General features: G+C 44.3%; 1 protein-coding gene and 2 pseudogenes across 2 annotated transcripts; 1 reads left to right on the top strand and 2 right to left on the bottom strand.

Moving 5' to 3' along the window:
* Positions 1 to 9,287: 9,287 nt before the first annotated feature.
* BICD2 (BICD cargo adaptor 2) lies at positions 9,288 to 66,456 on the bottom strand. Of its 2 annotated transcripts, XM_053577835.1 has the most exons (8): positions 66,104 to 66,455; positions 26,581 to 26,793; positions 20,701 to 20,853; positions 18,271 to 18,726; positions 16,487 to 17,548; positions 15,460 to 15,611; positions 13,206 to 13,416; positions 9,288 to 11,390 (listed from the first exon to the last, which is right to left on the bottom strand). In XM_053577835.1, the coding sequence occupies exons 1-8, from the start codon at positions 66,341 to 66,343 to the stop codon at positions 11,385 to 11,387; spliced, it is 2,493 nt and encodes an 830-aa protein (XP_053433810.1). In that variant the 5' UTR covers positions 66,344 to 66,455; the 3' UTR covers positions 9,288 to 11,384. The 2 variants fall into 2 exon arrangements, with proteins under 2 accessions (XP_053433810.1, XP_053433803.1); XM_053577828.1 differs by having other exon boundaries at positions 9,288 to 13,416; positions 66,104 to 66,456.
* A 4,275-nt stretch (positions 66,457 to 70,731) lies between these two features.
* Positions 70,732 to 71,234, bottom strand: LOC128598045 (39S ribosomal protein L30, mitochondrial-like; annotated as a pseudogene).
* A 43,850-nt stretch (positions 71,235 to 115,084) lies between these two features.
* On the top strand, positions 115,085 to 115,189 carry LOC128580392 (uncharacterized; annotated as a pseudogene).
* Positions 115,190 to 124,145: the final 8,956 nt, after the last annotated feature.

A 124,145-nucleotide genomic window follows, 5' to 3' on the forward strand; every position in this document is an offset into this window, starting at 1 on the left:
AATCTGGGAGCATTTAAATTGGGTGCATAAATATTTAGAATTGAAATGTCTTCTTGTTGTAGTTTTCCCTTGACCAATATAAAGTGACCATCTTTGTCTTTTTTGACTTTAGTTGCTTTAAATCCACATGTATCTGAAAATAAGATTGCAACTCCTCTTTTCTTCTGAATTCCATTTGCCTGAAAAATTGTCTTCCAACCCTTGACTCGGAGCTTTAATTTGTCTTTTGAAGCCAGGTGTGTTTCTTGCAGACAGCAAATGGATGGCTTGTGTTTTTTAATCCAGTCAGCCAATCTATGTCTCTTCAGTGGGGAATTCAAGCCATTAACATTTATTGAGATAATTGATAAGTGTGGTAGTATTCTATTCGTCTTATTTGGTGAGAGTCCATTGCTTAGTTTTATCTTTTGCATCAGTGTGGAGGTTAGGTTCTGTCCTTTGATTTCTGAGTTCTTACTTTGCTGCTGATCCATTGTGGTGGTCAGTGTGCAGAACAGGTTGAAGTATTTCCTGTAGAGCTGGTCTTGTTGTGGCAAATTTCCTCGATGTTTGTATATCCGTAAATGATTTGATTTCTCCATCAATTTTGAAGCTTAGCTTAGCAGGGTACAGAATTCTGGGCTGAAAATTGTTCTGTTTAAGTAGATTAAAGGTAGATGACCATTGTCTTCTTGCTTGGAAAGTTTCATTAGAGAAGTTTGCGGTAACTCTGATGGATTTGCCCCTGTAGGTCAACTGGCGCTTACTCCTGGCAGCTTGCAGAATCTTTTCTTTTGTCTTGACTTTGGACAGGTTCATCACAATGTGTCTTGGAGAAGCTCGGTTAGAGTTGAGGCGACCCGGGGTCCAATATCCCTCTGAAAGCAGTGTGTCAGAATCTTTGGTGATGTTTGGGAAATTTTCTTTTATAATATTCTCTAGTATGGCTTCCATTCCTCTGGGGCATTCTTCTTCCCCTTCTGGAATTCCTATAACTCGTATGTTGGAACGCTTCATAAAGTCCCATAATTCTGACAGTGAACGTTCTGCTTTCTCTCTCTTCTTTTCTGCCTCTTTTACTGTCTGAGTTATCTCAAGAACTTTGTCTTCTACCTTTGAAATTCTTTCTTCTGCATGGTCTAACCTGTTGCTGATACTTTCCATTGCATCTTTAAGTTCCCTAATTGACTGTTTCAGTTCCTTCAGGTCTGCTATATCCTTTTTATATTCTTCATATCGTTCATCTCTTATTTGATTCTGTTTTTGGATTTCCTTTTGGTTATTTTCCACTTTATTAGCAATTTCCTTCATTGTTTCCATCATTTCTTTCATTGTTTTCAACATGTGTATTCTAAATTCCCTTTCTGTCATTCCTAACATTTCTATACTGGTGGAATCATCTGCAGTAGCTACCTCATGGTCCCTTGGTGGGGTTGTTCTAGACTGGTTCTTCATGTTGCCTGGAGTTTTCTGCTGATTCTTCCTCATGAGTGATTTCTTTTATCTGTTTCCTTGCCCTAATTTTCCTTTCACTTCCTCTTGCTCTTTAAGTTCTTGTGCCTGTGGACTAAGGGTTACAGGACCAGAAGGGCGAGAAGGTTGAAGAGCAAAAAAAAGGGGATGAAAGAAAGGAGGACCGAGTGATAAGAAAAAAAGAAAGATAGAGAAAGGAGGGGGTGGGTATAAGGAATATTGACAAAAAGAAGAGAGGCACAGAAAGAGGGAGGCAGGGCAATATAGGTGTACAGTAGGGTACTTTGACACAACCTTAAAAAACCCCACCTTCTGGGGGTGCCCAGTTGGGTGGTTCCCTTGAGGTCAGCAGCTCTTTGCTAACCTGGTCAGACACAGTACCCCACCTCCACCAAGTAGAGAGGAAAGACAAAAATGCTATAAATCAAACCAAAACAAGCAAACAGAAAACTTTACAGGGATAAAATTGGGTGAAAAACCAAATTATATCGGTAGAAACACTAGCAAAAATGAAGTTGAAGTTATTAAAAAAGGCAGCAATGGGAAATTATAATTAAACTAGGAAAATTGAGAAAGAAAAAGGGATCTGTGTGGAAAAGATTGAAATTAAAAAACAAAAGAACATCAGCAATGTCAAAATAAACAAACAAAAAAAACAACCAAACAAAAAAAAAAAAAGAAAAAAATACACAACGAAAAACAAAGCAGTTTGTATATGTTATTGAATATTGTCTGGGCACCACGTGGTCTTCTGGGGTATGAGATGTTAGTCACAGTTCTGATACGACTGGAGGCTGCTGATTTCTCAAACCCCAGCAGGTAGACACCCTAAATCTCTCTTCAGCCTACTTAAAAGGCACTTTGAACTTGTAAACTTGCTGAGCAGAAGCTTTCCCAGCTTTCTCGCTGGAATCGCTGCTGAAGTGGCTATCCACTTTCCCAGTGTGCCAAAACTGGTCTCACTCTGCCCCTGAGGGTTAGGGCTGCAAGGCGGCTCAGACCCCACCCTTAGGCTACTTGGTTGCTGGGTTACCAGCTCCCACCCGTTTCTAGCTCTGCGACCCTGAGGGCGGAGCTTGCGGGGGCAGATCACTGACAATGGATCCGTGTGACCCACCACCAAACACTATTAGCTCTGTCTGGCTCAGCGGCTCAGACTGGGGCCCTAGACAAAGGCCAAAGTTCTCCGCACTTCCGCTCAGGCCTTCCCCAGGGCAGTTCAACTCAGTGCCAAGTCCAAGGACATCAAAACAGTTCACAGGTAAGGCCTTTCTGGTTTGCAGTCTCGCTGCTACTGAACTTACAGTTGTGGGCGGGTTTAGACGGATTGAACACACGCGACCACTTGCCGGTTTTCCATGTTTTAGTCCTCCTCTTGGGGTCCAGAAGTCTCTCGCTGACTCCCTGTATCCTCATAGGAGTGATGATAGGCAGTTCCCACCAGCCAGAGATGCCTGGAGTCCTATCTCCCCAGACTCACGGTGCCCAGATGCAAGGAAGCTGTTACTCGGCTGCCATCTTGCTCCGCCTCCGAGTTAGCTATTTTCTCCATATAAATTTTAGAATCAATTTGTCAATATCCATAAAATAACTTGCTATGACTTTGACTGGAATTACATTGAATCTATAAAAGTTAGAAGAACTGACATTTTGACAATATTGAGTTTTCTTATCCACGAACATGGAATATCTCTGCATTTATTTAGTTTCTTCCATCACGTTTATATTTTCATCATATAGATCTTGTACATATTTTGTTAGATTTATCTATTTCATTTTGGGGGATTTTTTTTTTTTTTAGTTTTTTATTTTTTCAAATTAATATGAGGGTATAATTTTTAGGCTACATTGTTCTCACTTCCAGGGTAAAGCCATTTAAATAAGAGCCCCTCACCCAGGGGACATGTTATATACCCTCACAATGTGCACATTAGGTGAGATCCTGCCTCATGCCCTCCCTCCTTCTGCCAAACATCCTCCCTCTTCCCCCGAACTGGACTAGTGTTTTATTTTTATTTTTTCCTTTTTTGAGATGGAGTCTCAGTATGTCGCCCTCAGTAGAGTGCTGTAGTGTCAGCTCACAGTAACCTCAAACTCTTGGGTTTAAACGATTCTCTTGCCTCAGCCTCCCAAGTAGCTGGGACTACAGGTGCCTGCCACAACCCTCAGCTATTTTTTTGTTGGGTTGTCATTGTTGTGTTAGCTGGCTGGGGCTGGGTTTGAACCTGCCAGCCTCGGTGTATGTGGCTGGCACTGTAACCACTGGGCTACAGGCGCTGAGCCTGTTTTATTGTTCTTGTGAGCACATAATTATTTGTTTATATATTGATTTAATATTATGGAGTACATTGGATATTTATTTTTCCATTCTTGTGATACTTCACTAAGGAGAATGTATTTCAACTCCATCCAGATAAATGTAAAAATGTAAAGCCTCCATCTGTTAAAATTATATTATTATAATATAATTAAATATATAATTATAATATTCCATGGTATACCATTTGGGGGGATTCTAATGTAAATGGTATTGTTTTTAATTTCAAACCCCACTTGGTTCATATGCTTGTTTATATGCTGACATATAAGAAGGCAATTAACTTTTATACAGGGTGGCCACAAAGTTCATCTGCAATTAAAAATAGACTTTTTTTACTTAATCTAATTAACTGATTAATTATTAATTTATTTATTGAGTTAATAATTAGTTAATTTATTGAGCTTGTTGCCTGTGGCTCAAGTGGCTAAGGTGCCAGCCACATACACCTGAGCTGGCAGGTTTGAATCCAGCCTGGGCCCACCAAACAACGATGGCTGCAACCAAAAAAAAAAAATTTATTGAATAAAATTAATTAATTGAATAAATAGAAATAGACAACTATTTTCAATTACACAAGAACTTTATGGCCACCCTGTATATTAATCTTGTATCCTGCAATCTTGCTATAATTGCCTATTAGTTCAAAGTTTCCTTGTTTATTTCCACATTTTCTACATGGACAATTATGTCATCTACAAATACAGTTTTATTTCTTCCTTCCCAATCTGTATACCATTCTTTCCTTTTTTTTCATTTCTCTTCCTGCATTAGGTAGAAATTTCAATACAATGTTGAAAGGAAGTGGTGAGTGGGGACATCCTTATCTTGTTCCTAATCTTAGTAAGAAAACTTTAGGTCCTTCACCATTAATTCTGATTACTTGTTTTGTATATTTGTTCTTTGTGAAATTGAGGAAGCTCCCTCTCTGTTTCTAGTCTACTGAGAATTTTACTTTTTATGTAATTTATTTAATAAATATGTTTAATCATGAATGGGTGTTCGATTTTGTCAAGTGCTTTCCCTGCATCTATTGATATGATCAGGTGATTTTTCTTCTCTACCTTATGTGAACTACACAGATTCTCCAATTTTTTCTTTTTTGTGAGACAGAGTCTCATTGTGTCACTCTTGGTAGAGTGCCATAGCATCATAGCTCACAGCAACCTCAAACTCTTGGGCTTAAGTGATTCTCTTGCCTCAGCATCCTGAGTACCTGGGACCATAGGCGCCCACCACAACGACCAGCTATTTTGTTTTTTAGAGACAGTCTAGCTCTAGCTCAGGCTGGTCTCGAATTGGTGAACTCAGGTGATCTGCCCGCCTCTGCCTCCCAGAGTGCTGGGACTACAGGCGTGAGCCATTGAACCGGCCCGGAATCTCCAATTTTGAACTAGTCTTGCATAACTGAGATAAATTCCCCTCAGTTATAGTACATAATTCTTTTAAAACATTTTTTTGGATTTAATTTGCTAATATTTTGTTGATGATTTTTGCATCTTTGCTCATGAAAGATGCTAGTTTGTCATTTTCTTTTCTCATAGTATCTGGTTTTCTTTCTTTTTTTTTTTTTAAAGAGACAGAATCTTACTTTGTTGCTTTTGGTAGAGTGCCGTTGCATCACAGCTCACAGCAACCTCGAGGTCTTGGGCTTAGGCGATTCTCTTGCCTCAGCTTCCTGAGTAGCTGGGACTACAGGTGCCCGCCACAATGCCTGGCTATTTTTTTTTGTTGTTGTTGCAGTTTGGCTGGGGCTGGGTTTGAACCCGCCACCCTCGGTATATGGGGCCAACACCCTACTCACTGAGCCACAGGCGCCACCCATGATTTATGTTTTGATGGTTTCAAATTATTGATTTAATAAATGTTATTTCAGATCTCTCTTCCTTTTATGTGATACCTTCTTTGACCCCATTATTAGGAAGTTGTTTCACTTCCTCATGTTCATAAATTTTCTGAATTTCATTATTTCTAATTTTATTCCACTGTCATTGGTGAATATAATTTGTTTTTATTTATTTATTTATTTATTTTTTGAGACAGAGCCTCAAGCTGTCACCCTGGGTAGAGTACCGTGACACCACAGCTCACAGTAACCACAAACTCCTGGGCTCAAGCAATTCTCCTGCCTCCACCTCCCCCAAGTAGCTGGGACCACAGGTGCCCGCCACAATGCCCAGCTATTTTTTGGTTGCAGCTGTCATTGTTGTTTGGTGGGCCCGGGATGGATTCGAACCCGCCAGCTCAGGTGTATGTGGCTGGCGCCTTAGCTGCTTGAGCTACAGGTGCCGAGCCGGTGAATATAATTTGTATGATGCTAATCTTCTTATATTTGAGACTTGTTTTATGGTAAAACATAATCTAGAAGAATGTTATTACATACATGCACTTAATATTGTATACTGTTGTTAGTTGGAGTGTTCTATAGGTTATGTTATGTCTAGCTGGTTTATAGAACTGTTCAAGTATTCTATTTCCTTTCTGATCTTCTGTCTTGTTTTCTATCCATTATTGAAGTAAGTATTAGTATCCCACCTATTATTCTTGAACTGCCTATTTCTCTTTCCAATTCTAGCAGTTTTTGGCTTCATGCATCCTGGAGGTTTTATTTGATGCATGCATGTTTATGGTTGTCATAACTTCTTGGTGAATTGACTCTTTTTTTTTTTTTTTTTTTTTGTAGAGACAGAGTTTCACTTTATTGCCCTCAGTAGAGTGCCATGGCGTCACACAGCTCACAGCAACCTCCAACTCCTGGGCTTAGGCGATTCTCCTGCCTCAGCCTCCCGAGTAGCTGGGACTACAGGCGCCTGCCACAACGCCCGGCTATTTTTTTGTTGCAGTTTGGCCGGGGCTGGGTTTGAACCCGCCACCCTTGGCATATGGGGCCGGCGCCCTGCTCACTGAGCCACAGGCACCGCCCGAACTGACTCTTTTTAAGTAACAGAAACAGTCAAAGAGACCTGAACTCAGCCAGGACATTATCTCTGGAAAGAGTGGATGCAGAAAGCACCAGGGCTTCAGGGGGTTGTCCTCATTTGCCTCTTGTCTGGGTGTTGGCTGTACAATGTGTGTTCAGCTCTCAAAAATCCAGTTAGCTAGTACTTACTTACACTCTTACGTATGTATGCTGTATTTCACAAAAACTTTAAAGAAAATAAATCTTGGCTGGGTGCAGTGGCTCACACCTGTAATCCTATAACTCTGGGTGGCTGACAGGCAGGTGGATCGCCTGAGCTCAGGAGTTTGAGACCAGCCTGAACAAGAGTGAGACCCTTTCTGTACTAAAAGTAGAAAAAATAGCTGGGTGTTGTGCTGGGCACCTGTAGTTTCAGCTACTTGGGAGGCTGAGGCAGGGGGATCACTTGAGCCCAAGAGTTTGAGGTTGCTGTGAGCTATGATATCATAGCATTCTACCAAGGGCAACACAGTGAGACTCTTCTCAAAAAAGAAAAGAAAAGAAATCTTGAGATTCCCCACTTGCTAATGAGATGAACAAAAGGGATCCTGGGGGGAAGTGGGGATGGAATTATTGATTCCTATTATTCTCTCATCCCAGAAGGTCCGTTTCCTGGATGGAGGGAGGCTTTTTCGGTAGGTGAGGCACGGTGGCACCTGGCATTGCCTTGTCATGTTCTTTAGGAGAGAAACTCATGTGGGGGAGAGACTCCTTCACCCCAGGGACTCAAGAAAATAGACTCTTAGAGGAATGAAATGAACTCACAAGAGCTAGTATGCTTGCCTATGAGAAACTTCCATAAATAATAACACACAGCCTTTCCAGCTCCACTGTGTGAACCCAGCTGACAGTTGAGCACATCTGGAGGCAAACCTGATATGGGACTGGGAGGCCCCGTAGGCAGGAGTAGCCCAGTGACTCACAGGGGCTGGCAGACAGACACCCTATTAGTATTTGCTGATGAAGGATTAAAAAAAACCTGAAAGCATTCCTAGGGGGACTTAGGCAGCATCAGGATTACTAGTTACACAGCTGTGTTCATGATGTACAAATATGGCCCATATAATAGGATACACACATTTTCCTGGATGAAGATCACACTTTGATTAAAAGTTGACTTAAATTATACTCCCCACAGACGTAAGGCCCATCTCTATGGTCTGATATCCACAGGCATATGTGATAATGATGATGGTAGTAAGAACCACATTAGCAACAAGCATCCATTGAGTACCTACCGTGTTCTGAATATCCAGGGCTTCACAAAAACTTCAAACCACCTCTGAGAAGGGAACTACTGATCCCAACTTACAGATGGGGAAATTGAGGCTCAGAGAGGCTAAGGCAGCCAGCTACCAAATGGTGGGGATTCAACCAAGGGTCCAGCTCCCAAGTCCGAGCTGTTGTTTCTAGCTCTAGTAACCTATAAGGGAGTGGGGGTAAAACTACTGCAGGAAGATGGAAGATGGGGGAGGGAACGGAGACCATCCCCTCCCAGAGGGGAAGGCTGAACAGAAGGCCTTTTTGTATGGACTGCCCCCTCCTACAGACTTGTGGGACAGTACCCAATTGGGAGGTTGTCACCTGTCACTCCCTTCCTGGAACTGAGAAACATGCACAAGGACCTGGGCTTGGGGATGGGAGGCCAGACTCAGCATCTGGATGTTTGTAAGACTCAAACACACCAATGGGCAGAAGTGATCAGGTGTACAGGTGGGAGCGGAGGGCCTCCTGTAAAGTGGCCCTGCTGCCTCATGCCTCCCTCCTGCTTAGGGGTCTTCATTCAGACCAGCTGAGGGCTCCTTTTCAAACTTTTCTAGGAATCTGTTGAGACAACAGCCTTTTTACTCAATCAGAAAGAAAGTTTCAGACTGCAAACAGGTCATGGCAGCCACTACTAAAGAGGGATGGGATCATCAGGGGAAAGAGGCATTGTGGCAACACGGAGGCCAGGAGAAGGGGCATGGCAATGAGACCCCCCCAGACGTAGGGATCCTAGGTGAGTGGCACAGCAGTGAGACCCTGGCCTGAGACAGGTTTCCAGAGGGAAACTCTAGAAGGGTAAAGACACATAGGCCTGACTAAGGCTGTCAGGCGAGGAGGTGGCAGGAGCATGCCCTGGTAATTACTGTCCGCAATCATTCAAATGTGCCCAGAGTATCTTTGAACATATTCCTACAGATAAATACGGTTTTGTGTTGAAAAACAGGTAACTCGTATTCATTCCTGGGTCCAGAGAGTTTAAGAGTAAGGACAGAAAAGGATTCCCTGCTTCCTGTCAGGACAGCAGGGGTTACTCCTAGTTTTAGTCTAGTAAACATTATGTGTTCTTACCACCAGGCTGCTGGGTTTTCATACCTCATGCTGTGGGGGACCCTGAGGGTGCCTCCCACACAATCTCTCCTCAGGCTCCTGAGGACAGGCCTTAGGCCACTTCCAGCTCCCACCCACAAGGTTATCTGATAGGTTGGCTCTGTTGTTGTTTGAGGCATTGGAAACTGTGCTTTGCTAGAACCATAGTCATCTGGAACAGGGAGTCAAGCAACCAGAGAACAAGCGTGTGCTCTGTCTTTTTATTATTCTTTATTTATTGGTCCTACCACCGGGACCCTTTACCCAGGCCCACTGTTCCTATGCATGCTGGCTTTGCAGACATTAACATCATATGTCTGTGTCTTAATTAATTTTTCCTTCCTATTCCTTTTCCATGCTCTGCCTCATTTTCTCAGAAATTAAAGGCTTTTTACTTATTATTATTTGTTTTTTTGGGTCTGTGTAAAGGTTCCTTGGCAGGAGAACATGCATATGACTTTAAAATAAAGACCAACATTCTGACACTAAGGTAATGCACAGAAAAAATACAGTACTCAGACATCATTGCAAATAAATACCCCATACAGATGAAGTTATCTCAAATGTAACGATATTTCTTATGAATCAACACTGTAACAGAAGGTAAAAATAGGAGTCCTTAAAACTAGGAATAAGAAATGCTTATTCCAGGAAACAGAATTCTTTTATTCTTGTCATGTATATTATTATAATTTGTCCTTTTTTTGAAGGAGGGAGGACAGTTTTTCTTCCTCCAAAAGTACCAATCTGACCACTCACATGAAGTTCACTCAGCAAATGGAACAGGATGTAGTCCTGGTTTGCCAAGGAACTTTAATGAATTCTGTTTCCTGAAATTAACAGTGATTAGTTACACCAAGCAAGAGAAGATATAATGTCTTGCTTTCACATTTGCAAAGAATACTATGGCTAACCCTCACCCCTTACTGCGCATGCCGACAGTGCCGGCCCTCCTGACACCTTCGGCTCTTCACAAACGTGGCGTTCATACAGCTTGCTCAGCTTGTCCCAGAAAGTCCATTTGGTTCCCAAAGCACACTCAAAGTTTTGTGTTTGCTTTTGTTTTCTAAGCCCCTGAATTTGCTAGTAAAGAATCACTGATTAACAGAATTTTGCACAATGACTGTTTCTTTCCCACAATGAAGATGCCCAGGTCCTGGTGTGAGGCATGTACCTGCCCCCACCTGCTGGCCCACGCTGGCCTTCAGCATGCCCAATAGCTCTTCCCTGCCTACTTTGGAAAATGATCTACGCTGGGACACCTCCCTCAACTGATGAAGGCACTACTGGCAATGATTACTAACAAAAAGGCGTTGAAAGAGAACACCCTAAAAATCGACAACTGTAGAATTTTCTAAATGTACCACAATTTGGCACAACAACCAGAGTAACAAAACAATTCCAATTTGGAATTTTACTGGTACAGTTGTATAAAATTCTGTTAATCAGTCATGCTTCACAATGTCCTAAAACCCAGATAAGTCTGGAATTTGTAGGTAATACTACTCATTCAATAATTTATCTTTTTGTTCAAGTGCCTATTACTGTTTTAACCAGAGCAAAGGTCAAGTTTTCTTCTTGTTACATTGAACTATTCCTAAGAATAATAATAATACAATATGAAAAACCCCAGAATCGGAATACCCTGGATTTCTTAATGAACATGGCATTTAAAATCTGTAATTTCAAACATGAACCATAATGCCGTAAAACCTAAAAGGCTGCTGAACCACAGCGTGGATGGATACACTTAGCCGAGCTCCTCGCCGGGTCGAAGCCCTCACTTCCACAGTCTAGAGCTACTCTCTAAAGGGCACACAGCTCTGCCTTGTGCTGACACCAGACCAACACAGGGGAGCTGAGGCAGACAGCTACAGGACCACGAGCACAGACCACGGCATCTGAGACGGTCTCTACGCAAGGAATTAAAGAAGCAAATATAATATCAAAATATCAAAAGTGCACAGGTCGATCGGATAAAAAAGGAACATGTGTAATAAGGAGCCCCTGTGGTGGGCATGTCCAATGGGCTCCTGAAGAGCCTGGCAGCGGGAAGCAGGGTCTTCGGCCATATAGAGGCCTTTCCATGCAGCAGCTTTTCGGCATGCTCTATAGTAAAGCTTATTTTCCTCCCATTAAAAACTTGGGGAATGCTATTTTGAAAAGAATTGCAGTGGCATATCCAAAAACATTTTTAAGTGGACTTTTAGGTTGCCCTTCCTTCCTTCATGTGGGCCATGGGAAGGAAAGGAAGAGGGCTGTGGTGTGACAGGGCTGGGTGGCCAAGTCCTCCCGGCAGCTACTCTACAGCTGAAAACGGGAGAAAACAAAACAGTGTTAGAAATGGGTCACCCGTCCCTTCCTGTTCATCTGACAACTAAAGCTCTCCACATGCTGGGAAGGCATGAGCACGTTAGTTGGCAGAAGAGAAGACCTGTGCGTGTTAGGGGGCTGGTGGCTCCAAATACTCACAAGCCCCTTAGGAATATGGAGAGAAGCTGCATGCCAGGCTCTCGAGGAGAGGGTGAAGCGGCATGCGGGGCAGGCATGCAGGTAGCTGTCCCACAGCAAATTCTGCTGGGGCTGGGGAAATCCGAGCTCAGGACAGACCTATGGGGGACACACATGGACCCGTCCTGGAGTCTGGAGGGGACTGAGATACATTGAGCACCAAAGGAAGAGCAGGCAGGGGCAAACAGATGTGGGAGAGAGCAACACAGTCTCTTTCCCAGGTAATGGGAATCCCTTTCCCATATGGGAGATGAGGCAAGCAGCCAGTACAAAAGAAGACTGTAATTTCAGGTCCAGCCCCATGGGGTGACTAGAGAGAAATACTGAGAAAAGCTCTGCTTCAGAACGTGGGAACACAGACAGGCTGATGCCAAAGCTCTGGTGTGGATGGAGCCTCTGCCAATGGGAGAGCCCTGTAGCTGCCTTTGCTCTTTCTCCATCACTCCCCAATTGCACTACATAAAGAGAACTAAACACCTCCTACCTGGGAATCCTGGGAACTGGCCCTGGGTGCATCCAAAGCTTTCCCAGCACCAAGTCGGGCTGTGGCTATGACTCTGTGTGTCCTTCAATTCAGCTGAGCCTGCTGGTGGCTCAAACTCCATGTGGGGGATTCTAAAGCCTTGCTTCTTCAGGTTTGAAGCTCCCTGGAGGAAGGCCTGATAATGGGTCACCGTAGTCACCCCAAGTACCAATGGACGGGCTGTGCACTGAGGATCAAGGTCTGACCAGGCACTTGGAAAGTTTTCTCATTGAAAAGGAAAATTTAGGCCTTGGGCCCTGGTAATTTGTTAGCTCACAGGCCTCTAGACAAGTATGCTGATCTCAGAAATGAGCAACCCAGCCTTGGTCTCCTGGGTTACGGTCAGCTGTGTCTGCGCCATGTGTGTCTGGCCAGCAGAATATAGGAGCTCAGGGCTGCTCCTCTGGATTTGGGGGAACAAATTCTGCATCTTTGTCCTAAATGTGATTTGCAGTGAGATGCTGCACAAACTATAATATAATTCTTTCCATAAACTATACCAAGTACAGCGGCATCCTCTTAGGCTGTACCTAGGATGCAGGCTGGAAACTCCTAAAACTGCTTTCTGGTGCTGACATTAGACACATTTGACAAACATGCAAGTTTCAACTCAGGTTCTGCCCCTTCTAGGTGCCAAGGGAGCAGGATGAGAACTCTTTCCCCTGGATTTTTCCAAGGGTGCCTAGGGCCCTGGAAGACACTTTCATAAGTCTGTCTTCTACAAGCATGTGCAGCTCTACAATCCCCAAGACACCCACGTCCACCCGTAGAGAGTAGCTAGGGAGGGGGTACTCCTGAGGGGGCTTTGAGGAGAAGCGACACAAAGCTCTCAGGAGTGTCCTGATGATTCACACACCCCATGCCACCTTGACTAGAATCCTGCCCTCTGTGCATTAGTCACGTTAAGACAGACCTAGCGCCGCTGTCCCGCTGTTGCTGGGTTAGTTGAGGTGAAGCGGGCGTTAGCTGCAGCGTGCGGCACCCCGCAGCCCCTAATCGCAGTAAATGCTGTGCTTCTCACTGCAGAACACCTGGTTGGCCAGTCCAGTGCCCTCGGCTCTGTCACTGGCACAGGCGCATGTGTGACTTACGCTGGGGGTGGCCGGTTTAGCCTTAGGGGTGGACTTGGCACGGCCACGCCGGGTCTGTTCATGGTCCAGCTCGAGCAGCTCCAGCCGCTGGGTCAGTGCTAGCTTCTGCTGGATGGCCATACGCAGCAGGGAGTTCAGTGTTTTCTTCTCATCCTCAGCAGCTGCCAGCTGCCGCTGCATCTCATCCAGCTGAGTAATGTACTCGTCACACCTGGGGGCCCAAAAGCACAGCTTAAGGCCAGGCAGAGCTGGCCGAGGATGGCAGGGCCAGGCTGGGCAGTCCTCTGACAGTCCACACAAGGAACCATCCCTCAGTGTGGCCCCTAGGCTGGAGGGCCAGGTTGAGGGAGACCCACACTGGCTTTTAGAGCAAAGGTTTCATTCAGACAAGCCCCTAATGAGGGCCCACGCAAGGTAGTCCTATGAGGCTGGTTTGAGTTTTGTGTTTTTATGGGGGTGGAGGCTGCTCTGCTCATTCGGCTGGATATGGTGCTTATAAAGTGGTTATGTCCCTCAGTGATTCAGCTTTCTCTAAGGGGCTCTTCCCACTTCAAAGCCTTGAGGTGGCTCAGGGAACAGATACCAAGACATCTCTGGCTTCTAGGGTGTAGATGTAAACCTTAGCAGGACTGGACTTGTTCCCAAGATCAGTGCTTAGTCAGTCTGTGCTTAATGACCAGTCAGAACCAGGGAACAGTGTATGTGGAAGCCAAAAACAGCCCCATCCTGAAACCACCTCTGTTTAACTGCCACACCCACATGCTAAGGTGGGTGAAGATCTGGTCTGTTCTTGGGCATCCCTCTCTGATGTGTCCCATCCAGGGGCTGGGTGAGGCCTGACAGAGATGCTGAGAAACTGAGTGAGTTAAATCTGGGGCCTCCTGAAGTAGGGGAGGCCACATAGGTGCTGAGCACAGCTCCACCTTGCCCATACTGTGCCCTGATCTGCCCACGGCCACCTGCCAGGAGCTGGCCCTTCAACAGGGCCCTTCCAGGCACTATGCTGCCCATAAGGACGCACACTGAGCTCTCATCCTCACAGTTTTACTTGAAATCTTCGTTCCGTATGAAATAAGGCAAGTTTACAAAACTAGGGTTTATGTGCCAGATGCTGAGGAAGTATGGAATCTTTTCCCAAGCTCCAGGAAGAGGAGAAGCTTCTAACGCAATCTTGGAACTCTTCCTTGTCTGTGCCCTGCCCCAGGAGGGTCACCCAGCAGGGAGCAGAGAGAATGGGAGTGCCCAGCACCAGGCTTGAGAGAAGCAGGCCCAGCACTCAGTTCTCAGCCTGTCTACTTTGGACTCTCAGATTTCTCACCCACTAAAAGGATATCTGCTGGGCCATGGGGAGGGCCCCTCAGTGCCATTCCAACACTGGCCAACAGGTGGCACTGACCATCTTTGGAGAGTAAAAGGCAGGGGTACCTGTCCAGGGACCATCTCATGGAGGCCGTTTAACACCTAAGAAACCTCACTTCCCAGCCTTGGGGTCTGACTTCCCCAGCCTGGGAGGGGTGTGTACACTTGGGGGCCACCCCTCGCCTAACACAGAGCCCAATCCTAAGAACACCGACACACAGAAAAAGAAAGAAGGCCGGCTCCTTCCCAGCCCTGAGGCCCCTCCTTACCCTCCTTTGACTGCCAGGGTGGAGGACAGGAGGAGAGTCCCAGGTAGTCATGATGACACAAAGCTGCACACAGAGGTGCAACCTCAACAGGGGACACTGGCTGTGACCTGCTGAAGCCAAGAGGGAACCTTCCTTTTGAATCTACAAACCTAAATGCATGTTCATCCTTTACGGCCAAGTTCTTGGGGGGCAAACTCAAGAGAATAGGCCAGGGCTTGTTTGTCACTTGCTTGCCCCGAGTCAGCTGCTACAACTGTAGGCACCCCCACCCGCCTCCTAAAGCTCCACACTTCTGACCTGTCCACTCCAAAATCCTCTCTGCTCAGTCCTTCTGCCTCTCAGCCTCCTTATATATAAATTGAAAACAAAACTGGGCTTGCTAGGGTTTCATTAACAGCAAAATGGAAATGGCCCCATAGACCCAGGCTGCTGGGGACCTAAGCATAACCTCTCTCACCCCTGGTCATGTGCAAGTATCTGCCAAGAATGCTCCATGCCCCAGTACCTGCTTGTCTGACTGTAGGGGAAGCAGAGGTGGCAGCTCCCAGTGAAGCTGGACACAGGCTCTGACTCAGCAGGTCTGCAGGACCACACATGAGGAGAAGGGCTGAGGGCAGTATGGTTACCTGGTGGCAAACATGGCCCGCAGTGAGGAAAAGGTGGCTGCGTCCTCCTTGAGGGCCTTGAGCTCGTTGCGCAGCTTCATCATGGTCTCGGTCACCATGGCCTTCTCGTTCTCATACTTGCTCTTTAAGTTGGCAAGGGCCACCTCAGCGGTCTGGGGGGCAGATAGGTGTGTAATGGACAGGTGAAGGGCATGATATCAGCCTAGAGGCCCTCTGGTTGCATGATGAGGACCCAGGTCTGAGATGGTGCTGGTGCCCACAAATAAAACTCCCTAAGAAAACCCTCCTTCGAAACAGCCCTAGGGACAAGACTCTCGACAACTGTGCTTTGGGCATCAGCCTCCCTCAGTGAATCCCAGCAGCAGAGAAGGACGCGTGCCCCAAACCTATTGGTGGCTCTCTCACATCGCTCTCTTCACAGCATTTGGGTCGTGGCTCTCATGTGTTTTTACTTCAGCATCAGAAACCATTGAGGGCTCAGTGCCCGTAGCTCAGGGAGTAGGGCGTCAGCCACATACACCGAGGCTGGGGGGTTCAAGCCTGCCCTGGAGCTGCTAAACAACGACAACAGCAACCAAAAAAATAGGTGGGGTGCCTGTAGTTCCAGCTACTTGGGAGGCTGAGGCAAGAGAATCACTTAAGTCCAGGAGTTTGAGACTGCTGTGAGCTGTGATGCCATGGCATCTACTGAGGGCTACACAGTTAGACTCTGTCTCAAAAAAAAAAAAAAAAAAGAAACTGTTATGAGGTGGTGACAGGTGAGTGGCAGGGGCTTTTCTTACATGCCAAACTGCTCTGGTTAAAGAGGCCTTCAATCCTGCCTGCCCGTTCTGCCCTCCTGGCTGGGGGTCCTGGGCAAGGGGAGGGCAGATGCCCATACTGACTTGGGGCCAGCTCTTGCCTCATGGTGGGAGACAGGCCTGGGGAGTCCTGTGGCAGATGGAGGATGGAGGCCAAGAGTGGGAAGCACCCAATGGGCCAGCCCTGGGTGACCAGCAGCTCCCCCTCTCCCAACCGTCTGCCTCACCTGCTTGTTGGCCTTGAGCACAGTGCGCAGGGTGGTGATCTGCTCACGCTTGGTACTGAGCAGTGACTTCAGCTTAAGGATCTCCTCCATGAGCGCCTCCTTGTCCTTGTCCACAGCAGGGCCCAGCTCCTGTGAGGCGATGCGCTGCCGTGACAGCTCTGTTGTGCGGTCCACAGCTGCCTGCAGGTGCTTGATCTGGTCACGGATGATAGCGATCAGGTTGTAGATATTCATGGGCTCCCGGCGCGGATCACTAAGGGGTGATGGCAACGAAGAGCTAGGCAAGGGGCTGCTGTCTCCAGCCCCGCCATCTGCTCGGCCAGCCTCCGTGGCCAGGAGCCCCTTAGGCAAAAGGATAGGTGAGCGGCGCCCGCGGCCTTCAGGGCTGGTGCGGCCCCCGGGACTAGAGCGGCCCCCAGGACTGGTGCGGCCAGCCCCGCCCTGGCCCTCGCGGTAATAGTCCAGCATGACACGGTTGGGCGTCTCATTGTTGCACATACACACATGGTGGTAGAGGTTGGCCAGCTCCTCGCTGAAGGTCACCAGCTCATCCTGGGCCACGCTCAGGCTGCCCTGTGTCTCACCAGCGACGTCGCTCACCTTCTTCAGCTCTTTCTCCAGCCGGGCCAGCAGCTCCTGGTCTTGGCGGCTGGCCTTCTCCAGCAGGGAGACCTTTTCGGTGAGTGCCTGGCCCTCAGCCTCATAGCGGCTCTTCTCCTCGGCATACTGAGTCTCATGGGCCTCGTGAGTGCTGCGAAGTGCCTTGAGCTGCTCTCGAAGCTCACCAGCTTCAGCCACAGCCACATGGTACTTGCAGGCTAGGATCTCAGGTCCGTTGATGTCCACCTCGTAGTAGTCACCATCCTCATGGCTGTCACGGTCCTTCTCGTTGTCCAGGGCTGTCTGGCGCTCCTTGCCAGCTTGCAGGCGCCGCAGGGCGCTTAGGTTCTCTGTGAGGCGGCTCACCTTCTCATGCTGCTCTGACAGGGACCCTCGTGTGTGCTCCAGCTGCTTCTGTGTGTCCTGAAGTGTCGCCAGCAGGCCAGCCTTCTCCCGCTCCATCTGCAAAGGTACAGGCAGCAAGAAAGTGAGTCAACAGGTGTGGGCCTGTTGGGCTTAGATGACCCCACATGGTCCAGGGTAACTTCCTATGTCAGGGTGGGTAGTAAGCCCTAGAGTTACTTGGCCACCCCTTCAGTGAGGCAGGACAGTGACATGCAGGGTATGGAGAGGAAGGAATTCACACCGACTCTGAGAACACCACCTATTAACCAGTAATGGTGGTTACTATGAGACAGGCTCTCTCCCCACCTCTGCTAGAGGGAGCTGGGCTCAAAAAATAAAGCTCCAGCTTGTACGGGCTGGTGGCAAGGACCCTTGGTGCCTCAGTCCTCTGCTCTGGAGGATGTGGCTCTATGGCTCTCCTCTCTCATGCCTCAGAGAGCAGCAGACCAACCATTTGCTGTATGGCAATCCATCTCTCAAGAGATGAGCCCATGCATGGCCCTGAGTGCAGGAGTCACTATAGGGCCAGTGTCTCATCAATTCACCTTGAGACCATGTCAGTAATGGGAGAGCAACATGGGTACCATGTGCCAAGAAACCATTCCTGAGACTCTTCCCTGTACTACGGAAATTTCATTTACCTTAATGATACAGGTTTTAAAATCAATGTAATTAAGCGAAAGTAAATTAACATCAATAAACTGTCAGGTAAGTGCTGCTGGGGCTGCATGCAGAACTCGGGTGAGCACAGCATCCTATGGGTCCTGGTGCCCACTCACCTGCATCAGCTGTTGCTTCAGCTTCTGGATCTCGGAAATGTTGAGCTCACTGAGCAGGTCAGAGACGAGGCTGGGGGAGGGTGGTGCAAGGCCATCCTTCTTGGGTGTGGAACTTTTGTTGTCCAGTGGTAGCTTGGCCAGGGTGCCATGATCGAAGCCGTTGACTAGGGCCTCAGCATCGTTATTGGGCTCTGCAGCATCATCGCTGAACTTGAGGCCATCCAGTGACACGTGCAGCTGGCTGGTGTAGAAGGAGTCGTTGATGCTCATGTAGTGGGACAGCTCCTTACGCAGACTGTTCTTCTGCTCCCGCTCCGTCTTCAGCGTCTCCAGCGCCTCCTCCAGCTGCCGCTCCGAGATCTCCTTGAGCCGGATGGCATCCTCCAGCTGGCTGTTGAGGTACTCTGTCTCCTCTTCCAGACGCTTGATCTCATGCTTAAGGCCCTCAAATTCCACCTAGGAAGCGAAGTCACACACTTCCACATCAAGGCAACTTGCAGGCTCCTTTAATGCCTGATAAATGAGGAAAACCCACCCACACACCAACTCCCCTGGCCAAGAAGTGCAAGGTGAAATGCTTTCCTGCCAAGCGGCAGCAGTGTGCCCAGAAGTCAGCCCAGCACCCACCACCCCTGGGACAAATGCACATGAGGGGAGGGCAACATGAAGGTTTGAGGCATGTGGAACCAGGGATGAGCTATAGCCCTGAGCTGAGACTCTCTGTCCACTGAGAATACCATACATCTGTGCTGCCAAATTTCTATTAGGTCACTTAAAAAATATTACGAAGTGCATACTGATTTAAAATTCTATCAAATTACTTAATTAACATTAATGGTTAACTAAATATCTTGAGGTACATAAAGGTATACTTTGATGTGTGCTATGATCATTACTTCTAAATCATATTTAAAAATGAATGAATAGAAATTCACCCTGAGAATGTGTAACCACTATGTATAGTCACTATCACACAGCCTAAACATCCCCATGCCTCTGCTCATGATGGGGGATAAGGAGGGTCCCTTCTGTGACCGGGATGGGCAGGGTTCCCTCTGTCATGGGACAAACAGGGTCCCTTATCTGTCATGGGGATAGGTGGATCTCCTTGATGGATCTCCACATTCTGGTTGATCTGCCAAGAAAAACGTGCACAACCCTTAGTGCACATACAACGCCCAGACCTGGCTCGAAGGTATGTGGGAAAAGCAAAATCAAATTCTTGTCTACATAAAACTGTATTTGCAGGTGAAAAAGAAAAAAGCAATTGGAAACCCATGCTTGGGGAGGGGTCAGGGTTTATGGGTAATTTCTAAAAACATTTCCTCTTGCTCTGTAATATCTGTGCCTGAAATAAGGAACAAATCAGTAACAAAAGGCCTGAGTGGATCTTTGTGGGTCTTGTGGGAAGACCTAGTACTACCTCCAAGGTGTGTGTTCATGGGAGGTAGGTGCGGAGCCTCCAGTCTCAGTAGCACATACAGGGAGGGAAGAATTTCAGAGAGAGGGGAAGGCCAAACTCTGCTGAGGGCAGAGTCTTTCTGAGCCTTGGTCTCCCCTCTCCTCAGGATGCTGTGGGCCAAGTTCTGCCAACAGTAATGCCAATGACTGGCATGACTTACAACGCAGACCACTTCTATGACTGTTAATAAGCATGAGCCATCACAGCAGGACCAGAATGCAGGACCACGAGCTCTGATCCTGTGGTTTTCTGGGGAGTAGAATCTGTTTCCTGCTTGCTTTTGCACAGAGATTTCTGCATCAACACGAGCTTCCTCATTTGCATACAAATAATAGGTTCCCTGATAGTGAGACTTTTCGGCTCTGAGAAGATTTAAGTGGAAGAGGATTTCTGAAGAAAGCAAGGTGATATCTGTGGCATTTTGGAGGAAGGTTTGGGATTTCCAGAGAGAAAAGGTTGCCATTCCCCACTGTGCAGGGCTGTGGCTCTTGGACAGGAGGGAACAAATTCATACCTTAAGTGGCCCCCAAAGCTTAGGATCACCTAGTCCCATGACAGAGAAGGGACCCTGTTTGTCCCATGACAGGAGGGAACCCTGCCCATACCGGTCAAAGAGGGGACCCTCCTTATCCCCCATCATGAGCAGAGGCATGGGGATGTTTAGGCTGTGTGATCAGAGGTAGGACAGAGTCTGGACATCTAATCTCCGAGGTTTTTTGGTGTAGTCTCATTGTCTTTTGGATTGTTTTCATCTTTGTTGGCTAGGACACTTCAGCCTGGCCAATGGTCAGCAAACATTGCAGCCAGAAGCCTTGGCCCTGCCAGCCACAGACCACCTTCCACAGAAGTAAAGCTGACCCTGGGCCTCAGGAGTGTGGAATGAGCCTTCTGAACAGGGAGACAGAAGAGAGGGGGTGGCTGAGAGGGCTCCAAGACCCAGGTACCCCCTCCATAGGCCCAAGATTCACCTGGTTCTGCCTGAGCACAGACACTTGCTTCTGCAGGCTGATGTTCTCCTCCTCCAGCTCTGAGTAGTCCTGCAGCAGGCGGGCCTCCCGGAACTTGTATTCCTTGATGTCATCCCGCAGGCGGCCTCGCTGGATCTCCACATTCTGATTGATCTGCCAAGGAAAAGGAAAGGTAGGTGTGAAAAGCCTCCTTTTCAGTGTGGTCCAGGCATGCTGTGGCAGGCCACACAGCCAGGACTCAGAGCCCAGGCCTGTGGGTGGCAGTGTAGCCACCTAGAGGGGAGCTGTAAGTCCAGAGCAGCACAGTGTGTGGGCAATAGCAGAGGGTCAGAGTCGGATCCCTTCAACCCTTCTCAGTTTTGGAACCCCTATCAAGTGACTGCCTTGCTCTGACCCTCAGTGTTTTCATCTGTAAAACAAATTAAAAGTAGTTCCTCCTTCCTACCCTGCTGGTGGGTGGGCATGTAAATAGTGTAGTGCTGTGTCAAACAGCCTGCAGATACTCAGTTAAACACAGAGTACCTACCCTGGAGCAACGAACACATGTCCACAGAGAAACCTGCACGTGAATGCTAAGAGCAGCAATGTTCACAACAGCCAAAGGTGGAAGCAGCCCAAGCGCTCATCGCCTAATGAATGGATAAACAAATGCAGTCTATCCATACAATGGAATATTATTCAGCCACAATAATGAATGACATATTGACACTTGCTACAACATGAATGAGCCTTGAAAACATTCCTGCTGAGTGAAAGAAGCCAGTCACAAGAGGCCATGCATTGTATAATTTCATTTATATGAAATGCCCAGAATAGGCAAATTCATAGAGACAGAAAGTAGGTTAGTGGTTGCCAGGGGCTGAAAATGGAGGATGAGGATTGACTGCTAATGTGGTTTCTTGTAACAGTGATTAAATGTTGTAAAAAAAATTGATTGTGTGACAGTGTACATATACGCGAATACACTAAAAGCCACTGAATTGTACAGTTTTAACAGGTGAGTTGTATAGGGTCTGAACAATCTTGATAAAGCTGTTAACAATTAGTTCTTTCCTCTGAGTCATCTGTAAGGAGTCAGAGATATGATCAGCAGAGAGGCTAGTGCAGGATGAAGCAATCACAACTGTTAGGAATTCCCAACCTGCTGCTGCCACGGTGTGCCCCTTAGCCACAGCTCTAGCGACATTCTAGGATGGGTGCTGTCCTGCACGTCATTTTGCTTAGCAGCTCCCTGACCTCTGCCCACCAGATGTGATCCCCTCCCCCACTGTGACAAATGAAAATGTCCCCCTGGGGACAAATTTATTCACTCCTTTCCCTGCACTTTGCTCCCTTCCTGTCCCAGTCTCATTGGCAGAGTGGCCTCCCTCAACACCAGTAAAGATGTGACTCCCAGGCCAACACCACTCCTGCTCCAAAGCCCCCTCAGACCCTTGGCCAGAAGGCCTATCCACTCTCTGTGCCCCACAGCCCTGTCCTTCTCTCATGCTGTCCTTTTAGCTTATGCTGGAGGTTTTCCTGGTTATGCTCATGACAAGATTCCATGCAAATACACAAAAATTGGTAAAATGAAAAGGGACAAAAATAAAAAAGGAAAAAAAGAAAGCAAGAGAAAGAGGAAGAGTCATAACATACATCAAGCACTACTGATAATGCTATTTAAAACAAAGATTGTGCTGGGCATGGTGGCTCCTGCCTATAATCCCAGCCCTGTGGGAGGCTGAGGCGGGAGGATTCCTTGAGCTCAGTAATTTGAGGCTTGTCTGAGCGAGAGTGAGACATGAAAAAAATTGAAAAACCCAGATGGGTGCCATGGCGAGCACCTGTATTCCCAGTGGCTTTGGAGGCTGAGGCAGCAGGATGCCCACAGCCTGAGTCTGAGGTTGCAGTGAGCTACCATACCATTGCACTCTGCTCAGAGTGTAGAGTAGAACTCTGTCTCGACAAAAAAAAAAAAAAAAAAAAGAAAGAAAAAAGGAACAAAAGAAAACAAAGATTGTATTTAAAATCTATGGCAAATGGACACAGACAGCCTTCTCTTACTAAGTGATCCAAGAATGTGACAGGGAGCTGAGCCCAGAAGAGGCAGTCACACCATGTGGGGAGGAAGAGAAGGCCTAAATGAAAATTAGGATGGATGCCTGAAAGCACTAGGGTCCCCAAGAGGCACAGACTTCTGTTCCCTCAAAAGTGCCTGCACCATCTGTGTAAGTCCTTAGGGCCCTTGACCAGCCTGGGCCTGCCAAGGTGTGCTAGGAGTTCTGTCCTTGTACCATTGCCAGGCTCAAAACTCAAAGAGGCACACCCAAGTCAAATGCTGGCCCAGCCATACCATGCTATAGGCGAGTGCACTGTCTCTGTTGACACCACAAGAGAAATGTACTTTCATTCCCACAGCAACCGTGCTTCCACCCTGTACCACCAGGTGTGGGTAGCCAAGATCTGCTGGCCCACGGCCCGGCAGCTCCATCCAGGACACACCCAGTTGCTGAGGGTTCAAACAGGCTCTGACTGTCACCATGGGTTTAGTTTTGCCTCAAGTAATCACCTTCTCTCAGTGAGCCTGACATCAGCTCAAAAGCATGTAGGGGAGGAGGGAGGTGCACAGACTCAGAGTCAACCACCTGGGGTCCCATCTCAGTTCCCCTTCCTTGAGATCCCCGGACTTAAGATCACCCATCACCAAGAAGGGTGTGGCAAATGCTTGACTCAAAGGGCCAGTATTCAGGGAGGCTGGCTACCTTATCTCCCATCCCCCTCAGTTTCCCCACCTCCATCTACCCTGGACACTCTTATCTCTGACCATTCTGGAGTAGCCCCCACCTCTTCTTGGGGCAAATCCAATGAAAGGCCTTAGTGTATGTACTGGACTCAGCTCTGCCCCAGCCTACCTGTGGTTCTCTGGGCGTCTGAGTCTCTCTCTGGGAACTATCCCCACCAAGGCTCTGTCTAGGCCAGTACTGAGAAGGTCATCCACCCAGGGGCCCTGGAGTCCTCAAAAGAACGTCAGCAGGAAAGAAGCTGGCAGAGCCTGCCTACACATGGGTCCCATCCACAGTACAGAGGTCAGGTATCTGGAGCTTCTCTGCTGCTTAAAAGCTAGGTGACCTTAGGCACCTAATAAGACCTTCCAAACTTCTGTTTCTTCACATGTGACAGGATACTAGTAGGGTCACCAAGAAGACCAAGTCTGAGGCAGTAAGAACTGCTCAATACATGCCAAGTATACTTATTCCCTCCCATAAAGCTTCATGGGTCCTCACAGTGCACTGGAGTAGGGAGGGGAATGGACACCTGAATCAGTCATCATAGGGGAGAAAAAACAGGAGGGGGCTGACAGGGCAAAGAGGTGGTGGGCCAAAAGGTACACTGCATGACTAAATACCCCTCCTCCCCGCAGGGTGAGAGCCATGCTGAGGGCCAGGGAGGAGCTTGGCACAGTGGCTCAGCCCAGGAAGTGAAAGCCAGGTAGAACAGCAGGCAGCAGAGACAGGAGCTGAGTGTGGCTGACATGGGCAGCAGGTGAGCAGGGCTGGTCCTAGAGACACGGTCTAGATAGTTCCTGTGGCTCTGCAGCAACCTGGGGTAGGAGTACAGGCAAGGGCGGGGGTGCATAGTGGGCCCAGAGACTGAAGTGGATACCCTCAGGGGAGAGAGGAAGGCTGAAGGTGTGTAGGGTTGGGATTTCCTCCCAAAGCACAAAAGGAAACAAGGAATCCTCCATTCCTTCACCGAAAATCTGTGGCATTCTGAATTTGTTGTGCTCATTGCCTGGCCACTGGGGTTGCCCAGGCCTCTCTTGACCTCTACTGCCAGGGATGGCCCTCTGGAAGAGAAAAGGGGTAGAATGTGCCAGTCTGAAGAGAGAGCACCTATACTGGCTTTTCAGGAAAAGAAGGGCCAGACAGACAGATGGCGGCCAAGGTGGCAGAGGCTATATTTCTTCCTGAGTGACTGCCCCTCCTCCCACCCTGACGAGAGCAGTCCTTGTAGGAGGAAAAGAGATCACACACTGCCACTATAGGATCTGAGGCTGCCCACCCTGAGTCCAAGCCAAGCTCCTTCCCAGGTCCCCAGGGCCTTAGTGACCTCTGACTGCCCACAAACCAGAGAAGGCTACTGCTCCTTGTTGCTACCAGCCCTTGGAGTAGCAGCATCCCTCAGTCCTGGCATGCTGGGCTGACAGCTGCCAGCCCTGCAGGGCCCTGACTGTCCCACATTCTCATGGCCTATGCCTTGCTGACCTTCCTTTAAGAACATCTGCTACAGACAGTGGGGCTCCCATGGCCAGAATTAAGGGCCCATAAGTGCTTGAAGGATGTGGGGTAAAGAAGATGCCAGGGACTTTGGAGATTATCAGTTTACAGAAGGGAAAACTGAGACCAGGAATGAAGTCACAGCCTTGTCCATGCCTCAAGACTCAGTGGGGGGGCAAAGCCAGCAATGCCCCTTTCCTACCCACCCTTGCCCCACCCTCTACTTTCCAATGATAACCTGGGGGCTGACCCTCAAGGCCATGGACAAAAGGACCCCAGCCAGGACTGCAGCTCATGTGCAAATTTATATCTCTGGGTCTGCCTGCTGCCTGAGGGCTGTACCACACCTGTCTTGGTGATGGGGCCTTATCCTTCCTCAGAGGACATGGGCCTCTCCCCTGCTGCCAGGCTTCCACTGGCTCCCAGCTCCATCTTTATTCCCAACCGCTTACTCTTTGTGCAGCCACCAAACCCAAACTGGACTGTGCCTCTTTCAGGGCCCTGACTGAGGCCTGCAAAACTCTCCTTCAATAACCCTCCATGCCCTTGGCCACTGAGGATACGCCCCCAACCCCTTGGGAACGAGGCTTTGCTCATGCCTCTGTACATCAAGGCTCCTCTGCAGGGCCCAAGTAAGCACGAATCAGTGAGGAAGGACACTGAGGGACCCATTCAACCTTCCCTTGGCCTCTGGCCTGGAGCTAGTGACACCCTCCCTGTCAACCTGAGGAGAGAGCACTCCAAACTCTCTTCCTGCCATACTTGTCCTACACAGGCTCCCTTCCCCACAGACACCTTCCCAAATTCTGTTTGGGTCACCTTCTTCCCCTGGGCAGCCCAACCTTCCATGACTCTGGGCCCTTTGCTTCCAAGGCTGTGAGCAGGTGTTCCTTTGGCCCTTGCCCTCCATCAGGGCCCAAAAGCCAAGCTGGTCTCTCTGACTTTATGTTCACAAGCTCATGAGAGGACACCACAGACCCATTTCCAGATGCAGGGCCTATGCATAGTCACAGTTGCCTGTGGCGACCTGGGGCTAACACTGGCTCTAGTGCAAAGTAAGAGACTTACCCAGTCCCTGCTGATGGCATCATGCTGTGCACATGAGGCGGGGATGCAGCAGCTAGGATGACTGGTGGTGGCTGCCATCCCTAAATCTCAGACATACACACTCGTACTTCGACTCTCCATAAAACATTCAAGTTTGTTTTTTAATCCATAGCTGTGCACAGTGCAGGCCCTGAGTGATACAGAACATTTCCTAGGCAGGGAAGAATCTAATGATAAGGATCGTCCCTGTGGGCACCAGTCCTCTGCCTCCCCAAGTGTCTGACCACACCCCTCCCCAACTGACTACCTCCTTGCTGTAGGCTTGCTTATGGGACTTTACCAACAAGACAGAAGCAACCCAGTTATGGTGGAGCTTGTGGGTCCATCTCTGTCCCTTCCACCACATGGGCTGCGGAAGATGAGACCTGGGGATAAGAGCAAGGCCTGGGGACAAAAGCAAGCCAGACCGCCCAGCTGCAGTCTCTCAGCGGCCAGCCTGGACCAGGCACTCAGTTTGGGCACATCTGTCATGCAACACTATCACAGCAACAGACGAGGTCCCTTTTCACCCCCTCACCTCCTTCAGCTCCTGGGCCACCGAGGTGAGGCGCTCGTTCTCAGACTGCGTGTTGGTGAGGACATTACGTAACTGCTTCAGCTCTGTCTGCAGCTCCAACACCTTCCGCACATAGTACTGCTCCTTGGAGGCTGACTCCTGGATCAGGCTCTCCTCCCGGCTCTCGCCGTCTGCAGCTACTTTCTTATGGTTTGTGTGCGCCTGTCCGAAGGCCTGCATCAGGAGATAAGACACTTAAGAGATAGGCTTAACAGGGTCGCTAGGCAATGCAGACCCACGCTAACAGGTGACACACTGCAGTGAGCACACAATGACAGAAACAGTGAGTGTGGGTTGGGAGGGAGCTCCCTTGATGTAGGAGGTGGGTCTGCGGCATGTGCTTATGCAAACACACATCAAACAGTATCTAAGCTCACTTCACCATGTGTGATGGTAAAACTGAGCACCAGCGTCAGGGTACCATAGTGGGCATGCTGACAACAGCTGGAGGCTGGCAGAGGGATAATAACCCCCACCTCTTCCCCACTCCAGGCAAGGAAACCAAGGCTCTGGAGTGGAGTGCACAAGCCACACACCAACGAAGCAGAGGAAGTCTGTCATCCTGCTGCTTGATGCCAACCCATTCTCCACTTGTTCTGGGAGAAACCTGGGCGGGTGGTCTGAGCCCAGGCCTGAGGAAGGCAGCAATGGTAAGAACCAGCCAGAGAGGCCAGCCATTTGTGCCACCCTCTCTGTCCAGCTAGCACCTGGGCCCAGAGGGAAGGCACTAGCATGTTCTAGACAGAGGGATGAAAAGCAAGGGCCTTGGGCTGCATGTGGCAATGGGGTACAAGGCCCTGGGGCTCAAACACACCCTATGGGTGGGAGCAATTAAAAACAAAAAGGTGCTGGCCTAGCCCAGGATGCTTGCCTGCCTATACCCCCAAGGGTCAGCAACTGTGCCACATCCCTTCTCAAGGACCCAGGCTGGCATAGCTTCCCACTGTGTGCTCTTGACAAGAGGCCAGGCCTTCAGTAGATGTCATCTCTTCTCTTCTCTCTCACAACCCACTACCCCCATATAGCACAGCAGGACAGGGCTTCTATGGGCCTGCAGTATGTGTTACCTCCAGTGGTCCCCACCACAGCCCTCTCAGGGGGAACCTCTTTACAGGACTCCAGGATCATGGCAGGAAACAAGATCAAGAGAGGGGCTACTGAAGAGGAAGAAAATGGATGGCTTTCTTTTTCACTCATTTACTACGTAGTATTAAATCTAGGAATTCAGTCCAAGAAAATACTGGGAAAAAGTGCAAAGCCACACATGTTACTAAGCTAGGCAGTTTCTAATATCAACAAACAAAACACAGAAAGCAACTGATTTCTCTCCTGACAGGCCTGGAAAAGAAACCAAAGTCTGGCCTGAGTAAGAGGATCCCATGGGGCCTTCAGTGGAACCAAGGGGAAGGCAGATTGACCTTACTTACACCACTGTGAGGGCCAGGCATGTCTGGAAGACACGTGTGCTGTAGCATATGTGGTGACATATGCAGTGACACATGTGCTGTAACGTGCATGCTTTATACTGTGTGGAGGCCCAGGATGTCACAGCTCAGCAGGAGGACCAACACTAGCACTGAGACCACATACAGGGAACTGGGAGCCACACCGATGCCTGTGTCACCCATGCTCCCTAAGAGACTGGGTCTTGCTCAACTGCACACCCCCCATTCACTGACATAGCTCTCACTCTGAGGGACGCTTCAAAGAAACTCTGATGTCAGTTTCTTTTCAAGCCAAGTCAACTCAGCTCTATGATTTTCCTTCTGTTCTCCTTTACTCTGGTCCCAGGCAAAGACCAAATCACATGTTGCTTTATCTACACTGCCCCATCCTGGCCAGCCGCCCCAGGCCACAAGGGAAGCCAGACACAGAATGGCCCCAACCTAGGGCCTCAAGTCCCTTATGGGGTAACAGAGGGTACAGGCAGCAGATCAGCACTGGCAGTACCAGACCAGCCAGGCCTCCTGATATGCAGGCAGGACCTAGTCGGGAGGACTACATGGGATTGCTCAGAATATGTCCATGAACCTGGAGTTGGGGACACAGACATCATCTCAGAGGCTTTCTCGTGGTATGACAGCTAAAAGCTGTAACATACCATTCAAGTCCAGGCCTTCTAGTCTCAGCCTTGAAATACACTGCAATTGAGACTTCCACCTCTAGTCAAGATGAGATTGTCATAGTTACTGGATCTACCTCCAGTGTAAAAAACAAAAACAAACCGAAAAAAAAAAAATCCTCTGGAAAATGAAAGTATGAATAAATAATGAGTTCAAGTTATGAGCACCAGGTGATGAGAGACAGGATGAAGGGAGATACATGAACACTCTCACCCCCTTAAAGAATCTCCGAGCCACAGCACAGAAAGAGGGGCTGTGGCAGAACCTGTTGAGGAGAAGGGACTGAAAGATGGTGACAAGGCAGCAAAGATGGACAGACCTGCAGACAGACACACTCATCACTAACATTGAGTACAGGGCTCAGGAAGCCGCCAAGGTGGGGAAAGGTCCACATGGAGAGGTGGAAGGAACAATCCCCACCAGTGGAAGGAACAAACCTCACCAGTAGGCTAAAAACACCTGTTCCCACCAGCCAGAGAAGAGTCCTCCTGGTTCATAGGCAGTGGGTGGAATACTCCCAAGGTCTAGCAAATTTAACTAGATTAAACACTGCTCTGATACCACAGACCAAAGCTTAAAGACAAAACCTGAAAGAATCAATCTGTTTCCAAATCACTTAATTACATTCCAAGACAAAGCTCAAAAACACATTCAGGCCGGGTAGCACCTGTAGCTCAAAGGAGTAGGGTGCCGGCCCCATATGCCAGAGGTGGCGGTTTCAGGCCCAGCCCCGGCCCAAAACTGCAAAAACAAACAAACAAAAACACATTCAGGCATACAAGAACATCCATCACCTAACAGGTGAGACCCACATCCTGGCATCTAATCAACAATCACCAGGCAAAAGAGAAGGGGGAGTTAAAGAGGGAGATCCAAGATAAGGGCAGAAACACTGATCAACAGCACTCAGACCTGATCCAGGCACAGAAAGGAGTAGATAGGCCATGAAAGCAAGTAGCAGAACTGAATCTCACCAGTTGGGGGACAGAGGGCAACACCGAACACACTAAGCAGGGACAAGAAAGACACAAAAAGATCCAAGTCAAACTTCTAAGGATGAAAAGTACACAGATACATAGTGCAGAAGGAAAAGATTAGTCAACTTAAAAACACAGTAAACTACCCAAAATGAAACATACAAAGGTTAAAAAAATTAAAACATCCTGAATGGAGTATAAGTGAAGTGTGGACAATGTCAAGGAGCCTAATATATGGATAACTAGAATCCCTGAAGGAGAGAAAGAGGAGAACAGAAACAATAATTGAAGAAAGAATGACTAAAAAATTTCTAAATTTGATGAGAGCCATAAACTCATAAATACTAGCAGCTCATCAACTCCAAGCACAAGAAAAAAGAAGAAAACAACCTCAAGGCATAATATAAAATTGTTTAAAACCAGTGATATGGCAAAAAATTAAAATCAGCCACACAAAAAATCATACATGATCTACACAGATAGAACAAAGATCAGAATGACAGTAGATCTCTCTGACAAGCCAGGAGAGAGTGGAGCATCTTAAAAACAACAACTGTTAACTACAACACTATACTCTGTGAAAACTGTTCTCAAATAAGGGTGAAATAAAGACTTCAGGCATATAACAGCTGGAAGAATTTATTAACAGCAGACTTGTGTTACAAGATATTAAACAAAACCCTTTAGGTAGAAGAAAAATGATACCAAATGGAAATCTAGATCTCCATTAAGAAATGACAAGTACAAAAGACTTTTCTCTTTAAAAAATAACTTGAGAGTCAATGCAACCCCTATCAAAATTCCAAAGGCCTTTTTTGCAGAAATGGAAAAGCCAATTTTTAAATTCCTATGAAATTGCAAAGGGGCAAAAAGCAGCTAAAATAATGAGAAATTACATGAAATAGGATTGTGAGTCCTCCCACTCTGTTATTTCCACTCTTTGGTATATATCCAAGAGAAATTAAAACACACATCCACACAAAATCCTGTACACAAATGTTCATTGTAGCATTATTCATAATAGCCCCAAAGTGGAAAATCCAAATGTTCACCAACTGATGAGTGGGTAAATAAAAGGTAGTACACTCAAACAAAAGAGTATATTACTTGGCAATAAAAAGAAACAAATTACTGATACATAGCATAACATAGATTAACGATACTAAATGAAAAAAGCCAGTCATAAAGGACCACATACTATATGATTCCATTTACATGAAGTGTCCAGAATAGGCAAATCTATTCTGATAGATTGGTGGTTGCCAAGGGATGGAGGTGGAGGTTGGAGGTGGTAACAACCAGGGGTCTGGGGTATCTGTTATAGGCTAATAAAAATAGTTGTGGTGGCCAAGTGCAGTGTCTCATGCCTATAAATCCTAGCACTCTGGGAGGCCAAGGTGGGTGGACTGCTTGAGCTCAGGAGTTGGAGACTAGCTTGAGCAAAAATGAGATCCCATGTTTACTAAAAAAACCCAAAAAAACAAAAATAGAAAAACTAGCTGCGCATTGCAGAGGGTACTACTGGGGAGGTGGAGGCAAGAGGATTGTCTGAAACCAAGAGATTGAAGTTGTTGCGACACTCTACCCAGGGCAACAGAGCGAGATTCTGTTTCAAAGTAAAAAATAAAATGAAATAAAATAAAATAGTCGTGGTGATAAATGGACAGCCCTGTGAAAATACTAACCGCCATTGAATTATATTTTAAATTGGTAAATTATATGCTAAGTATATTATATAAATAAATAAAGCTGTTAAAGCTATGTAAAATAGTTATAAGAATGGAAAGAGATAAATCATGCTAACACTAATCAAAAGAAAGGTAGGCTAACTCCATTAATATAAAATAGATTTCACAGCAAAGAATATCACCAGGAAGGACAGTCTTTTCAGTATAATAGGGGGTCATTCACAAAGAGAATATAATCCTAATAACAAGGCTTTAAAACACATGAAGCAAAAACTGATAGAACAGACAAATCCAAAATTAGTTAGGAGAGTTTGATATTCCTCTCTCAATAATTCATGATACAAAAGACATGAGTAATACTATAACTTGACCTAACTGGCATTTATAGAAACTTCCAGCTCAATAACAATGGCATGCATATTCTTTCCAGGTGTACATGAACATTCATCCAGATAGACCAAATTCTGGGCCATGAAACAGGTCTCAAATTTAAAAGGATTCAGGTCATATGAAGTGTGTTCTTTGACTACAACAAAATTAAACGAGAAATCAATTAACAAAAGGATTTGGGAAATCCCCCAAATACTTAGCACCTAAATAACATTTTTTAGTAGCCCATAAGTCAAAAGGGAAACTAGAAAGTATTTTTGACTGAATGAAAATGAAATGTATACGAGGATTTATGGTAAGACAATAAGCAAGTAATTAAGTGCATACTTATAGCACTAAATTGCCTATTTTAGGGTAAAAAAAAAAAGGCAGCCTAACCAATAACTTCAGTTTCCATCTTTAAAAACAGACCAGGTACCATAGGCTCAGGATGGTGTCTGATGAGAGTTTTGCTCAGGAGAGCTCAGCTAGCCCAGTATTACCGTTTCCCTTTCCATGGGTATTGGCACATTCACTCAGTTGCTCAACAAACATTTGATAACATCAATAGTGAACTACGAGACACACTGTCATTCCTGGCCTAAAATCCCACGACCTCTCATACTCTGGTGCACGGCTATAATTGATATTTAGGAAAATAGTGTCTACTAAAGGTAAATATGCACCTGTCGATTCTAGATCTTGACACTTCCACCCAAATGCATATACTGAAGAGAAACACTTACATGAGTGCATGAAAAGACACATTTATAGAAACATAATTTACAAAAGCCGAAACTAGAGTTCTCAAGTATCTGTCATCAGGAGATGGGTAAGTAAATCATGCTGTATTCACACAAACAATACTATATAGAAAGAAATATGCATGAACTTTTATCATACAGATAGCAAGAGATGAATCTCATATAATGCTGAGTAAAAGAAGCCAGACACAAAAGAAAATATGTGAATATCATATAATTCCAATTCCATATTCCACTTGTGTGATTCCAATTCAAGACTAGTCTGTGCTATTGGAAGTCAGGAGAGTGGCAACCCTTGGAATGGGGGAGTGTTAGAGCCTGTGAGGGTACTTGAGGATGGATTCTGGGGGAGTGTGATATCCTGATTTTTGATCTGGGTGTTTTCTACATGGGTGTTTAGCCTGTAAAAATTCACACTTACGATTTATGCTATGTTTTTCGTCAATAAGTAAAGAAACGGGCCAGGTGCAGGGGCTCACGCAGTGTAATTCTAGCACTCCTGGGAGGCCAAGGTGAGTAGATCACTTGAGCTCATGAGTTCAAGAACAGCCTGAGCAAGAGTGAGATCCCATCTCTACCAAAAATAAAATACTGAGGCAAGAGGATTGCTTGAGCCCAAGAGTTTGATGTTGCTGTGAGCTGTGATGGCATAGCACTCTACAAAGAGCAACAAAGTGAGTCTAAAAAAAAAAAAAGTTAAGAAATGAAAACACAATAAAAGAGTAAATTAAACCCAAAGTAAGAAAAAAGGAAATAATGACCAAAGTGGAAATCAATAAAACAGAAAAATTACAGATAAGAATCAATGAAACCAAATGCAAGTTCTCTGAAAAGATCAATCAAATTGATAAACCTCTAGTCAGATTAATCATGCAGTAAAAAAGAGAAGACCAAATTATCATTATAAGGAATAAAAGGCAGGTACACTATAGATTTTATAGATATTAAAAGAATAATAAGGTAGTATCAATAGCTTTTTTTTTTTTGTTTTTTGAGACAAGAGTGTCACTATGTCACCCTCGGTAGAGTGCCGTGGTGTCACACCTCACAGCAACCTCAAACTCTTGGGCTCAAGCAATTCTCTTGCCTCAGCCTTCTGAGTAGCTGGGACTACAGGCGCCCGCCACAACGCCCAGCTATTTATGGTTGCAGTTGTCATTGTCGTTTAGCAGGCCCAGGCCAGGCTCGAACCCACCAGCCTCGTTGTATATGGTCGGTGCCCTACTCACTGAGCTACAGGCGCCGAGTCTATCATGGATAGCTTTATGCCAATAAAGCTTAGATGAAATGGACAAATAGCCTAAAGGACACAACCATCAAAGCCCACTCAAAAAGAAAAGTCCTATAACTAAGGAGCCATTAAATGTGTAATTAAAAACCTTCCCACAATGAACACTACAAGTCCAGACAGTTTAAACTGATGAATACTATCAAACATTTAAAAAAGAAGTAAGTCCAATTCATACAAACTCTTCCAGAAACTAAAGAGGAGGTAATACTTTCACTAATTTTGAGGCCTGTATTACCCTGTTATCAAAGTCAAAGGCACTACAAAAAAGAAACTACAGACCAATATCCCTCAGTCTTCATAAGATTTTGTCAAATAGAATCTCCCAATATATAAAAAGGCATCATGATAACATGGGGCTTATTGAAGGAATATTGGGTTAATTAGCATTGGAAAAATCAATGTAATTCAATATATTAACAATCAAGAAAAACAATCTTTTGATCATCTCAAAAGATTCAGGAAAATCATCTCATAAAATTTAGCATCCACTGCTGATTATTCTCAGCAAGATGGAAAGCAACTTCTCCAACCTGATAAAGGGCATTTTCCAAAAACCTCAAAGCTAACATTACTTAACACTGAAGAATGGAATCTCATCATTTCTGCTTAACACTGTAGTTGAATTTCCAGCCTACAGTGCAGTGAAGCAGAATGAAAACAAACAAGCAAACAAAAGCCATCCAGACTTGAAAGAAATAAAAATGTCTTTATTCATAGATTATAAAAACAGTCTGTATAGAAAATCTGAAGGAATATACAAAAAGCTACTATAACTAGAACGAGTGACTTTAGATCACAAGATATAAGATCAAAATATAAAAATCAAATTTTTCAGAAAGTGAAAATTTAAACAAATGCTATCTATAATACTATCAAAAATATTAAATACTTTCATGCTTGAATTTGACAGAATACATGCAATACCTATACACTAAAATTCACAAAATACTGGTGAAAGAAATTAACCAACAAAATAAATGGAGAGTTATACTTTGTTTACAGGCCTGAATACTCAAGATTGTTAAAGATGTCAGTTCTCCACGAACTGACCTATCAATTCACCACAATGTCAATCGAAATCCCAGTTGACTAATTTTGTAGAAAGTGACCAGCTGTTTCTAAAATCCACATGGAAATCTAGAATAGCCAAAGTTTTGAAAAAGAAAAAGTAGGAAGACTGATCCTACCTGAAGTCAATACTTATTATATACCTAAAGTAATCAAGAGGTACAGTATCAGCAACCCACCCCCACCCCCCAAAAACAGAGAAACAAATCTATTGAACAGAAAAAACACTCCAGAAAGAGATTCACAAGAATGGTCAACTGATTTGACAAAGGCAATTTGGTGGCAAAGGATAATCTTTTAGCAAATGATGCTTGAATAAAAGACTATCAATATAAAAAAATGAACTTCAAGCTATACCTCATACCATATACTGCAAAAATTAATCCGAAATGAATCATAGCCTGAAATATTAAAAGTATAAAGCTTCTAGAAGAAAACACAGCAGATAAGCTTGTGAATTTGGACACAATCCACAAATTGGTAAACTGGCCTTCAAAATTAGGAAGGTAAGATTGTTTGAAAGGTATGTTAAGTGAATGAAAAGACAAGTTATAGAATGAGAAAAACTTAGCAAATCACATACCTGATAAAGTACTTATATCCAGAATATGTAAAGAACTCTCAAAACACAATAATAAAAATGGGCAAAAGAACTGAATAGATTCTTCACCCAAGAAATATGGGAAAGAATCACATAAAAAGATGATTAACATATTGGTTACAAGGAAAATGCAAATTGCAATTACAATGAAATACCATTACATATCTGTTAGCAGTGGTTCTCAACCTTCCTAATTCTGCGAGCCTTTAATACAGTTCCCATGGGTTGCAACCCACAGGCTGAGAACTGCTGTGTTAAGAGTATTTAAAATCAAAATGATTGACCCTATCAAGTGTTGGCACAGGTGTGGAGCAAATGAAGCTCTCATATGCTGCTGGTGGGGAAGGTAAAACAGTACAACCACTTTGGAAAAGAATTTGGCAGATTCTTAGAAAGATAAATATATATCTAATGCATGGCACAGTCCTTAGTAACTAACATCCACTCCTTGGTACTAACCCAAGAGAAATGAAATCATATGTCCATAAAGACTTGAACAGGCATGTGTATATTGGTAATAGCCAAAACAAAACAAACTACAAACAAATGAGTTACCATCAACAGGAAAAAGGATTTTTTTTTAAGTGCGGTGCAGCCATACCATGGAATACTCCTCAGCAACCAAAGGAATCAACTATTGATACACACATTAACATGGCTATATCTCAAAATGAGCTTAGTGGAAAGCCAGACCAAAAGCCTCCACAGTAATACTATATAAGTCTATGTATATAAAACTTGATACAGTGCAAATGAATCTATACCACAGTCCCCTGAAAGTGGGGGAAGAAGTCAGGACTACAAATAGGGATAAGGAAACATGTGAGGTAAGGGACACATTCCTTATCTTGGTTATGTTGATGGCCTTATGAGCATACACCTATATGAAAACTAACAGTGAATAAATATGTGTATGCAGTTTTCTACAAAGGTGCTTAAAAAAAAACCTGAAGATGTTTCTGAAGCATCATACCCTTCCAACCTAGAAAGTATAAACCTACAAAACAGAAAACCAATCCCTGTTGGTTGCTGTCTCCAGCTTATAGGCCAGGAGACTGAGGGTCAGAAAGGTAAGACAGCACCCTGGTCACTCAGCCCATCTACTTGAACTTCTGACCAAAATACCCTCAACCCCACCTCACATAATCCAATGCAGGCTTTTAAGTCTATCCCCAAATTTGCCTCCCCCAAGACACTCCTTTCTCCACCCTCCACAGGCCATTTGTCTCCTCTAGTCTCCTCCTAAGTAAGTGCCTAAAGAAGTGGTGGTCATCGTTTGATTTGGTGGTCACCAGCTGTGGGCTTACTATCTTGCAATTTCCCCTACCTCACCATGGACCTCTCAGGAACCATAGAAGACTCTTTGCTATCAAGATCCAGCCTCGGGAGGGGACCCCAGATGTGACCTCCATCCCATCCCTGCCCACAAACTTCCCTGGCTAATCTAAGGAAGAAAGGGGACAGGGATGCGAAAGGCCTAAGCTCCCACCCTTCTGGACCATAGGACTGTGCTCATCTGGGCTTTGAGGAGGAGACAGGACCTTAGTGATGCCCCCCCGGGGGCTGTACTGGCTATTGGTGGATTCTGTGTTTGATGTAGGCTCCAGGCCTACACCCTGCCCACTGCTCTAAAGCTACCTAGGCTGGGCAAGATCCAACACAGATGGGTGAGCCCAGGGATGAGGTCATAACCAGTCAGGTGCCTAGGGGAGGGATCCTGGCCTGTTTTCTGAACTAAGTTATTCTGTCCCCCAAGAAAGCTGGCTTCATGTTCAGCCACACCCATGTGGACAGGGCACAATCATCTGTGCCTACAGAGAGCCTGGGCTTGATATGGCTGGGGAGGCTAGGTCTCCCTCAGTGGTGTGGCCTCAAGACAGGCTGCAGAACATAGGCTGGGTCTGTCAAATGTAGAGGAGCAGGGTCTCCAGGCCAGGAAGGAGAAATCACAGGGGCTCAGATACAGGGTTTCAAAACCAAACATGGTGGGAAGAGTGGTCTCAGCTGAAGGAACAGCCTGAGCAATGAGAATTTGAAGATAATGAAGAGGATATGGGCAGGAAAAATGGCTACAATCAGCCCCAGGCCATGTCTGGCAGAGAATGAAGGGAACAATCAAAGGAGGGTTTAGGTTGGGAGGGGGCAGGCCTGGTGGGCTATGAACTTACAGAGGCTATGGTGGCCTCTGTAAGTGCATCAATTCTGTGACCTCCCTATCCTCACCCCTGGAACAGGGCAGAAACAGTGACAGCCTGCTAGTCGCTGACACACAACAAACCAAGTCTGGACTCACTGTGATCCTTGCCTACTCAGATCCCAAGTCTCACTGCAAGAGACCAACAGGATAGGAGCCAAGTAGGGATGGGAGGTGGTGGGTCTCTGTTAGGGCAGTCCAGCCTCTGATCAGCCTTCTTGCTTGCCCTAAGGACTCAGCTGAAATACCCAAGTACCAGTCAGGTGACATCACCCCTAAATGACAGCAGCACCCAAGATCTATAGAAATCATCCTGTGAATGCAGCTGCCATGAACTGAACAAACCGTGTATGCAGACTGTTCTAGCAGCTCCATGCTGCTCTTACTTACTTCACACACAGAGAAACCAAGGCACAACCAGGCACAATAGAGCTCAATGCCTTGCCAAGGCCGCACAGTCTGGATACAAGTGGGATAGTGCAGTGCTCAGGATGGGGCTGATAGGACAGGGCCTTGGGATGGAAGATACAGTGGCAAGGGTCCCATTTAAGACACAAGCCCAGTGCTCTCACCTCCAAGAGATGGACAGTTAGGGCAGGCTGGGCCCTGGACTCACCTGTGAGCATGAGCCCATACCCACCACCACCACATCGCAAGAAAGTACGGTAAACACCCCCTGCTGCCTCAGTTGGTCCACCTGTGAAATGAGCTATGACAGCACAACTAGGTGACTGTGGTGGGAACCAACCACGACATGTTTCAATTTCCTCATCTGTAACTTAGGTTAGTAACACCACCAACCTAAGGTCATTGCTGTAAGGATTTAGTCAGTTAACAGAATTCACATACCAGAGCCTGTGCTGCCTCCCACTGACAACAAGAGCTTTAAAATACAAGTTCAGGGAATCACTCCCTGCTCCCGTGGGAGTGCCACTGCCTTCTGGATGCCCAGGAGGTATTCCACTGCCTTCTGGATGCCCAGGAGGGAGCCACTTCCCCCAGAGTCAGCGTATCTGCACTTGTCACTAGTCCAACATCAATATGCTGAGATTCTGATGGACCCAAAGGTGGAGGTGGTGTGCAAGACAAGCCCACACCAGAGGAACTGAGGCTGAGATCCAGAAACAGGAGCAGGTCAATGAAGTAAGGAGAAGATGACAACCAACAATGGGCTTCCTGGATTTTAAAAGCAGAGTCTTTCTGGCTTTAAGACTCTTAACATCAAGACGCCTCTTGCAGTTTGATTTTAGCTACTATCTGATGGTTGTGTTCCAAAATAATTTTATTTGCAGAACCAGTTTGTGGGTCAGATGTAGTCCATGAGGCAGCAGTTCTCATTCTCTTCATGACTCAGCACCAGCAAAGCTCCTTGTCATCACCTGGGCACCCCCACCACCTGGAACAACTTTTCAGGTGCTACTTTTTCTGGTTCATTATAGAAAATCTATGGGCACATGCTGGAAGGGATGCATCCCTGACCCATGCCGAGTGCAGAGGAGGAAATGGTGGCAGCTGATCAGAGTCAGGAGGGTGAAGTGCTCCAGGTGGAAACAGCATGGGCAAAACAGAGGCAAGACAAGGTGAGGTTAGAAGGAGACCTGGGTTCTCATATCAGGACCTCTGAACCACTAGACAAGAATCCCCTTCCCTCTCTCCTCAGTCACTATACAGAAGGCACCCACTGCCCTGAGCACTTACTTCCCAATAGCAAAGGACAGCCAACAGGTGTGTGCGCATCTGGAGCCCGCCTGCCTGGGCCCACATCCTACCTCTGCCACAGGCCACTTGTGACTACAAGCAAGGCCCTGCCATACCCTACCATGTGGAAGCCCAGTTAGGTGCTTAGGCAACGCAGGCCACAGGTCAAGGTCACCTACAACCAGCCCATTTATGAGGCATGACAGGGTTTGAAGAGTGGCCCCAGGCCAGTGCCTACCCCTACCTCACCTGCCATGTAGTTGGTTGGTCCCCGCCACCTCCTCTCCATCCCTCCAAGAAGCAGCTCATTCCCCATCCACACATAGGAGATGCTTCTGCTCTGGAGTCACCCAGCTCTGTGACAACTGCCTAATGAAATAAGTTTACCCACCCACAAAGGAAAGTTGCACCACCCATTTCCCACTCCCAAGAGAGCTCCATAATAAGAGCTGACCATCAGTTCTAGCTCTCAGAGGCCAACCCTTCAGTTTCTGAATTAACCAATGTAGGTCCTGGAAAGAGGTCTGTGTTGGAAACTGAGAACCCCCCTCGGGCCAGACAATCCCCTGGGCCTGGCTCCCTTGGGGAAGGCCTATGCCAGCAGGGCAGGGTACCAGGCCTCCAGGCAGGGCTGTCCTGGGGAATTCTTTCTTCCTAAACCAGTTTGGCCATCTGATACAGCAGGCATAACACTTGCCAAGCCAGGAGAGCCAGCCTCAGCATTCCAATGAGGCAGACTTGTTCCAGGAAGAAGTTTCCACAACAAAGCTGGGATCCGCAACTCGTTTGTTCCAAGAGTTCTCAAACTTTTAAACAGGGGGCCAGTTCACTGTCCCTCAGACTGTTGGAGGGCTGAACTATAGTTTAAAAAAAAAACAAAACTATGAACAAATTCCTATATGTTATTTTGAAGTAAAAAAAAAACAAAACAGGAACAAATACAATCATACTGCCTCATGTGGCCTGCGGGCCGCAGTTCGAGGACCCTTGGAAGCCGATCCAGCACTGCCTACCCATAGTCAGCTGATCTCACATTGGTCCCACATTCATCCCTGAACGGCTCCCATGCCTACATCAGGGTAGGCCCAGCCTCCTGGGAACAATCAGGCCTGGCATACCAGGAATCCCACCAGCTGCCCATCCTGGCCTGCCTGCCTCAGCCAGGCGCTCCTGCAGCCTTCTAAGGTAGACATACTTTTGGTGCCTTGTTAGGGCTGAGCAAGAGGAAGGGAGCATCCTGTGGATATCCCTTGCCCAGCACTTGTCTTTCTTCCCAGCATCCCCTCAACCTTTACCAACAGCATGTATCAGCACTTAACTGTATGCCCGGCTTATGGTGGGTGCCAGCGGACAATATCGGGCCCAGGAGCCAAGTCTGTGAGCCCACCGCCTGGTTAGTCAGCTGAAGCCCCTAAGCCTTGCATCCTAGGGAATCACAGAATGACCAGACTCACCTGCTCACTGATCATCAGCACCCCAGCCTCTCTATTCCCCTCACCCACGTGGGGAGCCCCCTGAAGTGTCTACTCTCTCTTCCATTTCAAAGTGATATCCCTACCAAAACCTTGCACCTGGGGGGGCACGGGGCCTATGAAGAGTAATTGCTAGTTTCTGCCCCTGCAGGAAGGGCAGTAGCCTTTGGAGCAAGGCCCACGTCGCTTCACAGAATTTTACTCCTTGTGAGTGGGAAGGAGGCAGAGAGATCTGCAGAGCCAGGAAACAGCAGCTCAAGTTCACTGCCCACTGCCTTCACAATCATGTGCTTATTAAATACTAAATGAATGAGGGACTTACACCCCAAACAAATGCCACATATAAAGGAGTGGGTGGCCTGAAGAACATGGGAGGTACTGGAGGCCATACATACACATGGCCTTGTTCCACTATGGATGTCCCCATGTGCTGTTCAGAGTCCTGTGTAACAGACTCCACAGGAGACCAAATGGCATCAAGCCTTATTGAATTTAAGAGTGGGCTCAGGCCTATTAAGCTGATATAAAGACAAGCTTGGCCGGATGCGGTGGCTCATGCCTATAATCCTAGCACTCTGAGAGGCCAAGGTGGGTGGATTGCTTGAGCTCAGGAGTTCGAGGCCAGCCTGCTCAAAAGCAAGACCTCGTTTCTACTAAAAATAGAAAAACTGAGGCGAGAGGATCGCTTGAGCCCGAGTTGACGATTGGTGTGAGCTATGATGCCACAGCACTCTACCCAAGGCAACAGCTTGAGACTCTGTCTCAAATAAATAAATAAATACATACATAAAATAAAGACAAGCTCAACAATGTGAGATAAAGAATTTTAGCATTAAGAGATTAAATTCCCCATCAAAGGCTGATTAAACTGACTGTGACCCAAACAGCCCAGTCTAAAATAAAAGTGTCGACTGGGCAAAGAGCAAGAGATGGAGGCCTCAGCAACAAGCAAGCAAATTGGACTGGCATGAACAAAAGACTCCACCGCAGGACTGAGGGCATAACCTCTTTGAGACCTTTTTCACAAGGAAATGACATCACAAAGGATGAGGAATTACATCAGAGCAATCTAAAAAAGGAGTAAGTCCCATTTATGTGTCTGTATATCATGAAAGAACAAAATAAAAACAGTATTTACCAAGTTCTCTGTAAACCTGAAATTGTTCTAAAAAATAAATGCTATGAGAAAATGTCAGCATGCACCCAAACACATGAAAATTGAAAAATGATCCCTTAAATAATGTCTGTACCAGAGAGAGCATACCAAACAAAACAAAAGGAAACTGAATAAACAAAAAATAGAAATATATCAAAACTTCAGGATCACTGCCAAAGCAGTGGAGGTGGGGTGTCTGCACTAAAAATAAACATTAATGATAAAAAGGAACAGCTTCTCTAATCTGTGATTTCAGAAACTGAACAAAGTAACAAAGCAGAAGTTTCACAAAGGGGAAGTGACACAACAAAAACCCAGAAACAAAAGAAAAAAAGCAAAGCAACTATTATTGTTTTTTTAACCTTCTAATGACTGTACTTAGGCTGGTAGGTTTGTGCAGAGCACACGTCCCTAAACCGGGGAAATGAATACTTACTGACCCATCCAGTCCCCAAGGGTATGGTGAGGACTGAATACCACATTGCTGGTTCCACTCCACAGCCCTTGGCAAGATGGGCATTAGCATCAGCAGGCCCATTTCACAGCAGAGCCAAGGCCGGGAGTATGTATCAAGAGGTAGTCCAGGTGCTGTGTGGCAGGCAGGACTCAAACTCAGGTCCAGAACTACAGCATCTCTGTCCACTACCATATTCACTCAAAAAAAGATGAAGAAAGGAAAAGAGAGGGAGGAGGGAAGGTATTAAAAACTCAATGGGAACCCTCAACAGATATGTCACAAGGTCATTCACTGATCTCAACAGATCTCTTCCCCTTCCAAAGGGGTGGGGACCCCATTAGCAGTCACTCCCTAGCTCTCTCCCCCAGACCCTGAAAACCCACTATTCTATTTTTGATCTCTATAAATTTGTCTGTTCTGGATATTTCACATAAATGGAATCATACAATATGCTATCTTTTGTAATGAGCCTCTTTCACTTAGCACAATGTTTTCCAGGTTCATCTGTGTCATAGTATGTATCAGAATTTAATTCCTTTTTATGGCCAAATCATATTCCTACTCCACTGTATGAATAGGCCTCATCTGTTTCTCCATCACTTGATGGGCATGTGGGTTCATTTCCACTTTTGGGCTATTATGAATAACAATACTATAAACATTCATCTACAAAGGTTTGTGTGGATATATCCTTTCAATTCTCTTGGGTATATGCCTAGGAGTAAAACCGCTGGGTCTTGTGTTACCTCTTTGCTTAACTTTTTTTCTGAGGAGGTGCCAAACTATTTCCATAATGGCCACCTCATTTTACATTCCCATCAGCAATTTATGAGGGTTCCAATTCTGCCACATCCTTGCTGGGACTTGTTATTGTCTGTCTTTGGATCAGAGCCATCTTAGTGGGTAGAAGTCTCTCCTTATTTTATAAAAGAAATTATTAGGACAATAATAGATATTGCTCTGTATCTATTACTTATATGTCTCTGCAAGTATATTATTTCACTTGATGCCTGTCTCAAAGTTCTCAGGAGAATTCCCATTCCCATTATATGGAGGAAAAACCTAAGGCTCCAAGAAGCTAAGGCTGTGACAGAGCAGAGCACAGCAGGAACAGAGCTGTCCTCTTGCCCTCTTCACACCAGCTCCTTTCACTGTATCACTGCCTAAGAACTTCTGCCTGATGGCAAAAAGATGTGTATCCTGAATATATAGAGAGATCTTATACATCAATAAGAAAAAGGCAGACACCCAGTAAGAGCACTGGGCAAAGGTCTTGCACAGACTATTCACAAAAGTGGCTCTTTGCATGGCCAGAAAACATAAGAAAAGGTCTATGGGAAATACAAATTACTACCAGTACGAACTATTGCTACACACTCTCAGAATTAAACCAACTGCAACACCAAGGGCCAGTGATGAGGATAGTGAGAACAGGAGCTCCCACACACTCCTGTGCTACTCTGGAGGACAGCCCACCCTATACTGCCTCAGGTATGCCCTTCAACAGAATGGGCACCAGCCATCCACAGGAATAGTCTAACAGCCCCAAGCTGAAAATGACTCTAATTCTTATCTACTTGACAAGGGGTAAGGGATGTATGGATAGTCACACAAACAAACCCCGTGCAACAATGAGTACTAACAACCTACAAATGTACCCCAGGGATGATGTGTGTATTCACCGATGTACACATATGTACCTTAAAGTCTGTGCATTTTACTGTATATAACTATGGTTTAAAAGATTAATAAAACTCTTAACCAAATGTACCACAGGAAATTTAATTACATGCTAATGATGAAATGAATGGTATTGGAGATAAGAAGAAATATCAAACTTCCATAAATGTACTTCAACAAAAACCTGATATTAAGAACACAAGGTCTGGTCAGGAACTGGTGACAAGAAATGGACAGCAGGTTTACACAGAGCCAAATACTTTTGCTCGCCCCATGAATATTATAGACATATAGTCTTGCTAGTGATTCAAGAAAAACAAGTTAGAGTAGCTACAAAGCACCAGCAGAAAATGAACCCAAACCTGGGATGGAGGGATAGGAGGACTCAGAGATCATGAGGGAGGGACAGAGCTGGGGGGTGGGTAGGAGGTAAGCCAGATTCCCTGCCTATTGCTTAGCCTCATGATGAGCCCATTCCAAGCCCTCAAGGTGTGTAAAAGGGATGAGTAGAGGCAGTGTAGCAGGAGTTGAACCCACTGGGGTGGGGTGCTCCATCTTTGTCCAGATGTCCCCTCCACACTTCTATAGGTCCCTCCAGCCTTGGGCTGCTGTCAGCACCTCTCTAGCTCTGGTGAGGGACCAGGGGGAGAAAGATGGAGGACAAAACAGCTATTAAAAGAAAAGCAAGAGAACTCAGGGTGCCTAGGGAGGGAGGGCAATAATCCCAAGGCATCACTGCACTTGACAGTTTACCCCAACATAAGCTCATCAGCTTGTCTCATGGGAGGTATTAGCTCTATTTCACAGGTGAAAAACTGAACTCTGAGAACATGCATCTTCCTAAACATTTTCCCAGTGACTATAACACAAAGAGCAAGAATGAGGAGGCTGACCAGCCAGAAGTAGCTGGACCCATGGTGCTCAACTGTCTAATGAGTGGCCCAACTCTGCCTGCTCCTCAGAACCACTTGGAGAACTGGAAACTTCCATTCACAAGGTGTGAATACCTGTGACTCAATCTTCGCAGGTCTCAGGGTCTCAGCTTGGAATATGGAAAGCGTGGGCTTAAAGGGGAGTGCCTATTATTAGGTCATTAAATATGAAATGTCTTTGACTCAAAAGCTTAGTTTATTATATATCAAACAAGAAGCAGTACAATTAATCAAAGTATGTGACTAAACTATCGACACAGTTTTGCCATCTTAAGGGTAGCTTGTGTGTGTCAGCAGCAATGAAGCCTGGAGAACAAGTGGTGATGAAATTACAAAATGCATTTTCCATAGATGGTTGGGAATTGAATATTGTCCCTTGTAAGAAGTGGTCCAAAATCCTGGATGAAGTGGTAGTCAGGTGGTGTAAGATCTGGAAAATACAGTGTATAACAGAGAGTTTCCAAGTCTAGCTCTGTAGTTTGAGTAGCATTATTTGTGAGACAGCATTGTCTCACAAGGGAAGTGGCCCGTCTATTGACCAATCTCAGCTGCTTAATCTCAAGCATCCTCATCATGTTGTCCATTTGGTTGCTATAATCGATTACCAGGTTTCATAAAGCTATAGTGGATAATACCAGCACCAGACTACCTGATGGACACCATTAGCTTTTTTGGATATTCAATTAACTATGTTTCCGCACTTCATATTTATGTAACTGTTGTGCTGAACATTTGCAATTGTCAAAAAGAATCCGTTTTTCATTACACTTAACGATACAGTGTAGAAACTGTTCACCTTTATGTCGTGATAGCAAAGAAAAGCAAGTTTTGAGATGATGTCTCTTCTGACACTCATTTAATTCACGCGGAACCCATCTACCCAGCTTCTTTATCTTGCAGATTTGTTTCAAATGGTACAATACTGTTGGGACTGTAACGTCAAATCTTGATGCTAATTTGTGCATACATATTTAAGGAAATAGGATATTTCTTACTTAATAACCTAATAATTCAGATCTGGCTGAAACCTGTCATGGTAGTCCCCAAGCCCCACTTCTCATAATTGTGGAGATCATTTCCCTCCTAACATATGGTTCCTCACTCAATCCCCAGGTTACTGAGGGAACAAAGCTCAGATAAAGGGGCTGGCCGGCCTCCCTGCTGGGCACCATGTCCATCTGTGGACATCAGGGGTAGAAGAGCTCGCTGTGGGCATTACCTGAGAAAGGTGGAAGCACTCACTGCCGCATGTCCACACCAAGCCTGGTGCATGGGTCATGGTGGCTGCACTCTGATAGAGAACACAGCCACCAATGCCTGGAGTCCACTAACTTTGGTATGACAACACAGCAGACACTGCTCAGAAGTGAGAAAACGAACTCCAGACATGTAAGACTGCAAGCTCCTTCAATGCTGTGTGCCAAGTACAAAGAAACCAAATCACTATAGCAGAAGGCAAACAAAGCACTGGTGGACAGGAAGGGCATGAGTGCCTCAGGGTAACCTTCCCTGCAGGGCAGTCCCGTGAGTATACACAATTGCGCATCTTAGGCAAATTATACCTTGATTTCAAAATGAGAGCTGTATAAAAACAGAATCATCTAGTTAGCAGCCAGGACTGAAAATGGGGCTTGGCTCTGTCTCATGGTAAACATATCAATATGGAAGGTGGTAGCAGGGGTCTCTGGCAGCCTCTGGGAAAGAGCCACCAAGGGTGGGGGCTTTCCAAGCTCCTATACAAAGACAGAACCTTCTGGAGGGCTAGACAGAGCAGTGTGACTTCTCCACTGGGTCTCCATCAGGCCATAGCCCTGACCACCTCCTATATGCTGACCTCAGAGTGTCACAGCCCAGTATAGGAGCTGGGGAGCTCTGTGAAGAAGCACTTTGCACCAGATCCCTGGCTATGCTGAGAAGTGAATGTGTGTGCTGGTGTGCCACCTTCCAAAGACCATCTCCCTCATGGCCTGCACTGTGTGGATAGAGCTCCAGCAGCATGAACCAAGACAGTGGGAAGAGTCCCTGCGTCAGCAGGGAGGGCTAGATCCACTGGGTAGGAAGGAAAAGTCCAGGAGCTAGTTCAGAACAGCAGAATTCCCTCTAGTCCAGCGGTTCTCAACCTGTGGGTTGCGACCCACAGGAACTGTATTAAAGGGTCGCGGCCTTAGGAAGGTTAAGAACCACTGTTCTAGTCTAACACCAAAGTTAGTGGACATGCCACTCTTAGCCAATGCTTCAGATCATGGGTGCTGAAAAGAAGGGCAGGTGGAAGTCAGAGTCAACAATCCAGATACACAGTGTGGGCAGGGTGGTGCCAATCACACAGGAAGGGCTAAGGCTTGTCTTGTAGGTACCCCTGTGTCTAGCACTGAGTCTGTTCCTCCTTGGCAGGTAAAGGAATGAAGAGGGTAAGCCCATACCCAACAAGTGGCAGAGTTAAGAAAGTATCTGTGGAATGAATGGAAGACAGATGGAGGACATGTGGATACAGCTGGGAGGTGCCAGGCCTCATGCCAGAAGTGGGTAGATGTAGGGCAGGTCCTAAGGATGGACAGGGGCTAGGGTTGCAGGGTGGGTCTAGACAAGAATAAGTACAGCTGGGGCTGTAGAGAGCTCCAGGGGTACAAAGTGTACAGGGTAGACCAGCCTTGTAGTTTCCCTTAGGGCAGCGGTTCTCAACCTGTGGGTCGTGACCCACAGGAACTGTATTAAGGGCCGGGGCATTAGGTAGGTCGAGAACCACTGCCTTAGGGCATCTTCTCGTTTATTCCACTTTCAGCAGCCACTGGAAGGAACATACCCTAGTGACTCAGTGGTAGGAATGGCTCCTAGGTCTTCCCTCGGCTCACACACTCCGGAGAGACAGGGAAGCACCCTGGGTTCTCAACTTGAGAGGATGGACCCCACTCATGGCCCAAATCACACACAGCAGGCAGAGTGGGGTAGGTTCAGACTCCCAAGTGTAAACTGCAATGACAGGACAGCATTCTTAAACTTGTCTTCCCACTGTGAAAATGTTCTGATAGCAGAAACACTCCCGAAACTGATTTAATAGACCTGGCTGTGGCCTGAGCTTTAGAATTTTTATTTTTTTATTTTTTTTTAGAGACAGAGTCTCACTTTGTCACCCTTGGTAGAGTGCCATGGTGTCACAGCTCACAGCAACCTCCAGCTCTTGGGCGTAGGGAATTCTCTTGCCTCAGCCTCCCCAGTAGCTGGGACTACAGGAGCCCACCAAAACACTTGGCTATTTTTTTTTGTTGCATTTGGCTGGGGCTGGGTTTGAACCCACCACCCTCAGTATATGGGGCCAGCACCCTACTCACTGAGCCACAGGTGCCACCCGAGGTTTAGAATTTTTGAAAGTCCTTCAGTGATCCTGGTGTGCAGGTAGACCGACCAGCTCCACACAATTCTACATAAACCCAAGTCAGCTAGGAAGCTAGAAATAGAGACCTGTATCTACCTGGGGCCCTCACAGACCCAGTGACCTACCCAAAGGGACCTGATGGGCATTTCATGTAAGACCTCACCTCACCACCCCCTCAGCTAGCTCTTCCCATCCACCCCCAGCCAGGTGGGATGCTCCAAGGAGGAGCTCCCCCAGACCAATTTTCTTCCCTTTGTTCAAAAAGCATTTCCTTAGCAGACATAGGTAGCAGAGGATGTGAGCTCCAGAGCCCCTAGGAGGGGACAGAGGTAGGATCTAAAGATCTCAGAAGATCACATAAGATCTTCATAGCACCCTTCAAAGTAGAAACTTTTATCACTCCCATTCCATAGGTTTGCAAAATGAGGCTTGGTAAGGTCATATGATCCACTTGAAGAAGAAAAAAATCATTTTTCTTCTTTGCAGAGAGTAGTTCCTAGAGGAGGGAAGTGTCCGGGGAAGGGTAGAGGGATACTGGGGAGGGAGCAGGAGGTGTAATTGAGCCCCAAGGAGCTAAGACAGCCTTGCTTGGCAGATGAGCAGGGAGGAGGCCCAAGACCAATTAAGCAGGAGGCGGGGAAGGCTGCACAAGTCCCTTTAAGAAAGAGTGGGGGTCTCTCGGGAAACAGGGGCCAACCCAGGAGCAGTGCCCACTCACCTCTGCCCACACCCTGTCCAGCGGATGTCACTCATCCATCAGACCATATGCCTGGCCCAGACCCCTGTGCAGGCCTATCTGTCCCTCATATGGCAGAAGGCTGAAGGGAGCCAGATCACTCTTCCCACTACGTGCCTTTGGGCCTCTGTTTCCCTAGGAGTACCTATACTTGTCAATGTGGGGATCACCAGGACCAAGGGCCCAAGAGGTACCCACACATGGAACAGTGTGGGGCTATGGTGGCTGTCACCAGCCCCTGACACCCTTAGCCTCTCCTATGTGAGGCCCACATCAATCTGCAGAGGCTGTCCCATTGCCAGCCACCAACCCTAATTGCCCTGGGCAGTGTCCAAATGCTAAGCTGCTTTAGAAAACTGGGAATTCATCCCTGGGCAGGAGGGATTTAGTCAGAATTGGGTGCTATTTAGAGAAGATTACACCCTAATTACTCCAGTGTCAGCAGATAGGCTTTTGGCCAGCTGCGTCCAGGGCTGGTAGAGGTCCCCATGGACCCTGGCTCCCCCATCCAAGGACAGGGCCAGTCCTGAGGCCTGGGGACCAGCCCTTGTCTTCTATAGCAGCTGGCTGCCCCAATACAAACCTTCATTCAACAGCTTGTTGTTGGGGCAGGAGGAGATAGCCTGGGAGCCCTGATGGGAAGCTGTCCAGCTCACATCTGTTCTAGGCCAAGGGAGGATGGCTCAGCTGGCATAGCAGCATGGACCAGGTTGGGCTAGAAACCACAGGAGAGCCAGCAGAGGCCGAGGTTTTCTTTTCACTTGATCTCTAACCCTCACCACATTTCTTCACCTTATGCATGTATTAGAGCCATTTTAGGAAGGCTCAGAAAGGCTCATGGTCAGTAAGTGGCAGAACCTCAAGCTTAGGTTGTCTCCTTATGATCCCCAGCGTCCTTCCCACCGTAGGACACACTAAGAGAATGGCACTGGAAGAGAAAGACAGTCACAGGCTGTGACAGCACAAATGGTCAATCTGCCCAGAGACATTCTGGAAGGTAGATGGGCCTGTTAGCAGCACTGCAGCCAGGATGCAAAAAAGGGCAGGAGTCAATGATCTTCAGACTGTCTTCATACTCACCTTAGAGTGTGATGAGTTACAGGTGCTCTGGGTACATGTCGAGCCCCAACTCCCCTGCAGATAACCTGCAGCAAAGGGCTTGCAATACTCTAAGGGGAGATCCTGAGGATCAGATGAGGGATGTTGGGTCCTTGTCCTAAGAGGCAGTCCAAGCCTAGGTGTCTAGTCTCCCAGCCCTGCCCTTGACCCCTGACAACTTTGGGTCTGGACTTGGCATGTCCTGGACAGGCTGCCTGAAGGGAAGCCTGCAGTTCTTTCCTATGCTGTCGTGTGACCCTCACACATACCCTAGATACCCTCTTGTAGAGACTGCCTGGGCTACATCCCAGTCCAACCACAACAGTCGCAACACTGATTCCACAGGCAATGACTGTGGAGAAGGAACAATTTTTATCCCCCCCCCCACACACACAATGATGTAGGGCTATGTGGGGTCCCCAAAAGGACATAAGCCTATGGGTGAAGGTAACAGACTCAGGTCACTGTAAACAAAGGCAACTTCTAGAGGGCAGCAACCCTAAGGAACATGAGGAGACAGCCCAGGCATGTCCCCTCTGAGCCTCACTTCTTGTGAGTCCTGAGAATAAGACAGCATTTCAGATTCCAGCCAGTGTACCCACATGGGCAACCCACACTAGAAACTGAGGCACAGCCAGAGAACAAGGAGAGAGAAGGTGGGTTGATGACAGGAAAGTTCAGACATGGGGCAGGATGCCATGCTTGGGAGATCCTAATACAGCATGTGCAGTGCACCACCCAACTGACCACAAGTCCATGTGTGGACTCCTACGAAACTGTCCCCAAGCCATCAAAGAGGAGGACCAAGTGTGGGGAGAGTGGATGTATGTTCTCAGAGTACGCTGGAGCCCTAGGACCAGAGGAAGGGCTGGGAGATAAGGAGCCAGACTAAGGGACTAGCAAAGGGCTCCCACATGCCATGGTGGGAGCAGGTACCCAAGAGCCTGGTAAGGGTGAAACTGGCACTGACATGATTGAGGAAGCATCTGAACCTCAGGGAGGACCATTTGTCACACTTTAGGAGGGACCCAGCCTCAGATCTTGTCTGTGTGAATGCCTGAGTGGAACTCAAACACAGATCTGACCAGTGCCTGACTCAAGACTCCTCCCTAACTGTTGCCTCGATGGCTAAGTTAAATAGCTCACCTGGCTGGTTTGCAGGTGTGAGTCGACCATGAGCTGAGCCCAGAAAGAAGGTTAATTACACGAAGACTGTGTCCTATGGACCAACTTAAAAAACAAGAAAGTGGTTAAGGTGCCGGCCACATACACTGGGGCTGGCAGTTTTGAACCCAGCCTGAACCTGCTAAACAACAATGACAACTACAACAAAACAACAACAACAAAAATAGCCAGGTGTTGTGGTGGGTGCCTGTGGTCCCAGCTACTTGGGAGGGTGAGGCAAGAGAATCACTTAAGCTAAGAGTTTGAGGTTGCTGTGAGCTATGATGCTACAGCACTCTACTGAGAGTGACATAGTAAGACTCTGTCTCAAAAAAAAAAAAAAAATAGACACTGGAAGAAGAGCACAGTCACTCTTTACCCACAATCTAACCAACTGTACTAGATGAGTTCTTTTTGTTTGTTTTGTTTTGTTTTTTTAACCATATACATTCTTCTTTTTTCTCAGGATTATAAACAAAAAAGGACCATCATTGGTTGGCAGTGATCAAGGCCATTCCTGCTAGTCCAGGGCTGGGGCCCTGCCAAACCCTATGTTAAGAAGACAGAGGGGGGCTCAGTCCCTGGTTCCTATGACATATGCATTTCTTTTTTTTTGAGACAGAGTCTCACCATGTCGCCCTCAGTAGAGTGCCATGACATCACAGCTCACAGCAACCTTAAACTCCTGGGCTTAAACGATTCTCTTGCCTCAGCCTCCCAAGCTGGAACTACAGGCGCCCACCACAACACCCAGCTATTTTTTTGTTGCAGTTGTTTAGCTGGTCCGGGCCAGGTTTGAATCCACGACCCTCGGTGTATGTGGCTGGCACTGTAACCACTGTGCTAGGAGTGCCAAGCCAACATATGCATTTCTAAAAGTCAATGTGCAATGCAAAAATCACACAACAAAAACCACATGGCTTAAGGAAAAGATGAGTTAGGGACATAACTTCATTAGTAACACATAAAAAGAGAAACATAACACTCTGGGAGGCTGAGGCAGGTGGATTGCCTGAGCTCATGAGTTCAAGACGAGCCTGAGCAAAAGTAAGACCCCCATCTCTATTAAAAATAGAAAAACTGAGCAAGAGGATCGCTTCAGTCCAAGAGTTGGAGATTGCTGTTAGCTATGACGCCACAGCACATTACCCAGGGCAACGGCGGAGACTCTGTCTCAACAACAATTAAAAAAAAAAAAAAAAACTATAATACATAATCAAGTTAGTAGGGTACAGGCAAAAAAATAATCACATAGATTAATGGAACAGAAACATGAAGCCCAGAAGGGATTTGCACAAATACAGTCAACTAACTGATCTTTGACAAAGGAGTAAAGGCAATTTATACATTAAGTCTTTTTAAGAAATGGAGCTGGACCAATTGTATATCCATATGCAAAATAATGAATTTAGATATAGACCTTAGACCCGAACAGAAAATTCAAAACTAGAAAAGTAGGGAAAAAAATGGAGAAAAACATCTATAAGACCTTGGGTTTGGGGATGAAGGTTATATCACTAGAAAGCGTGACCCACAAAAGCAAAAAGGGCATAAAAAAACTGCTCTGTCAAAGACAATGTTAGAAGAATGAAAAAAAGCTACAGACTAGGAGAAATTACTTGTAAAACAAGATTTGTACCCAAAATATACAAAGAATTCTTAAAATTCAATAATGAGAAAACAACCCAATTTTTAAAATGAGCAAAAGATCAAGAACATATACCTCATTAAAGAAAATATACAAATGCCAAGTAAGAATATGAAAAGATAGCCAGTATCTTGTATCATTTGGGCACTGCAAATTAAACAAAATAGGATTATGCTATACATCTCTTTAAATGGCCAAAATCTAGAACATTGATACCACCAAATGCTGGCAAAAATGTGGAACAATAGAAACTCTGTTCATGGCTGGTGGAAATATATAATGACCAGCCATTTAGGAAGAGTTTGGCAGTTTCTTACAAAGACAAACAGTATTACCATACAATTGGGCAATTGCACTGATAGGTTATTTACTCAAATGATTTGAAAACTTATCTACAGAGAAACTTGCCAGGGCCCAGGTTATTAGCCCTGGACTAGCAGAGATACTCTTGGTCACTGCTGCTAAAAACTAGAAGCAATCAAGATGTCCTTGAATGGGTGAATAAATAAATAAACTGTGGTACATCCATACATTATTGTGATTCTTTAAAAAGAGCTAGTAAGGCTCGGCGCCTATAGCACAGTGGTTATGGTGCCGGTCACATACACCGAGGGTGGTGGGTTCAAACTTGGCCCTGGGCCAGCTAAGCAACAATGACAACTCCAAGAAAAAAGAGCCGGACATTGTGGTGGGTGCCTGTAGTCCCAACTACTTGGGAGGCTGAGGCAAGAGACTTACTTAGCCCAAGAGTTTGAGGTTGCTGTGAGCTGTGACGCCACAGCACTCTACCAAGGGTGATATAGTGAGACACTGTCTCAAAAAAAAAAAGCTAGTAAGTCATAAAAAAGACATTGATGAATTGTAAATGCATAATGCTAAGTGCAAGAAGACAGTCTGAAGAGGCTACATACTATATGATTTCAGTTAAGTGGCATTCTGGAAAAGGCAAAACTACAGAGATGGTAAAGGATCAGTAATTGCCAGAGATACATGGAGACTGGGGTTTGAACAGGTAAAGAAGAGGAAATTTTTTTTAAGGCAATGAAACAATTCTGTATATTTGTAATGGTTGATAAATGACACTGTATTTACCAAAACCCAGACAATTTCATAGAACAGAGAGTAAACTTGAAGTATATAAATTTTTTTGAGACAGAGTTTCACTTTGTTGCTCTCAGTAGAGTGCCAGGTCATCACAGCTCACAGCAACCTCAAACTCTTGGGTTTGACTTGGCACCTGTAGCTTAAGTGGCTAAGGTGCCAGCCACATACACCAGAGCTGTATGGTTCAAATCCAGCCCAGGCCTGACAAAAAATAGCCCGGCATTGTGGCGGGTGCCTGTAGTCCCAGCTACTTGGGAGGCTGAGGCAAGAGAATCGCTTAGGTCCAGGAGTTGGAGGTTGCTGTGAGCTGTGATGCCACAGCACTCTATCCAGGGCAACAGCTTGAGGCTCTGTCTCAAAAAAAAAAAAAAAAATACTCTTGGGCTCAATTAATTCTGTTACCTCAGTCTCCTGAATAGCTGAGACTACAGGCACTGCCACATTGCTTGGCTATTTTTAGAGATGAGGTCTCGCTCTGGCTCAGGCTGGTCTCTAACTCAGGCGATCCATCCACCTCAGGCTCCCACAGTGCTAGGAATATAGCTGTGAGCCACCATGCCTGGCCAATGTATATGAATTTTTAGAAAATCGGGGGATCCCAGGATGAAATGTAGAATGTGACGGATTAATCTAACTATACTACAAATTTGTGAAACAGTCTCACTGAAGGGGATGGGGGGGGGAATAAGGTGCTAATTTAAATAACTTCGAAAATTGGCTTGGCGCCTGTAGCTCAGTAGCTAGGGCGCCAGCCACACATGGAACTGGTGGGCTTGAATCCAGCTTGGGGACTGCAAAACAACAATGACAACTACAACCAAAAAATATCTGGGTGTTGTGGTGGGCGCCTGTAGTCCCAGCTACTCGGGAGGCTGAGGCAGGAGAATCGCCTAAGCCCAGGAGTTGCAGGTTGCTGTGAGCTGTGTGACGCCACGGCACTCTACCGAGGGCAATAAAGTGAAACTCTGTCTCTACAAAAAAATAAAATAAATAAAAAAATAAAAAGAATAATTCATGTGTGGCTCCGTGCCTGTGGCTCAACGGTGCCTGCGGCTCAAGTGGCTAAGGTGCCAGCCACATACACCTTAGCTGGCAGGTTCAAATCCAGCCCGGATCCGCCAAACAATGACGGCTACAAGCAAAAAAAAATAGCCGGGCGTTACAGCAGGCACCTGTAATCCCAGCTACCTGGGAGGCAGAGGCAGGAGAATCACTTGAGCCCACGACTTGGAGGTTGCTGTGAGCTGTGATGCCATTGCACTCTACCCAGGGTGACAGCTTGAGGCTCTGTCTCAAAAAAAAAAGAATAATCCATGTGGTAATGGGTTAAAGTTGGACACATCACTGTGAACATCAGAATATACGTACATTAAATATTAATTACATATTTATGTATACAAATATGTTTATTTATAGATGTATACATACATGAGCTAGTTAAGACACATATCTCATTGCTCTGTAGCTGAAAAAGCCTAGAATTGAAGATACCTCAATTACAACTAGCACACCTAACAACCGGATTTTAGTTTCTAATACCTTTATCAACTAAAAAAACAGGTCTTCTTGGGAGGAATGGCTGCTTCTAAGGCTGTGGAAGAAAATATACAAATGAGCTTGGAACATCTTACAGAGATAGAAAGTAGGGAAGTGCTTACAAAAAAAAAAAAAAAATAAGGAAGAAAAATGAAAAGTCACAATGATAAGATACACCAAAGGGTATAAAAGTCATCTGAAAGACCTCTCCAGAGACAAAGCTGGAACAATTTGAGCAACAAAATAAGGTAGTTTGGGATTATAACACTATGTATAAATTTCCACGAGTCTATACCGACATAATAAACAAAGGAAGAGGAGAGGGATAGGTCTCCCATGCAGAAAAATGCTAAATAATTTGTGCAGATACCCTGACCTCAAGGAACAAACTCCCCACTCGAGTGCAGGCTGCACGCAATGACTTGCTTCCCAAGAGTACAGTTTGGACAGAAAGAAAAAGAGTAACTTGAGGTTGATAAACCTGACACCACATCAATCAGGTAATCAAGGTCATATGCAATGAGAAAAGCATCGTATTTCTATGATCTTCTTCCCTAAAGCCTACAATACCAATCTAATCATAAGAAAAGCATTGGACAAATTCAATTGAGGGCATTCTGCAATACACCTGATCAATCTTAAACAGTCAAGATCATCAAAAACAAGGAAAGCTGGCCTGGCACTGTGGCTCACACCAGTAATCCTAGCACTTGGGAGGCAGAGGTGAGTGGAACATCTGAGCTCAGGAGCTGAGATCAGCCTGAGCCAGAGCGAGACCTCATCTCTAAAAAAATAGCTGGGTGCTGTGGCAGGCGCCTGTAGTCCCAACTACTCGGGAGGCTGAGGCAAGAGAATCACTTAAGCCCAACAGTTCAAGGTTGCTGTGATCTGTGATGCCATGGTACTCCACCAAGGTCAACAGAGTAAGACTCTGTCTCAAAAAAAAAAAAAAAGGGCAGCGCCTGTGGCTCAAAGGAGTAGGGCGCCAGCCCCATATACCGGAGGTGGTAGGTTCAAACCCAGCCCCGGCCAAAAAATGCAAAAAAAAAAACAAGGGAAATCTGAGAAACTGTCACAGGCGAGAGGACCCTAAGGACACATGCTAACTAAATGTAACATGATATTCTGAATGAGACCCTGGGACATAAAAAGGACATTGGATAAAATCCAAGGCAATTCAAGTATTAATAATAATACCTTGATATTGGCTCATCAGTTGTTAACCAATGTACCACACTAATGTACAAGATTGATAATACAGGCAACTAAGTGTGGGATACATAGGAACTCTCTGTACTAGCTTTGAAATTTTTCTACAAACCTACAACTGTTCTAAAGTAGTTTATTTTCAAAAATTAATGACAAGTTAGTTAGATGTGGTGGTACATGCCTGTAGTCCCAGGTATTTGAGAGGCTGAGGTGGGTGGACTGCTTAAGCCCAGAAGTTAGAGGCTGCACTAGGCTGTGACAGTGCCACTGCACTCCAGCCTTGGCAAGATAGATTCTGTCTCCCCCCCCCAAAAAAAAAAAAAAAATTAAAGACAAAAAGGCACCAGTTTTACACATGCTAAATGGTTAAAAACACTATAAATGCTACGATACACATGATACTTTACCTTAACCAAGTGCTAAGGTTTGCTCATGGGTATGGAGTCACTGGCACTATGCGGTGGTGGAAGGTGGGTTTTCTGAAATGGGATTGGAAGCTGTACCACCAGGTGTGGGTACGTGTGTCCTTTGTATTCCCCACATGGCTCAGGTCAGCTAGGTGCAGGGCTGTGTTCAATAGTGTTTTTTGAGGATGAAACTGTACATAGGCAAATGCAAAGATACTCATTATGCTCAGATTTATTTATTTAACTTTTTTTAATTTTTAATTTTTATTATTGTTGTGGTTTTTTGGCTGGGGCTGGGTTCGAACCTGCCACCCTTGGTATATGGGATGGGCGCCCTACGCCCTGAGCCACAGGTGCCGCCCCATTATGCTCAGATTTTTCCTTCAGATATCAATTACTCTGGAAAAAATTTTCATTTTTTAAAAAAAGTACTGTAGTATACTATAGAAGAAGTAAAATAGGCCTGGTCCTGGTCAGGGAACAAGGACATGCAAATTAAACCATGATGAGATGCCATTATCTTAGAAGATCACATTTGTAGGACACGCAGGAATCCCTCAGTTTCATGGTCATTAACCAGCCTAGGACCAAGTACCAAGGAGGCACAGGGATGTGAGGAAGAAGTATAGAGCAAAGGGGCCACGGGAGATAAGGCATAAAGCAACACATATTCCCCAAACAGCTGTGTCCGGAGCCTGCAATGATGCTCACCAGAGGAAGAAGCTGGTCCACCTGCAAGGATGTCAGGGATGCACTGGCCTAAGGAGGAAACTGAGGCCCAGAGAGGGGAAGTCACAGAAGTCAAGCCAAGGACTGCTGAGGCAGCTGCCTAGTGGTAAGAGTATGGGCAGTCCTCACTTTGACCTTAGTGCCCCTAACTGTAAGATGGGGAGAGTAATAGTCTCTCCCTTCTGGTTTAGAGAGTGCTTGGCATCTCAGTAGAACACACTCACTAGATGACAACATCACCTTAGGTAGGCAGTTACACAGCAAAGGCTGGTGAAATGGATAAACTAGAGTAGGTGACAAGGATGCAGCAATGCAAGAACCAAGCAAATATCGGCTGAAGGAGGCACCTTTGCTAATATTTTTTTTAAAAAGGAAAAGGGGAGGACAGTGCCCGTACTCAGTGGGTAGAGCGCCAAGCACATACACCCAGGCGGGCAGGTTCGAACCCAGCTGGGGACAGCTAAACAACAATGACAACTGCAACCAAAACTAAAATAGCCAGGTGTTGTGGTGGGCTCCTCTAGTCCCAGGTGCTTGGGAGGCTGAGGCAAAAGAATAGCTTAAGCCCAAGAATTTGAGGTTGCTATGAGCTATAACCCCATGGCACTCTCCTCAGGGAGACACAGTGAGACTTTGTCTCAGAAAAAAAAAAAAAAAGGAAAAGGGGGCTCGGTGCCCATAGCTCAATGGCTAAGGTGCTGGCCACACACACCAAAGAAAGAGCTGGGTGTTTTGGCGGGAACCTGTAGTTCCAGTTACTTGGGAGGCTGAGGCAAGAAAATCACTTAAGCCCAAGAGTTTGAGGTTGCTGTGAGCTGTCTTGCCACAGTACTCTACTGAGAGCAACACAGTGAGACTCTGTCTTAAATAAATAAATAAACAGGAAAAGGAAAGGGCGGTGCCCATAGCTCAGTGGGTAGGGTGCCGGCCACATACACTGAGGCTGGCGGGTTCGAACCCAGCCCAAGCCAGCTAAAACAACAAAGACAACTGCAACAAAATAAATAAATAAATAAAAATAGGCTCAGCACCTGTGGCTCAGTGGCTAAGGCACCAGCCACATACACCTGAGCTAGTGGGTTCGAATCCAGCCCCGGCCCGCCAAACAATGACGGCTACGAACAAAAAATAGCTGGGCGGGCACCTGTAGTCCCAGCTACTTGGGAGGTGGAGGCAAGAGAATTGCTTGAGCCCAGAAGTTGGAGGTTGCTGTGAGCTGTGATGCTACAGCATTCTACTTAGGGTGACAGCTTGAGGCTCTGTCTCAAAAGAAAAACAAAACAAAAAAAAAAAAAAAAAGGAAAAGGAAAGAAAAAAGTTGGATGGCTGGCAGGGGCAGATAAAGTGGGAACCTCTGCCTGCTGGCATCCTAGTAAGGGGTGGGCAGCAGGGGTTAATCTCAGTGCCGGTGGTCACAGGATGGGCCACCTGTGGTCCTATCCTTAAAATGACAAGGCCATAAACCAAATACAACAAGCCTATCTTGCTTAACTCCTTATGTGAACAAAAAAAAAAAGTGTGAAATAAAATTTATGACCCAAATTAGGGAAATCCAAACACTGACTGAACAACAGACAACATTAAGGAATTACTGTTTGTATTTTTGGTGTGAAAATTAATCCATGGTTAAGCAAATAGCTCTTACTTTCTCAGTAAAACAACTGACACACTTAGAGAAATAACTGCAGAAGATAAATTGAGGTACATAAACAAGACTGGCCACAGCCACAAACTGTGGACGCAGGGTAAAAGCATATGTGGGCCCACTCTGTCACTCTCCCTACTGTTAGTTCTGTGTAAAATTTTCAACAAAGAAGGCAGCTTTCAAAAATTAGTAAAGCCCTTTAGGGAAACCATGCAAAAACTTACCTTTAAAAAAAGCAAACTATTAAAAGCAAACCATGACAATTATTTCATATATGTGGCATCAACACAGTAACAAAAAAGTAAATGCCACAGAAGCTTTGGATCTACAGAAACCTTTGTGTCTTTATTCACTAATCTGCTTTCCTGTAACTCAGAAGGTAGTAACAAACTATCTTTTTAACAAACTCAAAAACTGTTACAGATGAACAAAGTCTTTTCCATGTTTCATGGTGTCTTGTGTGTCTCATATATTCACACAGGAAGAATAGGGGGCAGGTAGAAACACCCAGTGCTCCCATGTTTGTCCTACCAATGCTGCACTCTCTACTTTCCCATGTTCCTGCCTAAAATGAATGCACAATTTTAAAACATAGTAACTTGTAAGAAAAAAACCAGGCCTCCCCCTCCCTGAAGATCCCATCTTCTGCCTGAGCCTGGACAGAACGCACAACTCTGAGGGTGCCAAGAGGCACCTGTCTGTCCCTTAGCCCCCACCTCTCCATCCACCTCCTGCAACAGAACCAAACCCAGCCTGTGTTTGGTCCTTTGGAAGCAGCTAGACAGCCAACTGGACCCTCTCTTACTCTGGTGTCTGCTCAAGTGGCCACACTCTGAACACTGGACAATACCTCACTCATCAGAGCCTACACAATCCCAGCCAGCACTGCCCACTAGCCCCCACCACGTCAAACACCTTGTATACTGTCTAAGAAGAAATCAAATCTTTTTCTTTTTTGAGACAGGGTCTCACTCTGTTGCCCCAGGCTAGAGTGCACGCCATGACATCATCATAGCTCACAGCAAGCTCAAACCCTGGGGGCTCAAGCGATCCTCTTACTTCAGCCTTCTGAGTAGCTATGACTATAGACAACAACTACAACGCCTGGCTAGTTTTTCCATTTTCAGTAGAGACGGGATCTTGCTCTTCCTCGGGCTGGTCTCAAATTCCTGAGCTCAATCAATCCACACGCCTTGGCCTCCCAGAGTGCTGGGATTACAGATGTGAGCCACCATGCCAAGCCTCAAATCTTTTTTTATCCCCAATGTAACACCCTTCATCTGGTCCACATATGTGGACCAGGTCTGGCTGAGGGGGCTCCCCCAAACTGACAAGGAGGAAATGATCTCCTTCATCAAAGGAAGAGACTGGAGTCCCTGAATGAAAGAGGAGGCCCAGCAGGAATCCCATATGGACCTAAGCCAGGACTCTTATAGAAGCCAGATGCTCATATCCAAAGGATGGACAATGACCACCCTTCTGCCCTCCACAGAGTGCTCAGGGATGACCTGACAGGCACCATTATTAACCCATTGTTGCCCAAATAGGCAGAATGGCTTATCCAGGATGACTTATCCAGGACCACATAGCTTCCAAGGTCCAAGTCAGGGCTCAGACTCCCCCTGTGGATTCAGAGTATGGAAACTACAGGGCCAAATACCACATGTAGTCAATCTCCACTCCTGCTCCAGTGGTACCTGGCTCCTCCAGGGCCCAGAGACTCTGTGTACTGGGGATGTCCTTCCTCTGGCCTCACCTGCTAAGCCTCTAAGCATGCTTGGCATCCCCAAAACAAGCTGCCCCATCACAGCTGTGCCTGCCTCCAATCCAGTGGAAGATGGCAAGGGCCATGCCTCCAAATGCTGGCAAGTGCTGGCCTGGAGCATACTATCTGCACGCCTGAGGCCATGCAGATTCTCTGGCTGTATCCCAGGATTGTTGAAGATATACAGGTGCCCACGCCCCAGATGGCTCAGGAAGAAATAGCACCAGGGATTGATGTTGGACTACCAGACACTTTTTAAATGGAAAGGTCCCTTAAGAATCCTTCTGACCCCCCTGCTCCATATTCGGAAGGTGGGAAAGGAAGCCCAGGAGGAGAGGGAGTTGCCCAATAGTTAGTGACAAGAGTGTGACCATGTGGTCATCATCTTTGGATGCCTGTAGCTGCCTCTCCCCATCAGACCCTGGGGTCAGGAGCATCTTCAGTGCTCCAGGGATTCACAGGACCCCAGCTTCCACCTGTAGCCAGGCTTCTTCATGCCAACAGCAGACCACCACTATCCTTAGCTCCTCAAAAGGCTCTTGGGTCGCTCAAAGCCTCCCAGTCCCCAACAGCTCTCTGCTCAGGAAATGAACACAGGATGTTCTGAGGAGTTACCAGAGGAGCAGGAGAATCCATTACATACATCAATGGAGACCAGAACTTCTCTTGCTCTGGAAGCAAACACTTAAGGAAAATGGATCTTATTCTCGATAATTCAGAGCAATGGACCTTGAGGAGGGTCCTCCACCAATCTTCCTACCACCTCTACCTCCTCTGGCTGCCCACATGCTGGAAAGAGGGGCTCAGGCAAGTCTAGAAGGTGGCAGGCAGGGGAATTCCCTAGCAAGATGCATTCAGGCTTGAAGGGTAGGTAGAACTTCCAGGAGGAAGGGCAAGCATGAGCACAGGGAGAGGGAAGGCAGTCTCAAGCCAGGCTGTAGGGGCCCAGGCACGACACTTAGGGCAGCCCTCAGGAGGCAAAAGGAGCTACTTCAGAGAGAACAGGGACAAAGAGGACAGGAAGAGACTGCAGACAAAGCAGGGAGGAGACAGAGGTCTGAGTGAGGTGAGAGAAAGAGCTGCCAAGGCTCAGTCCATAGAATATCCATGAAGTACTTGCTGTGTGCCAGCTGCTGTGCCCAGCCCAACACCCAATTCCACCTATAGACAAGGATGGTGATACTCCAGAGTCTGGCAGCATGGCAACAAGGTGGCACAGCAAGGCAGTGAGGGCATCGAGATCCGTTCTCTGAGTCTGAGCTCAGATGGAACTGAGCCTGTTCCCAGACCTCCTTCCTCACCAACCCCTAACTATCCGGACCGCATGGATACCAAGCCTAGCCCAGCCATCTATAGTGCCTGCCTGTGTACTCAGTACACCTATTTCCTTGAAACTTGTACTAAGGACACAGAGTAAGATGTCCCACGGCCACTAAGGACCAGGAACACCATGTGGCTGACCAAAGTCCATCTAATTCTCTTCCCCACCATGCCAGGAAACAGAAGGAAGAGGGCACAGTGGGACTTGGGATAGATGTGGTCCTTATTGAGTCAAGATCACAATCACCAGCAGAGTGATTAGGCAAAATGGGCCAGCGAGCACCCTCCCCACTCTTGGACTCAGCCAACACTATGCCATGGTGTCAGCAGACACAGGTAAGACCTCCTGACCCTGCTCTCCCACCCTAGTGAGAAAGGCAGCAGGGCCAGCACTGACGCCCGCTAATCTACCACAGGACCTCTGTCAGCTCTGGTCTATATAAATCCACTTACTTGTCACCAGCCACCGAGCCAGCTTCCTCCCCCTGAAGACTTTATTATCTATAAATACTGGGCAGGAATACAAGCAATTCCATTTGCAGTACAATTTGTTAGTAACTCAATCTACTTTTGTTCAAAAAAGTTTAAAAGAATTAAGGTGGTTTACCTTTGTACAGGAGAAAAAAAAAGTTTGCAATTATTGTATCCTTAAATCCCTAAAGAAAGATTTTTAAAAATCTTGATTTTTTTCTTTCTTTCTTTTTTTTTTTTTTAAGCAGAGTTTCATTTTGTTACCCTTGGTAGAGTGCTGTGGCGTCATAGCTCACAGCAACCTCAAAATCTTGGGCTTAAGCCATTCTCTTGCCTCAGCCTCCCAAGTAGCTGGGACTACAGGCGCCTGCCACAATGCCCAGCTATTTTTTTGTTGCAGTTGTCATTAGCTGGCCCTGGGCTGGGTTCAAACCTGCCAGCCTTGGTGTATGTGGCCAGCACCATAACCACTGTCTGACAGGCGCCAAGCCAAAAAAGTCTTGATTTTTATCAACTGTAAAACTGGCCACAATTAAATGGTTAACAACAGCCTGTGATGGCATGGGAGTGAGGAACAGGCACACTGTTGGTAGTGGTGGTGGTGGTGGTAGTGGTGGGGTGAAGAGGTACAGCATTTTTGGCAACACCTGCTGAAACTCTGATGCATGTTCCTCTAGACCAGTGGTTCGCAACCTTTCTAATGTCGCAATGTATTTTCATTGTTAAAAAGAGGTCGTAACCCACAGGTTGAGAACCGCTGCTCTAGACTCTACTAGGGACTTTGAGCAGAAATGTTCTCATCCCATCACACAAAGGAGAAACTAAAGTTTGAATAGAACACCAATTTGTCAAAGGTCATGTGGCCAGTACGTGGGAAAACGAGGAGGTGATAATAAACAAGTAAGCAGAGGCCTAAAGAGCATCTACAGAAACAGATATACCCTCGTCCCAATTCTGGTAAGGGAGTCACCCTGCAGATACACACCACAAAATTGAGCCAAGACTCTTCATTGTGCCAAAATGTCTGTGTTGCAATAGCAAAGAGCTGACAACTGAAAATGCTCCAATCGGGACAAGTTAGGTCCTCTCTTCTCACAGAGGACACCACCAAACCCAAGCTGTGAACACTGAAGGAGTCTGTGGGGCTGTCAGGGGGGCTCAGAATATACTCAGTAGGGCTGCCTTCTGTATGCGTAGGGAACAGTGCTCTAACAGACAATGCTGCTGGCCTGGAAAGAGTAGGTGAGCCCCAGCACAGGTTGCCAGAAACAGAGCAAGGGCACTCCCACTCCATATTCTTAGCGCCTCAGCCTCTTTGTAACACCCCCTCCCCAGACAGGGGGGCTCTTGCAGGAGGGGCCACATCTCACCCCTTCTGTAGCTCCAGTGCCAGTGGAGCCTGGCTTGCAGAAGGTGCCAATACCTGCTGACAGACAGCAGACTTGAGGTCCTGAGGGCGATGTGGGAAGACCCAGCTACAGCCTGCCTACAGTCAGACATTCACCGGTGCTGACTGAACACCTGCTCTCCCACGCACTGACTTAAGCACTTGCTTGGATGAATTCTTTCTCTCCTCTTTACTATCACAGAAGTTGAATCCTACTGGTCTCCCCAGGAAAGTAAATGTTCCCCCATGTGGGCTGACTAGGAGCTGACTAGGTGGTGAGCCCAGAAACCAAGAGCCAAGTGCTCACCAGGCCACAGTGAGGTAGGGACAGGGGTGCCCTGTCAGATAAACTGACAGGCTACACACTTGACCACATACCAGACCTTTCCAAATACACGACCCCCACAACAATACTTTCTGGGCAGGCAATGCTGCACCCCCATTTTGCAGAGGGGGAAGCTAAAGCACAAGGAGGGCCTCTTCTACTTAGTACTACATCACTAGCATGTGGAAAGGCCTGGCTGTAACCTCCACAATAGAACTGGGGAGTTAGGGACTAGTATTTAAGTGATCTCAAGAGGACTACCAGGTCTCCAGCTGCCCACTGCCCCAGAGACTCTCAGCCAGCCTGGTGGTCTATCCTCTTCTCCACACAGTGGAATGACACTGGCCGCTTAAGTCTCCACCCAAAAAGAACACAGACGGCCACAATTAGGAGTAGGGCCCAGGAGGGAGGGCAGGAGAGGAAATGGGCGAAGAAAGCCATGCACCCCAGCCTGTGGGAGAATAATCACGGTGGTGAGGGCAGAGCGCTAGGCCTAGAGAGGAGACACTGGGGGTCCTCAACCGGCGGCAACCCCAAGCTCCAACTCCCTCAGGCCTCTGTCCACGCCCTTTCCCCACCTCTGAAGTACTCACGGAAGAAGCTGAAACGACCCAAAAGCAGCTGCGCCCAGAGAGGGGAAGTGATTTGCCTCAAAATGACAGAGCACTAAATGACAAGTGGCTACCCGAGCCCTTGCTAGGCCGGTCCCAGCGGGGTCACCCGCATCCAAGGTTTCAACTCTCGGCTCAGCCATCTGCCCTCCCAACCTCACCCCACACCGGAAAACGACCACCGCAGAGCATCAGTCCTTTCGAAGCCCAGCCCCACCCGGGCTGCCGAGGCCCGCAGAGAAGCAGGCGGGTAGCCACAGCAGCAGCCGGGCATCAACCCTCCCACCGAGGCCGGACCCACTCACATTCTGTCCGGGACTCCTGGCTCTCGGCTCGCGCCCCCGCTGTCCCTGCGGCCCCACCTCTGGCATTCCCACTGGGCAGGTTGACCTTGGTCGCCCCCTACCCCCGGGCCAGGGACACCGCCCACAGGCCACCGCTCTGGGCGGGTATCGAGGGATCAGGGTCGCGAGGTGGGCGGCGGCTCACCTCCTTGAGTTGCTCCATTTCGCCGCGGATAGCCTCATAATCCACCTCGAGCTCCTCGAACTGCAGCTTGAGCTGGTGCTTCTCCTCCAGCACCGCCAGCCCGTACTCGGCCGCCTGGATCTTCTCGCGCGTGGTCTCTGCCAGTTCGTGGGAGAGCCGCTTTACCTCGGCGCGCAGCCACTCGGGCTGCGCCTCCATCACCAGCCGCGCGTACTCCTCTTCCTCCGACGGCGCCGACATGGTGGCCGAGCCCCAGGCCGGCTCCCACCGAGGATCCCGCAGGCCGGGCCCCCCTCAGCCGCCACCGCCGCTGCAGCCTAAGCCCAGCCCCGACGGCCGCCCGCGCCGCCGCACTGCTCCTCCCCGCCGGGAGCGCGAAGCAGGCTGGGGGCTGGAGTCCCAGTCCGCGCACTGACTACACGGCCCGTCGTACCCCGCGTCCGCCCAGCCTCAGGTCGCGATTGGCCTGCGCCCACGGGGGACGGGCCTTCGGGAGCCCTCGCCGCAGCCAACGCCGCCCGGGGAGTTGTGGGGGTGGTAGTCCCTTTCTCTCGCTGCCTACAAGGCCCGTCGATCCTCGCGCCCACCCATGCCCGGCCGTGATTGGTCCACGCGGCTAACGTCACAGCCGAGTGCACTAACATCTTCCACTGGTCTGTGTGGCGGTGGAGAGAGCGTAGCGGTTGGACGTTTTCTGCGTGCTCCAAGTCCGCGTTGCCGCTGGGCTCTTGCATCCCGCGCCTCACTATGTCTGCCGCAGCCGGCGTACGGCTATGGGCTGCTAGGTGGGCCAGCGACTGCCGGGATAATAACGCCCCTGGCGGCGGCGGGACTGGATTCTCGACCGTGGGACGAAAGAGGTGGACAGAGCCCAGGACGCAGCGCGTGAAAAGCGCATCCTAAAACGTAGGTGTACGACTTCTGATAAAAAAACACGGAGACGGTGTGATGTGCGCACTGCGCGACCTTCTGTGAGTGGAAATGAGATGGGCTGCAGGAGGCACTGAAAGGATAACCAGCCGGCAGAGGGCGCCCGGAAGTCAAAGGGAACGTTAGCCCGAACACTTCGTCTTGGTTACCTCTCAGTCCTGCGGGTACAGTAAAGGCATTTCCATTAGTACCTCGCCTTAGATGTGTTTAATATAGTTGCTGCCTCTGCATCCATTTTTAGTTCTGACTTAAGGTGTTTGAAACTCAGTCATACCTTCGCCTTTGGCCTAGGTGAAATAAATAAACTTCCCCTCCATGTGTGGTTGTTTGCCATATAACCTATCGTTCTTCATCTCACTGATCCAAAATCCAACACACCCCGCAGCTGCTGACCACCATGACACGTAATGCTCAACACCAGTCATGTAAAGAAGTTAATCCAATCCATAGAGATAACATTCATAGACCTTAATAGGCGTGAGCTCCACTATAGTCAAATCCTTCCTCCTCTGCTCCCTCCTGGCTGTTCCTCTCTGCCTGCTGGCCTCCCCTCAGGCACCCCTAATCTCTTTGGGACTGTATTCCACATATTTTGGTTTTACTTTCTGGTTGTACCTCATCTGACACACATGGGAATGTAACCATCCCCCACACCCAATCAGTGCTCTCCTAGAGAGTGGCTATTTCAGCTTATGACCGCTTTCAAGAAAAAGACTTAAAGACAAAATTAGAAGGAACCATGACAGAAATCACAACACTCAAGTGCTGATACTATTTTCCAATGAACAGTCCACATTCCAATTGCACCAGGCCCCTACACAGTGCTGTAGAGCTCCAGATCCTGTTACATTCAGTTATCAGGTTTCCTTAGTCTCCTTCAGTCTGACCTTTCTGAGGAGTGCAGGCTAGCGATGGGCATGCTGATGTTTGCTCATGGGTAGATTAGATTATGCTTATGGCAGGACTGTCACTGAGGTGTTGCTGAGTTCTCAAAGCACTTGTTTGGAAGGCACATGATGTTGATTTGCTTATCAATGCTGGGTTTTTTATTTTTATTTTTTGTAATTAGGGTTGTAGGTGAAGACATTTTGCAAACGTGCAAATATCCTGTCACTCCTCAGGACCCACTAGTTATAGCATTAATTGACACTAATGGCCTGAATGAGTTATTACCACCTCAGTGGCTTTTCTGTTTCAATCAATCCTTCATTTGTGAGTTGTTTTTTTGCTGCAAGGAAGCCAACCATTCTTATTTATTCATTAGTATGGATACATGGATTTTTATTTTACTTGGTGGATTATCTTCCATTGCTCTTCTTCCTTGCTTTGATGCTCAAACCATGGCAGATTTGGCCAGTGAGAGCTCCTCCAGGCTGCCTCCATTTTTTCAAAACAATATTTTTGAGCCCTTACTTAATTTCTGGTGCAAGTTGTTCCAAGATTATCTTGTACTCCCCCATGTCCCTGACCTGGAATTGGCCATTTCCCCAGGGAGCCCTGATTCTTTCAGTGGTTCGATGTTTTATTTGCATGAGAAAAATGTGTCATATTTTGGCTTGTGAAATTAAAAACTCATTTTTTAAGAAGTTCTGCTATATTAGTAGGAGTAGGATAACCAACTCTCCTGGTTCAGCTGTTCAGCTGGGACTGTCCTGCTGTTAGCACTGAAAGTCCCACTCTCAGAAAACCTATCAACCCTGGGTTCACACTAAATGGGAAAGATCCTGGGGAAAGAGGAAAAGGAATAAACCTTGTTTAAATAAGTACTCAGCATGGGAGAGACTGATGCTGAATGGTGACTTAACCAAGATCACGCAACCTGAGAAGCAACACTCATACCAGGCTGGCTTGACTCAGAACCTCCCCAGCCTCACCCACCCTTTCCTATGTGGAGAAAAGGCCATGGGAATCTGGTGCAGAAACTGATCATGGAGCTTCAAACTTGGAAGAGAGGGCAGAGGTAGAGAGGAGAACAGGAAAGGCTTCAGGCACATTCAGTTACAAATAGGGACTCTCCTAAGTGCTGGGGAGTGCTCACCACCCTTGGGGCTTCCTTCTGGCTGGAGGGACAGCTCTGGCCATCAAGGTTAGAGGCATGAAGGAGGAGTATGGAAGCCACTATGTGTGATGGATGGTGGGAGGGAGATCAAAAAGGCTTTGCTGGCTCAGCACCTGTAGCTCAGTGAGTAGGGCATCAGCCACATACTCCAAACGTGGCGGGTTCAAGCCTGGCCCAGGCCTGCTAAACACCAATGACAACTGCAACCAAAAAGTAGCTAAGTGTTGTGGTGGGCACCTGTAGTCCCAGCTACTCAGGAGGCTGAGGCAAGAGAATCGCTTAAGCGCAAGAGTTTGCAGTTGCTGTGAACTGTGATGCCACAGCACTCTACCGAGGGCGACATAGTGAAATTCTGTCTAAAAAAAAAAAAAGAAAGAAAAAAGGCTTTGCTGAGGTGATACCTGAGGGAGACCCAGAGAATGGATAGGAATTGGCTAGGGCAAGGCAGCAGGAATAGGGGACTTACAAAGATAAGAGAAGCAGAGTGGTCCTGGCAACAAATGATGGGCTACCTCTTGTGAAATTGGAATATGGACTGTGCATTGGAAACAGATGAGGAAACAGGTTCAGGGCCAAATCCTTGGTATCACTCTTGACTTCCCAGCATCTCAACCATTCACTCTGTTGCCAAGGCTGTCTGCCCTGTTTCAGGACACACCCAGCATGACAGCCTTCAATTTTCCTCACAACCCCTCCCTGGCCTGAGGCCCATCAACTCTTCCTGTTCTGTCACCTCCTCACTACCCTCCCTGCCTCCCCTTTCCCCCAGTCTGTTCTCTCATGGCAGGGCAGCCAAGAGTTCACCCAAACCCAGGTCAGGTCACTTTCTCCTTCTCCCACAGTGGTTACAGCGCCAGCCACATATACACCAAGGCTGGTGGGTTGAAACCCAGCATGGGCCAGCTAGACAACAATGACAACTGCAACAAAAAACCGGGTGTTGGGGCAGACGCCTGTAGTCCCAGCTACTTGGGATGCTGAGGCAAGAGACTCACTTAAGCCCAAGAGTTAGAGGTTGTTGTGGGCTGTGACGCCACAGCATTCCACCAAGGCTGACATAGTGAGACTCTGTCTCAAAAAAAAAAAAAAACCTCCAAGTGTAAAAGCCAAATCATCCAGACACCTCCAAGGCCCTACACACTCACACTCAAGAGTGTTGCTTCCCCAACCTCTTTGCACCATTTGTCTTCCCTTAGAATGTCAGCTCCAGGATGAGAGGCAATTTGACAAGGCCTGAAAAATCTCCTGGCCTACATCAGGAACTCCAGCCAAGGTCCTATAGGGGTCAGGGCTCAGGCAATGCAGACCAGGCTGGCCCCACCATGCCCTATTCCCTGGACAGGAGGGAGGGAATGCACAAGAGAACAGATGCAGCCTTGAAAGAACTGGCAGGAACAAGGACTTGGAGAGTGTCAGCAACGAAGCACAGTGGCACCATCTAGAAGAAATAGACCACTTTGCTAGGGGCCTGGGGACAAAGAAGTGAACCAGCCAACCTGCTCTGCTTTTATTTATTTATTATTATTATTTTTCTTGTCAGTGAAAATGACTGGTATTTAAAATATATTTTAATTAAAACACTCTCATCATTTTTAAACACTTTGCATTGTTTAACCTGAAGCTGTTCTGGCATCAGGACTTAACTTTTCTGCTCCACAGGTTTCAGGTGCCACTGTATTGCTAATTCTCCAGTGCTCTTGAGATAGGTGTTAGACATGTCTGCCTCTATTTGGAAGTCCTTGTGGCAGCTTCAGGGGCTTGATTTTTATCAAATGTTTGACGACCACTTTCAGTTTTGCATTCACTGAAGGGATATTCTTGTGAACTTGAGGGGTATGTGCTTTTTCTAATCCAAGCATCTTTATTGTATCTTTTTTCCCAGTAAAGACATCGTTTTGTACTTTTTATTCTAATAACAATATGCAGTTTATGGGGGTTCTGTAGATCCCCACCATACTTTTCATGATCTGCAGGTGAAGGCTGAAACACTTTATCTGGAATTCTTGACTTGGTAAATTTGCGACAAATCCAATCTGTACAAACAAGAGACTTCACGACTTTTGTCACAATCTGTAGTCTGCCTAATGGCCTCTGAACTACCCTACACAAAATCCCTGCCATAAGTGTGATGATTATTCTCTTTAGAGGCAGCGCGCACCAAATGCTCAACCTGAATCTTGCCACCGAGGGGAAGTGCAAGAACCAAGTACCTATTTATTTATTTTTTAATTTTAATATTTTATTTTCAGTTGAATGTATCAAAAACATTTTATTGAACATTTTTCATGTTAAGTTTTCAAAATCTGAGAGGTACTTTAAATCACTGAAACATCAGAACCTAACTAGCTATGAATCAATAGCCATGGATGGCCCCAGGGAAATTTTTATCTATGACTTACACATGCTTTGATAAACAACAAAAAGCATTATTTCTCAAATTAGTATGTGAAACACATTACTCAACTTGCTACATTTATAGCAAGGAATAAATATTTAGAATCCAAAATAAATGTGGAAGTGCACTCATTTAAGTATATAGGTACTAGAAAACTGAAATATGATTGTATCCACTGATACATGCTTAGTTAAAATGAAACATATACAGACTATTGGTCTTTAACCATGGAAAAAAAATTAGCTTTATGTTCTACATTTATATAATAAACAAAACCATTTCAGTTATTCCTCACTCTACTAAAATACTTATTAATATTACCATATTTAGTTGTTCTTTTAATGAAAGAGCAAGCACATTACTATGTTGGTGCTATAAATAGTCTCCTGATCATGATCAGTTTCCAACTCAATGCAGAAGTGACCAATAATACCAACATTACTTAGAATATACATCAGTGATTGGTTTTTCTCAATAGCACAATTTTCTTTCTTGTATATTTATTACACGGTCAGCAGGATGGTTAACATTTTCAAAATATTTCCATACTCAATATCATCAGGAAGGTTGCATTTTGACTAAATTTGAACATTCGCTTTAACACCTTTTTCGAACTAAAAAAACCCTAGGTCCTTTATCATATGCATGGGCTTCAAGTACAATGGTTAAACAAAGTATGAACTTTGGCTCGGGGCCTGGGCTCAAGTGGCTAAGGTGCCAGCCACATACACCTGAGCTGGCGAGTTCAAATCCAGCCCACGCTGCCAAACAACAATGACGGCTTTAACCAAAAAATAGGTGGGGAGTGTGGCAGGTGCCTGTGGTCCCAACTACTTGGGAGGCAGAGGCAGGAGAATCGCTTGAGCCCAGGAGTTGGAGGTTGCTGTGAGCTGTGATGCCAGAGCACTCTACAAAGGTGACAGCTTGAGGCTATGTCTCAAACAACAAAAAAAAAAGTATGATCTTTAAGACTCTAAATTGCCTAAAACTATCTTCCGGAATTTCTTCTCACTGACATAATTGTATTGTTATACAGGTTTTGTAGTGTTGCTTTTTTTAAATCGCTAATTATAAGACATACACTTACTCCTTTTTTTTTCTTTTTTATTAAATCATAGCTGTGTACATTAATGCGATCATGAGGCACCATACACTGGTTTTATATACCATTTGACATATTTTCATCACACTGGTTAACATAGCCTTCCTGGCATTTTCTAAGTTATTGTGTTAAGACATTTATATTCTATATTTGCTAAGTTTCACATATACCCTTGTAAGATGCACTGCAGGTGTAATCCCACCAATCGTCCTTCCTCTGCCCACCTCTCCCCTCCCTCCCCTCCATTTCCCCTATTCTTAGGTTTTAACTGGGTTATAGCTTTCATGTGAAAGCAATAAATTAGTTTCATAGTAGGCCTGAGTACATTGGATATTTTTTCTTCCATTCTTGAGATACTTTACTAAGAAGAATATGTTCCAGCTCCATCCATGTAAACATGAAAGAGGTAAAGTCTCCCTAATATTCCATGGTGTACATATACCACAATTTATTAATCCATTCGTGGATCGATGGGCACTTGAGTTTTTTCCATGACTTAGCAATTATGAATTGGGCTGCAATAAACACTCTGGTACAAATATCTTTGTTATAATGTGATTTTTGGTCTTCTGGGTAAATGCCTAGTAGAGGAATTATAGGATTGAATGGCAGATCTATTTTTAGATCTCTATGTGTTCTCCAAACATCTTTCCAAAAGGAATGTATTAATTTGCATTCCCACCAGCAGTGTAGAAGTGTTCCCTTTTCTCCACATCCACGCCAACATCTCTGGTCTTGGGAGTTTGTGATATGGGCTAATCTTACTGGAGTTAGATGATATCTCAAAGTAGTTTTGATTTTCATTTCTCTGATGATTAATGATGAGCATTTTTTCATGTGTCTGTAGGCCGTGCACCTGTCTTCTTCAGAGAAGTTTCTCTTCAAGTCCCTTGCCCAGCCTGCGATGGGATCACTTGTTCTTTTCTTGCTAATACGTTTGAGTTCTCTGTGGATTCTGGTTATTAAACCTTTGTCAGAGACATAACCTGCAAATATCTTCTCCTATTCTGATGGCTGTTTGCTTGCTTTACTTACTGTGTTCTTGGCTGTGCAGAAGCTTTTTAGTTTGATCAGGTCCCAGTAGTGTATTTTTGAAGCTGCTTCAATTGCCCAGGGGGTCCTCCTCATAAAATACTCGTCCAGACCGATTTCTTCAAGGGTTTTCCCTGCACTCTCTTCTAGTATTTTTATAGTTTCATGTCTTAAGTTTAAATCGTTAATCCAGTGAGAGTCTATCTTAGTTAATGGTGAAAGGTGAGGGTCCAGTTTCAGTTTTCTACAGGTTGCCAGCCAGTTCACCCAGCACCATTTGTTAAATAGGGAATCTTTTCCCCACTGAATGTTTTTTTTTCCTCACTGTGATTTTTATTACATTAATTACAAGTTGAATTGATAATTTTACAGGTTAGGTAAAATATATTAAAATTAATTTCACCTATCGCTTTTTACTTTTTCATATGCCTTCTAGAAATTTTAAAAATCACATATGTAGCTCACATTTCTATTGACTAGTGCTGTAAACGGAGTGGTGTAATATTAAGAGCATGAACTAAATTGCCTACTTTCCTTGCCAGGGATTCGGAAACTCTGAAATTCCCATTCTGGCTTTCCTTCTGGTTGCCTTGTTCAGGTGAGGGCCAGCAAGCTACGGTCCATGGAACCACCTGGTTTGCAGCTGACTGAGGGAACACACTGTGCTCATTTGTCTGTATATACCTGTGACTGCTTCTGAGTGACAATGGAAGAGATGATTGACAGAGACCAGGTGGTCCAAAAACCCTGTAACACTCACTGAGGACACGCTACTGTCCAAGAGGCAGCTCTGTTTGTGACAAAACTGTGCAGGCAACAGGGTGCTGTGGAAATATCCAAGATTACCCAGACTTTATTCTGTCTCGCCGAGTTCCCCAAGTCCAGGGACCTTTTACTCTCCAATCTACCCTCCTCTTCATTCCTGCCTAAGGTGACGGCCTGATCTGGCTCGGACCACTTCTGGCCCAAGCTCTTGCTGCGGCCTGCCAGGTCTTTGGCCTCCTCTTCTCCTCTGTGGCATGACCTCACTGATTACCACTGACCTTCCTAAAGGCCCAGCTCTGACCCTTCTTCCCTGCTTGAAATGCACATCAGCCCCTTCTGATCGCAGCCCAGACACTGCCAGCCTCTCTAGCCTTACCTCCACCTTGGGCCCCCGTCTAAGTGAGGACACCAGCACCTGCCTTCTCTGAGCTCACAGGCTGACCCTTGTCCTGGGCTCTTGGCTTGTCAAAGATCAAATAACGGTAAGTAGCTGGATTCATCTCTTGGTTCTCTATTCTGTTCCAGACATCTACTTCTCTGTTTTTGTGCCAGTACCGTGCTGTTTTGATCACTATCGATTTATAGTATAGTCTGAGGTCTGGTAGTGTGATTCCTCCTGCTTTGTTTTTATTTCTGAGTAATGTCTTGGCTATTCGAGGTTTTTTCTGATACCATATAAAACGCAGTATTATTTTTCCAAGATCTTTAAAGTATGACAGTGGAGCTTTAATAGGGATTGCATTAAAATTATATATTGCTTTGGGTAGTATAGACATTTTAACAATGTTGATTCTTCCCAGCCATGAGCATGGTACGTTTTTCCATTTGTTAACATCTTAAGCTATTTCTTTTCTTAGAGTTTCATAGTTCTTTTTATAGAGATCTTTCACGTCCTTTGTTAGATAAACTCCCAAATATTTCATCTTCTTTGGCACTGCTGTGAATGGAATAGAGTCCTTAACTGTTTTTTCAGCTTGACCATTGTTGATATATATAAAGGCTACTGATTTATGAATGTTGATTTTGTAACCTGAGACGCTCCTGTATTCCTTGATCACTTCTAAGAGTTTTGTAGTAGAATCCCTGGTGTTCTCCAGGTATACAATCATATCATCTGTGAAGAGCAAAAGTTTGATCTCTTCTGACCCTATATGGATACCCTTGATTGCCTTTTCTTCCCTAATTGTGGTGGCTAAAACTTCCATTACAATGTTAAAGAGCAGTGGAGACAATGGTCAACCTTGTCTGGTTCCTGATCTGAGTGGAAATGATTTCAATTTAACTCCATTGAATACAATATTGGGTTTGCTGTAGATGGCCTCTATCACTTTAAGAAATGTCCCTTCTATAACAATTTTCTTTTTTTTTTAATACCAATTTTCTTAAGTGTTCTGATCATGAAGGGTTGCTGGATATTATCAAAAGATTTTTCTGCATCAATTGAGAGAATCATATGGTCTTTGTTTTTTAATTTGTTTATGTGTTGAATTATACTTATAGATTTATGGATATTGAACCAGCCTTGAGACCCTGGGATAAAACCAACTTGGTCATGATGTATAATTTGTTTGATGTGTTGCCTGATTCTGTTTGTTAGGATCTTGTTGAATATTTTTTCATCTATATTCATTAGTGATATTGGTCTATAATTTTCTTTTCTTGTTGGGTCTTTTCCTGGTTTGGGGATCAGGGTGATGTTTGCTTCATAGAACATGTTGGGTAGTCTTCCTTCTTTTTCTACATTTTGGAACAGGTTGAGTAATATAGGTACTAATTTCTCTTTAAAGGTTTGGTAGAATTCTGATGTGAAGCCATCTGGTCCCGGGTTTTTCTTTTTAGCGAAATTTTGTATGGTTAATGCTATTTCAGAGCTTGATATGGGCCTGTTCCACATTTCCACTTGATTCTGGCTAAGTCTTGGAAGGTGACGTGCTTCCAAGTATTGGTCAATTTCCTTCAGATTTTCATATTTCTGAGAATAAAGTTTCTTGTAATATTCATTAAGGATTTTTTTAATTTCTGAGGAGTCTGTTGTTATTTCGTCTTTATCATTTCTGATTGATAAGATTAGAGATTTTACTCTTTTTTTCCTGGTTAGGTTAGCCAAAGGTTTATCTATTTTATTGACCTTTTCAAAAAAAACCCACTTTTTGATTTATTGATCTGTTGTATAATTCTTTTGTTTTTAATTTCATTTAATTCTGCTCTAATTTTGGTTATTTCTCTTCTTCTACTGGGTTTGGGGTTGGAATGTTCTTTTCCAGTTGCTTGAGATGTCCCATTAAGTTGTTAACTTCTTCTCTTTCTGTTCTCTTGAGGAAGGCTTACAATGCTATGAATTTCCCTCTTAGGACTGCCTTTGTGGTATCCCAGAGGTTCTGATAATTAATGTCTTCATTGTCATTTTGTTCCAAAAATTTGGCAATTAACTTCTTAATCTCATCTATGACCCAGCTATCATTCAGCATAACGTTATTTAATTTCCATGTTTTTGTATGAGTATGCAGATTCCTGTTGTTACTGAGTTCAACTTTTATTCCATGGTGATCCAAGAAGATGCAAGGAATAATTTCTATTCCTTTAAATTTACTGAGGTTAGACTTGTGACCTAAGATGTCATCGATTTTGGAGTATGTTCTGTGGGCTGATGAGAAGCATGTGTATTCAGTTTTGTTGGGATGAAATGTTCTGTAGATGTCTGCTAAATCCAAATGTTGGATGGTTAGGTTTAAATCTAAAATTTTTTTGCTCAGCTTCTTATTGAAGAATCAATCCAACACTGCCAAAGGAGTGTTGAAATCTCTGACTATTATGGAGCTGGAGGAAATCAAGTTGCTCATGTCCGTTAGAATTTCTCTTATAAATTGAGGTGCATTCTGGTTGGGTGCATAGATATTAATAATTGAAATCTCATCATATTGAGTATTACCCTTAGCAAATATGAAATGACCATTCTTATTCTTCCTTACCTTTGTTGGTTTAAAGCCTATTATGTCTGCAAATAGAATTGCAACACCTGCTTTTTTCTGATTACCGTTTGCCTGAAATATGGATGACCTTCCTTTCACCCTGCATCTATATTTGTCTTTTAAGGTAAGATGTGACTCTTGTATGCAGCAAATATCTGGCCTGAGTTTTTGTATCCAGTCAGCTAACCTGTGCCTCTTTAGAGGACAGTTTAAGCAGTTCACATTAATGGAGAATATTGGTAAGTCTGGTAAAATTTTGGGTATCGAGTTTTTCGAAAGTCCAGTGGACATTTTTAATCCTTTCACCACTGTGGAAGTTGGAGGTTTGATCAAAAGTTTCTGAGTGAGTTTACTTTTGTGGTAGAGGATTGGGCTGGTCATTATGGAGGATAGGTCTGAGAATATCCTGAAGAGCTGGTTTGGTTATGGCAAATTTCTTCAACATATGAATGTCATTAAAGTATTTATTTTCTCCATCATAAATGAAACTCAGTTTAGCTGGATACAGAATCTGGGGTTGAAAGTTATTTTGCTTTAGGAGATTAAAAGTTGATGACCACCCTCTTCTGGCTTGAAAAGTTTCAGCAGAGAGATCTGCAGTCATTCTAATATTCTTCCCTTTGTAGGTAATGGATTTCTTGTGTCTGGCTGCTTTGAGAATTTTCTCCTTCATATTAACTTTAGTGAAGTTAATTATGATATGCCTGGGGGATGTCTTATTGGGATTGAGTCGTGCTGGGGTTCTGAAACTGTCTGCTATCTGAATTTCAGAATCTCTTGGCATGTCTGGAAAATTCTCTTTCATAATTTCATGGAGAAGGGCCTCTTTGCCTTGCAAGGCCACTTCATCACTTTCAGGGATTCCAGTGAGGCGGATATTAGCCTTCTTCAAATTATCCCAGAGCTCTCTGAGAGAATGGTTTGTTTTTGCTCTCCATTTCTCTGCCTCTTTGAGAGTTTGGGAGCATTCAAAAGCTTTGCCTTCAATGTCAGAAATCCTTTCTTCTGCTTGCTCCACTCCATTACTGAGGGATTCTACTGTATTTTTCAGATCTTTGAGAGCTGCAAATTCTTGCTTCAGTGCATCAAAATCTTTGGTGGTTTTGTCTTTAAATTTGTTAAATTCTTGAGACAACTTTTGAATTTCTCCTCGAATTTCTAGTTCTGACTTTTGAATTGCTGCTCGAATTTCTAATTCCAAATTTTCCTCCATTCTATTAATCTTGTTTGCAATCCAAATTCTGAATTCGATTTCTGACTTCTTGGCCAGCTGTTTATGAATGGGATCTTCAGTTACATCTGCCATATCTTTCCCTGGGTGGGGGGGGGGGTTGATCTATTCTGGTTATTCATGTTACCAGAGTTTTCCCACTGATTCGCCCATGATTGTTTTACACCATTTGATTTTTCCTCTGGAGGTTTGTCGAGGACCTGTACAGTGCTATGGCCTGAGAAACTGGGGACCTGTTTGGTGTGGTGGGTCTAAGTGGTTCTGTCTTGTTTTCAGCTGGTCTGTGTTCAACTGGGGCCTGTGTTTCTGTCCCAGATCTGTTTCATGGTGATTGCCACCTGAGTAGTTGCCCAGCCTCCTCTCTGGTCTTTCTTGCCAATGACTTTCAGAAAGGCTGGTCGCAGTGGCTCACGCCTATAATCCTAGCACTCTGGGAGGCTTAGGCAGGTGGATGGCCTGAGCTCATGAGTTTGAGACCAGCCTAAAGCAGAGCCAGAGTAAGACCTTGTCCCTTAGAATCTCTTTTCTCTCTTTTCTTTGCTTTTACTCCACACTGATTAGAGCATAACTTGATCAGGAAAATCAGATGAGACTTTAGTACTGTAGCACTTCCTAACTGGAACCTTGGGAAACAATCATATTTCAACAGCAATCAGGTTTGTTAGTTTCCTTAGGAAAAATTCGGTGCTGCAGTATATTCCCAAAGAAGTGTTTTGAACCAGCATTGCTGATCAAACGTATTTAAAAATCGCTTCTATTAAGATAGGCTGCTGTTCGGAACAGGGTGCAGGCCTGCGGAAGCAAGCTCTTTACCTCTTTTTATTCCCAATTTTTAAAAAATTTCTTTCCTGGGATTAACATAGATTTCATGGGAATAGCCAGTCAGTTTGCAAAAAGGCTCAACGTGATGGTAGGATGACTGTCCAATCACCGTAAGAGTGACATTTGCTTCACTGCTTTCCAGAGGTGTTCTGCACGAATGACCAAAGCAACTGTCGCCAACAAGCCATGTACTCCTAAGTGTCATTCAACAATCCTTTCCCAACCCCACCTTATAAACCCCTGTTCACAAAATTTTAAGTGTGCATCAGATCAGAATCCCTTGAAAAATGTCTTATCACACTCATTATTAGGCCTGCATTCAGCATTTTCAATTCAATAGGGGCCCAATAGTTTGAACTTTTGAACAAGTTCTCACACAGGAGTAGGATCCACATGGCAAGCAAGGTGGCCATAAAGCATACAGCTTTCCTTTCCTCACCACATGCTTTGATTCACATCAGAGGCTGTTACCTCTACACACACATCCCAAATATTTATGAAGTCATCCAAAAATGTTCAACTAAACACAACCCCAAAATTTAACACTTAGGTCTTGTTGTTTAACTTATATCTCATCCACATAGTTGATCTGGTAACCTGGCAGTCTGACGTAATCTACAGAGGCCTGGACGGGGCATCAGGTCCAGGTCCCAGGTCACCCTCGTGCCACACAAGGAGCAGCAGTAGGTTTTGAATAGGACCCTCTTGGGCATCCTCCAGTTCCTCAGCATTGCCATCAGCTCAACGCACCACTTGAGAAATGACTCCCAACATACATAATAAACATCAGGAGGAGGATGTTCATACCTGAGATACACCTGAGGAATAGAATAGAGATCCCCGAGATAGTCCCGAGGGATAGGATAGACGTCCCCAAGATAGTACCAAGGGATAGGATAGACATCCCCAAGATAGTCCGAGGGAGAGGATAGAAATCCCTAGATAGTCTGAGGGATAGGATAGATATCCCTGAGATAGTCCGAAGGATAGGATAGACATCCCCAAGATAGTCCGAGGGATACGATAGATGTCCCGGAGATAGTCCCGAGGGATAGGATAGACATCCCCAAGATAGTCTGAGGGATAGGATAGACATCCCCAGATAGTCCGAGGGATAGGATAGATATCTCCGAGATAGTCTGAGGGATAGGATAGACATCCCTGAGATAGTCCGAGGGATAGGATAGATATCCCTGAGATAGTCCTGAGGGATAGGATAGATATACCCAAGATTGTCTGAGGGATAGGATAGATATCCCCAGATAGTCCGAGGGATAGGATAGACATCCCCAGATAGTCCTGAGGGATAGGATAGACATCCCCGAGATAGTCCTGAGGGATAGGATATCCCCGAGATAGTCCTGAGGGATAGGACAGATCTCCAGGCTGAGCCGGTGCAGCGTGCAGGTGTGGCATAGCAGGCGGGCCAGGGAGTCAGCATGGAGGTGGTTCCCGCAGAAGTCGTAGGTCATCAGCTGGTGGGAGTGGCTCAAGCTGGGCAGGAGGTATCCAAGTTGGAAGTCTGTGATCTCACAGTCCCTTAAGACCGGGATCTGCAGAGTGGCTGCGATTCCTCTAGCAGGACTCCAAGGGGCTTTAGATCCGTACTGCTCAAGTAGATGCCTGTCAGGTCCAGCTTCTTCAGCTGCCTAAGGCTCGGGCACAGGACCACAGGCTCCAATTCTGATTTTGAGAGCGAGGCTGGAATGACCACAAGGAACTCCAAGGAGGTCAGGAGGCAGCTGAGGAAACCCTTCAGACGGTGATCGAAGAGGGGCGGCAAGGACGCATGAGACTCCTCGAGATCCAGCTGCGCGAGGTGGCAGTCACGATGGTACCTAAAGGGGAGTTCGTGGGTTTCTTTCTCGGGGAGAAATCCAAGGTCGAGCCCAACATAAAAGAGGTGAAAGAAGACCTGACAAAGACTCTTCATCTGGGCCATGTAAGGGCCTAAAGTCTTCTATCCGGTCCATTGTCACCATGCTATGAATGGTCAGGTCCTGGATGCAGTTCAAGTCCACCAGATTTAGCAGCCCCTGGAACCTGTCGCTGAGGCCCTGGGTCACCACCATCTTCCTGCAGCACAGGTGGACTTGGTCTTCCCTGTGCTGGGCCCATTCAAAGAGGTAGTCTGGGAACTGGGTTAGGCACTGTAGCCAGGAGGAGCCACACTATGTGATGATGGTCAGCGGCCACTGCCCCCCGGTCCTCAGACAGTCCACCGCAGTCAGCTGCTTACTCACTCCGAGGAGGCAGAAGGGGTTCCATACCATCTGCTCCAGAAGTTCTCCCCACCATGCCATAAATCTACGACTTGCAGCTTCCACCTACTGGGGCGAACCTCCTAGGCCAGCAGCCCATTGAGCCTGTCCAGTACAGCTTTTAAGGTCTCCAGGTGGTAGTATTCCACCATCAGCCAGAGGGAGGCAGCCCCAGGACTGCACCATTGCTGTTAGGAGCCTGTTTTCTCGTGGTCCATAGACCTCCTGGAACATGCTCTGCTTTTAAAGCACAGGCTCCCTGGGGTCCCAGGTGAAGTTCGGTAGGGTCTTCATGCCCAGAGATGACCTTCATGTGGTTGCTTTGGTAGCGCAGCCTCTCCTCCATTGCTGTTCCCTGGAGAGCTCTGTCTGTCCACATGATTCCCCCTCCTCCTGGAAGCCTGTTTCCTTTCTGCCCCGACTGGCTAAAGAGCAAAGCCATCTCCCATCGGCTGCCCGCATGGACATGTGGCATCCCTCATATGTCTATACTGTATGACATTGAAGGATCTTTAGCCCAAATGTCATTCCTTCTATAAATCCCTACTTTCTGTTAGGCCTTGGGAGTTCGGACACAGTAATGATGATGGTGGTGAAGGCCCCGAATACTTCTTGAGAATTTAACCTTCTTCAAGCTCTATGCTACGCACTGTGCAAAGAATATTCACTATCTCTCTTAAACCTCACAAACAGGTTACAAGGCAGGTACCATTGTTCTCATTTTATAGATCAGGAAACTGTGGCACAGTGAGGTAAATGACTTGCCCAAGGTCACATACCTCATAATTGGAGAAGGCCAGGATCTGAACCTAGGCCTGTGACTCTGGATCCCACCTTCCCATCCCCAGGCCTTCCTTCCCTGTTGGGAGCAGTACACAGCCCTGCCCTCAGGGGCTCATGTTGCAGAAGGGACAGACTTCAATGGCCAACTCTGCTACTGGGATGAATATAGGCTCCTCCAGAGGCTGAAGCGGGCAATGCTGGGTCTGGAGGGCTCAGAACATAGCACAGAGCAAGTGAAAGTGGGCTGGGTCTTGCAGGGTGAGCAAGTGTCTGCCAGTCAAAAAAAATGCACCCCAGGCTCGGCGCCTGTAGTTCAAGTGGCTAAGGGCCCAGCCACATACACCAGAGCTGGCAGGTTCAAATGCGGTCCCGGCCTGCCAAACAATGACAACTACAACCAAAAAATGGCTGGACGTTGTGGCGGATGCCTGTAGTCCCAGCTACTCGGGAGGCTGAGGCAAGAGAATGGCTTAAGCCCAGGCGTTGGAGGTTGCTGTGAGTTGTGACACCACGGCACTCTACCCAGGGCAATAGCTTGAGTCTCTGTCTCAAAAAAAAAAAAAAAATGCACCCCAGAAAGAAGACCTCAGATACTGAACAATGTGGAATCAAAGATAAATGTGGTCCAAGGGTGGGGGGAATTTAGGGGTGCCAGGCATGACACACATGTCGCTGTGAACATGGCTGTATAAGTATTGGAGTCTCTGCTTTCAAATTTCTTGGACATATACATAGAAGGGAAATTGCTGGGTCATTTGTTAATTCTGTGTTTGGCTTTCTGATGACTCTCCTTGTTTCCCACAGTAGCTGCATCATTTTACATTTCCCCCAGTAATGCATAAGTGTTCCAGTTTCTCCACATTCTTATTAACACTTGTTACTTTCTTTTTTAAAAATTATAATAATCCTAATGGTGTGAAGTGGCATTTCATCATGGTTTTAATTTACATGGTTCTGAGTAATTACATTTCCCTAATGACTACTGATGTACAGCATCTTTTCATGTACTTGATGGCCATTTGTTTATCTTTGAAGAAAACAGGGAAATCAGATTAAGGATACCCAAGACCTCTTTTTTGTATTTCTTACAGCTTCATGTGAATCTACACTAATCTTGGAATAAAGAAATTTGAAAATAATAAAGTGAAAAGTATATATCTTAGTGGATAACTTAATTGGCTATGTGTCAATGAAAATCAATGTGATTTAGAGTTTCAACTTTTCTAGCATATACCTATTTTATTGAGTTTAATACACTAAGAATATAGGGAAAATTGTACCCTGACATTGAAATAGGCTCACTTTGTGCTGAGAGACCTAAAGAATCACAAGAATGGCATGTGAGTTGTGTACATGCAGAAAGGCAGAAAACTGACTTCCAAGAGAGAATGTATATGTGAGATGTGGCAGTGCCAGGCCTAATGGTTATGGTAAAAATCTCTAGATTCCAAAGGTCAAGGTTTGTGGTTTTGTAAAAACGAAGATGGAGACATTCTATCTGATTTCCTCCAAGTCCTCCCTATCAATGTTGATAAGCAGCTTTTATCTACTTCTTTCTGTTTTATGATAATAAATATGGACCCACGGTTTGCTTGGGAGGACTCCTCCCTGAGCTCCTCCGTCCCCCAGCACAGACTCTGTGTCGACCCTCTTTATTCCTTGAACCAAAAACCCTTCGTGAGAATATATGGCTGTTAATTTAATGGGAGGGCTCTAACCCAAAAGAGCTCATGTCTATCAATGATGAAATAGAGTAATATTAAAATTATATATGTACATGAACAAATATACAGAGAATAGTAAGCTCCATCAATGTATACATACATTTCCTCTCATTCTTAAAAACATAATAGTGTCTGAGACACTGTTTCTTTCCAGCATATACTTTTTCTTTTTTTTGAGACAGAGCCTCAAGTTGTCGCCCTGGGTAGAGTGCTGTGGCATCACAGCTCACAGCAACCTCCAATTCCTGGGCTCAAGCAATCCTCTTGCCTCCACCTCCCAAGTAGCTGGGACTGCAGACACCCACCACAACACCCAGCTATTTTTTGGTTGCAGCCGACATTGTTGTTTGGCGGACCCGGGCTGGATTCGAACCTGCCAGCTCTAGTGTATGTGGCTGGCACCTTAGCGCTTGAGCCACAGGTGCCGAGCCTCCAGCATATACTTTTTATGGCTACATAATACTCTGTGGTGTAGGTGTGCCATACTTTAATCCCACTGATGAACATTTGGGTAGTGTTTTGTCCTTTTGCAGGCACAACAGTGCAGTAATAAATGTCTTTATTCAACATCTTTGAGCCTTGAGCAATTCTCTTTCTTCTGGAAGGGGGATATTTCAGTTGGCAAAATTATTTAATTAATACCATGATGGCCATTCCATGTCAGGGCTGCTATATGGCAACTGGTGTGGGTGCTATTCTCAGTCTAGCCCCTGACTTAAGAGTGAACACCTGTCTCCCTTGGCCAATACTGCCAGGACTCCCACATCTGTCCTCAGGTGTCTGGTGGCTGCAGATCCTATTGTTTAGGCCAGGACAGCACTGGAAGGTGTGTCCAACTGGTACCATTGTCCAACAGTCAGATTGTCTACCAGTCTCTTGCCCTTCACAGGGCTCCTTTTGTCTTGTAAATCTCTGAAATACTCCTTAAACTGATTTAGATTCAACACAGATCCTATCAAAACCCTAGCTGGCTTTTTATTTTTATTTGCAGAAACTGACCAATGGAATAGAATTGAACATTCAGAAATTAACTCATATCTTTGTGCTGAATTGATTTTCAACAAATGCTCCAAGGATGATGGGATCTCCATATACAGAAGAATAAAATGGGAGCCTCACCTCGCACCAGATGCAAAATTAACTCAACATGGATTAAAGACCTAACTGTAAGAGCTAAAAATATAATACTCTTAGCAAAAAATATATGTGTAAATCTTTGTGATTCTGGATTAAGCAATAATTTCCTAGATATGACACCAAAACTATATGCAAAAAAAAAAAAAAAAACAAAAAGACAACCAACCAGGCACAGTGGCTCACGTGTATAATCCTAGCACTTTGGGAGGTCAAAGCCCGTGAATTTCTTGAGCTTAGGAGTTCAAGACCAGCCTGAGCAAGAGCGAGACTCTATCTCTACTAAAATTAGAAAAATTAGCTGGGCATTGTGACAGAGGCTTGTAGTCCCAGCTACTTGGGAGGCTGAGGCAAGAGGATCACTTGAGTTTGAGGTTGCTGTGAGCTAGGTTGATGCCACAGCACTCTACGCAGGGCAACAGAGTGAGACTCTGTCTCAAAAAAGAAAGGGAAAAAAAGACAATTTTAAAGCACACTTAGAGAATATCTTTTAGATCATATATCTGATAAGAGTCTAGCTTCCAGAGCTCCTTTAGCATGGGGGACCAGCCTAGAGCTTTCACCCCAGGGCCCTGCAAAGGGTATCCTGGCTCTTTGATCAGCTATATTCAGCTTAATGACCCCACCTGGGAGTGAAGCAGGGCTGGGAGGTGAAGGGTTTTCACCTAGAATGGGGGGGAGGGGGTGGAGGCATGGAGGAGGAAAGGAAGGGAAATCTTCATGTCCTAACACTCTAATAACGTGCTCTAATAATGACAACACCAAGAGCAAGTATACTAGTTTTCAGGCTGCCATAACAAAATACCGTAGACTGGGAGGCTTTAAACAACAGAAACTTATTTTCTCACAGTCCTGGAGGCTGACATTCAAGAGCAAGGTGCCAGCATGGTCTGGTTTCTGGTGGAGGGCCCTCTTCCTGGCCTGTAGATGGCTACTTTCTCAATGGGTGCTCACACAGTGGAGACAGCTCTCCCGTGTCTCTCCTTTTCTTACAAGGGCACCAGGCCTATTAGCTCAGGGCCCACCCCTATGACCTCATTTAATCTTGATCAGCTCGTCATAGTCCCTATCTCCAAGTACAGTCACATAGGGATTAGGGCTTCAGTGTGGGAATTTGGGGGCAAAAGTGGCACGATTCAGTCCATAGCAACAAGAATAATATATATCAGGTGATGTGCTAGTAGATAATTTAACAACTTGCTCTCCTATTATAAATTAGAGCCTGGCATGGTGTCTATGGTCGCAGGTAGATTGAAGACTTTTTTTGCTTATGTGTGGTGTCAGATGTCTTGAAAAGAATGTGCAGACCGTTTGCTCATCAGCTTTCCTTAGTGTTTGTAAATTTAACATGTGGCCCAAGACAACTCTTCGTCTTTCAATATGTGGCAGAAAAGAGGTTGGACACCAACACCCCGAATATGATTTTGTGATCACCATATTCTAAATCAGTGTTTTACAATCTATTTTATCTCATGGCAGGCTCGAACCTATAGTTAAACTGCTGCGACACATTTAAATTATGTTGATCCAAAAAAAGAGTAAAAAAAGAATATACCTTTTTTGATTTATGTATTTCTTTCTTTCTTTTTTTTGAGACAAAGTCTCAAGCTGTCACCCTGGGTAGAGTGTGGCCTCAACCACCAACTCTTGGGCTCAAGCGATCCTCTTGCTTCAGTTTTTCTCTTTAGTAGAGACAGGGTCTCACTTTTGCTCAGGCTGGTCTTGAACTCCTGAGCTCAAGCAATCCACCCACCCTGGCTTCCCAGAGTGCTAGGATTACAGGCAGGAGCTGGAGGTTGCTGTGAGTTGTTGATGCCATAGCACTCCACTGAGGGCGATAAAGTGAGACTCTGTCTCTACATAAAAAAAAAAAAGATAACAATAAAAATTCTTTTTTTTTTTTTTTAGAGACAGAGTCTTACTTTATCACCCTGGGTAGAGTGCCGTGGGGTCATAGCAACCTCCAACTCCTGGGCTTAGGCGATTCTCTTGCCTCAGCCTCCTGAGTAGCTGGGACTACAGGTGCCTGCCACAACACCTGGCTATTTTTTGTTGAAGTTTGGCCATTTTTTTGTTGCAGCTTGGCCGGGGCCAGGTTCAAACCTGCCACCCTCAGTATATGGGGCTGGTACCCTACCCACTGAGCCACAGGCGCCACCCAGTTATAGGTTATTTTCAAACCACAAGCATTTATCTTAGTTAATTATTACAAAAGCCTTATGTGTTAGCCATTATCCTTACTTTACAGATCAGGAAATCTGAGGAACAGAGTTAGGACCATACAGCCAAGGATTTAAATTCCTGAACTCTGGCAGGTGGGGACAGGAGTCCACACTTTAACTCTTCATCAACTCCCACTGTCACCTAACCCTGTTCTTTGTGTCTGTCCCCACATCCTTCTGGATCACCAATGAACTTGGCATACTACTTAGATTTCCTGAGTCTGCATTAAACAGAGCTCAGCCCACATGGATACTCCAGCTTTCCGGGCTCTTACCCAAATAGCAGCTGTTCATATTTGTTGTATATCTTGGTTCCAACATCTGAAAGTTTTCCTAATGTTGGAAGAATTCCACATCCTATGCATCTTGGTGGAAGACCAGCTGACCTCTCAATATCGAAACCTAAAGAAAGGGTAAGATACTCATCTCCCAAATCCCTCTCAGGTGAGGGCTGGGCACCTGAATTGAAGTGTTTGCACTTTCAACAAAAAGCCTCTTTTCACAACCCCTTTTCAATATACACATTTTAAATGATGTCCATACCTAAAATACATATAAACCGTGCCCAGTGGAGACAGTCCAAGTCTCATTCATTTGCTGCATTCATGTCTAGGAACTGTGGGTGATTTGTAGTCCTCTCAGGCAGGCCTAGATATAGCTCTGGAAGCCATCAGTGATCTTTGGCTAAAAGAAGAGCTTAACTGCCCCCAAGTCTCCCAAAATATACAAATAAGGTTGTAGTGCAATAGAAATTGCTCTAGATATTTCAAACAGAAAGGGATTTAATACAGGGAATTAGTTGTTTGCAAAATCACAGAAAGGAGTGAAAGTAAAAGGTCCTGTGACTAAACCTCAAAGTCATGCCATAGCAGCTACGATCCAGCTGGGTGTCAAGAAGCTGCCAAAAACCATTGCCAAAGTCACAACTTCCCAGACCCATGAAACTGAGTGAAAAGTCAGTGGGACACAGGATCAAGCAATTGCAAAAGTTTATGTGAGCCAGACACTGCACATCATAAGCCACCACCGCCATGAGAATAACACTTGCCTCCTCTCTGCCTTCTAGATCTGCTGCTGTCACAGCTCATTGGCAGAACCCAAGTCAATCAATCCAGAACCCTAAGAGAAGTGGTCTCTTGGAAATGTAGTTATTAGCCTTCCAGCCCCTGAAACACAGGGAGTGGGGGGATAAATGTTATTGAAATGGATTGCAAGTAAAAATAGACAATATCTAACACTGCAACAGTAGAAAAAACATTCTTGCCACAAAAATGCTATTTAGAGTTTTGTCATGATGAAGTGAGCAGGTCCACAAGTCCTCTCCCCAAATAATACTTATGAATCTGTAGAAAACCATCAGAGGACTTAAAGGAAAACAAAAACAAAAACAACTATTTCTGTGCCCTAGAAATTGGCAAAATGTGTACATCAGACTGAAATGTGTTTATTCATGAAAATTACTGAAATTCAAGTACAGATAGAAAAATCCTGTGATTTTCTTGCCCGAGAAAACTGCAAGAACCTTCCAGTAATGAGTAGTGCTATGAATGTGGTGGCAGGTCAAGAAAATTGTCATCTTTGATTTATTTTTATTATTATTTTTTTATTGTTGGGGATTCATTGAGGGTACAATAAGCCAGGTTACACTGATTGCATTTGTTAGGTAAAGTCCCTCTTGCAATCATGTCTTGCCCCCAGAAGGTGTGGCACACACCAAGGCCGCACCCCTCTCCCTCCTTCCCTCTCTCTGCTTTTCCTCTCTACCCCCATGACCTTAATTGTCATTAATTGTCCTCATATCAAAATTGAGTACATAGGATTCATGCTTCTCCATTCTTGTGATGCTTTACTAAGAATAATGTCTTCCACTTCCATCCAGGTTAATACGAAGGATATAAAGTCTCCATTTTTTTTTAATAGCTGAATAGTATTCCATGGTATACATATACCACAGCTTGTTAATCCATTCCTGGGTTGGTGGGCATTTAGGCTGTTTCCACATTTTGGCGATTGTAAATTGAGCTGCAATAAACAGTCTAGTACGAGTGTCCTTATGATAAAAGGATTCTTTTCCTTCTGGGTAGATGCCCAGTAATGGGATTGCCAGATCAAATGGGAATTCTAGCTTGAGTGCTTTGAGGTTTCTCCATACTTCCTTCCAGAAAGGTTGTACTAGTTTGCAGTCCCACCAGCAGTGTAAAAGGGTTCCCTTCTCTCCACATCCACGCCAGCATCTGCAGTTTTGAGATTTTGTGATGTGGGCCATTCTCACTGGGGTTAGATGGTGTCTCAGGGTGGTTTTGATTTGCATTTCTCTAATAGATAGGGATGATGGACATTTTTTCATATGTTTGTTAGCCATTCGTCTGTCTTCTTTAGAGAAGGTTCTGTTCATGTCTCTACCCATTGATATAGGGGATTGCTGGCTTTTTTCATGTGGATTAATTTGAGTTCTCTATAGATCCTAGTTACCAAGCTTTTGTCTGATTGAAAATATGCAAATATCCTTTCCCATTGTGTAGGTTGTTTCTTTGCTTTGGTTATTGTCTCCTTGGCTATACAGAAGCTTTTCAGTTTAATGAAGTCCCATTTGTTTATTTTTGTTGTTGTTGCAATTGCCATGGCAGTCTTCTTCATGAAGTCTTCCCCCAGGCCAATATCTTCCAGTGTTGTTCCTATGCTTTCTTTGAGGATTTTTATTGTTTCATGCCTTAAATTTAAGTCCTTTATCCATCTTGAATCAATTTTTGTGAATGGGGAAAGGTGTGGGTCCAGTTTCAGTCTTTTACATGTGGATATCCAGTTTTCCCAACACCATTTATTGAATAGGGAGTCTTTCTCCCAAGGTATGTTCTTGTTTGGTTTATCGAAAATTAGGTGGTTGTAAGATGTTAATTTCATTTCTTGATTTTCTATTCGATTCCAAGTGTCTATGTCTATTTTTGTGCCAGTACCATGCTGTCTTGACCACTATGGCTTTGTAGTACAGACTAAAATCTGGTATGCTGATGCCCCCAGCTTTATTTTTATTACTAAGAACTGCCTTAGCTATACGGGTTTTTTTCTGGTTCCATACAAAACGCAGAATCATTTTTTCCAAATCTTGAAAGTACGATGTAGGTATTTCGATAGGAATGGCATTGAATAGGTAGATTGCTTTGGGAAGTATAGACATTTTAACAATGTTGATTCTTCCCATCCATGAGCATGGTGTGTTCTTCCATTTGTTAAAATCCTCTGCTATTTCCTTTCTGAGGATTTCATAATTTTCTTTATAGAGGTCCTTCACCTCCTTCGTTAGGTATATTCCTAGGTATTTGATTTTCTTTGAAACTATGGAGAAGCAAATTGTGTCCTTAATTAGCTTCTCATCTTGACTGTTATTGGCATATACAAAGGCTACTGACTTGTGGACATTGATGTTATATCCTGAAACATTACTGTATTTTTTGATGACTTCTAGGAGTCTTGTGGTTGAGTCTTTGGGATTCTCTAAGTATAAGATCATGTCATCAGCAAAGAGGGAAAGTTTGACCTCCTCTGCTCCCATTTGGATTCCCTTTATTTCCTTGTCTTGCCTAATTGTATTGGCTAGAACTTCCAGCACTATGTTGAATAGTAAAGGTGACAGAGGACAACCTTGTCTAGTTCTAGTTTTAAGAGGAAAAGCTTTCAGTTTTACTCCATTCAGTAAAATATTAGCTGTGGGTTTGTCATAGATAGCTTCAATCAGTTTTAGAAATGTGCCACCTATGCCTATACTCTTCAGTGTTCTAATTAGAAAAGGATGCTGGATTTTATCCATGCTTTTCCTGCATCTATTGAGAGGATCACATGATTTTTATTTTTGCCTCTGTTAACATAGTCGATAACGTTTATGGACTTGCGTATGTTAAACCAGCCTTGCATCCCTGATGAAACCTACTTGATCATGATGTATGACTTTTTGGATCTATTGGCTGTAATCTATTGGCTAGGATTTTGTTGAGAATTTTTGCATCTATATTCATGAGTGAGATTGGTCTGAAATTCTCCTTTTTGGTTGCATCTTTTCCTGGTTTTGGTATCAGGGTGATGTTTGCTTCATAGAATGTGTTGGGGAAGATTCTTTCTTCCTCAATTTTTTGGAGTAATTTCTGCAGTACAGGAATAAGCTCTTCCTTGAAGGTTTGATAGAATTCTGGTGCGAAGCCATCTGGACCAGGGCATTTTTTGGTTGGAAGATTTTTTATTGTTTCTTTAATCTCAGTGCTTGAAATTGGTCTGTTTAGGAGCTCTATTTCTTCCTGGCTAAGTCTAGGGAGAGGGTGTGATTCCAAATATTGATCCATTTCCTTCACATTGTCAAATTTCTGGGCATAGAGTTTCTAGTAGTATTCAGAGATGATCTCTTGTATCTCTGTGGGATCAGTTGTTATTTCCCCTTTATCATTTCTGATTGAGGTTACTAGAGATTTTACTTTTCTATTTCTTGTTATTCTGGCCGATGGTTTATCTATTTTAATAATTTTTTCAAAAAACCAACTCCTTGTTTCATTAATTTTCTGAATGATTCTTTTGTTTTCAATTTCATTGATCTCTGATTTGATTTTGGATATTTCTTTTCTTCTACTGATATTAGGCTTCGATTGTTCTTCTTTTTCCAACTCCATAAGATGGCTTGTAAGTTTGTCGATGTGCTCTCTTTCTGTTTTTCGAATGTAGGCATCTAAAGCGATAAATTTTCATCTCAAAACTGCTTTTGCAGTATCCCACAGGTTTTGGTAGCTTGTGTCTTCATTGTTGTTATGCTCAAGGAAGTTAATAATTTCCTGTTTTATTTCTTCCTGCACCCATCTGTTATTCAACAGATTGTTTAATTTCCATGTCTTTATGTGGGGTCGAATGTTTTTGTTAGAGTTGAGTTCCACACTTAGTGCCTTATGGTCTGAGAAGATACAAGGTAAAATTTCAATTCTTCTGATTCTGTTGATATTTGTTTTGTGTCCCAGGATATGCTCAATTTTGGAGAATGTTCCATGGGGTGATGAGAAGAATGTGTATTCTTTATCTTTGGGATGGAGTGTTCTATATGCGTCTATCAAGCACAGTTGTTCTAGGGTCTCATTTAAATCTCTTATATCTTTGTTTAATTTCTGTTTAGAGGATCTGTAAGAGGAGTGTTAAAGTCCCCTGTTATTATGGTATTATTGGATATCATATTGCTCAGACTGAGTAAGGTCTGTTTCAAGAATCTGGGAGCATTTAAATTGGGTGCATAAATATTTAGAATTGAAGCGTCTTCTTGTTGTATTTTTCCCTTGACCAATATAAAGTGACCATCTTTGTCTTTTTTGACTTTAGTTGCTTTAAATCCACATGTATCTGAAAATAAGATCACAACTCCTCTTTTCTTCTGAATTCCATTTGCCTGAAAAATTGTTTTCCAACCCTTGACTCGGAGCTTTAATTTGTCTTTTGAAGCCAGGTGTGTTTCTTGCAGACAGCAAATGGAGTCATCTTTGATTTAAAGTATTGTTACTGGCAAGTGGTCAAAAAAAAGGCCAACAGTTCTGCTAAACTGAGGTCAGACCTGTTTTGAGCAAGAAATAGACCAAAAGGATAGATGGGAATTTACTAGGTAGGCCCAGGAGGTGAAACCGCAGCAGGGGGCTTGATAAACTCTCACATATCCCAGATTGACCAGAGAACGTGCATATGCATACAAAGACTAAAGTGGGTTGAAGCCACTCACACATCTCTGGCCAACATAACTGTATAGGCGGTTCCCTAGTTATAAACATCTGACTTATGTATAGCTTGCACTTACAAATGGTGGCTATTACAGTAAGTCCCTGAGTAACAAAAATCTGACTTACATAGACTTGCACTTATGAACAGAGGCTATTACAGGTAAACGTACCTGTTCCAACTTATATACAAATTCAACTTAAGAACAAACCTACAGGCCAGGCTCGGCGCCCGTAGCACAGTGGTTATGGTCCCCGCCACATGCACTGAGGCTGGCAGGTTCGAGCCCAGGCCAGCTAAACAACAATGAAAACTGCAACAAAAAAAATAGCTGGGTTTTGTGGCGGGTGCCTATAGTCCCAGCTACTTGGGAGGCAGAGGCAAGAGAATCGCATAAGCCCAAGAGTTGGAGGTTGCTGTGAACTGTGACACCACAGCACTTTACTGAGGGCAACATGGTGAGACTCTTGTCTCAAAAAAAAAAAAAAAAAAAATCTACAAGCCAGGTGTGGTGGGCTCACATCTATAATCCTAGCACTCTGGGAAGCCAAGGAGGGTGAATTGCTTGAATTTAGGAGTTTGAGACCAGCCTGAGCAAGAGCAAGACCCCCATCTCTACTAAAAATAGAAAAACTAGCTGGGTGTTAGGCAGGCACCTGTAGTCCCACCTCCTGGGGAGGCCGAGGCAAGAGAATTGATTGAGCCCAAGAGACTGAGGTCTTTGTGAGCTATGATGCCATGGCACTCTATCCAGGGTGACAAAGTGACAATAGGTCTCTTGTCTCAAAAAACAAAAACAAACACAAAAAGAACAAAGCTACACAACCTATATTATTTGTACCCAAGGACTGCCTGTATGTGCAGAGAGTGCAAGAGATCTCAGCAGGATGGAAAATCCAGAGTGCGCTTGAAAGTGGCTTGTGGTTAGAATGTGTTCCTCTGTCCAAACATAGATACATTACCAGTGGGTGGAAACCTAACTGCCATAATTTGACTAGTCTTTTGCTAAGGGCTAAACTATAAAGTCATAGGCCAAAACTGGGAAGCAGGACTTAACCATAAAAAATAAGAACAAAGCAGGGTGGTGCCTATGGCTCAACAGAGTAGGGTGCCGGCCCCATATGCTGGAGGTGGCGGGTTCAAACCCAGCCCTGTCCAAAAACTGCAAAAAACAATTAAATAAATAAAAAAAAGAACAAAGCAATCACACATTGCTAGGGAGACAGGCTTTACAAATAAACAAAACAAAAACAAAAATAATGCACGGGGGCTGGGGGGAGAATCCAGACTTGCTACCATTCATTATCTCAAATGTCAAGCATTCAGTAAAACATTACAAGACATACAAAGATGCAGAAAAAAAGAGAGAGAGAGAGAGAGAGAGAGAGAGAGATTCAATAGAATTTGTGCCTGATTGTCCCCAGGTATTGAATTTAGCTGACAACCCCCTGCCCCCCATAGCAGCTATTATAAGTTCAAAGAACTAAAGGAATCCATCTCTAAATAACTAACAGATGTATTACAATAATGACTCAACAAATAGAGGACTTCAATAAAGACAGAAGTTTGGGCAGCGCCTATGGCTCAAAGGAGTAGGGCACTGGCCCAATATGCTGAAGGTGGTGAGTTCAAGCCCAGCCCCAGCCAAAAACTGCAAAAAAAAAAAAGACAGAAGTCATACATAAGAACCAAATGGAAGTTCCAACTCTGGAATGGAAAAGTACAATAACCAAAATGAAGCACTTACTAAAAGTATCTGCTACGGTTTGACTGTGTTTATTTCCACCAAAACTCATGCTGAAATTTGATTCTCAATGTGGCAGTTTGGGGAGGGCCTGCCTAGTAGGGGAGGCTTGAAGTTATGCGGGCAGATTAACATTGTCTCTCTCTCAGAGTGAGTTCTTGCTCCTGCTGGACTGGATTTGTTACTGAGAGAGTGAATTGTTCCTTCCTATGTTTGTTCTCTTTGCACCTGCTTGCTTCCCTTTCCATTTTCTGCCATGAGCTGAAGCAGTATGGGATCCTTATCAGATAGGCTGCAGATCTTAGATTTTCTACACCAGAATCATGAGCCAAGGGTGGCGCCTGTGGCTCAGTGAATAGGGCGCCGGCCCCTTATGCTGAAGGTGGCAGGTTCAAACCCAACCCCAGCCAAACTGTAACAAAAAAATCGCCGGGTGTTGTGGCAGGCACCTGTAGTCACAGCTACTCGGGAAGCTGAGCCAAGAGAATCACCTAAGCCCAAGAGCTGGAGGTTGCTGTGAGCTGTGACATCACAGCATTCTACCAAGGGCAACAAAGTAAGACTCTGTCTCTAAAAAAAACCAAAAAGAATCATGAGCCAAATAAACCTCTTTTCTTCCTTTCTTTTTTTTTTTTTTTGGGGGGGGGGGGAGAGAGTCTCATTTTATCGCCCTCAGTAGAGTGCCATGATGTCACAGCACACATCACCCTCCAACTCCTTGGCTTAGGCTATTCTCTTGCCTCAGCCTCCCGAGTAGCTGGGACTACAGGTACCCACCACAACGCCCGGCTATTTTTTGTTGCAGTTGCCCGTGGCCGGGTTCGAACCCGTCAGCCTTGGTTTCTGGGGCCGGCGCCCTGCCCACTGAGCCACAGGCGCCGCCCTATAAACCTTTTTTCTTTGTAATGACCCAGACTCGTGTTCTATTATAACAACACTAAACTGGTTGAAACAGTATCAAACTGTATCAAACACAGAATTAAAATGGCAGAATAAATAAACATCAAACTTAAAGATAGATCAATAAAAATTGTTCAATCTGAAAACAAAGAAAAAAATTGAAGAAAAATAAAAACAGCATCAGGCACCCATGAGACAACATCAAATATAACAGCATGAGTATAATGGAAATCCTAGAGGAAAGGAGAAAGAGAAAGAAAAGGGAACAAAACAATATTTGAAGATATAATGAGCCAAACTTCAGAAATTTGATTGAAAAAACATCAGTCTACATATCTAAGCAGTGTAAACACAGAGATCTACACCTAGACACTTCATAGCCAAACTATTGAAAGCCAAATATAAAATGAAAATCTTTAAAGCAAAAAGAAAGGCTCAGCACGTGTAGCACAGTGGTTGTGGCGCCAGCCTCATATGCTGAGGGTGGCAGGTTTGAACCTGGCCTGGGCCAGCTAAACGACAATGACAACTGCATCAAAAAATTGCCGAGTGTTTTGGCTGGCACCTGTAGTCCCAGCTACTTAGGAGGCTTAGGCAAGAGACTCGCTTAAGCCAAAGACTTTGAGGTTGCTGTGAGATGTGATGCCACAGCACTCTATCCAGGGTGACATAGTGAGATTCTGTCTCAAAATTTTAAAAAGTAAACTTCTAAAGCAAGCAGAAAATGATATTTACTTAATTAGTTGAGGCAGCTATAACAGAATACCATAGATTGGGTGGTTTAAACAACAAACATTTATTTCTAGTAGTTCTGAAGTCTGGAAGTCCAAGATCGGGGTGCCAGTATGGTTGGATTCTTGGTTCATAGATGGTTGCCTTCTTGGTGTATCTCACATTGGGGGTAGGAGAGAAAGAGAGAGCGAGCAAGCACAAGGTTGCACATGCGTGAGCTCTCTGATGTCTCTTTTAATAAGGGCACCAATCCTGTGATGAGGGCTCCACCCTTATGTCCTAATTACCTCCCAAAGGACCCATCTCCAAACACTATCACACTGGAGATTAGGATTTCAACATATGAATTTGGGAGAGGGGACACCAACATGAACTCCATAGCAAATATACACTTAAATAATAATCCAATTAACAGCTGACTTCTCATCAGAACAATGGAGATAGAAAAGTATGGAATAACACATTTGAATCTGGACTTCCCTCTTGACTTACTTTCATCAATAGAATGTGGCAGAACTAATGTGTTAGTTTCAAGCCCAGGCCTCAGGAGACCTTAAACCTTCCTATCTCTTGCAGAAACCAGCCCAGCTATTTAACGAAAACAAACCTGAATTAGTCTGCTAGATGATGAGAAACACTTGGTCCATTGCCCCCAAACATCCTCACAGATTGACAGCCATATGAATGACAAGTTATCCTTGATCATCCAGCACATGAGCACAATTTTTTTTTTTTTTTTTTGAGACAGAGCCTCAAGCTGTTACCCTGGTTACAGCTCACAGCAACCTCCAAATCCTGGGCTCAAGTGATTCTCTTGCCTTAGCCTCCCAAGTAGCTGGGATTACAGGCGCCCACCACAATGCCCGGCTATTTTTTGGTTGCAGCTGTCGTTGTTTGGCGGGCCTGGGCTGGATGCGAACCCGCCAGCTCAGGTGTATGTGGCTGGTGCCTTAATTGCTTGAGTCACAGGCGCCAAGCCACATGAGCACAATTTTGTGCAGCTGAAAGTCAGTCCAGCCTGGTCTGAATTGACAGAACCATGCAGTTTATCTACAGACACACAGCTAAATAAATTCTTGTTATACTAATTCACTAGTTTGGGGGTAATTTGTTATGCAGCAATAACTAACTACTACCCTGATCCTGGTTTTGCCCTTTGAGAGAATATCTTTTAACCATTAATCTCCAGATCATGTCTAAGATAGACATTAAGTAGGATGGCCCTTCTGGGGACTGCCCTTTTCTACTACTTCACTCTTGGTGTTGGTTCCAGTGTCACAGGATTGCCTGATAGTGGGACTCTCATCCCACAAGTGGCTGAGTTACAGAGCAAACTGAAATCCAAACCCTACCCTATATCTCATGCTAAAGTGAAAGCATTGATAAGGAAGGAATGACATTCTCAAAATTTGGATGGTGCTATGGTTTGGACGTTTGCACCTTCTAAACCTCATGTTGAAATTTAATCCCAGTGTTGGAGGGTTTTAGGTTATGGGGTGGACCCCTCATGAATAGATTAATGCCCTGGGGGATGGAGAGGGTAAATGAGTTCTCACTCTTTTAGTTCCTGTAAGAGTTGGTTGTTAAAAAGACCCTTGCACCTCCTTCTTCTCCCTTTTCTTCTCACTAGTCTTGTGATCTCTGCACAACCCAGCTCCTCTTTGCCGTCTGTCACGAGTGGAATCAGCTTGAAGTCCTTAACAGATGCTGATGCCAAATCTTGAACTTGCCAATCATCAAAATTGTTAGTCAAATACCCTTTTTTCCTTATAATTACTCAGCCTCAGGTATCCTTTTATAGCAACACCAAATGGACTAAGACAGATGGAGACATCTGGGAAGATCCTGATGAAGCCGAGGACATTAAATTCCTAAATTCTAATGAATTTTCTTTGCCAATAGAAGCAGCTGTTCCAACCTCATCTGAGAAGATTAATCCTGCTTTGCCTGAGAAACTGTAATAGCCCTCTGAGGTAGCTGCCTTGCAAGACATTACTGATTTTCCTTAGGACCCACCCAATGCTACCACCTGTCTTTGCACTTAAACCTATAACTTGACTTAAGTCTAGTGTTCCTTGTGTTCCTCCACACAAGGAGGAACATTACACCCTAAGAACTGCATCATTTTCCCAATTCATACAGACAGAAATCTGGAGAATTTGTGTGGGAATGGATATTGAGAGTTTAGGATAATGGTGAAAAGAAGAAAGTTGGAGTGGGTGAATGTATCAATATGGATTCACTAAAAAAAGATTCTAGACTCAATGTTGTAGCTCAAATGGATAAAAAGAGGCCTAACAATTTGTTTAGTTGATTGGTTGAAATGTGAACCAAAAGGTAGCCTACACTCTGAAGTTGAAATGCCAGAACTGCCTTGGTTTACTCTAACAGAGGTTCTCAACCTGGGGGGTCACTATCCCTTTTTAACAATGAAAGCACATTGTGGCATTGGGAAGGTTGAGAACCACTGCTCTAGAAGAAGATATGCAAATCCTTATTTAGGGAGATTTGAATGATAAAGTGGAATTGTCATGTAAGACTGAATTTTCCACTCCAGATGGGTTCAGAGGACACAACTTTCACCATGATTTTGAGAAATACATTTGTGATGGGAATCCTTCCATCTTTGAAAAGATTTGTGGTTGTTTTTCTTTGAAGGTCAGAATTACAGTTGGGACTGCTGCCACTGAAATGGGAAACTTAAATCCAGTGTGGTAATTGGATCTTGGAGTGGCAGGAGTCATGTGGTGGCACTTAATTGCAAAAGGCAAAATGGGTATAGTTACCATAATGGACAGGAGAGTCAAAACAGCAATTAGAATAGTCTGACTCACTCACTCAGACCTATAACTTTGGCTAGTTTTTTTTTTTTTTTTTTTTTAAGAGACAGAGTCTCACTTTATTATCATCGGTAGAGTGTCATGGCATCACAGCTCACAGCAACCTCCAACTCCTGAGCTTAGGTGATTCTCTTGCCTCAGCCTCCTAAGTAGCTGGGACTACAGGCGCCCGCCACAATGCCCAGCTACTTTTTTGTTGCAGTTTGGCTGGGGCTGGGTTTGAACCCGCCACCCTTGGTGTATGGGGCCGGCGCCTTACCCACTGAGCCACAGGCGCCACTCAACTTTGACTACTTGATCATGGTGTTACTAGAAGGCAAAGATAGAAGAATACTAAATTATCAGTTGATCTGCATAAACAGAAGAGTTCTAGGTCAGGTGAACAGGAGTATGACTTGAATTACCAAAACAGAAAGTCATGGCTCATCAACAATTTCCTAGACTTGAGGCAGTTTACAGACCCAGAACCCTCTGAGTGAGGGGAAAGTCAGGTCACCTTGAAGAAGGACCTTGATATGTTGTCAAAGACTTAAACTGTTGGCTGGGCATGGTGACTCACACTTGTAATCCTAGCAGTATGGGAGGTCAAGCAGGAGGATTTCTTGAGCTATGCAGTTCAAGACCAGCCTGAGCAAGAGTAAGACCCCCTCTCTACTAAAAATAGAAAAACTACCCAGGCATTGTGGTGGGTGCCTATGGTTCCAGCTACTCAGGAAGATGAGGCAAGAGGATTATTTGAGTCTAAGAATTTGATGTTACAGTGAGTTGTGATCACACCATTGTACTCTAGCCTGGGCAACAGAATGAGATTCTGTCTCAAACAAACAAACGACAAGCTTAAATTGTTAGGCTTTCTCCTAGCCTACCCTAAAGGGACCTATAGCCTTTATCAATGTGACTGTGCACTGTGGAACCCGCCACCCTCAGTATATGGGGCCAGCGGCCTACCTGCTGAGCCATAGGTGCCACCCTGTTCCCTTTAATTTCACGGTTGGCTAAACTCTTCCACCTGGGTTTTCCACTGACATCTTTGCTATGGTATGAATGTTTGTGTCTTCCCAAAATTTGTATGTTGAAAAAAAAATTTTTTTTGAGACAGAGTCTCACTTTGTCACCCTCAGTAGAGTGCTATGGCATCATAGCTCACAGCAACCTCAAACTCTTGGGCTCAAGTGATCTTCTTGCTTCAGCCTACTATAGCTAGGACTATAGGCACCCTCCATGATGTCTGGCTAGTTTTTCTATTTTTTTTTTTTTTTTGTAGGGATAGGGTCTCACTCTTGCTCAGGCTGGTCTTTAACTCCTGTGCTCAAGCAGTCCACCTGCCTCGGTTCCCAGAGGGGTGGGATTACAGGCATGAGCCATCACACTCAGCCCATGTGTTAAAATTCTAACTCCCAAGATGATAGTATTAGGATGGGGGGCCTTTGGGAGGTGAATAGGACATAAGGATGGAGCCCTCATGATTGGAACTAAAGCCCTTATTAAGCCCCAAGAAAATCCCTGTGCTCCATCCTCCATGTGAGGGCATGGTGAGAGAGTATCACCTATGAGTGTTAGGCCTAGGCTATAATGGAAAAATACCGGTTAACTCCTGGCAAATTTCTGGACTGCAAGCTTTAAGAAGAAGAAATGAAATAAGTCTAGTTCACTCCCAAGTTAAATGAGAAAGTACTAATTAATTTCTCGTTTCTAGTTTACTCCCAGTCTCTTGCTTGGCTAACTCCCTGGGAAATGAACTGACTGTCCCTGACTGACCTTTAGACAATACCAGGTGGAGAAAATACCATGACAAAGATGACTGGGAGAAAAGTACTGAAACTAAGATGTATAAGGGAAAAATATTAAAACAAAAATGTATGATGTATAGCTAACTAACCACAAAATTCTGCTTCTGTACAATGCTTGCCTGCTACCCCACCTGGATGCACCTGGACAGCCTGTGTGCCAACCAGGATGCAGACCAGGCCTTAAAAACCCGACCCCTTAAGCACTCAGGGCTGCTCTCAGAAACCCCATGTTGGGACACTGAGGCGGTCGCCGGCCAGCTCCTCAATAAAGGGATTCTGCTATGAATTCGGCTTGTCTTCAGCGTGGTCTTTGTGGAGCACCTGGGTACAACATGAGGCAGCAGGACCTCACTGACACTAAATCTGCCAGTGTCTTTTCTTTCTTTTTTTTTCTTTGAGACAGAGTCTCAAGTTGTCACCCTTGGTAGAGTGTGGTGGCGTCAGGGTTCACAGCAACCTCAAAATCAGGGCTTAAGCAATTCTCGTGCCTCAGCTTCCCAAGTAGCTGGGACTACAGGTGCCCACCACAATGTCTGTCTATTTTTGTTGTTGTTGCTGTTGTCATTGTTGTTTTAGCTGGCCCAGGCCAGGTTTGAACCTACTAGCCTTGGTGTATGTGGCCAGTGCCGTACCCACTGAGCTACGGGTGCCACCTATCTGCCAGTGTCTTGATCTTGGGCTTTCCAGAAATAAGGGTGAGAAATAAATTTTGGTTGTTTACAAAACACTTAGTTTATGTTATTTTGTTATAAGAGACCAAACAGACTAAGACAGTCCTCTTTATGTTCCATGATTGAGTCCAGAATCACAAATTGTTTTTAGTTGTCAAGTGTACCCTGGTCTGTGATTTTTCTCAGTCTTTCCTTGTTTTCATGACTTTGGCAGTTACAAGCAGTGCTATTGGGGAATTTTGTAGAATGACCCTCAATTTGGATTTATCTGACATCTTTCTCATAGCTAGCCTGAGGTTAAGTGTTTTGGGGAAGAATACCAGAGAAGTGAAATGTGTCAGACTTCAATTTTAGGCATTCTACCAACTGTGTAGTGGTATCTCATTGTGGCTTTAAATTGCATTTTCTAATGACTAATGGTGTTGGTTATTCTAGGTCATTTTTATTTTTATATAAATTTTAAAATCTTCATGTCAATTTCAATAAAAAATCCCTGTTAGGATTGTGATTGAGTTGAACTATAGCTCGGTTTGGAGACAATTAAATCTTCTGCTCCATGAACACAGTCTCTCTCTCTCTCCATTATAGTTAGGTCTTTAATTTTCTGAGTTTTGTAGTTTTCAGCATACAGATCATGATCTTCTTTTGTTAAATTTCTCTCTATGTATTTCATATTTTTGACTCTATTGTAAATGGTGTTTTCAAATTTCAGTTTCTCATTTCTCATTACTATTATATAGATGCACTATTGATCTTTGTATGCTGATCTGGCATTCTGCTACCTTGCTAAATTCACTTAGCAGTTCTAGAGCTTATTTGTAGTTTATATATTATTTTCTACATAGACAATCATGTTGATTGTAAATAAATATAGTTTTACTTTTTCCTTTTTGATCTGAATGTCTCTTTTTTATTTTGATATAGGGTCTCACTCTGTCATCCCAGCTATAATGCAGTGGTGTCACCATAGCTCATGGCAACCTCAAACTCCTAGGCTCCAGCAATCCTGCTTCAACCTCAGGAGTAGCTAGGACTATAGGCTCATATCACCATATTCAGCTAATTTTTCGATTTTTAATAGAGATGGGGTCTTGGTATTGCTCAGGCTGATCTTGAGCTCCTGAGCTCAAGCAATCCTCCTGCCTTAATCTCCCAGATGCTGGAATTACAGGTATAAGCCACCATGCCTGGCCTTGCAGTTTTAAAAATCTGACAGCTTTGGGCAGTGCCTGTGGCTCAGTGGGTAGGGTGCCAGCCCCATATAACGAGGGTGGTGGGTTCAAACCCAGCCCCGGCCAAACTGCAACAAAACAATAGCTGGTGTTGTGGTGGGTGCCTGTAGTCCCACCTACTCGGGAGGCTGAGGCAAGAGAATCACCTAAGCCCAGGAGTTGGAGGCTTCTGTGAGCTGTGTGATGCCACAGCACTCTGCCAAGGGTGATAAAGTGAGACTCTATCTCTATAAAAAAAAAATCTGACAGCTTTACTATTTTTGTTTAAATATTTAAAAACAGCCCGACAGAATATCTAATCAGGATTTGACATACTTTAGGAAATGAATTATGGGTATTCGCAGGTTGGACAATCTTTCTACAGACTAATGTAACTTATTTTCACCATCTAACATTCATAAAATAATTACACATGTATTTTAGTGTGCGCTTTTTTTCTGACGTGAACATTTTTGGAGATGGTGACAGGATCTCACTCTGTTGCCCAGGCTGGAGTGGCATGATCATAGCTCACTGCGACATCAAACTCCTGGGTTCAAGCAATCTTTGTGCTTCAGCCTAGTGATTAACTGGGACTACAGGTGCGTGCCACCATGCCGTGGTAATTTTACCTATTTTTGGTAGAGACAGGGATCTCATCCTTGCTCAGGGTGGTCTTGAACTCTCGACCTCAAGCAATCCTTCTACCTCAGCCTCCCAGAGTGCTAGAATTATTAGGCATGAGCCACTATGACTGGTCTGAAATGCACACTTTTAATTGACTTCTATTTTCCAATATTCCCATAATTAAGTAATGAACATATGGCTGACCTTGCAGAAGCAGCTGACACATTACAAATGGCTTTCAAGCGAATCATGAAAGGAAAAAGTAGACTACGGGGAACCCCTTTGGCACCGTAAGACTAAATTACATCTAGGTCTGACTACTACTTATATAATGCAAGTATGGGAAACCCAACATTTTTGGATAACAAAACGTGTATCCTAACCATACTCAGCCCTGAGTACACAGTGGCAGTAACACACATGATGGCTTTGAATGCTGGCACACCACAGAGAAAGCATCTTAAGGGAGATACATCGCCCATCTGGGCTTTATAGGACAAACTGAAAATGAAAAGTGGCACTCAGGAGGAGAAGATTTATTAAAAATAATAAACAGATTAGAGTGAATTCTCTTCCAGGAGGAAGGCAAGGATGAAAGTGAGCCTGGAAAGATAATGAGACTCTGGAGAAGTGGGTCAGGCAGACTCAACAAATAATGTGAGATGAAGGTAGGACCCAGTTCTGTGAAAGATCTTGTCCCCAAACCCAATACGGCCTCTTGACTATTTTATTACAGATGGAGGCCAACGTGGCCATGGAGCAATGGCCTTTCATCCTGGCTACTGAAGCTCAAGGGGCATACCTATGCAAACCTTACGGATTTCAAACCAATGGAAATTCTCTGGGGTCACTTGTAATTTGTATCAATGCACTCTGACTGCTTTTGTCCCAGAATAGATCAGAATAAGATACATCCTGCAGTATAATTATCAGGGAAGGGAAAACATACAAATACCAGCCATATCCCTGTAGGAGATGTGAGCCCTCTACATGGCACACAACATAAGCCATTCAGTAGAAGCGTGTGAACTAGAGTGTGACCAGACTTGTCCCCAACTGATATGGAATTCAGAAATAACAAAGTCATGGCCAACTGTAATGATGTCTTTCAATAATAATATCTGGTATACGAAATGGGCTGATTCAAATATCACTTTAATTTTTACTGGCTTGTTCTGTGATGAAACTGGATTGTATAATGACCATACTACAATGTGGGATAGCCCTGGCACTGCTGGTAGGATTTATCTATCCTCTGTAAATAAGACATATGAGAGTGCTGACACTGATGGCCAAATGTACTGTGAGACTGAGTTAAAGCCTCCTCAGGAGAAAATAACACTGGAGAATGGCTTCAGGAAGAACTGGATTTAATTAATCATCAACTAATTTCTATGCTAAATAGTTTGCAAGAGATTATCATAAGATAATAGCAGTAGAGCAAGAGAGAATTGAGTAATCAAATTAGTACAGTAATTTGAAAATGGATGTAATGTCTTTATAGGATAGATTTGTTTGTCTTTTTTTCTTTTGTTTTTTGAGATGGAGTCTCACTATGTCCCCCTTGCTGGAGTGCTGTGGCGTCACAGCTCACAGCAACCTCTAACTGCTTAAGCAATTCTCTTGCCTCAGCCTCCCAAGTAGCTGGGACTACAGGCGCCCACCATAATGCCCAGCTATTTGTTGTTGTTGTTGCAGTTGTTTTAGCTCGCCTGAGCTGGGTTTGAACCCGCTACCTTCGGTATATGTGGCTGGCGCTGTAACCTCTGTGCTACAGGTGCCAAGCCAGATTTGTTTTTTTTCAATTTATCCCTACCTCATACTAGGTCAACCAAATGGCAGGCATATTCATTCTGATGCTATTGCTGTCTGCTATACAAATTTTATGCTGAATACAGATGCTTAAACAATAGGATTGTTTTGCAATAAGGGAGCCTAGGCTAAACATCAGGGGTGGCATGTGTAGGAGAGGGTTAACTCAGTGGCCTTGGGGGACTCAAACTGCACATTCCAAAGAAAGGAGTGGTCTTGACTCGCTTCTAATTTTGTATCTTGCACCTTCATTGAATTTGTTTATCAGGTCTAACAGCTTTTTTTTGTGGAATCTTCAGCATTTCTGTGCATAAGAGCATGTCATCTGCCAACAGAGATAATTATACTTCTTTTCTAATTTGGACATATTTTATTTATTTTTTCTTGCATAATTGCTCTGATTAGAACTTCCAGCACTATACTGAATAGAAGTGGCAAAAACGGACATCCTTATTTTATTTCTAGTTCCAAATGGTATACAGTTAGTTTATTAATTGTCTGAGACTCCTCTTCTTTGTTAATGTATACATTTTACACAGTATGTTTCCTTCTTAGTGCTGCTTTTGTTGCATCTCTTCTGTGTTGGATATTGCACTTTTGTTTTCATTTGTTTTCTGACTTCCTATATGCTTTCTTCTTAAACCCACTGGTTGTCTAGATTTCTGCATTGCACTGAAACTTTGAGTTTTCCCCAATGTTATTGATTTTTAGTTTCATTCTATTTTGAATAGAAATGATACTTTGACTTCAAACTTTTAATACTTATTGTTAAGATTTATTTTGTGCTCCTTTGTTGATTTCCATCTATATTCTTTTGCTCTAATAAACAGTCACCAAGCATATAATAGCTTTTTGGGGTCTTCTGAGTTATTCTAGGAATAATTAACCTGAACATGATTATGGGGACTCCAGATACAAAAATATATATTTGAAAAAAACCTTTAAACAGAAAAATGAATAAACCAATGGAAAAACTATAAAGTTCTTGGGTGAGAATAATTCAAAATAATAAAAATTCCAAACCTCTCTAAGTTATTTTATAGACTAAAATCAACCCTATATAAATGCCATCATAATTTTTCAAACTAGCTAAGGTCATTATAAGATTTATATGAGGTATTGGAAAAGGGTAAGCAAGATAGTCAAGCAAATTTTGAAAAGGAAAAGCAGTTACAACCTAACATATTAAAACCTAGTACAACACTTGGTACTTAAAACAATGTAGAATTTGTGTGCAAATAGTCAGGCAAATGGAACAGAATGGAAAGTCAAAAATATTCCCCAATATATACAGAATTTATGGTTTGATCAAGGCGGTATTTCGAATATTTATTTTGCTACAGAAATTGAGTATCTCTTTTGCAAAAAAAAAAAACAAGAAAAGAAAGAAAAATAAGTGAATCTATACTTCACACTATATGCAGATAATGAAAGATTTAAATGTAAAAGAAAATCCCTAAAAATTGCTGGAATATGACTTGAATATAACTTTGTGTGGGTAAGACTTTTCTAACTATGACACAAAGCCCAGAAACCCTGAAAAGAACAGCTTGATACCACGGCACTCTACCGAGGGCCATAAAGTGAGACTCTGTCTCTACAAAAAAAAAAAAGAACAGCTTGATATATTTGGTTACATTAAAATGAAAAGCTTCTAATTGGTGAAGTTCTCGTAAGTAAAGTCAAAAAACAAATGACCGGGCTGCGCCTGTGGCTCAGTGAGTAGGGCGCTGGCCCCATATGCTGAGGGTGGCGGGTTCAAACCCAGCCCTGGCCAAACTGCAACAAAAAAAAAATAGCCGGGTGTTGTGGCGGGCGTCGGTATTCCCAGCTGCTCGGGAGGTTGAGGCAGGAGAATCACGTAAGCCCAAGAGTTGGAGGTTGCTGTGAGCCGTGTGACGCCACAGCACTCTACCCGAGGGCCCTAAAGTGAGACTCTGTCTCTATAAAAAAAAAAAAAAATGACCAACTGGGAAAATGTGTAATGCATTTTACAATTAAGGGGTGACATCCTCAATATATAAAGAGTTCCTATGAATCAATAATGAGTAATCTCCAACAGAGAAGTTGGCAAAGAACATAATATTCTCAGTGCTTGAGTGGCTTAGCTCTGACTGCACTCCTGCCATTTACCATCATCTGTTTCAGGCAGCCCCTGGTCCAAGGAGAATGAGAGATTTGTGAGATAAACTTGAACCTATTATACAACTGGGAGTCAATCATAGGTGTCTTATAGCTCAAAGGAGAGATAGCTCTCAGCTGAGGCTAGATTGTGCTCACAAAATTGCATTTGACCCTCAGACTTGTGAATGAGAAATGGTATGGTAATCAGGAATATCATAGCAATAGCTGATTAATAAACATGTGAAGTAACAGATTGCAAGAGTATTCATTTCAGGAGGGTTTTGTTTTGTTTATGAAAGTAATAGATGGAAAACATAAAGGACACCAAGAGATGACAGTTAAATAAATTATGATCTATCCATACAATGGATTACCACAAAAGGAAAAATAATAGAAAATCTCTGTGTTTACTGATATGAAAAGTCCTACATGGCAGCACCTGTGGCTCAAGGAGTGGGGCACCAGCCCCATATGTTGGAAGTGGCGGGTTCAGACCTGGCTTTAGGCAAAAACTACAAAAAAAAAAAGAAAAAGAAAAAGAAAAGAAAAGTCCTACAAAGTACTTGCCAAGTAATAAAAGGAAAGCATAAAGTTATGTGTATAGTATGTTATTTGTGTGGAAAAGGAAAGAGGAAACAAACAGTTATATTGATTTTAAAAATGAGGTCTAAAGGTCTATATTGGCCTTTAAAAAAAGTCTCTAAATAAAGTAATAATTCTGTTTCCTGATGGAGGGATAGGAACTGGATAAATGGGGGATATGGAAGGATATTAAAATTAGGTTTATTTGAAAGTAAAGTTTAGAAAAGTAATCTGCTAATTGACAATTTTACTTAACAGTAAATTAGAATAAAAAATAAAAATGAAAAGGGGCTTGGTGTGATGACTCCAGTGCTTATAATCCCAGTGCTTTGGGAGGCTAAGGTAATAGGATTGCTTGAGGTCAGGAGTTTGAGACCATCCTGGGCAATATAGTGAGACCTCACCTCTACAAAACAATTTTAAAAATTAGCCAGGGACAGAGTTGGGCACCAGTAGTCCAAGCTACTTGGAAGGCTGAGGTAGGAGGATCACTTGTGCCTAGAAGTCCAAGGTTACAGTGAACGATGATCAGGCCACTGTGAGTGACAGAGTGAAATTCTATCTTCCCATCCTTCAAAAAAAAAAAAAAGAAAAGAAGAGAAAAAGAAAGGCCATGGGAAAAATATATACTATCCCCCAATTTTTTTGTATTGTAGTAAAATACACATAACCCAGAGCACTTTTCATCTTGCAAAACTGAAACTCTGCCCCCATTAAATAATAACTTCCCATTCATCCTCCCTCCAAGATCCTGGCTATCACTATTCTACTTTCTCTCTAAATTTGATTTCTCTAGGTATCTTATATAAGTGGAATTATACAGTAATTGTCGTTTTGTGGCTAGCTTATTTCACTTAGCGTAATGTTTTCAAAATACACCCACATTGTAGCATGTGTCAGAATTTCCTTTCTTTTTAAAGTTGAATGATATTCTATTGTAATGGATTGACCACATTTTGTTTATCCATTCATACATTGATGGACACTTGGGTTGCTTCTTTGCTTTTGATTCTTTGGGATTCACAGCTGGAAGTGGAATTAATTAAGTGGAATTTAATTAATTTTAAAGTAAAAATGTTTGAAGTGTGTATATATTAATGGTGTAGAAAAGTAAATACATAATTTTTTTTTTGGAGACAGTCTCACTTTGTCAGTCTTGATAATTTTTTAAAGTAAGAAGTTAAGATCTTTGGGACTCTCACATGAAAGCTATAACCCAGCTACAACTTAACAATAGGGGGAAGTGGGAAAGGGGGGGGTGGGTAGAGGGAGGGGAATCGGTGGGATCACACCTGTGGTGCATATTACAGGGGTATTTGCGAAACTTGGTAAATGTAGAATGTAAATGTTTTGGCACAGTAACTGAGATAACGCCGGAAAGGCTATGTTAACCACTGTGATAAAAATGTGTCAAATGGTTTATGAAGTGAGTGTATGATGCCCCATAATCATATCATTGTATACAGTTATGATTTAGTAAAAATAAATAAATAAATAAATAAATAAAAAAGAAGTTAAGATCTTATTTAGCTAAAGATTCAGGGTCCTCTATGTTTAGGGGTTGCCTTATAAGACAGAGGAACTTGAACTGAGGAGTTAGGGATGCCCTTCCAAGAAACAAACTTTCTTTCCTGTTGTCACTCTATTCTCAGTTGTACTTTTCTTTTTAATGCTCTCTTTTCTCCCAGTTTATCACCTTTCTGCTGTATTTATTATATGGAAGGAAATGGGAGGTTCCTTCTAGCGTTGATGTGGAAGGTGGGCTTGGGAATGAGGGCCATTTTGATTTTTCTCATGATTTACTAATAAAGAAATTTATCAACTAGTATATTAATTTTGCAAACTCAACCTATAAATAACTCTAGCTTTAATGAGTATCTGTTCAACAAATTCTGGTTTGCAATTCATAGGAATACTGAAACATAAATCAAGCTTCATAATTTGGGAGAAGTGGTCAAGAAACTTAGTGTGACCAACTGTCTAAGTCTGTTTCATTTCCACTTAACTTTTTTTTTTTGAGACAGATCCTCAAGCTGTCGCCCTGGGTAGAGTGTCGTGGCATTACCACTCACAGCTACCTCCAACTCCTGGGCTTAAGTGATTCTCTTGCCTCAGCCTCCCAAATAGCTGGAACCACAGGCTCCCACCACAACACCCGGCTATTCTTTTTTTGGTTGCAGCTGTCATTGTTGTTTGGCGGGCCCAGGCTGGATTTGAACCCTCCAGCTCAGGTGTATGTGGCTGGCACCTTAGCCATTTGAGCCACAGGTGCTGAGCCTCCACTTAACTTTTTAACATCTTGGATCAAAAATTATAATTTTTAAGAAGACTCAATAAAAGTCCTAATTTCTTCCATTTATTGCAGAAAGCCTTTGTGATTTTTGAGCATGTGTCACTTCTTATACATGTATCTGACCTACTGAATTTACTTTATATTTTTATTTATTTTATTATTATTATTATTATTTTGAGACAGAATCTCACTTTGCCTCCCTGGGTTAGGGTGCCATGGCATCATAGCTCACAGCAACCTCAAACTCTTGGGCTCAAGTGATTCTCTTGACTCAGCCTCCTGAGTAGCTGGGACTACAGGTACCCACCACAATGCCCATCTATTTTTAGAGACAAGGTCTCACTCTGGCTCAGACTGGTCTCCAACCTATGAGCTCAGGCAATACACCCATCTCGGCTTCCCAGAGTGCTAGGATTACAGGCATGAGCTACTGCGCCTGGCCTACTTTACATTTTAAAATTTTTAAGTTAGGTTTTTGACCCGAGAGAGATCATAGAGAGAATTGATTTTTAAAACAGACTAACAAAGATGATTTCCATTTCCAAAAGGGCAAAGGAGAAGCAAGCTGGCTTCAGTCCCCACCTCAGAAAACCAAAAGCAAATATATTAACAGCAATATCCCAGAACACAATTATGAGAATGAGACAGTTCCTGGGGCCACAGAGAAGTGAAAAAATTCCAAGCCCTTCTCCCTAATCTGCTCTGCGCCAAGAATTTGGAAACATTTCTCTAAGCTCACAGTGCCTATACTGGAAGAAGTGAAATCAAGGTAGACAACCAGCTTCCCCATTATCTTGGGTGCTTTGACAGGAGATATGTCCCCAGCTCAATCCATGGGAAGCATTGGGAGGAATGCTTCCCCCCAAGGGGGAAAAATTCCTGAGCACAACTAGAGGCAAGGGAGGTAGGTGGGACTAGCATCCCAGTCTTGGAAACTCTGCTCTGTAACTTGGTCAAAAAAAGATGTCACATCAAGGTGGCTGTTCATCAGCACCATGTTGTGGGAGGCACTTTCCACAGGTACCCAGGGTAGGAGCCCTTAGCCGGCCTTCCCATATTGCTTGGGAAATCCTCTTTTGGGACCTCCCCCATTCAGGGTAGGCAGCACTCTGACATTGTACTTGTACTGAGGCAAACCTAGGTTTAGGGTGCCATCTAGTGCTATAAAGGAGGCAGTGACCTAGTGGGGAAAAAAAGAAAAAATTTAAATATTTAAAAGAATCTCTAAGTAAACATAGCCAATAAAAACCTCAACAAACCAGAGAAAACTGGAATAAATAATTCTTCAATGCAAAGACAGAGATGTACATCCATGATAAACAACAAACAAGGAACCATGACCTCCCCAAATGGAAAAGGCAAGGAATTAGCAACTAACCCTAACAAGATGGTGATATGTGAGCTGTCTGAACAAGAATTCAAAATAATAGTTTTAAGGGGGGCAGCGCCTGTGGCTCAACAGAGTAGGGTGCTTGCCCCATATACCAGAGGTGGTGGGTTCAAACCCAGTCCCAGCCAAAAACTGCAAAAAAAAAAAAAAAAATAAATAATAGTTTTAAGGGAATTCAGTGATTTCCAGTTTAACATGGGAAATCAATTCAGATATTTATTATAAAATGTAAACAAAAAGATTGAAGTAATAAAAAAACCCCAGAAATCTTGGAACTGAGAAACACATTTGCTTAACTGAAATATTCACAAGTGGCTCTCAACAGCAGAATGAAACAAACAGGGGAAAGAAACAATGAGCTCAAAGACAGATTATCTGGAAAAAAACAAAAGAGAAAAAAAGAATGAAAAGGAACAAAGATTGCCACCAAGATATAGAAAAATTACCTCAATAACTCTAAGAAACAATGGTGTTCAAGAGCAAGTTGAGCAAGCACAAGGAGAAAAGAGCTTATTTGAAGATATAAAAACAGGAAACTTTCCAAAACTTGAGAAAGATATAAATATCTACCTAGAGGAAGGGCAGAAAACACCAAACATCTTTGACCCAAATAAGACTGCCTCATGATGGCTCAGTACCTGTAGCTTAGTGGTTAGGGCACTGGCCACATACACTGAGGCTGGTGGGTTCAAACCTGGCCCTGGCCAAAAACTGCAAAAAACAAACGAACAAACAAATAAAAAAACCCTGGGCATTGCAGCAGGCACCTGTAGTCCCAGCTACTTAGAAGGCTGAGATAAGAGAATTGCTTAAGCCCAAGACTTTAAGGTTGCTATGAGCTGTGAAGCCACAGCACTGTACTGAGGGCGACATAATGAGACTCTGTCTCAAAAAAAAAAGAAAAAAAGAAAAAAAAAAGACTATCTCACAAGGCATATAATAATCAAACTCTGAAAAGTCAAGGGCAATGAGAGGATCTTAAAAGAAGCAAGAGAAAGAAGAAAGAAACAAGAAGGTACTCTAATTCATTCAACAACAGACTTCTCAGTAGTAATCATATAGGCAAGAAGAGAGTGAGATGACATTTTCAAAGTGCTGGAACAAAACCTGTCATTTGGGAATAGTGTATCCAGCAAAGCTATCCTTCACATATGAAAGAGAGATAAAGTCTTCCCTGAGAGAATTCACCATCGCCAGACCTATCTTACAAAATGTGAAAGGTAGTTCTCCAATCTGAAAGAAGTTAATGCTAATGTGCAAAAAGAAAACATGTGATGATATAAAATTTACTGGTAGAATTAAGCATGCAAACAACCCTAGAATACTCTAACTGTGATATGCAATCTACACATAACGCTAGTATGAAATCTAAAAGACAAATCTATCATGACAATAACTACATTAACCTGATAAGACATGGGTAATATAAAAGAGACAAAAAATAAAAATGGGGATTGGATTTAAATTGTAGAGTTAATTTTTTTCTTTGTTTCTATTATTTTTTGTGTGATCTAAGATAAATTGTCATCTCTTTAAAATAACTTGCTATGTCTATAAGATGTTTTTTATAAACCTCATGATTACCACAATGCAAAAACTATTGTGTATACACTAAAAATCAAAAGCAATGAATTAAAACATACTACTAGAGAAACTAACTTAACCACAAAGGAAGAAAGGAAGGGGGATTTACAAAATAACAAGAAAGCCAGGAAAAGCATGGCAGTAGTTAAGTCCTTACTTACCAATAATAACATTGAATGAAAATAGAATCAATTCTCCAATTAAAAGACACAGACTGGCTGAATGGGTAAAGAAACAAAACCCAACTATAGACTATCTATAAGAAACCCACCTCACGGGAGGCTCCTGTGGCTCAGTGGGTAGGGTGCCGGCTCCATATACTGAGTGTGGCAGGTCCAAACCTGATCCCAGCCAGCTAAAACAGCAGTGGCAATGGCAACAAAAATAGCTGGGCATTGTGGTGGACACCTGTAGTCCCAGCTACTCAGGAGGCTGAGGCAAGAGAATCTCTTAAACCCAAGAGTTGGAGGTTGCTGTGAGCTGTGACGCCACAGAACTCTATGAAGGGGGACATAGTGAGACTCTGTCTCAAAAAAAAAAAGAAGCCCACCTCACCTACAAAGACATGCATATACTGAAAATGAAAGGATGAAAAAAGAAATTCCATGCCAGTGGAAACCAAAAAATAGTAGGAGTAGCTGTATTTATATCAGATAAAATAGACTACAAGTCAAAGACTATGAAAAAGACACAAAGAAGGACACTTTGTGATGAAAAAGGCATCATTTAAGCAAGAGGATGTGACAGTTATAAGTAGCTATGCACCCAACACTGGAGCACCTGAGCATATAAAGCAACCATTAATAATCTAAAGAAAGAGATAGGCCCAGGTGGGTGGATTGCTGAACTCAGGAGTTTAAGACCTGCCTGAGCAAGAGTGAGATCTCATCTCTAAAAATAGCTGGGCGTTTTGGCTGGTGCCTATAATCCCAGCTACTGGAGAGGCTGAAGCAAGAGAATTGCTTCAGCCCAAGAGTTTGAGATTGCTGTGAATTGTGAAGCCATGGCACTCTACCAAGGGTGACAAAGTGAGACTTTGTATTAAAATAAAAAAAAAAAGGCCAGGCGCGCGGCTTATGCCTGTAATCCCAATATTTGGGACGCTGAGGCGGATTGTCTGAGCTCTCAGATTCGAGACCAGCCTGAGCCAGAGCAAGACTTTGTCTCTAAAAATAGCCCTGGCACTGTGTCGGGTGCCTGTAGTCCCAGCTACGTGGGAGGCTGAGGCAAGAAAATTGCTTGAGCCAAGAGTTTGAGGTTGCTGTGAGGTATGATGCTACAGCCCTCTACTGAGGGCCACAAAGTGAGACTCTGTCTCAAAAAACAAAACAAAACAAAACAAAAAACCCAGCTATTGGTTTTACTGGTTTTCTCTCATGTTTTTGTGTTTTCGATTTCATTGAATTCTGCCGTTATCTTTAGTATCTCCTTTCTTCTGTTTGTTTTAGAATTATTTTGTTTTTCTTTAGCTTCTCAAGGCAGGAGCTTAGATTGTTGATTCGGACACTTCCTCTTTCCAGACATTACTTCTCAGTCTTTTGGCTAAGATCAAGTGTAGTATCTGTTCTTCTTTCCAGACACAAGCACTCAGTGCTATAAATTTTCACATAAGCAGTACTTAACCTGTATTCAACAAATTTTGAGAAGTAATTTTATTTTTTTCATTTGAAAGTATTTTCTAATTTCCCCATGAGATTTCTTCTTTAACCCAACAATTATTTAGATGTGTATTGTTCAATTTTCAACTGTCTGGAGATTTTCATTTTATTTTTCTGTTATTGATTTCTAGTTTAATTCCATCATGATCTGAGAACATACTTTGTGTTATTTCAAATCTTTTAAATTTTTTGAGGTATGTTTTATGACCTAGGATAAATATTATCTTGATGAATGTTCCCTGCAAACTTGAAAAGAATGTGTATTTTACCATTGTCAGGAAGATTATTCAATAAACATCAATTTATGCCAATATGTTGATCATATTGTTCAGTTCCTCTGTATTATTGCCAATTTTCTGTCTACTAGATCTATCTATTACTAAGTAAGGAAAACTGAATTCTCAAACCATAATTCCCAATTTGTCAGTTTCTACTTTCAGTTACATTAAATCTTGCTTCTATATTTTGAAGTTCTGTTGTTACTTGCATATGCATTTAGGATTGTTATGTATTGATATAATATCTCTCTATATCCTGGTAATTTTGTCACTCTAAAGTCTACTTTGTCTTATATTAGTATGGCCACTCCAGTTTCTGTTTATATTGTATGTCTTTTGCCATATCTTTTTTTTTTTTTTAATTTATCTTTGGGAATTCATTGAGGGTATAAGAAACCAGGTTACACTGATCACATTTGTTAGGTAAAGTCCCTCTTACAATCGTGTCTTGCCCCCCAAAGGTGTGGCACACACCAAGACCCCACCCCCTCCCTCCTTCCCTCTCTCTGCTCTTTCTTTCCCCACTCCTCCCTCCTTCTTTCTCTTTCTGCTCTCCCCTTCCCCCACCCCCACCATGTCATTAATTGTCCTCATATAAAAATTGAGTACATAGGATTTATGCTTCTCCATTCTTGTGATGCTTTACTAAGAATAATGTGTTCCTCTTCCATCCAGGTAATACAAAGGCTGTAAAGTCTCCATTTTTCTTAATTCTTTTGCCATATCTTACTTTTAACCTTCTTACAATATATCATATACTTGACATGAGTTTCTTGTGGATAGAATGTAGTTGGACCATTTTTAAAAATCCATTCTGACAATCTCTGTACTTTAAGTGGTGTGTTTATATCATTTACATTTAATATAATTGTTGATATTTTTGTATTTAGGTCTACCATTATATTATTTGTTTTTATGACTATTTTATTTCTTCTGTTTATTTTTCCTGCTTTCTTTTGGGTAATTTTATCATTCTTTAGCTTTACTTCTGATTTATCTGTGGTGATTTTAATTATTTTTATAGTATTTTTTAGAAATTGCTATAGGGACAATAACATGCATACCTAACTTTTCAGTCTATTAAAACCTAGTATTTTACTATTTCAAAGAGAATATAGAAATTTTACCACCATATTGATCTCTTCACTCATCATTCTTTGTGTGCTAGTGGTCTTATATACTACATACTATATCTACATACATTCAAAACCATGTCAGATGATGTTTTTTATCCCAACCACCAAATATGTTTTAATGATTCAATAGGATAAAAATAGTTTATTATATTCATCCACATATTTTCCATCTCTATTGTTCTTTCTCTTATCCTGATGTTCCAAGGTTCTTTTGGGTATCATATCCCTTGTCTGAAGATCTTCCTTTAGCAATTCTTTTTTTTTGTGAAACAGAGTCTCACTCTGTCACTCTGGGTAGAATGTTGTGGTGTCAAAGCTCACAGCAACCTCCAGCTCTTGGGCTCAAGCAATCCTCTTGCCCCAGTTTTTTCTATTTTTAGTAGAAATGGGGTCTCACTTTTTGCTCAGGCTGGTCTCAAACTTGTGAGCTCAAGAAATCAACCTGCCTCAGCCTCCCAAGTTGCTAGGATTATAGGCATGAGCCACTGAGCTCGGCCCTTTGGCAATTCTTTTAAAGGAAGTGCACTGTCTGTAAATTTTCCTAGTTTTCTTTCATGGGAGAATTTCTTTTATTTATTCTCATCCTCAAAGGGTATTTTCTACTGGTTTTATAATTCCTAGGTAAAACGTCTTTTCTTTCATCACTTGAAATGATCTTGTTCAATGTAGTGTTTATTCTCTGAGATGCTTTTTGGAAAAAGGGAAGGGGTCACAAAAGTTTGGGAATAGTTAGAGATAGTAATATATTAATTCCACATAACTTGGGGCTCTTAAGTTGTGTAATTGTTTGGTGTGGGGCTTATTTATATCGGAAGAAGGAGCCAGTTTGGAAAATACTGTTTAATGTTTTAGAAGTGTCACAAATGCTTGGGAACTGACTAAAAAGGGGAAATTAAGATATTAAATGCTACCAGGGTGTCAGACTTATCTCAGAGGATAACTTAGTCACTCAGGTATAATTATTACTCCAGTGATGGGCTACTGGGGGCAATTGTAATGTCTAGCTAATGTTCTCTTTTCAATGACCCATCCCAGGAGCTTGTTTTATGGTTAATGCCATAAAGTCCTACAAGTCACAAAAAGTATCTCCTAGCTAGGTAGCCAAGGGCAATTATTTAAGTTCTTTCTCCTTAGTTTCCCCATCTTCAAAATTGGTTAATAATGGAACCCATCTCACAGAACAGTTTGTGAGGTTCTAATCAGATGGTGCAGATAAGGAGTAGATGCTCAGAATTGGTGCTCAGTACCTATTAGCTGTGATCACCCTCATCCAGTGAAAGCATGACTTTCTTTTTCTAATGGTTTATTTATTTATTTATTTTGAGACAGAGTTTTAAGGTGTCACCCTAGGTAGGGTGCCATGGTGTCACAGCTCACAGAATCCTCAAACTCTTGGGCTTAAGCAATTCTCTTGCCTCAGCCTCCCCAGTGGCTGAGACTACAGGCACCTGCCACAATGCCAGGCTATTTGTTGCAGTTGTCATTGTTGTTTTAGCTGGCCCAGGTAGGTTCGAACCCACCAGCCTCAGTGTATGTGGCCAGCGCCCTATTGACTGAGCTATGGGTGCCACCAAGCATGGCTTTCTGAATGAGAACAGACTTCCCCACTTAGAAAAGGGGACATTTGCTTTCTCCATTAGAAAGGAAAGAAAGTCTTCTAAGAGCCATTGTAGCTGAGCAGCTGAGGCACAGAGGGGAGGCCAACTGTCTTGGAATACCTCTTCCTGGCTTGGTGACCCTGGGCACTCTGCTTTGCTTCTGAGCCCCACTGCCCTAAGAATAGGAACAATCTGGCTCTAGGGAAGGTGCTTAAGTTCCTATATATATATATATATATTTTTTTTTTTTTTTTCTGAGACAGAGTCTCACTATGTCACCCTCAGTAGAGTGCTATGGCGTCACAGCTCACAGCAACCTCAAACTCTTGGGCTTAAGTGATTCTCTTTGCCTAGTTAATGTTCCCAAGTAGCTGGGACTATAGGTGCCCACCACAAAACTCGGCTATTTTTTTGTTGTTATTGTAGTTGTCATTTTTGCTTAGCTGGCCTGGGTTGGGCTCAAACTCGCCAGTCTTGGTGCATGTGGCTGGCTCTGTAACCACTGTGCTATGGACACCAAGCCCCTAAGTTCCAATATTAAAGCACAAAGTCCCAGGCAGATGCAGCCTAGTGCTAAATAGCTATGGTTATTATACATAGATGGCATTATTTACTTTATGATCTGCTATTACCCATTGGAGAGAAAACTAAACATCAGGTATTGGTGATTCATTTGGTTGCTGAGGAAGAAGGTACTTCTGATGTCTTTTTGGTCTTTGAAAGCAATATTGGGAGGAATTATATGCCCTCTGGCTGCCTCTACTGGGCTTCACATGAGTCTGCCTTTCACAGGGGCCAAATACCAAGGCATGTGGGAACTGGTGATAACCCGGGGAATGGGAAGGAGCAGGAGACCTAAGGTGAGAAATTGACCAGGCCATGATCTTGGGTCTTGGAGAATAGTGCCTTGGGGATGGTGATACCCCAGCATGACTGCAGCATTCTGGAAGCAATGCTTGGGGCAGAGGATCCCCATTAGGCTCAACTGGGTAGGTGCAATATAGATGAGGAAACTAAGAAGGGAGAAAACAAACTCTTTGGCTAAGGCTCTGTGTCAAAGAAATACAGGATAAATGCCACCCTGCAAGCATCTGTTGGGCTCACTGGGCACAGTTCGGTCTCACTGAATAGGCTGGAAAACATAAGGTATATGCCCAGGACCCAACCAGGTGGATTTGGAAGGGCTAGGCAGAACATCAACATCAGAACCCAGTGGAACATCTGGTACCCACAATCCATCATGACCCAGAACCTGCTCACCTCCATTCTCACATCCCACTATTTCCTAGTCTCTCTGCTCTGGTGCCAGAATCACGTTCAGGAAGTGGTCTCACCACCACTTCCCACTCCTATTCCCATGGCAGACCCTGTACAGACTGCAGAGTTCCTGAGGCAGCCATCAAAGCAGCCAGTACCAGTGCAGCTCATCTTTAAAATGATCCCCACCTGCAAGCTGGCCCATGACGGTGTATCCTGAACTTCCTGACTTTGCATATTCGTCTCCCACACTTAGGATGCTTGTCCCAGCCTACCTGTAGCTGATTCCTATTCATCAAGACTCAGGGGCCTCTCACTAAGGGGCCTGCCCCATCCAAATCTGACACTTGATGGGCTCACACAATGCCCACACCCACTTCCATGCACCTGTCTTCCCACTGTTTTACAATGGTCAGGTTGCATTATTACGTATTCTGTTACACTGAGGTATTAAGGTGGTGACACTCCTTCTCTCTTTCCATTCCGCAGCCAGGGTGGCTTCAGGCGGGTGTGATGTGTGCAGTCCTAGGCCCTCAGGCATAACAGGGCCCAGCACTTCACTCGATGTTCTTTTTTGTTGTTGTTGTTGAATCAGAGCTGTGTACATTAATGCAATCATGGGGTACAATGTGCTGGTTTTATATACAATTTGAAATATTTTCATCACACTGGTTAACATAACCTTCCTGCCAGTTTCTTAGTTATTGTGTTAAGACATTTATATTCTACATTTAGTAAGTTTCACATGTACCCTTGTAAGATGCACCATAGGTGTGGTCCCACCAATTACCCTCCCTCCACCCATCTTCCACCCTTCCCTCTCCTCCCTTTCCCCTTTCCCCATATTCTTGGGCTATAATTGGGTTATAGCTTTGAAAGCTATAAAATAGTTTCATAGTAGAGCTGAGTACATTGAATACTTTTTCTTCCATTCTTGAGATACTTTGCTAAGAAGAATATGTTCCAGTTCCATCCACATAAACATGAAAGAGGTAAAGTCTCCATCTTCCTTTAAGGCTGCATAATATTCCATGGTGTACATATACCACAATTTATCGATCCATTCATGGGTTGATAGGCACTTGGGCTTCTTCTGTTACTTAGCAATTATGAATTGGGCTGCAATAAATGTTCTGGTACAAATATCTTTGTTAAAGTGTGATTTTTGGTCTTCTGGGTATATACCTAGTAGAGGAATTGTAGGATCAAATGGCAGGTCTATTTTTAGTTCTCTAAGTGTTCTCCAAACATCTTTCCAAAAGAAATGTATTAGTTTGCATTCCCACCAGCAGTGTAGAAGCGTTCCCTTTTCTCTACATCCATGCCAACATCTCTTGGTTTTGGGATTTTGTGATATGGGCTAATCTTATTGGATTTAGATGATATCTCAAAGTAGTTTTGATTTGCATTTCTCTGATGATTAAGGATTATGAGCATTTTTTCATATGTCTGTAGGCTGTGCACCTGTCTTCTTCAGAGAAGTTTCTCTTCAAGTCCCTTGCCCACCCTGAGATGGGATCACTTGTTCTTTTCTTGCTAATATGTTTGAGTTCTCTGTGGATTCTGGTTATTAAACCTTTGTCGGAGACATAACCTGTAAATATCTTCTCCCATTCTGAGGGCTAGCTGCTTGCTTTACTTACTGTGTTCTTGGCTGTGCAGAAGATTTTAGTTTGATGAGGTCCCTGTAATATATTTTTGATGCTGCTTCAATTGCCCGGGGGGCGGGAGGTCTTCCTCATAAAATATTCTCCCAGGATGATTTCTTCAAGAGTTTTCCCTGCACTTTCTTCTAGTATTTTAATATAAACTTTATTTATTTATTTATTTATTTTGCAGTTTTTTGACCAGGGCTGGGTTTGAACCCGCCACCTCTGGCATATGGGGCTGGTGCCGTACTCCTCTGAGCCACAGGCGCCTACCTTTCTTCTAGTATTTTTATAGTCTCATGTCTTAAGTTTAAATCTTTAATCCATTGAGAGTCTATCTTAGTTAATGGTGAAAAGTGTGGGTCCAGTTTCAGTCTTCTACAGGTCACCAGCCAGTTTGCTCAGCACCATTTGTTAAATAGGGAATCTTTTCCCCACTGAATTTTTTTTTGGGGGGCGGGGGGCAGAGCCTAAAGCTGTCACCCTGGGTAGAGTGCTGTGGCATCACAGCTCACTGCAAGCTCCAACTCCTGGGTTCAAGTGATTCTCCTGCCTCCACCTCCCAAGTAGCTGGGATTACAGGTACCTGCCACAACACTGGCTATTTTTTGGTTGCAGCTGTCATTGTTGTTTGGAAGGCCCGGGCTGGATTCAAACCTGCCTGCTCAGGTGTATATGGCTGGCACCTTAGCTCTTGAGCCACAGGCCCTAAGCCCCCACTGAATGTTTTTAATTGGCTTATCAAAATCAAATAATGGTAAGTAGCTGAGTTCATCTCTTGGTTCTCTATTCTGTTCCATACATCTACCTCTCTATTTTTGTGCCAGTACCATGCTGTTTTGATCACTATCGATTTATAGTATAGTCTGAGATCTGGTAGTGTGATTCCTCCTGTTTTGTTTTTATTTCTGAGTAATGTGTTGGCTATTTGAGTTTTTTCTGATTCCATATAAAATGAAGTATTATTTTTTCTAGATCTTTAAAGTATGATAGTGGAGTTTTAATAGAGATTGCATTAAAATTGTATATTGCTTTGGGTAGTATGGACATTTTAACAATGTTGATTCTTCCCAGCCATGAGCATGGTATGTTTTTTCATTTGTTAATATCTTCAGCTATTTCTTTTCTTAGAGTTTCATAGTTCTCTTTATAGAGATCTTTTACATCCTTTGTTAGGTAAACTCCCAAATATTTCAACTTCTTTGGCACTACTGTAAATGGAATAGAGTCCTTGACTGTTTTTTCAGCTTGACTATTGTTGGTATATATAAAGGCTACCGATTTATGAGTGTTGATTTTGTAACCTGAGATGCTGCTGTATTCCTTGATCACTTCTAAGAGTTTTGTAGTAGAATCCCTGGTGTACTTAATGTTCTTCTAACAGTATCTTGTGATTCTCTATACTTTTATCTTTGAACTTATGTTTTATAAGTGAAGTCTGATGGGGAAATGGGTATGTGCCTGGGGTGCCCAGTAGTCCTACCACCAGCTATCTTCCTGCCTCCCTAGGATAATTTCTTGGGGCCTTTCTTCCCTTATTCCTGGTTCCCCAGGCCCTTCCCAGCCTCCCCTCGTAGACCCACAACCCTGGCCCTGCTCTTCCTGGTGCAGCAAGTTGGTTCTGTTGGGCTAAGGGAAGCTAGGTATGGGCACCAGAAGGTCAGGGGAGATGTTGGAAAAACCTCCTCAGAGCCCACCATGCTGGCAGGAGGGCATCCAGCAGGCATAGGGTCCAAGGCCCAGGGTGGCCAGGTGCCCATGAATTTCTGCACTCAGTGTAAGTATCCCATGTCCAGAAAACTGGGATACCTTCTTCTCCTTCCAAATTTCCTGAGTCCAGCTTGCATTCGTGTCTTTTGTCCAGCTTGAGGCATTCTCCGCTCAGAAGGAGCTACAAAATACAGCAAATTGTATAATTTTGTTTATTCTACATTAGTTAAATGCACTTAGGTTTATATTTAAAAGTGGATTGCATGATGTAAAGAATGGTGAAAATCATTCTAATGATTTAAAATTCTAATTTTTCTTCAGTTCAAATGAGGTTACATAGCAAATATAAAACACTGTGAAAATTCAAGAGAGACTGTGGAAGAGAGGAAGAGCTTTATATAGACTCTTCTCCTGGTTTTTAAACAACAGGACTGGCCCACAGTTTTATTTTGCCCTGGGCCCTGCAAATCCTGTAACCTGCCCTTACTGATCTCAGTGCTTAGCAGAGAGGAGATTCTGGAGATTGTTGGTCAAATTAAGTTGAACTTTGAGGTCTCATTCTAGCCTTGTCAGAATTAGGCCTTACTGTGGCCAGGGAGCTGGGCACTCATCTGCTCCAGGGATCTGGGTAGGGTGTAGCTTTCCTGGTCCAGGGCTGCTCCTATACAGGGATAACGAGTTGGCTTGCAGAGGGACACCTTTCTGGGAACCCACCTTAGACCATTTGCAATGACTAAAAATGTCCTGTATACAGGGAGGCAGCCTTCCCTTGGGATTGACCTGGAAGGGGTAAGATTCTAGCAGGGGTTTCTAACCTGAAGTCAGTGGGCCACATGCGGATTATGTGAGGACTTTTTGCTTATCTGTGGTTGCAGATATCATGAAAATTATGCAACAGACCTTTTTTTTGTTCATCATCTTTCAGCTTTCATTTGTGTGTGTGTGTATTTAACGTGTGGGCTGAGGCAACTCTTCTTCCATTGTGGCCCAGAGAACCCAAAAGATTGGACACCCCTGTAGGGGAATGGTATCACCTCCCTGGCAACTCTCATCCAAAACCTGAAATCCAAGACTGCAGGCCAAGTCACTAGCATGGGTGCTGAGTAATACTGTGGCTCTGTTCTGACCAAACACAAGGGGAGGGCTATTTTTTTTTTTTTTTTTTGCCAGAAAGAAAGTTTTATAAAACAATGGATTAACTAGTTCCTATTGCAGGTAGATATCTAGAAACATAAAATTTATCCATAACAGAATACTTTAGATCCATGTGGGGATCATGTGTAACTGATTATTTACT

The sequence above is a fragment of the Nycticebus coucang genome, chromosome 2, assembly GCF_027406575.1.
Source record: "Nycticebus coucang isolate mNycCou1 chromosome 2, mNycCou1.pri, whole genome shotgun sequence".
In the NCBI taxonomy this organism is placed as follows: Eukaryota; Metazoa; Chordata; class Mammalia; order Primates; family Lorisidae; genus Nycticebus; species Nycticebus coucang.

Excerpts from the sequence above, each read along its gene's own strand:
- BICD2 (XM_053577828.1), bottom strand. The coding sequence starts at position 66,343 with ATGTCGGCGCCGTCGGAGGAAGAGGAGTACGCGCGGCTGGTGATGGAG. Across the intron at positions 20,854-26,580 it reads TGGCCCAGGAGCTGAAGGAG|ATCAATCAGAATGTGGAGAT; the intron begins GTGAGGGGGTGA and ends TTTCCTTGGCAG. Across the intron at positions 18,727-20,700 it reads CTGTGCTCAGGCAGAACCAG|GTGGAATTTGAGGGCCTTAA; the intron begins GTGAATCTTGGG and ends TTCGCTTCCTAG.